Raw genomic sequence first — 140,865 nt, forward strand, 5'->3', positions numbered from 1 at the left:
GAAATACCCCACGTCCATGTAAAAAAAAAATCAATAAAATGTGCTTTTCTCCTGCTAATCTGTCTTTGTCAGTTTAATTTTTAAGCTCAGCCAGGGACCCTACAGGGGTTGAGGAAAACATTTTTCTCCCTTTCAGTAGCGAATGAAAATCTCTATTTTAAGGTGCTGCACAAGGATATTCTGGGATATGTTTCACATAAATTGTATTATTTCCAGGATACTTTCTGGCTGCACAATCTGGAAGAAATGTATTAAACTCTCTGAAACTCAAATTTCTGCTCTGTATCATGGTGATAGTCATGCCTATTGAACTTTAATATATAAGTTGTGGCCCAAATTTGGATTTTTGCAGCTTGAGCTCTGAAGTTGCTTGCAGAACATAACTTTGTCCTTCTGGGCTGCAGAACTGCCTTCAGAGCCAGCAGTATCCCCTGTGCTGATTGCATTCTTTGATAAATTGTACTCCTTGCATCGTTGTTAAATAATACTCCCTGTACTAGAACTGTGTGACGAAACACAGCCTTTTCATTCTACAGGACTTGTATGAAACTAGGACTTGATAAATGCTTAATTATGTATTACCCATTGTTCTTACCTCACAATCCCACTTGCATGATCACTGAGTCAGCCAACCATTGAAAGTCTAGTTACCCCCACCAATCAGAAAACAAATGATGTAAGTTTATGTTCTCATTTTTCCTAGCAACCCATTTTTTTTTTATCAACAGCTCCTTCCAACCTTTGCCTTTATAAACTCTGCCCTATCCCCTTCATTTTAGAATATATGTTTAGTTCATACTGAGGACTACATCTCCCAGTTTGCAAAGCGTTGCCTGAATAAACTCTTTATATTTCTTTAAAAATGTATCTCCAGATTTTTGTTTATACTATTTCCCTAACATATATACAAATATATAAAAAGAGCCTATCATAATTACTAGCCCATAGTACGTGCTCGATTCATATCCTTTCTGTCTTGTTCATTATCCATTCTTGTGATTAGAGAAGATGAAAAAGTAAATAAATGTTTGCATGAGTTTACTAATACTATTCTATTTATCTGTGCATCATACAATTATTTCTGGATACAAATAAAGCAACGGAAATCAGTTTTTGTTCCTCAATTCCATGTGGTTACAGACTTATACTCATCCATAATTTTCTACTTTTTTCTTTCTGGAGAGAGAAAATTCTCTCTCCAGAGAGAGGTGCCAGTGGATCATTTTAGAATCCCAGAAGGATAATTGTAGGGCTTTCTGAAATTACTGTGGAAAAACTACTTTAGTAAAGAGCTTTAAAATAACAAGATAACACATATAGGCAGAAATTCACAGGTGCTATGTATTTTAAGGGTTGAAAAGGAAAAGTTGCTCAATCTTTAAAGTGGATTCCTGGAGAGGAGAATGAGGAAAGATTGGATTGCAAATGCTGGAATTAGCTGACTACAGTCCTATAGGGCAGTGGTCCCAACCTTTTTTGGGCCACGGACCGGTTTAATGTCAGAAAATATTTTCACGGACTGGCCTTTAGGGTGGGACAGATAAATGCACGAAATGAAATTATGCGACCGGCGTAAAAACTGTGATATTTTTAAATATAATTGTCGAACTTACGAGACAAGTGTCAAGAGTGAGTCTTAGACGGATGTAACAGAGGGAATCTGGTCATTTTTAAAAAATAAAACATCGTTCAGACTTACATATAAATAAAACGAAAATAATGTAAGTTATTTATTCTTTCTCTGCGGACCGGTACCAAATGACACACGGACTGATACTGGTCTGTGGCCCGGGGGTTGGGGACCACCGCTATAGGGGGTATTAAAAATGTGGAGCCTTCTGTGAGAATGAATTACATGGTTAAATAAACTTGGAGAATACTGAAAGAAAAAAAAAAAGTAGAGCCTTGAGTGGCTCTATATGAAACAATTTTGGCCATGCTTAGCACTAAACAAGTGGGATCATCTGTCCTCAAAGAACCTTGCTGAGCTATGCAATGATCTACTTGAACAAATAACCATTCCAGCACCATAAGTTAATGCAGTCATTCACACCATGTGATAGTGAGTGAAACAGATTCTGTTTTGGGATATATTCAGGAATCATGCTGCCTCTCCCTCAACCATAGGCCTAAATATTTTTGGACAATTCACGGGATGTTAGAGGGCTGTTCTTAGTAAGGTATTGGAAAAAAACAATCTCCCCACCCTTCACACACATCCTGAATTTGTGGAAGAATTCATTTTGATTGTTTATCTATAGGTCCAAATGACATAAAGATCATAGAAGATCACAAATTTAGATCATTATCCCTAATTCTTGATGGTGCCATTGTCAATAACGACAACAAAAAAAAAGAAAGCAAAACTACCCCTCTCAAAACACCCTTTCAGAAATCCCTTCTCATCCCTCTCTCTAATCACTTTACTGTGACATGGACTCTGTTCGTCTCTGTCGGTCCTGCACTTATATTTCTCTTCATCTCTATCCCACTTCCATTCTCCCTTGGGCTTATTTCATTGCATACAGTCCCTGACCTTGTGATGCCTGGGATCAGTTTTAGGCCCCTTCGCTTTCATCACAATCCTTTTTCACCAAGCTTTTTGGCTAACTCCTCCACCTATAATTCCTTCCCCTTCCCACCTTATCCTATCAGTACCTAGGCTGATATTTCTTCTCTTCTTTCTTCCCCATTCTTCAGGCAGTGGGGATCTCCTGAAACTTGGCTGCTATTTTGCTTTCCAAAAGTAGAACAAATCTATGATGCCATTGCAATACGAGTAATGCTGATATATTCATAGGAATGCTACCTTGTTTTAATGTGCTTTATAAATTATAAATACTCAAAAATTTTAAGTATTTAATTACAGTCACAAATTTAAAATATCAGGGGTGTGTGTGTGTGTGACAGAGACCGAGAGAGAGAGACAGACAGACAGGAAGGGAGAGAGATAAGCAACATTTCTTTGTTGCAGCACCTCAGTTGTTCATCGTTTGCTTTCTGATATGTGCCTTGATGGGGGGCTACAGCAGAGTGAGTGACCCCTTGCTCAAACCAGCGACCTTTGGGCTCAAGCCAGCAACCATGGTGTCATGTCTATGATCCTATGCTCAAGCCAGCGATCCCATACTCAAGCTCGCGAGCCTCCACTCAAGCCAACAACCTCAGGGTTCCAAACTGGGTCCTCTGCATCCCAGTCTGATGCTCTACCCACTGTCAGATTTTTTTCTAATGATTTAAGCTCCTTAAAAAACATACAAATATAATGATTATGAGGCCAACAGTAAAATTACATTTACACTCAACAAATAGTGAAAGAAAAAGGGGCTATACAATAAACCTGATAAACTCAATGGGGGAGGGGGAGCACAGGCAGGACTGACGAGCTCAATGATCAAAAGTAACCACACAGGATAGTCTGATGAGTTTCTCAACTGAGCAGGTCATAGCAGGTAGTCACATCCTAGACTTATAGCTTCTTTAGCAAAGGTCAGTCTTTACCTTGAGCTCCGTCCGTGGTTATTGCGCATCTAGAACAACATACCTTCAAAATATCAGAGTAGTTTTCTTTTCCTACTCCTCAGAGTCACAACTGCAGGCATCAGACACAAGACCACCAGATGTTACCTGCATACCATCTCTATATACAGCAAATATTAATTATTAGCTATTCTGTGCCCACTAATGTAAAAGAAGTATGTGCTTCTCCATTTTGCCTTTTATCCAGTCCTAGACATGTCCTTGTTATACTTTTCCCCATGCCCTTAATGTGCCACCAATGGATTGCATGTGTCTTATTTATGTCTTCTCCTTTGATTCTAACGTATAAAATAAGATGCAAAACTGTCATTTTCCAGAGCATCTGAGATTTTGCTCCCTGGCATGACATCAGTTTTCCTCCAATAAACTCATAAAAATTCTCTACAAGTTTGGCTGTTTCTTATGTCAACAAAATACTATTGTTTAAATTTTTATCTCTTCTTAACCCCCTTTGTCTTCCTCCTCCTCTCTCTTCCTTATTTTTCTTCTGCTCTTGCTATTCTTCCTCATTTTATTTTATGTATTATAGGATTTCAGAAATTTTACTAGAAAAAAAATTTATTTTTTTTCCTGTATATTTCCGAAGCCGGAAACCGGGAGAGACAGACAGACTCCCGCATGCGCCCGACCGGGATCCACCCGGCACGCCCACCAGGGGGCGACGCTCTGCCCCTCCGGGGCGTTGCTCTGTCGCGACCAGAGCCACTCCAGCGCCTGGGGCAGAGGCCAAGGAGCCATCACCAGTGCCCGGGTCATCTTTGCTCCAGTGGAGCCTCAGCTCCGGGAGGGGAAGAGAGAGACAGAGAGGAAGGAGAGGGGGAGGGGTGGAGAAGCAGATGGGTGCTTCTCCTGTGTGCCCTGGCCGGGAATCGAACCCGGGACTTCTGCACGCCAGGCCGACGCTCTACCACTGAGCCAACCGGCCAGGGCTAGAAAATATTTTTATGCCTTTGTGGAACCCACATAAAGAAAATAACTCATATCTATTTATTTGTTGTTTCAGACAGTATATAATGAATATTTATATGCCTATTAGCTAGATTTAATGGCTGTTTATCCCTGGCTGGATAACTCAATTGGTTCGAGTGTGTTACCCAAAAGGCAAAGGTGGAGGGTTTGGTCCTCAGGGCACATACAGGAACAGATCGACATCTCTCTCTCCCCCTTTCTCTCTAAAATCAATCAGTTTTTATAAAATTGTCTATATTTTGCCATATTTGTTTCATCCGATTGTTTTGGCTGACATTTAAAAGAAAATTCCCAGTGGTCCCTCCTCTATCACGGGGGTTTGTGTTCCAGAACTTCCAAAGATAGGCGAAAATCCGCAAAGTAGCGAACTTATGTTTATTTTATTATTTATATATTTTAAGGCTTTATAAGCCCTCCCCACATTCTTGTAAACCTTTCCAACACTGTTATTAACACTTGTTTTGCGTATTTTACTGCAAAAATAATTAAAGTAATAAATATATAAAAATGCCTATATACTGCAAAATTCCATGATATATTAAAAAATCCGTGATACAAAATTAGATATATACATTTAAAAATCCACGATACAGTGAGACTGCAAAAAGTAAACCATGATATGGTGAGAGACAACTGTACTAACATTTTACCCTTAAATACTAGAGGGATTTGATTTGAGAGAGGAAGGGGAGAGAGAGACAGACAGACAGACAGATGTTGATTTGTTGTTCCACTTAGTTATTGGTTGATTCTTGTGTGTGCTCTCATTGGGGATCAAACCTGTAACTTCGGTGTATTTGGGATGACACTCTAACCAAATGAACTACCCCACCAGGGCTATAGAATGCATTTTTTAGGAGTACATTTATTTTTAATTTATTGATTTGAGAGACAGACAGACAGAGACAAAGAGAGATTAATATAAATTTATTCTTCCACTTATTCATGCACTCACCAGCTCATTCTTGTATGTACCCTCATGGGTGAAATCGAACCTACAACCTTGGCTTATCAGGATAGTGTTCTAACCAACTGAACTACCCATCCATGCCAAGAGTACATTTTTAAAAAAATTCTAACTACAATACCATTATCACTTTTAAAAATCATCTAATACTAAGTCTATATCTATGTATGCCCAGCTGCTCCCAAAATGTCTTTTATTCTGGCTTGTTTAAAAAACCAGTATCAAAATATCAAATAGCACATTTGATTGTTATGCCTCAAAAGTTTTATTTATTTATTTATTTATTTATTTATTTATTTATTTATTTATTATTTTTAATGAGAGAGGCAGGGAAAGAGAGACAGACAGAAACATTGAGCTGTCCCTGTATGTGCCCAGACTGGGATGGAACCGGCAACCTCTGCACTTCGGGACGGTGCTCTAACCAACAAAGCTATCCAGCCAGGACTCAGAAGGCTCTTTTCATCTAAAACAGTGCCAACCTTTTTTTTTTTTCTTATAACAATAACTTATTAAAAAGATTAGGCCAGTTTTCCTGTGGAATGTGAATTTGCATTTTCACACCCTGTGCGCCTGAACATTTTTTTCATGTACTTGCTTATAATGTAAACTGTTTATTCATATCTTTTGTCCACTTATCTACAGAGGTTTTGATTTTTCTTATGACTTTGAAACATCTTTTTATAAGTTAAGCACATTTAATTCAAATTTTAAACACTCCGCAGCTTTCCTTTGGGCCTTGTCTCAAATTCCTTCATTTTCTTTTTAAAGAATAGTCAAATGTGTTATTTTGTTTTCTTGCTTTGTTTAAATAAAACCTAAGAAAATTATCGATCAGTACACATTTGTTAAATAGTTCCTTCTGGAAACTGATAATATGTTTTGAGGTTTTTGGGTTTTTTTTTACAAAGACAGAGAGAGAGTCAGAGAGAAGGATAAACAGGGACAGACAGGAACAGAGAGATGAGAAGCATCAATCATTAGTTTCTCATTGCGCATTGCAACACCTTAGTTGTTCATTGATTGATTTTTCATATGTGCCTTGACCCCAGGCCTTCAGGAGACCGAGTGACCCCTTGCTCAAGCCAGCCACCTTGGGTCCAAGCTGGTGAGTGCTCAAACCAGATGAACCTTTGCTCAAGCTGGCAACCTCGGGATCTCGAACCTGGGTCCTTCCGCATCCCAGCCCGATGCTCTATTCAGTGCGCCACCGCCTGGTCAGGTGTTAATATGTTTTAATACTATTCCAGTTATACTTAACTTTGTAGCTGACTATGAAAAAAGTCATATCACCCGGGCGAGGTAGCTCAGTTGGTTAGAGCTTCAACTCAATATGCCAAGATTGTGGGTTCAATCTCTGGTCGGGGCACATATGGGAATGAACGCAGCCTGACCTGTGGTGGCACAGTGGACAAAGCATCCACCTGCAATGCTGAGGTCATTGGTTTGAAACCGTGAGTTTACGTTTACCCGGTCAAGGCATATACAAGAAGCAACTATGTGTTGTTGCTTCCTGCTCTTCTCTCCCTGCCTTCCTCTCTCTCTCTTCCCCCTCTGTAAAATCAATAAATACAAAATCTAAAAAGAAAAGAAGAATGAGTAAATGAATGCATAAATAAGTGGAACAACAGATCAATCTCTCTCAAAAAAAATCAATAAAAATATTTTTTTGTGCCTGACCAGGCGGTGGCACAGTGGATAGAGCATCGAACTGGGATGTGGAGGACCCAGGTTCGAAACCCCAGGGTCGCCAGCTTGAGCGCAAGCTCATCTGGTTTGAGCAAGGTTCACAGCTTGAGCCCAAGGTCGCTGGCTCGAGCAAGGGGTCACTCGGTCTGCTGTAGCCCCCCCCCCGCCCCCCAGCCAAGGCACATATTAGAAATCAATCAATGATCAACTAAGGAGCTGCAAGGAAAAATTGATGTTTCTCATCTCTCTCCGTTCCTGTCTGTCTGTCCCTATCCGTCCCTCTCTCTGACTCTATGTCCCACAAGAAAAAAAAAATTTTTTTTGCTAATTTTTACTCTGATCACCATGAAAAATAAATAATTAAAAAGAAAAAACTAAAAAATAACTTTCTTATTTATTTATTTTTATTTTAAGAGTAAGTTCATTAAAACTGGGCACAGTGAAACAAGGAAGGGTTTAGGATAGAGGGAAACAACAGGAGAGCCTAAGCAGGGCTGCTCTGGCTCACTGGCAAGTCAGAGAGTAGGGAGACTTGGAGACAGCTTCAGGGCTTGGCGGGGTTGAGTTGCCACTGCCCATTGTTCCCCTCATAACAAGTCTCCTGGGGACCCTCAGAGTTTAGGAGATGCCTATGGGGGAAGAGGAGGGGGCAGGGAAAGGTGTGGTGTGCTCCTGGGAGGGTAAGCAGGCTTAAAAAATAAATTTTTATTTTATTTTTTTTTATTTTATTATTATTTTTTTTCGTATTTTTCCGAAGCTGGAAACGGGGAGAGACAGTCAGACAGACTCCCGCATGCGCCCGACTGGGATCCACCCGGAACGCCCACCAGGGGGCGATGCTCTGCCCCTCCGGGGCGTCGCTCTGCAGCGACCAGAGCCACTCTAGCGCCTGGGGCAGAGGCCAAGGAGCCATCCCCAGGACCGGGGCCATCTTTGCTCTTGGCTGCAGGAGGGGAAGAGAGAGACAGAGAGGAAGGAGGGGGGTGGAGAAGCAAATGTGCGCTTCTCCTATTTGCCCTGGCCGGGAATCGAACCCGGGTCTCCCGCACGCCAGGCCGACGCTCTATTTTATTTTTTTAAAGATTTTATTTATTGATTTTACAAAGAGAGGAAGGGGTCAGGGGATAGAGTGAGAAATATTAACTCATAGTTGCTCACTTTAGTTGCTTGTTGCTTGCTGGAGTATGTGTCTTTTTTTTTTTTTTTTTCATTTTTCTGAAGCTGGAAACAGGGAGAGACAGTCAGACAGACTCCCGCATGCGCCCAACCGGGATCCACCCGGCACGCCCACCAGGGGCGATGCTCTGCCCATCCTGGGCGTCGCCACGTTGCGACCAGAGCCACTCCAGCGCCCCCAGCGCCCGGGCCATCTCCGCTCCAATGGAGCCCTGGCTGCGGGAGGGGAAGAGAGAGACAGAGAGGAAAGCGCGGCGGAGGGGTGGAGAAGCAAATGTGCGCTTCTCCTGTGTGCCCTGGCCGGGAATCGAACCCGGGTCCTCTGCATGCTAGGCCGACGCTCTACCGCTGAGCCAACCGGCCAGGGCCGAGTATGTGTCTTGACCAGGCAAGCTCAGGGTATCCAACTGACGACCTCAGCATTCCAGGTCGGTGCTTTATCCACTGCGGCACCACAGACCAGACAAAAAATAAAAAATTTTAAATGTGTGCGTGATGGTAACTACTGTTGTGAAACTGAAGAATACCTTGGCCTAGTAAGAATAAAATTTGGAGTTACCCAAATTTGACCCTGCCTCTTAGGAACTGTGTTATGGCCTGATTTATGACCCCCAACAAATGCATATGTACCTCACAATATGATTGTATTTGGAGGTAGTACCTTTAAAGAAATAATTAAGGTACAATAAGTCAAATAAGAGGACCCTATTCCAACATCGCCAGTGTCCTTATATAAAAAGAAAAAGATCAGGATAGGCTCACCAGCTTGGACCCAAGGTTACTGGCTCGAACAAGGGTTTACTTGGTCTGCTGTAGGCCCTCAGTCAAGGCACATATGAGAAAGCAATCAATAAACAACTAAGATGTCACAACGAAAAACCGATTGATGCTTCTCATCTCTCTCCCTTCCTGTCTGTCTGTCCCTATCTATCCCTCTCTCTGCCTCTCTCCCTGTTCTCTGCCTTAAGATCTAAAAGATCTAAAAGATATTTATGTGTATCTTCTGCCTAAGAGTTTTCAGGTTTTATTTTTGCATGTTAGTCAATCCACCACATGTCCACACACACACATCCATACTAGGAGAGAGCACAATTTCTAGCCTTGACTTGGAAAGCATGGGCTACTGTGGGCACTGGCTGCTTCCCCAGGTCACCTCACACACACACTTTCTGCTGCTCTTATTGTTCCAGTCACCTTTGTCTCCCTTCTTCATTTACTGATTCTTTTGACACAGCTCAAGCCCTGTCATGTCTTTAACGATGAGTTCCCCAATTTGCTCTCCCATTAAAACTGCCCTTAATCTATGCTTCTCCTAATAGCACTTGATGTGTGCAGCTTTACTTTCGTTTGTGTAATTACCTGATTAATCCCTGTCCTTAACTCGACTTATTCTATCCTCAGGACCCAGAAAGGTGTCCAATAAATGTTTGTTGAAGTAATGAACATACATACACAGCTACATCTATTTATCTATATTGAAAATCACCAATATCAACGTTTTCTGGTGTTCTTGTTTAAAAACAGTCTCAGTTTTTGATTCAGAGAGTCTATGATGGTTAATCGGAAATATGGTTGTTAAGTGCGCTGCCCCAACCCTCCACGGCGGCACCCAAACGTTTAAGAACCCCTGATCTAATGTCACCAAGTACTTTTCTAAAATCCAGATGAACAGGTTTCTTTGTCTTTAATAAGAGTTCCCAAGTTGATTCCATTCATTCTAGCTTCCTGCCCCTTGCATACTTTTTCCTAGTTTCTTGCCTGTTCCTTCAAACATAGCTTTGCCCAAACTTATACCATCGCTTACTCAAAACTTCTGTACCACTGTACACTCGTAGTCAGTTTAGTCACTTTAACTACCAGCAAAAGGAGGACGGGGGGAGAGTAGTCTGAATTGGGTTGTGAGGCCCCACACTGGGTGCCTCACCTCAGCCATTGAACTCACTTAGCCGGCCGTGAGTCTGTTCCAAGCTCCGGCTAGGGAGGCATCCGCCAGGCCACTCCCCGAGGGGAGAGGTCCGTGGCATCTCCTGCCTAGTCTACCCTCGCACGGAGACCCGTTCTCTGGGAACTCACCTCCCCGAGCTCAGGGAGGGCCCTGTTAGGGCCGCTATTGGCCCATGTCTCAGACCTTCCCAGGGGACAAGGGGTAGAGTGATGAGACACTCAGCTCGTAGCCCCACCGTTGAGCTTCCCTCCGCCCTACGCGTAAAGTGCTTTTTATAGCGGTTATATAAGGTTCCCATAAGTATAGACTTTTCACACTTAGGATGACTTCCCACAAGACATAGCGACATGTAAATTAAGAGGCGTGCCGTTCTTGGACCTTGCTAGCAAATCCTAGGCGAGGGTTGATGACGGGTTGATAGCGTCAACGTTCGGACTCCATGGCGGCTCGGCGGCGGGGGACTAGCAGCAGCCGGGCACGAGGTTGGGGGCTCACTGTTGGGGGGCGGAATGCTGCGGGGCGGGAAAGGAACGGGGCCCTCTACTCTAGCCCCTACCCCTTCGGTCACTCCCTTGCAGGTCTGCCAAACTAGTTTTGGAAATTGGATTTTCAGAACTTTTTTGAATACAGAATTGTGGACCTGTAACAACTAACATAATGCCAGCACTATTGTACCTATCTGATGTCATCCAGTTAAAAGAATTTAATTGTAAGGTTAATCATTATTTTATGTGTCACTAGGAAAGAAAAAACTTTCCCAGTTTAAACATGATACATTGCTTCTATGTCATCCATTGTAAGATTCATCTGGGTCTCAGAGACAGTAAATACATAGAGTCGATGACGTCTCCATTCACTGTGTTACATGTTCTTAAATGCATAGGTCCATCCTACAGGTATTTTTATTTATTGACTTTAGAGAAGGGAAGGGAGAGAGAGAGAAACATCAATTTGTTGTCCCACTTATTCGTGTATTTATTGGTTGATTCATTCCGTGTATGGGACCACGCTTTAAATAACTGAACTTCTGGGCCAGAGCCAGATTCGGTATTATTGTCATCCTGCGGATTTTACAGTTGGGGCAACTGAGGTACTGAGATGAAACTTCTGCTAGGTTCCACAGCTAAAAGAGACAGAGTGGGGCTCTAAGTTCTGCACAGACTCTAGAGCACTCTACTATTATCTCTTACTACCATAAGTAGTTTAATGTAAGGTATCTGGGGGATTTGGGGACAAAAGTAAACAATAGATAAGCAAGCTATGAGATGCATACCTCAGGCTGTGAACTGGCAAGAGCCCTGTGGCTCCCTTTTACTTTTTTATTTTTTGGTAGAATAGCAATTTAGGAAGCAATTACTTAAGCTGTTATCAAGAGTTATTAATTCTTTGTAAACTTACAAAATCATCCTAAGCCATTTCTTTAAAGAAAAGGTGTTTTTTCAAAGTAGGATTATATTCACTGTGTCCTCATTTTTTGTTTTGCTTTTTTGTCTGCCCATTCTTGCCCTTAGTTCCTATAGCATCAAATGACACTGACAATACAGTTACAGAAGACCCTCCTCCTGCAAAGAAAACTAGAAGATGCCAGAGGAAGGGGTTGAAAAAGGAGCCTGTGACTGGAGGAAAGACTGATAAGGATGGAACAAAAGACAAGCAAGGTCAGCCTATTGTGGTAGGCCAGAGAGTACAGGGGCCAGCAAGAAGATCTCTGGGAGGGGTAAGGACAGAGGATATCTTGTTCTTTCAATTCTTATTTCTTCCTTTCTTGAAGGCACAATAACTTTCTATCTTTTCCGCATGCCATTTTCTTGGGACCTTCAGTTTCATGATTTGAAACAGTGAAGTCTGGTCCGATTAGGATTGCTTGGAAAGAGCAAAGTTAATTATGACAAGTTTCTTTCTAACCTGCTTGACTCCCACACAAGTAGACATAGTACACGTCTTTCCTCAGAGTCTGTGAAGACCTTGCTATTAAAGGGGAAAGCTCCTGTGGACCCGGAATGCACTCCCAAGGTGGGGAAGGTGAGAGATTCCTGAATCCATTGATTTCTCTGAGAGCAGTTCTGTTGTTAATTGAGATTCTCATCTGGAACATTGCTAGTGTTTATTTTACAAAACTTTGCCAAAGTATTACTAGTGAATAATTTCCTGCAAGGCTAGGAGATGGGAGTGGTGGGGTTAGGGATCAATAATGGGGGTGTTTTTAACCTGGTTAACTCTGGAGTCATCATCAGCTTTCCATACCTCATTCTCTTTCTCAATTAGATCATTATATCATTATCAAGGAAGAAATGAGAAATGCCTTGGTATGGCATGAGGTACTGATGAATAGGAAAAGGATTTAAAGAATACAAAAGAGCAGGTTTTCTTTAAGTGAGTTAAATCATTTGTATTTCTATAATTCCCAAAAGGCAACATGTTTTATTATAGGGGTAACATTTTAGATGTGAAAAAACAGACTTTTTCATTTCTTTTACTGAAAGATGGATATTGGTAGTGCTGGAGAATGACCCCTTGAGGCAGGGGTCCCCAAACTTTTTACACAGGGGGCCAGTTCACTGTCCCTCAGACCATTGGAGGGCCAGACTATAAAAAAAACTATGAACAAATCCCTATGCACACTATACATATTTTATTTTAAAGTAAAAAAAACAAAACGGGAACAAATACAATATTTAAAATAAAGAACAAGTAAATTTAAATCAACAAACTGACCAGTATTTCACTGGGAACTATGCTCCTCTCACTGACCACCAATGAAAGAGGTGCCCCTTCCGGCGGCAGGGTGGATAAATGGCCTCAGGGGGCCGCATGCCTTGAGGCATAAGAAAATTTAGAACCTCACTTAAAATCTCATCAAGACTATACAAATGTCAGTTTTTTCTTTTCTCTTTAGGCCCATATCTACTGTGAAGGGAATGATGTGTATGATGTCATGCTAAATCAGGTAAGGGGAGAATCCATTCTTTTTATGGGAATTTCTTAATTCTTTTTATTTTTTTACAGAGACAGAGTCAGAGAGAGGGATAGACAGGGACAGACAGACAGGAACAGAGAGATGAGAAGCATCAATCATTAGTTTTTCGTTGCGCATTTCGACACCTTAGTTGTTCATTGATTGCTTTCTCATATGTGCCTTGACCATGGGCCTTCAGCAGACCGAGTAACCACCTTGCTCAAGCTAGTGACCTTGGGTCCAAGCTGGTGAGCTTTTTGCTCAAACCAGATGAGCCCACGCTCAATCTGGCGACCTCGGGGTCTCAAACCAGGGTCCTTCCACATCCCAGTCCAATGCTCCATCTACTGCGCCACCGCCTGGTCAGGCGGGAATTTCTTAATTCTTTAAAAAAATTTTATTTACTGATTTTAGAGAGAGGGGGGGAGTTGGGGGAGAGAGAGAGAAAAATTGGTTTATTGTTCTACTCATCTACACATCCACTAGTTGATTTTTATATGTGCCCTGACTGGGGATTAAACTGCAACCTTGGCATATTGGGATGATGCTATAACCAACTGGCCAGGGCTCTTCTTGATAATTATTGAGGACAGTGTCCCAATACCCACCTAGATCTTTAATTCTGAAGTCCCTTATATTAGCCACATTCTCCCTAGCACAGTCTACCTGATAGTCCTCAATAAGAAACAGATCTTTTTGCAGATTTCTTGTCTTTTAATGAACCTATGAAGTCTCTGTTCATATAATTTTTCACATTTTTGACAGGTTGCTAGACTTTTTTTTACTGGCTTCAAGAACTTTATATAATATGGAGAATAGACTTTCATCTATAATAGTTATTTTCAACCTTTTTCATCTAATTACTAAAATCCTGTGACACACCAAAAACTATGTTTTTTGCCAATCTGACAAAATAAATGGGTATAATTTTGATTCATTCAGACCAGACAGCTATTGTTGTGATGGTTGTTGTCATTTTTTTATTAGACAATCTAAGGGAAAAGAGATCAGTTCTGACTAAATAGTCAGTATTGCGTGTTTTAAAAAATGCTTGCAGCACACTGGTTGAAAATCGCTGGTCTATGATGTAAATTTCTTATATGTTTTACAAATTTCATTTGCCTTTTTATTTTCTTTATTTGCCCTTATTGAAGTTTTAAATTTTTATGTTAAATTTATGAGTTTTTTCTTGTTAATTAATTTTTTCTCTTTGTTTAATTTTGCTGTTTTGAATGGATAACATATTTGCTTGGTTAAACTATATCTCCTGAATATATATCTTCATATTGGAACTTACTGATCCATCATACTTAATTTTTTTTAGAGAGAGAGAGAGACAGGAAGGGAGGGAGAGGGGCAGGAGAGAGAGATGAAAAGCATCAACTCATAGTTGCGTCACTTTAGTTGTTCATTGATTGCTTCTCATACGTGCCTTGACTGGAAGGGCGGAGCTCAAGCCAAGCCAGTGATCCCTTGCTCAAGACAGCGACCTCTGGGCTCAAACTAGAAACCTTGGTATCATGTCAATGAAATGATCCTACACTCAAGTTGGTGACACCGGCTCAAGCGGGCATGCCCACAGTGAAGCCAGGACCAAACGTCCATGAGATGTGCTCTGGCTGGCGACCTTAAACTGGGGCCATCAGCATCCCAGGTTGACACTATCCACTTACCATCACAATCACGCCATCATGTATAATTTTAACAGCTACCTAGTATACCTCGATCCCAAGGATGCCAGCTCCACCCCAAGGTTGCCAGTTTGAGCCATGGTTAGGGCATGTAGGGGAGGCAATCAATGAGTGCACAACTAAATGGAACAAGTTGACGCTTCCTTCTCCCGCTTCCCCTCCCTCTCGTTCTCTTCCCCTTCCTCTCTTTCAAAATTGTTTTCATTTGGCCTGACTGGTGGTGCCACAGTGGATAGTGTGTTGACCTGGGACACTGAGGTCCTAAGTTCGAAACCCTGAATTCACCGGCTTGAGCGAGGGATCATTGACATGATCCCAAGGTTGCTGGCTTGGGCAAGGGGTCACTGGCTTAGCTTGAGAACCCTGGCCAAGGCACGTATGAGAAGCAATCAATGAACAGCTAAAGTGACACAACTGTGAGTTGATGCTTCTCATCTGCCACCCTTCCTGTCTCAAAAAAAAAAGGTTTTTATTTGATAAATAATTATTGGGAATGGATTGGGAGCTGGAAACACATATGGTGTAGGAAGCACCTATGGAGGGAGCTGAAACAGAAAAACGGAGCAAATCAATATAAGATATTTGAGGTTGGGTAGAAAGTTTTAGGAAGCTTCCAGGCTCTAGTTTTAATTCCTAGAAATCCAAAGTTTAATGTAGAAACCCTAATACTTCCATAAATCTTTACTCTTATAGGAAAATGATTGCCTTGCCTGCTATCTCTTTTCTTATGGCAGTTACAGGCACTTCTGAAGAGAAAAGAGTCATTGGTTTATGCAGCTTCTATTTGCAAACCTCTGTTCTTCTATGTTTATATTTGCCTCTCTCATCATAGACCAATCTTCAGTTCAACAACAACAAGTACTATCTGATTCAGCTGTTAGAAGACGATGCTCAGAGGAACTTCAGTGTTTGGATGAGATGGGGCCGAGGTAACGACTTTTATTATGGATTTTCTGAGTTGTCATTCAGAAAGCTAGAAGCAGCTTAGTAAATGGCCAACAATACTCTGGGTTTAAATAGCTGGAATGGAGACTTTGTAACCTGGGACGGGGTTAAAAAGTCAAATTGTGCTTTTTGTAATTGGGGAATGGCAGGCATTTTCAATAGAAATTTCCTATTAGAAAAAAGTATGAGCAGCCTGTTGACATAACTCTCTCTGTGATTGGTCTGCTAGTGCTGCTCATAGACTATGGCAATTAGCAGGTAACCAATAGCAACAAGACAGATTCCCTAAGCCTTTTTACCTTTTCCTTCTCCCTTTCCTGCCCATTTGTTAGATGCTAAGCAGAGACCTTAAGAGCTTCTTGGGTTAAGGGACCAATCTTACATGTGGCATTTACTTTGCAGTTGGGAAAATGGGGCAGCACAGCTTGGTAGCTTGTTCAGGGGACCTCAACAAGGCCAAGGAAATCTTTCAGAAGAAGTGAGTGCTAAGAAGTTTATATATATACCCCTTCTTTTTTTTGGATGTATCTTCTTTAAGAATTTTATAAATGTAATTTGGCTTAAATGTTAATGTCTTTCCACTATGACATGCTGTGACTAGAAAACCAAACTGCATCCTTAGGTAGTAATTACATCGCCTGGAACCTTGAAATTGACCAGAAACAGAAGATCTAATATATTTAGCACATGACCAACAATTTAAGAAATTTGGGAAAGTGGGATAAGAATATTCAGCTAGACTTTAAAAAATACTTTTACTGTGGATAGATTAAGAACTTTCTGGAGTCTCTAAAAACATTTCTTTCAGGGAAAGGGATTGAATACGGATCTTTTGTCTTAAGTCTCCAGTGACTTTTTTAGTGTTCTGGGGCCTTGGGAAGCCCAAGTATCCTTTATTCCTATTTTTTGTTTGTTTGTTTGTTTGTTTGTTCTCTTTATCTCCAGAGCTTTACTGTTATTCAGGGTCCTAATTTAGGATCCAGGATTTATAGAAAGTAGATGTGTAAAAGAGCTCTGTTGTGGGAAATAAAGTTTGGAGATGTTCTAAGGAAATAATAGTATGCCCATCTGTAGCAGTAGAACCTTATTTGTAAGATTTTCTCACCATCTTGGACTCTACAGATTTCTTGATAAAACAAAAAACAATTGGGAGGATCGTGAGAAGTTTGAGAAGGTGCCTGGAAAATATGATATGCTACAAATGGACTATACAACCAATACTCAGGTAAACTCTGACTACAGTTAGGGAAAAAACTGTTTCCTTTTAACTAGGGTGAAGTCTAGCAGAATGCTAGGCCAGAGTTTCTTAAGTCTTACTGTTTCCTACCTAAGAAAAGATTACAGTTCTCTCAGGAGCAGAGGTAGATTAAGGTCAGTTGAGGCCCTGGGTGCAGAAGAAAATAGTATTGGGCCTCTTAAAAAAAAGAGAGAGAGAGACAGGGAAAATAAAAAGACATGGTAACCATATTTTTAAATAAGTAAAAAATATTATGTACTATTAATGTTAAAATTGCACATATGAAACCAAACTTGGTGTCATTAGAAAAAGGAGTTAGCCTGACCTGTGGTGGAGCAGTGGATAAAGCGTCGACCTGGAAATGCTGAGGTCGCTGGTTTGAAACCCTGGGCTTGCCTGGTCAAGGCACATATGGGAGTTGATGCTTCCAGCTCCTCCCCCCCTTCTCTTTCTCTGTCTCTCCCTCTCCTCTCTAAAATGAATAAATAAAAAATTTAAAAAAAAAAAAGAGTTAAGTTGGGGTTTTGTGGGGCCATTCAGAAGTCAGGGCCCAGGGTGTGCGCCTGGTGCACCTGCCGTTAAATCTGCCTCTGCTCAGAAGTAACCTTCACTCATCCTTGTAATTTGTAAGGGACTGTAGAATAAGGATGAATGTGTTTTTCTAGTCTCTGTTATTTATTGAGTTCTTATCAACTCTTAGGTCCTGTTTCTAGAAGTTTAATGTTATAAATCAAGAGAAGAATAAAAATAGTCAAATAGATAAAACAATATTTAAAGTTATCTTCACTTCTGGTTATAGTATACCACAGTACAAACAGTTAGACAAACTAAAGTACAACCAAGGTGTTGAAAACTGTTCTGGAGAAATCTTTTAAAGATGAGAAGATTTAGGACATAGTAGCTATCTTTACATACTTGATATTATATCAGAAAGACCTGTTAGGCTTATTCTGAGTGTTTAACTGTGGGAGGCAGAGTAGGATGAGAAGGTAGAAATCATACTGAGTACTTTAACTAGGGTAATAATGGCATAGGCCTGTGTTTAAGCAGAGGCTGATGATGTTCACCTGCCAAAAATATTGTAGAGGAGCTTAAAGTAGATCCTTTTAAATTGTATTATTTATTTTTTGACTATAGAGTGAAGAGGAAACAAAAAAAGAGGACTCTCTTAAATCCTCCTTAAAACCAGAGTCACAGCTAGATCTTCATGTACAGGAGCTGATAAAGTTGATCTGCAATGTTCAGGCCATGGAAGAGATGATGATAGAAATGAAATATGATACCAAGAAAGCCCCACTTGGTAGGACTTCAGATTCTATCCCACATTCTGCCTTCATAAATCCTAGTCCCTTTAATGGTGTTGTTCATCACCATCATGATTAAAAGCTTGCTCATATTAGTGAAGAGAAAGAGTTTGGGGTAAGGGTTTATGTAAAGGGAAGAGGGACTATTTTGAAAGTCAAAAGGTGAGAGTCTGTGTTGGCCAGGACATAAATACAGTTTACAGGATGGGACTTTAGTTATGGAGTCTGATGTCTTGCTGGATCTGCAGGGAAGCTGACAGTGGCACAAATCAAGGCAGGTTACCAGTCTCTTAAGAAGATTGAGGATTGTATTCGGGCTGGCCAACAAGGACGAGCTCTCGTAGAAGCATGCAATGAATTCTACACCAGGATCCCACATGACTTTGGGTAAGGCCTCTGCCATTACAGGGGGTCCTTGGGTTACAACAGGTAAAACACCTTCAGGTATATCACTTCCTATTTCCTATTCTAAGGTGAGTATAACCACACGAACACCATTTCAGTGAACTCAAATATTAGGTTTGTAAATTCATTTATCTTCATTGATTCTGTATTTTTGTGTTTATTTCTTCTATTGTTTAATAGAGCTCTGTGAACTAGAAATAGCCCTGAGTGGTCTACTTCTGCTTCTAGACAGGACTATACCCAAACTATTTCTTATTGATGGCAATATATCTTATTTTTTATTTATTTATTTATTTATTTTTTACAGAAACAGACAGGAACAGAGAGATGAGAAGCATCAATCATTAGTTTTTCATTGCGCATTGCAACTCCTTAGTTGTTCATTGATTGCTTTCTCATATGTGCCTTGACTGCAGGCCTTCAGCAGACTGAGTAACCCCTTGCTGGAGCCAGCGATCCTGGGTCAAAGCTGGTGAGCTTTTTGCTCAAGCCAGATGAGCCTGCACTCAAGCTGGCGACCTCGGGGTCTCGAACCTGGGTCCTTCTACATCCCAGTCCAACACGCTATCCACTGCGCCACCGCCTGGTCAGGCTATATCTTATTTTTTAAAAAGCATCCCAGCCCTGGCCGGTTTGCTCAGTGGTAGAGTGTTGACCCAGCATATGATCATCCCAGTTCAATTCCTGGTCAGGGCACACAGGAAAAGCAACCATCTGCTTCTCCACCCTCCCCCTCTCCCTCCTCTCTATCTCTATCTATCTATCTATCTATCTATCTATCTATCTATCTATCTATCTATCTATCTATCTCTATCCCTATCTCTATATTCTCCTCCCACAGCCATGGCTCAGTTAGAGCAAATTGGCCCCAGGCATTGAAGATGGCTCCATGGTCTCTCTTCAGCACTAAAATAGCTCAGTTGCTGAGCAACAGAGCAACAGCCCCAGATAAGCAGATCATCGCCTCAGTAAGAGGCTTGCCGGTCCCATTTGGGACACATGTGGGAGTCTGTCACTCTGCCTCCCTGCTCCTCACTTAAGAAAATAAAAAAAGCATCCCATAAAAGATAATTTTAACTCTAGTCTCAAATGTCAAAATCTGTATAGTTTGTTTTATGCTACTCAGAGAATATACATCAAAACTCTCTACATATATTTGAAAGTTAAAATCTCTTTACAGGTCTCTTTCTCCCTCTCACCTTCTCTCTGTCTCTTTGTCTGTCTCAGAAGGAGACAAACAAAAACCTAGTTTGTTTGTTTTTTAATTTTTAAAATTTTATTTATTGATTTTACAGACAGAGGAGGGTAGGGGTAGAGTGAGAAGTATCAACTAATAGTTGTTTCACTTTAGTTGTTCATTGATTGCTTGTTGTATGTGCCTTAACTGGGGCAAGCCCAAGGTTTCGAACTGGTAACCTCAGCATTCCAGGTGGACACTTTATCCACTGCACCACGACAGGCCAGGCAAAACCTCAGTTTCTTATACCTTTTTTCTAAAGGACCTATCTTTAGTTTGTTATTTTTAGTCATGTGCCATACATCAGAAATTTATTATGGGTTATATGTCTTTCCTTAGACTCTGTACTCCTCCATTAATCCGGACAGAGAAAGAACTGTCAGAAAAAGTACAACTGCTAGAGGTGAGAGATGTGTGGATTGGGAAGTATTAAAACTCTTGTCCCAGATTCTTCTCAAATGGATTCTGTATTTTATCTTGTCAGGCTTTGGGAGACATTGAAATCGCCATTAAGCTGGTGAAGACTGAGCTGCAAAGCCCAGAACATCCACTGGACCAGCACTATAGAAAACTACATTGTGCCTTGCGTCCTTTAGACTGTAACAGTTATGAGTTCAAAGTAAGAAAAAGGATAATTTATTTTCATACCTTTAAGACCTACCCTTCCCCACCACTGTTCTCTGGCTGTTTCTGGTTAAAAGCAAACTTTCATATAGGGCAGAATTTCTATTTATTAGAAATTTGGTAAGGTAGAGCTCTTTCTTTTTTTTTTTTTTTTTTTTTTTTTGCATTTTTCTGAAGCTGGAAACAGGGAGAGATAGTCAGACAGACTCCCGCATGCGCCCGACCGGGATTCACCCGGCACGCCCACCAGGGACGACGCTCTGCCCTACAGGGGGCGATGCTCTGCCCATCCTGGGCGTCGCCATGTTGCGACCAGAGCCACTCTAGCGCCTGGGGCAGAGGCCACAGAGCCATCCCCAGTGCCCGGGCCATCTTTGCTCCAGTGGAGCCTTGGCTGCGGGAGGGGAAGAGAGAGACAGAGAGGAAAGCGCGGCAGAGGGGTGGAGAAGCAAATGTGCGCTTCTCCTGTGTGCCCTGGCCGGGAATCGAACCCGGGTCCTCCGCACGCTAGGCCGACGCTCTACCGCTGAGCCAACCGGCCAGGGCTAAGGTAGAGCTCTTTCTAACTGCCTTGTGAGACCATTTGGAGCAGAAAGGTCTGCCAGTTTATACCAGAGGCCCTAAAGTTTGTCAGCGTAGCCTGGTCTTTTATAAAGGCCACATTAGGCCCTGGTCAGTTGGCTCAGTGGTAGAGTGTCGGCCTGGCGTGTGGGAGTCCCAGGTTTGATTCCTGGCCAGGGCACACAGGAGAAGCGCCCATCTGCTTCTCCACCCCTCCCCCTCTCATTCCTCTCTGTCTCTCCCTTCCCCTCCCGCAGCCAAGGCTCCATTGGAGCAAAGTTGGCCCAGGCGCTGAGGATGGCTCCATGGCCTCTGCCTCAGGTGCTAGAATGGCTCTGTGGCAGAGCGACGCCCCAGATGGGCAGAGGCAGAGCATCGCCCCCTGGTGGGCATGCCAGGTGGATCCCAGTTGGGGATCTGTCTGACTGCCTCCCCGATTCCAACCTCAGAAAAAAAATATATAAAGTCCACATTAGCCATTTCTTTTATTCTTTTTCACAGGTGATTTCCCAATATCTGCAGTCTACCCATGCTCCCACACACAGTGACTATACCATGACCTTGCTGGATGTTTTTGAAGTAGAGAAGGAGGGTGAGAAAGAAGCCTTCAGAGAGGACCTTCCTAACAGGTCTCAGACTAGCTTTGGGTTTGGGAAGACTTTCTCTTGCCTGAAGTACAGTTATGGAACTCAAAAGAAGGATGGCAGAGACAGCTCTTGGTTTTATGCTTATAGCCAATAGCAGGAGAGTGACAGAGCCTACAATAATGATGGCTTTTCCTTAGGATGCTGCTATGGCATGGTTCCAGGCTGAGTAACTGGGTAGGAATCTTGAGCCATGGGCTTCAAATTGCCCCACCTGAGGCTCCCATCACAGGTTACATGGTGAGTAGAAATTTAACCCTAGAAGGAGACACAAGGGAAAGGATACAATATTTTTTCTGTCCTTTTTTTCTTTTCTTTTCCCTAGATTATGATTAGTGGTGCCCTTCCCAAGTATTAAACCAACTCACTTTTTACTATATCCCTCTTTATTTAAATTCCTAAATGTATCCATCCTTTCCCCCCAGAAAGCAGAGATTCACCAATGCTTCTAGCTTCTCTGGAAAACAACTGAGGGAGGGAATGGAAAAAGGTCTCTGTTATGATTATAGAAACACAGGGTCAGTGGTATGAGCCTCCCTTTTAACACAGTTGGTTAAGCAGCTGACCTTGCTGTTTATGTATTTAAGTTTGGAAAAGGAATCTACTTTGCCGACATGTCTTCCAAGAGTGCCAATTACTGCTTTGCCTCTCGCCTAAAGGATACTGGACTACTGCTCTTATCAGAGGTAAGGCAGGAACACATCTATGATCTCTAGTTTATTATTCCTATTTTTCCAAAGAAAAGTTTGACCACCAGAGAACTTGAGAGGGGAACCAAATACAATTTTCATTGCATTAGATTCTTCTGCTGGAGGGGAAAAAATACTGATGGGATTTTCTGTCGGTTCTCGTAGGATGTAGGCATTCAAAGGTCTTTCGCTTTGCAGGTAGCTCTAGGTCAGTGTAATGAGCTACTAGAGGCCAATCCAGAGGCGGAAGCATTACTTCAGGGCAAGCACAGCACCAAAGGGCTTGGCAAGATGGCTCCCAGTCCTGCAAGCTTCATCACCCTGTAAGTACTCAGAGCTTGGAGGTCCAGAAAACTCCATTTGGCTAGATAGGATTCTACTTCCTCTATTCCAACTACTGAAGCAGAGGCAGATGTTGACTAACTTTCCTCTCTTTGGCAGGAATGGGAGTGTAGTGCCCTTAGGACCAGCACATGACACAGGAATTCTGAATCCAGAGGGTTATACCCTCAACTACAATGAATTTATTGTGTATAACCCCAACCAGGTCCGTATGCGATACCTTCTTAAGGTTCGATTTAATTTTCTGCAACTGTGGTAATGTTAATCTTCAACAAACCAGAGAAGATATCTTCAAGCAAGAAAATAGGCAATGTTGGCACACTTCCCTCCTGGGAGCACGCTCGCTCCTTTTCCCTACACCTCCCCCATTCTTCTCCACAAGGCGCATTTCTCCTTGCCTCTCTCTTTCTCTAAGCTCTGAGGACCCTTCTTTTACCTCTGTAACTTGTTTCCTGAGTTTATTTCTTCTACCACTCATTCTACCTCTGATTTCTAGAAAGGAAAGAAAGATAACAGACAATGTTGTACTCTGAAGTTTTGCATATTTTACGTAATAAAAATAGTACAAGTCTACCACTGCTTCTTGGAGCTTTACTTCTGCAAGCTAGTATTTCTTCTGATGTTAGTACTGTATATCTATTGATATTTCCAAGACAGAAAGTATAATTGGTCTTTGTATCCTACAGCTAGATAGATGCAGGTTATTCGGGATCCTGGTTTTTTTTTGTTTCTTTTGTTGTTTGTTTTTTTGTTTTTCTTTTTTTTAAATTAAAGTATAGTTGATATACATACAATATATTATGAGTTTCAGGTGTACAACATAGTCATTCAACATTTATATACCTTACAAAGTTATCACCCTAATAAATCTAGTAACCATCTGTCACTGTACAAAGTGTACACTGTACATAATACTATTGACTATATTCCTTATATTGTCAAATCCCTACAGGATCCCATTCTTTCACAGAAGAATAGCCTCTGCACATTAAGCAATAGTAATTGAGGCTATTTCTTTTTGCCACTTAAGTCAGTTTTTCTGCAAATTGGAATTATTACAGGAATGGTAGAGGCAGCAAAAGCTGAATTGGTTCCTTTTTCCCAATTCACATCTTCTCTTAAAAAAGAACAAAGGCCCTGGCCGGTTGGCTCAGCGGTAGAGCGTCGGCCTGGCGTGCGGGGGACCCGGGTTTGATTCCCGGCCAGGGCACATAGGAGAAGCGCCCATTTGCCTCTTCACCCCCCCCCCTTCCTCTCTGTCTCTCTCTTCCCCTCCCGCAGCCAAGGCTCCATTGGAGCAAAGATGGCCCGGGCGCTGGGGACAGCTCCTTGGCCTCTACCCCAGGCGCTAGAGTGGCTCTGGTCACGGCAGAGCGACGCCCCCTGGTGGGCAGAGCGTTGCCCCTGGTGGGCGTGCTGGGTGGATCCCGGTCTGGCGCATGCGGGAGTCTGTCTGACTGTCTCCCCGTTTCCAGCTTCAGAAAAAAAAAAAAAGAACAAAGTAGCCCTGGGTTTGCTCAGTGGATAAAGTGATGGCTCGGCATTCAGACATCACAGGTTCGATCCCTGGTCAGAGAACACATGGGAAGTGACTATCTGCTTCTTTCCCCACCCTCTCTTTCTTTTCTCTCTCTTCCCCTCTTGTAGCCAGTGGCTCAGTTGGTTTGAGGGTTGGCCCCAGGAGCTGAGGATAGCTTGGTTGATTCTAGCATCGGCCTCCAACAGGGGTTGCTGGATGGATCTTGGTCAGGGTGCATGCGGTAATCTGTGACTGTGTCTCTATCTCCTCTCCTCTCAAAAAAAAAATAGGTTGGACGACTCACCATTCCTGATTTCAATCTTACTACCAATGACATATAGGTCAATAAAATTGAAAGTCCAGAGATATACCCATGCATCTATGGTTAAATGATTTTCAATAAGGATGCTAGGACTATTAATAGAGAAAATAATAGTCTTTTCAGTAAATGGTGCTTGGATATCCTCAGGCAAAGTAATTGGTTTGGAATAGTACCTCACATTCTATGCAAAAATTAGCCCAAAAATGTATCAAAGACCTAAATATAATAGCTAAAACTATAAAATTTATAGAAAACACAAGGAAGTCTTTGTTACCTTGGATTAGGCAGTAGTCTCTGAGATAACAATACAAATACCACAAGCAACCAGAGAAAATAATAGACAAATTAGTCTTCATCATAATTTAAAACTTTTGTACATCACAGGACACTATCAAGAAAGTGAAGAGACAACCTAAGAATGAGAGAAAATACCTTCAAATTATAATTTGATAAGGATCCAGACTATAGAAAGAATTCTTACACTTCAATAATAAAGACAAATATTACAAATAAAAACCAAGTGAAGTATTTGAATAGACATTTCCCCAAAGAAGAAATACAAATGCCAATATGCACATGAAAAGATGCTCAACATCATTAGACATTAGGAAAACAAATAAACACCACAATGGGCCTGACTAGTGGTGGCACAGTGGATAGAGCATTGACCTGGGACACTGAGGTCCCTAGTTCCGACCGTGAGATCAAGGGCTTGAGCGTAGGCTCATCTGGCTTGAGCACAGGCTTGCCAGGTTGAGTACAGGGTCACTGGCTTGAGTGCAGGATCATCAACATGATCCCAAGGTCGCTGGTTTTAGACTCAAGCTCAATGGCTTGAGCCCCAAGGTCACTGGCTAGAGCCCAAGGTCACTGGCTTGAGCTGGAGCCCCGAGTCAAGGCATATATGAGAAAGCAATCAATGAACAACTAAGGTGACACAACTATGAATTGATGCTTCTCATCTCACTTCCCTCCTTTCTCTCTCTCTCTCTCTCTCTCTCTCTCTCTCTGTCCCTCTCTCTCTTTCTCTCTCTCAAAAAGAAAAACCAAATTAAGATACTACTTGACACCAACTAGCAGGACTATGATAATAAAGAACAACAATATCGTATTGGTGAAGATGTAAATGAACTAGAACCCTCATATTACATGAGAATGTAAAATGGTGTAGCTGCTTTGGAGAACAGTTTGGCAGTTCCTCAAACAGTTAAATACCAAGTGACATACCAATTCCACTCCTAGGTACATAACCAAGAGAATTGAAAAATGTCTACACAAAAGTTTGTACATGAGTGTTGATAGCAATATTATTTAAAATAGCCCAAAAGTGGAAACAACCAGATTAACAAATGGATAAATAAAATGTGGTATACCCCAATTAATTCAATTAAAAAAAGAATTGAAAATATGTGGTATATCTATTCAATAGAATATTATTCAGCCATAAGATGGAATCAAGTATTGGTATATGCTATAGCATGGATAAACCTTGAAAACACTATACTAAATGAAAGAAACCACACAAAAGGCCACATACTGTATGATTCTATTTATACAAAAGATCTAAAATAGGCAAATTCAGAGGCAAAAAGTAGATTAGTGATTACTAGTGGCTGCAGAAGGGATGAGGGGGAGTAATGGGTGCAATGTTTCTTGTTGGGGTGATGAAAATGTTCTGGAATTAATGGTAATAATTGCATAACATTGGAATATACTAAAAACCACTGAATTGTATACCTTAAAGGGGTATAAATGAATGATATTGTACTAAAATTATACTGAATTTTTGTAATGTAAATATATCTTTTTTTTATACAGGCAGTCCCCAGGTTATGGTCGAGATTGGTTCTCTAGATTTGAAAATGTTTAAGTAGTTATATGCACAGAAAGGTAAAAATAAGTACTATGTTAAAACAAGCATCTAAGTTGCATTTAATAGGTAAATTTACCTGTTCTAACTTACATACAAATTCAACTTAAGAACAAAACTACAGAACTGATTTTATTTGTATACTGGGGACTGCCTGTATATATATTGGTCAAAACTGTTGCATTGAAATATATATACTATGAGGTTTGAGTATTAAAATTCAAGAGACTCCCAAAGAGTGAAGTAAATATCTATGGGTCTATATTAATATAAGCAAATGACAACAGAATTAAAAATAGGGAATAGGTAAATATTCCTTTCAGAAGAATTTCGATTAATGTAGAAGGACTTAGAGAAATAGGAAATCATTAGAAAACTACAGTAATAATTGCTGCAGTCAAGCTTAATGGACAAATGCCAAAATTAGTCAGTGGAATAGGATGTTTGCATAATCTCAAAAAACCCTACCTCAAAATTTATGGATTACTGTGGTGATTTTAACATAGGACCACAGATTATTTGATACCTCTTCTTCCTGGAGGTTTAGTCCCTCTCCCCTTGAGTGTGGGCTGAAGTTTGTGATTTGCTTCTAACTGACAGAGTATGGAAAATGTACAAGGAAAAAAACCTGGTAAACATCAATTTAAATTTAAAAGTGATCAAGTTTAATATCAAGTCATTTTGATATCATGTGCTTCTGGTATGATGTAACAAGAAGAGCACAACATCTCTTGTATTCTTCTCTTAAATCCATATTCTCAGTCAGAATTGAGAAAACAATATACAAAGCCAAACTGAGGGACATTCTACAAAACAGCTGGCCAGCACTCTTCAAAAGTATCAAGAGCCTGATCAGGCGGTGGTGCAGTGGATAGAGCATCGGCCCGGGACACAGAGGACCCAGGTTTGAAACCCTGAGGTTGCCGGCTTGAGCACAGGCTCACAAGCTTGAGCACGGTCGCTGGCTTGAGCACTGGATCATAGACATGACCCCCATAGTCGTTGACTTGAAGCCCAAGGTTGCTGGTTGAGTCCAAGGTCACTGGCATGAGCAAGGGATCACTAGCTCTGCTGTAGCCCCACAGTCAAGGCACATATGAGAAACCAAACAATGAACAACTAAGGAGCCTCAATGAAGAATTGATGCTTTTCATCTCTCTTCCTTCCAGTCTGTCCCTATCTGTCCCTCTCTCTGTCTCTGTCACAAAAAAATAAAGAGTGTCAAGGTTATTAAAAGACTAAAAATAGTCAGAGGAAACTAGGGAGATATATTGATTAAATGCAATGTGGTATTCTAGATTGGGTCCTAGAACAAAATAAAGACAGTGGGAAAATGGAAAATCCAAATCGTGTATGTAGTTAATAATACAGTACCAATGTTAATTTCTTAGTTTTGATAAAGATAGCATGGTTATGTAAGATGTTAACATTTGAGGTTAGGTATACAGTAACCTCAACACATTTGGGTGTAGGGTATACAGTACTCTGTACTGTCTTTACAACTCTTTTTAAAATCTTAAGTGATTATCCCTAGCTGGTGGCACAGTAGATAGAGCCTTTTCTCAGAGCACCAGGGTCGCCAGCTCTACCCTGAGGGTCACGGCATGTATGAGAAGCAATCAATGGGTGCACAACTACCTGGAACAAGTTGATGCTTCTCTCTTTCTCTCTCCTTCCCTAAAAAAATCAAATAATTAAAAAAAAATTGCCTGACTTGTGGTGGCGCAGTGGATAAAGCGTCAACCTGGAAACACTGAGGTTGCCGGTTCAAAACCCTGGGCTTGCATGGTCAGGGCACATATGGGAGTTGATGCTTCCTGCTCCTCCCCCTTCTCTCTCTCTCTCTCTCTCTCTCTCTCTCTCTCTCCCCTCTCTATAATGAGTAAATAAAATATTTAAAAAAAAAAAGGCCCTGGCTGGTTGGCTCAGTGGTAGAGTGTCGGCCTGGTGTGCAGGGTTCAATTCCCGGCCAGGGCACACAGGAGAAGCTCCCATCTGCTTCTCCACCCCTCCCCCTCTCCTTCCTCTCTGTCTCTCTCTTCCCCTCCCGCAGCCAAGGCTCCATTGGAGCAAAAGTTTGCCTGGGCACTGAGGATGGCTCTGTGGCCTCTGCGTCAGGTGCTAGAATGGCTCTGATTGCGGCAGAGCAACGCTGCAGATAGGCAAAGCATTACCCCCTGGTGGGCGTGCCGGGTGGATCCCGGTTGGGCGCATGCAGGAGTCTGTCTGACTGCCTCCCTGTTTCCAACTTCGGAAAAATACAAAAAAATAAATAAATAAATAAATAAAAATAAATAAATAAAAGCCACTTTACTGAAAAAGTATCAACATGGCTCTTTGGGAGTACAACTGTATCTGGTTTCTGATTCTTCTCCCGGATACAAGGTAGTATGATACTTCCATTTGACACAAGTAAGGCCATGTGATATGCTTTACTATTTCCAGATAGAAGAGTTGGAGTCAGTTTTTGGGGTTTTGTGTATGTGTATGTGTGTGTGTGTATGTGTGTGTGTGTGTGTTTATGTGTGTGTGTGGGTAGGTGCCACGTTTCCTTTTTCTTGTCTTTGCAGTCATTGAAGCACAGATATCTTGTAAGCAAAGTGCAGCACAGCCCCCTGACCCTCACTAGGAATATGGCATGAGTGAAAAATAAGTCACTTTGCTATTTTAAGATTCTGGGGTTGTTACTGTAGCATATCCTAGTGAGGTTATTGTCCGGCAAAGATTGATGAGGTATCTGAAAGAATATCACTTTCATATATACATAATTTTTCCATTGAATTGAGAGAGAGAGGAAGGGGGGGGAGTGAGGAGGAGGAAGAGAAAGAGAGAGAAGCATTGACTCATTGTTCCATGTTCCACTTAGTTGTGCGTGCCTTGGCCGGGCACATGTGCATGCATACACACACACACACACACACACACACACACACATATACATAAAACTTTTAAAAACTGAATAATTGAATCTAGAATTCATCTGACCAAAAAAATATATACCAATAACCAACACATTTTTGAGGAAGAATAACAAGGTGATACACGCACTATTGGATAAACAACAGACTAGCACTTACTGAACATGTACCATGTGTGTCAGCTTCTGTTCTAAGTGTTTTACACATCTGAACTCATTCAATCCTCACACCATCCACATGGACAGGTGCCATCATTATACCTGTTTTACAGATAGGGAGGGGAAGCATAAATTCAGGCATTTTGTCTCAGCCACTTGGTTACCCAGTATCTCTAGAGGACTGCTTCTCAAACCTGTGTTGAAAGACCAGTTGTTTTGTTTTTATTTCTAATGTTAGCAACCAGTACTTTTGTAAAATATAATTAAAACGAGTCACTAGGAAAATGAAACAAAAATTATACAATATATGAGTCTCAATTTTTAAAAAAGATTTTATTTATTGATTTTAGAGAGAGAAAGAGGGAGGGAAGGTAAGAGGAAAGAGCAGGAAGCATCAACTCGCAGCAGCTGCTTCTTGTAGGAGCCTTGACCAGGCAAGCCCAGGGTTTCTAACCTGTGACCTCAGTATTCCAGGTTGATGCTTTATCCACTGCACCACCACAAGTCAGGCAAGCCTCATTTTTTTTTTTTCTGAAGCTGGAAACGGGGAGGCAGTCAGACAGACTCCTGCATGCACCCGACCGAGATCCACCCGGCATGCCCACCAGGGGGCGATGCTCTGCCCATCCAAGGCGTCGCTCTGTCGCGACCAGAGCCACTCTAGCGCCTGGGGCAGAGGCCAAGTAGCCACCCCCAGCGCCCGGGGCATCTTTTGCTCCAATGGAGCCTTGGCTTCGGGAGGGGAAGAGAGAGACAGAGAAGAAGGAGAGGGGGAGGGGTGGAGAAGCAGATGGGCGCCTCTCCTGTGTGCCCTGGCTGGGAATCGAACCCGGGACTCCTGCGCACTAGGCCGACGCTCTACCACTGAGCCAACCCGCCAGGGCCAAGCTTCATTTTTAAAAATTAAATTTGTCAGATATAAGATTACTTTTCAAATTCCTACAAGTTTTTAAATAGCTATTTTCAACTTCTATACTTTCTTATCATGAACGATTAAAAATTTGTGGACTGGCACTAAACCAAACTTTGGATAGATTTTTTCTAGATTTCAAAACTAGATTGCGCCTAGATGTAGAAATACATATGTATAAAAATTTGGCATCTGGCGTGTAGTGGCACAGTGGATAAAGCATCAACCTGGAATGCTGAAGTTGCCAGTTTGAAACCCTGAGCTTGTCTGGTGAAGGCACATACAACAAGCAAGCAATGAACAACTGAAGTGGGACAACTGTGAGTTGACACTTCTCACTCTCCGCCCCCCGCCCTGTATAATCAATAAAAATAAAATACTAAAAAAAAAAAAATGGCACATGTAAAAAATGGCTTTGTGGATGGGTTAGAGAGGCAAGAGTATTCCAAAATCCTATGATCCCACAATCCAGAGGCTATAATTGTGGAACTCATCCAGGCACTGGAAGATACTGATATTCTGTTTGATGACAAGAACTCATAAGATATTTAATGGTTCCCTGACCAGACAGCTTGGTTGGTTAGAGTTTTGTCCCAGAAGTGCAGAGGTTGCTGGTTCAATCCCTGGTCAGGGATCAAACAGGTGCAGATCTATGTTCCTGTGTATCTCTCTCTCCCTTCTCTCTCTAAAATAAATAAAGAAAGAAAGAAAGATATTTAATGTAAACCTTAAATTGATTTTCCCTTCATCTCCCTTGTGTACACATTTAATTGTACCTAGAATCTTTTTATTTTATTCAAGTCTTTTCTTATCTTCACTCAAGCAACTATACTATGACCTCACTTTTTATCACCATGATAAGGCAGAAAAAACCCTTCAAGTGAAATGGCCAACAAGGCTGAGACTACTGAGTAAGTCAACCTTGGCTTAATTTTCTCCATCCCCATTCCTCCAGCCCTAGCTGGGGTGTTCTTGTAGAATTTTTAGAGCATGGAAGACAGACATCTAGGGCTTCTTCCTGTCTTTGGCCCATGCTTTCAGGGGAGCAGAAAACCAAAGACCCAAACAGCAACTTTTAGGATGATGCCATGCCATGGTTCTCTGCGGCATTTCTGGGTAAGATTATGAATTACAAATTTCAAATGACTACCTTGGACTCCTAGTCACAAGGTACATGTGGAGGAGGTGGTTTAAAAGGTATATTTAGAGCCCTAGCATGAAGTACATGAGAAAGGATGGAAGCATCATCTATGATTAAGACATCAGCTGAGGATGTTCTTTATGTCTTTATCCTCGGGGTGGGGGGAGATCATCAGGCATTGGTAGAAATAAGGTGAAGTCCCTCAGGTGACTTCTCCATTTAAATCTGGAATTAGGGTAACGTAAGAACACTTATCCCCTCAGCTCCCCAAATCCTCAAAACTCATTTCTAGACCAGAGGGCAGTGGTATTTCTCTGAGAACCCTACCAACGTAGGAAAACATCCTGTAATACCCCTGGCTTAGCACACAAATACTTGAATTTTTGGACACGGAACACCCTTAACCTTTCTTTAACCCTTACAAAGAAAGGGCCTCAGGTAATTTTCCTCTCATAAGATAGAATTATAGGAAAATAAGAAGGTTCTTGAACTTTCACTTAAGAGGATCACAGTCCATGTTAAGTCCATAAGTAAAAGCCTTCTACCTTTCAACTTGTTTTAACCTTTGTGAACTTTAATTTGAAAGAGGTACAGTTTTGTGATCTAGCCCAAGAATTCAAATTACTATGACTTAGGCTTGCAAGCCAGTGGCTGCTGGGGCTGTCAGAGGCTGTGAAAGCTCGTCTGCGCTCAGTGCTCATCTGGGCAGTTAGTTCTGAGTGGATGGGGCTGCTTCTCTAAGAGGAACCTAGTGTCTTCCTTTCTGACCCAATTCTCTCTAAAGGCCCTATCTGGGGGCACTATTGACTCACTCTTCCTTTCCTTATTCATTCTTTTTAATTTTTATTTATTTATTTGAGAGAAGGGGGAAAGAGAGAAAGAAACATTTATGTGCCCTGACCGGGGATCAAACCCGCAACCTTCGCTTTTCCAGGCCACACTCTACAGTCAGGGTTCCCTTATTCATTCTTGACAAAGTAAGAGGTCTTCAGTTCTCTATTTAAACTAAGTGCTGGCCAACATCACTTTCACTCTTCCTCCAGGCAGCTGTGGCATCCTGGGCCCAACAATTGACACAAAAATTTTAAAGCCTGGTATCAAAGAATATCTACTAAAGATCTTATTCACTTTCTTACAGATCTAGTAAAAATTAATGTTAAATAAGAAAAGAAACATTAAAACATCCATTTTCTTCCCTCTTGGTCCAAATCCACACAAGAACACAGGACTGCACTTGAGATTTCCTGACACTTAATATTTTATCAAGAAAGTTGCCATTGGCACAAAAAGGTGAGGTAAGTTGCTCAAGGCCACAGTTATTAAACGACAGAGAAGAAATCTGAACCCAGCTAAGTCCAAACATTCAGAAGGTGCCTGCTACACAGTAAAGTGCCTAATAAATGTTTATTTCAAAAAAGAAGAAAAGAAAAAGAAAGTCGCCACTGTGTCTTCAGGCTTGCATCTCTAGCACAGTTGGTATTTTTGCCCTGAGCAGTGCGTCTTCATTCCCAGGACAGAAAGTATACGTTGCCATGTGTGTCTCCCACTGCGAGCTGCAGGGCAGAGTCAGGCCCCAGCCAAGGGTCCAGGCAGGTCACCGCCCCTTCGCACCGGAACAGGCCCAGCTACAAGGGGAACAAAAACAAGGGAGATGAAGGCTACAAGCCTAGGGCATCCTTACCAACTTGTTTATCTCACATTAATGCCTTCTATGTAGAACAGGTTAGTCACACATTATTGTTAGGATAGTAGAAAACAGACTTGATCTTTTGAACTTCCTTATTCCAAGTCTGCTCTCGTGACAGCCCTTCAGTCCTCCTTGTACATACTCACCAGTTGCATACTGGGTCTCTCCCACAGCTTCACATCTCTGTCCTTTGACGCTGTCACCAGCAACTCCCGCAGCACGTGGAGGGCTGTGACAGAGCCCGAGTGGATCTGAGAGAAAGGGGAAGTGTACAGTGAGTTCTCAGTGGGTCCTCCTTAGCTGAGAAAGCACCAGGGTCACACCTAGAGCCTCTTCCCCTACAATTGTGACCTTCCCTCAAACTCACCTTTCTACGCTGCTGTGACTTTAGATGTGGGTTTGTTGGCCAGATATACACATCACTATCAGTAGATGGATCTGTTTCTGGGGTTTGGGTTTCAGGCGTCTTTACTGTTTTCTGCCAGATGTCACCTGTGGCCCACTCTCCCTCAGGGGTACATCCGGCTAGGTTCCACAGCATCCCATCAGAGCTGGCACACAGAAAGGAGGACTCTGCAATTTCAAGGGCAGAGTTAGACTAGGTCTCAGGCTTTGTAGGATCCGCCACCCTCCCCTGGGCGACCTCTGGGTTCTCCCATCACCACTCACCAGATTCAGGTGTGGCCTGAGTTATGGATATTACAGTCCCACTAGGATTCTCTAAGTTCAGATCAAATTCCAAGCACTCTTCAAATTCTCCAGATTCCTTCTGCCTCTGTGAAAAGATAAGATTTTGTTTAGCCTGCTCTTATCACTCAACCTTGCCTGACTAAAGCAATTGTTTTCTCTTTCTCTTCTGGACTGATCAGGATTCTGCTTTCCTTTTTTTTTTTTTTTTGCTTTTTTTTTTTTGCATTTTTCTGAAGCTGGAAACAGGGAGAGACAGACAGACTCCCGCATGCGCCCGACTGGGATCCACCCAGCACGCCCACCAGGGGCGATGCTCGGCCCACCAGGGGGCGATGCTCTGCCCATCCTGGGCGTCGCCATGTTGCGACCAGAGCCACTCTAGCGCCTGAGGCAGAGGCCAAGGAGCCATCCCCAGCGCCCGGAGCCATCTTTGCTCCAATGGAGCCTTGGCTGCGGAAGGGGAAGAGAGAGACAGAGAGGAAGGCGCGGCGAAGGGGTGGAGAAGCAAATGGGCGCTTCTCCTGTGTGCCCTGGCCGGGAATCGAACCCGGGTCCTCCGCACGCTAGGCCGACGCTCTACCGCTGAGCCAACCGGCCAGGGCCTTTTTTTTTTTTTTTAAATGAGAGAGCCACAAGGACAGACAGAAAAGGGAGCGATGAGAAGCATCAACTCGTAATTGTGGCACTTTTAGTTGTTCATTGATTGTTTTCATGTATGTGCCTTGACTGGGGGCTCCAGCTGAGCCAGTGACCCCTTGCTCAAGCCAGTGACCCTGGGCTCAAGCCAGCAATCTTGGGCTCAAGCCAGAGACCTTGGGATTCAAGCCAGTGACTATGGGGTCACGTCGATGATCCCACGCTCAAACTGGCAACCCCGCGGTCAAGATGGTGAGCTCGCACTCAAGCTGGATGAGCCCACACTCAAGCAGGCTCAACCCCAGGGTTTTGAACCTAGGTCCTCAGTGTCTCAGGTTGATGCTCTATCCACTGTGCCACTACCTGGTCAGGCAGGATTTTTCTTTTTTAATTGTAACCCAGATACCGTAAAATGCATAAATCTTAAATGTGCATCTCGATGAATTTTTACACATGTATACATCCATACAATCATTGCCCAGATAAGATGTAAAACATTTCATCACCCTGGAAAGTTGCCTATGCCCCTTCCCAGAGACTTCCATCCCCAGAGCTAACAGTATTCTGACTTTAGTCACTATAAATTCGTTTTGCTTGTTCTTAAACTTCATTTACGTGAAATCATGTAATATGTACTCTTTTGTGTCTGGCTTCTTTCGCCCAGCATAATGCCTATGAGACCTGTCTGCAACCGTTCCAGACACTAATACAGTGGGAAGACAAGGGAGACACAAAGATGCAATTAAGAAAACACCCAGATTATGGTTTCCCGTGATATTTTTATGAATTTGTTTATGGATTTTAGAGGCGAGAGAGAGAAAGGGGGAGGAGCAGGAAGCACCGACTTGCAGCAGCTGCTTCCCATGTGTGCTGTCTGGGCAAGCCCGGGGTTTCAAACTGACAACCTCAGCATTCCAGGTTGATGCTCCATCCACTACACAAGTCAGGCTCCCATGATTTTCTTAGACAATAGAATCCTTTTTTGTATCAATAGAATCTTAGAGGGAAACCCAATATACAATGCTCTTAAGTACTACTCCTCCAGTTGAAGGAAGAGAAGGGGGTTTTGGAACACTAATTGTCTTTCCCTTTCAAACATTCTCCATCAAGGCTCCAAGGTTTAAAATATTCTGGACAAATCTTTATTTTCACACACACCCAAATAGGACTTACTAAGACATAAAGACGTCCAGGGGCCATTGGCTGCAGAGCAAACACACCATAGTCCTGGTGGGTGGACAGCATTATAGGTTGTTCTCCATAGCTTTTCCTGGTTTATAAGAAACAAAGAGGCTGAACACCTCTTAGACCCCAGTGTTTGTTCTTAGTCAGACCCAAACTCAGGGAAACCACTAACCCACTTTCCCTCTTCCTCCAGCCTGCGAGGAAGCCGCATTCCAGCTCTTACCAGATTACAGAGGGAGCATCCCCCGGCTTCAAGTGCAGTAACTCCAAATCCGCTTTGGCCAAAATGAGGGAGTGACCATCAGGGGCCAGGCCCACACCCGTCAGGAACCCCGAGTCCTCCTGCAGAACTCGGTTCAGGCGGAGGCTGTAGCTCAAAAAAGACATGTAGACAGAGAAAGCTCCTACTTTAGTCCACCTCCTTCAGGCTCCTCAGTCCCCCATGAATCCCTCAGAAGCAGAAAACAAAATATCTTATCTTCCCTACAAATTCTATTCCTCCTTCTGTTTTTCTTTTATCAGTATCCCCTTACTTGCTCAAACTAAGAATCTCTAACATTATTATCTTTTCATTTCCTCCTGACCTCCATCTGATTGATAAGCACCATGGATCTAACTTGCAACACATAACACATGCCTAAATCTGTGTGTGTCTGGCCTGACTACAGCACTGTGTCTGGCCTGACTACAGCAACAGCTGTAAAAGTGGTCTCCTGCCTTTAGTATCTCTCTACTACAATCCACCCTCCATGCCACCACCCGAGTTCTTTTTCTAAAATACAGATAATTATTCTGCTCAAAATTTTTAGCACTGTGCGCTCTACAGCCAGGCTCCACTTTATCTCTTCAGTCTAATTCGCCACCCCAACCTTCCACCAAGAGCCCAATGACTTGGCTATACGTACTCAGAACACACCATGCACTCTCATGCCCCCATGCCTTCTGCTAAGGCTACTTCCTCGTCCTGCACCTCCATTCCCTTCCCTGACTGGTCCAGAAAATCCTTACTCATCCTTTAAGCCCAACTTCACACAGCTACTCTTTCATAAGCTATACATTTCTCAAATTCTGCAGCCCTACGAATTTTATAAATGTATCTGTATTGTAGCACTAATTACACTGAATATTGCTGACAGTTTATTTATATGCACACTCCGCTACTGTGAGCTTTCTTAATTAACAAATTAAGTCCACACCGCCTGGCCCAGAGCTTAGCATAAAGTCGGCACTGGATAATTATTATTTAAATTAAGATGATAAGGAGCAGAAAACAGTTTCCCCGGAATTTTTTTCTGCCTAACAACTAACATCCTATTGACCAAGCCCAGAAGTAGAGGTGCAGTGATGAGAGTAAAATCCTGGGCGTAAGGAGACTACCGTTCCTATCACATTAACCCAGCTGCTTCGTTTCACCTGCAGTTTCCGGGTGTTGAACCATTCTGCACTTCCACTTGCCACTCGCTGACTTTTTCATCACCACTGACAACCACCAAAGTGTTTGCCAAGTACCAGATTAGAGCACTGATGCGGCCCGGAGCCTGGTGTACACAACAAGTTCATTTCAGTATTTCTGAGAAACCAGGATTAACCCTCTTTCCTCTGCAGGGATCTATGCAACCTCCAACCCGGGCACATACCATTAAATACACGGCAGGGGCAGAATTCAGACAGACAAGGATCCGAGGTTGCCCTAACTCACCTGTGCTGTGGCCACTGCCTCAGCTTCCCGCCATAGGGTCAGTTCCCCAGCCTGGTTCCCAGACACTGCCACAGACCCATCTGGGGCCCAGGCCACAGCAGTGATGGCTGCAGGACTCCTAGGCATATTTGTCTCATCTGGAGAAGAGAGAAGTGATTGCAACACATAACACCTGCCTAAATCTGTGCATGTCCTTCTCATGCCCACTGTCCAGGTCAGGACCCACACTGTGTCTGGCCTGACTACAGCAACAGCTGTAAAAGTGGTCTCCTGCCTTTAGTATCTCTCTACTATGATCCACTCTCCATACCACCACCCGAGTTCTTTTTCTAAAATACAGATAATTATTCTGCTCAAAATTTTTAGCACTATGCCCTCTACAGCCAGGCTCCACTTTATCTCTTCAGTCTAATTCGCCACCCCAACCTTCCAGGAGCTGGACCACTGCTGGGATACAAAAGGTGATTATCAGGCTGCCCTTAACCTTCCTGATCCCAGTTACAAAATCCTCTTTCATACCTTTGCCTCTCTCCACACCTCACTCACCTGCTTCCTTTGGAACCTGCCAGAGCCGTACAGAACCATCCTCTGAGGTGGTCAGCAGGAGGCCTGAGGCCTCTGAAACAGCGGCTGCATTGACGGGGCCACTGTGTCCCAGGAGGGTGTGTGTTTGAAACACCTATGAAGGATGGAGATGGAGCAACAGAAGGCCGACACAGGGAGGGCTATCCCGCCATACCTTTCCCACCTCCCCCACCCCGGTCCTTTCAGCAGACTCACCAAGAGTGGATGCCACAGCCGTGTGACCCCATCCAGTCCAACAGTCACTACCAGAAGCTCTGACCCAGGCTGGCCAGCTGAGAAGTCACAGAGAATGAGTGAGAAGAAGGGGGGAAGCAGGGGAGGAGGGAAGAGGCAGCAGGGAAGGGAAGGCAGCTGGCATCTCGTCACCTGCACGGGGCTCCAGGGCAGCTGCACAATGGCTGATTGGTCCTGAGTGAGCAGGGATGCTGGTCAGCTCCACGCCCTGATGGTCCCAGACTTTCAAGGTTCCATCCCGGCCCACAGACACCACATGCTCCTCCTGCCCCAGAGCAGAGTCACACTAAGCAACACATGGGAAGTATGACTCCCATTACAGAGATGTGTACTGAGCATTAGGGGCTCAGAAAATGTTACAGAATGAGGAGAATGAACTGGGGACATAAAGTTGGGAGCCTCAGGGTTGCAATCCTCCCACGAGGTAAGAAATCTAAGATGCTATGTGTTCATGCTTGCCCTCTTGGCACACCAACCCTCAGCCTCAACATCCTACTCCTGCTCGAATCCAGGCCCAAGCACCTCATTCCTTATATTTCTTTGCCTTTGGGATTAGACACCCAGTGCATCCAGTCTCCCAAAGCACCCTTGGCCTTCCCAGAGACCCCGGTGAACTCTGTATTGCCTTCTTACCACAGCTACAATGGCGCTCACGGCACTCTGATGACCCAGGAACTGACCAAGCTGCTGTCCCAACACTGGGTCCCACAGCCCCACAGAGCCATCACTGGAGCAGGAGATCTGCAGAGTCAGAAGTCAGAGCAGTGAAATTTCCAGCATGCCTCCAGCATTTTTGTATGCTTATAAGGAAGGGCAGTATGTCTTCTGCCTAAGAGCATGGGCTGTCCTGGGTTCACATCCTAGCTCCACCATTCATTACGTTGTGACCTGGGGCAAGTTCATCTCTCTGAGCTTTAGGTTTCTCATCCATTCAACCAGGATAATGATAGTGTGCCTATCCAACATGGTTGTCGTGGGGCTAATATATCTACAGATTTAGCACAGTTGCCTGGTATACAATGAGCACTGAGTAAATAGTAGCTAGGGTCCTTACTATTTTTTCTTTAATTTTTATTTATTCATTTTTAGAGAGGAGAAAGACAGAGAGGGAGAAGGGGGGAGGAGCTGGAAGCATCAACTCCCATATGTGCCTTGCCCAGGCAAGCCCAGGGTTTCGAACCAGCGACCTCAGCATTTCCAGGTCGATGCTTTATCCACTGCACCACCACAGATCAGGCTGGTCCTTACTATTAATATACCAACCTGACCAGGCAGTGGCACAGTGGACAGAGCATTGAACTGGGATGCGGAGGACCCAGGTTCAAGACCCCGAGGTCGCCAGCTTGAGCACTGTCTCATCTGGTTTGAGCAAAGCTCACCAGCTTGGACCCAAGATTGCTGGCTTGAGCAAGGGGTTACTCGGTCTGCTGTAGCCTTATGGTCAAGGCACATAATGAGAATGAACAATGAACAACTATGAGAATCAATGAACAACTAAAAACTGGTACAATAAAGTGCCACAACGAAAAACTAATGATTGATGCTTCTCATTTCTCTCCGTTCCTGTCTGTCCCTATCTATCCCTCTCTCTGACTCTCTTTCTGTCCCTGTAAAATATATATATATATATATGTATATATATATATACATATATATATAGATAGATAGATAGATATAGACATATATATCTCATATATATCATTCAACTGTCTACAGTGCCAAAGGAAGATCTGGCTGCCTAGAAGGCAGAAGGACAAACTATGACAAGTCTAGTCAACTTACTCTCATTTTTTTTTTAATTTTATTTATTTTTTACAAATACAGAGAGTGAGTCAGAGAGAGGGATAGACAGGGACAGACAGACAGGAATGGAGAGAGATGAGAAGCATCAATCATTAGTTTTTCATTGCGTGTTGCAACACTTTAGTTGTTCATTGATTGCTTTCTCATATGTGCCTTGACCATGGGTGGGCCTTCAGCAGACCGAGTAACCCCTTGCTCGAGCCAGCGACCTTGGGTTCAAGTTGGTGGGCTTTTGCTCAAACCAGATGAGTCCGCGCTCAAGCTGGTGACCTCAGAGTCTCGAACCTGGGTCCTCTGCATCCCAGTCGACGTTCTACCCACTGCGCACCACCTGGTCAGGCTCTCACTCTTTTTTCATCTCTTTTTGAGAACAACGTGGAGAATCCATTGAAATACTAGACCTAGTATTACCTTAGTAATACTTTAAGTGCGTAATTTTTAACTTAGAACAAAGAAATAATAGTAGTACCCTTTATGCAGGGATGGGGCTTCACAAGTCCTTGGCAGTTTTGTGTTCTTATCAAGAGCATAAGCTTTCTTATCAGAAAGTTCACTGGCTCAGCTTTATTACTTACATTCCAAGAACTTGTAAATGTTACTTAATCTATCTGAGCTCAAAGTCCTTGTCTGTGAAATAGAGGTAAGACTAATATCCACAGTACTTTAGAAGGCATTGTAAAGATTAAATGAGACAAATAAATGCAAAGAGCTTAGTCTAATATTAACTGCTCAATAAATGTTAGCTATTGCAATTATAAACGGGTGTCAGAAAAGGATCAGATGGGGGGGTTGCCCTCCCCCAGGAGCCCTGCTGAGCTCGAACCACTCCTATTCTTCACTCACCAGTAGGTTGCCTTTGGTCCAGGCACAGCCAGTGACCCAGTCACGGTGACAAGCAGAGAAAGAGCAAGTCAGGACAGGGGCTGCGGGTGTCCTCACATCCCAGCAGAGGAGATTCTAGATAGGTCCCAAAGATGGAGGAGTTAGGACCATGGGAGGGAGGGAGGAACACCAGGGCCATTACAGGCAAGAAACTTCAGGGAAAGAGTGAGTATCAAGGAAGGGAGGGCCGATCCAGCATAGGTTTGGCAAAGCAAAAGGCCCGAGGAAGCAACAGGAATCAGCTGTTCAGGAACCCAGAAACTGGAGGAGCTGGGGACCCAGGGGTTTATTCTTCTGCAGCTCACCCGATCCCTGCCCCCCGTGGCCAGGCTGCCTCCATCAGCACTGAAGCTACAGCAGTTTACAGGGCCCTTATGCCCCCGGAGTTCAGTGCCACAGGGAAAGTCTTCTGCCTTTTGTGGCAGTGTCAGCAACCGCCTTGGCCAGAGCCGCACTGTGAAGTCCTCTGCATTGGAAACAGGGAAAGAGGAAGATTCTCTGAAAGAGGAAGCAAGACAGGCCCGGAGACCAAAGACAAAGGCAATCCTGGAGGCTGAGGGAGACATCTGGGAGCCCAGCCCCAAGGGAGGGGAGCAGGGAGTCAAAGGCTGGGGAGAGACCCTGGACAAGGGTCGTCACCATTTGAGTACACAGAACAGGGTACCAGGCACGGCCAGCAGCGGCTCTGCAGCTTCTCTCCTACCTCACCTCCAGGCCCTCTTCCCAGTGCCCAGTGTCACCTAGACCAACCCTCCTACCTCGAGAAGACTGAAGCTACTGCATTTTTACCTCATCTCTTTCACCTCCTGAGGGAAACCTATCCCTTTACACAGCAAAGACTCCCATTGGGAAGAAACTCAAGGAATCATAGGAATTGCAAAGAGGTCCCAGAATCAGGGAGAGAACAAGAAAGAAACAGTCTAGACTGTGCAAGATGAATGCATTTAAAAGACTTTGAAAGTTGTAAGAATAACCAACATTTTTTGCGTGTACTTATTTTTTTTTAATTTATTTATATTTAGGTGAGAGGTGAGAGGAAGGCAGATAGGCAGACACCCCCACATGCACCCCCAACTGGCAACCCCATCTGGGACCAATGCTTGAGTAGCAAGCTATTTTTAACACCTGAGGCTGAGGTACTCAGACCAACCAAACTATCAGCACCTGGGGCCATGCTCGAACCAGTCGAGACCATGGGCTGTGGGAGGGGAAGAGGGAGACAAGGCAGAGAGGGAGGTGGAGAGAAACAGATGGTCACTTCCTCTGGGTGCCATGACCAGGAATCAAACCCCAACATCCATATACCGGGCTGACACTCTACCACCAAGCCACTGGCCAAAGCCTTTTTGTGTATATTTTCAATGATTCACAACCATGCCCCCACCCAGCAGTACCTGAGGCAGAAGCCAAGAGTTCCTGAGAGGTGGCCAGTCCCAGCGTGGGCTTCTGATATCTGGACAGGAGCCAGAGGGACTGAAGGGAGCTTTCCTTGAGTGCCCAGCCCTGGAGGGACCCCTCTTCTGCACCGCTCACCAACACCCTAGGGCTTAGCCAGGCCAGCGCAGACACTGCCACATCTAGTGCTTGACACAGAGCCCCCTGGGAACCTAGAGAGTGAGAGAAAACAAGAGAAGACACTTGTATCAGGGAGAAGAGGGGGCTTCCTTCCAAAGGCTCAAACACCCCATCATTTCTCCCTTTGTACCTGAAGATATTTTGTAGATCCTGATGCCATCAGCTCGGTACCCAACAGCCACCCAATTACCGTCTGGGCTGAGAGCCACGGAGAGGGCAGGCGAGAGAGAAGGGGTACCCAGGCACCCATGGGGCCGACCCAGAGACCCGGACCACACCTGAACCTGAGGGCCAATAAAGAGCTTAAAGATACCCTACTTCTACCCTAGACTTATAGCCACCCTGTTAAAGTCCTCCTTCTGGGCGTTCCTCTCCTCAGAGCAACCTATACACACACCCACACCCTTATCCCTGAAACTCAACACCAGCCAAACTACCTCCACAGTCCCCTCAGCAAATGCCCACCCTCATCCAAATATTCCATGCCTTTGCCACCCCACCCCATAACCCACCACCAGCCCTCGCAACCTGACCTTGCCATCCTCTCCGGTTGTCACTAACTGCTGCCCAGCACGCAGGAAAAGGGCAGCAGTCAAGAAGCCATGGTGGGCAGGGAAGGCAGCCAGCCGTGCCCCCTCCTGCCAAGCCCACAGCTCCACCATCCTGTCCAGCCGACCTACAGCCACAACCCGCCCAGGCACATTGAAGGCCAAGGTACGGACAGAGGCTCCTGGGCCTCCCAGTTCCTACGAGGAGACAGGAATGGAAATGTCAGGGCCTGCTCTCCACAAAGCCCAAAGTGCCACAAAACGTGGACACCCATCATTCCCCCCTTCCACGCCCACCCTTTTGTGCTCCTCCCCCAGGCAACAGGGGACCTTCTCACCTTGGTGACTTGGAGTCCGTCCACCTGGAAGAAGCTGAAGCTGCCTGCCCAGCTGCCTACAGCTAATACCTGCCCCTCTGGGTGAAAAGCAACACAATTCACGGGCTGGGGAGAGGTGTGCTGGAAGGCCAGCTGCCCACGGACTGTGTCCCATAGCTGGAGGGTAAGAAGGGGAGGAATCAGGTGCTGACAACAGATACCTGAGCTTCTCGGTCCCACAGCTCCAGGAACCACCCTGTCCACCCCCCCGGCCTCAGCAGGGAAAGTCTCCCCCGGCCAAGCAGTCAGCAGTCTCTGCCACGCTGACGGAACAACCTCCCAGGCTGACTCGGCACTTTGGGCAGCTTTGACCAGCACAGGCCCCAGCCATTACCTTTAGGCATCCCCCTAGGCACACAGTGGCCAGCAGCCGGCGGTCTGGGCTCAGGCAGCAGCCGGTGATTTGGTACTGGTGAGCCTTGGTCTGGAGCACCCTAGCCGAGAGAGACAGAGTCAGGCTTCAGGGCCCTCTGGCCACAGGCTTTCCCTCATTCCCTGCCCCCTGGGCTTCCCTCAAACAGGGAGGGCCCTCACTCTAAGGCGTGGGAGACCCCTTACCGACAACCATGCTGCAGGTCCCAGAGCTCCAGGAGCCCATCAAAGGCAGAAAGAAAGAGGGCACTTTCCGAGAGGAACGAACAAGAAGAGACGCCATCACAGCCACTCACCACAGACTTCTCCTCCTGAAACAGTGGGTGGAGAAGCACACTCAGAACACTCCCCTGCCCCCCACCCATGTCTGGCCACTCCAAGACCCAACTAAAAAGGAGGCCTTGGCAAGCAGGGCTGGAATCCCTGGCTGTCTACAGGTTCTACGTAAGTCTCAAAGTATGGCCACACAATCTTCCCCTCCCAAATCCAACACGTATCCCCAAACCACAGAAAACTTTGATAGGTCTCAGTAGGGAATGGGGTTTCATGCACACATATATATGGGAGGCATGCTATGGGTAGAAAGATGAGAGACCACCTTTCCGACCTTTAAGCACCCACTCCTGCATCGTCCCCAGCAATTTACCGGAAACCTTCGTGTGTCTTTGCTCGGGCTCCTATCTCCCTCAACCCTGCCTTTCTGCCCTAAATCCAATGTCACTGTCCAACTCAGTCAGCTCTATCTATGAGACAGGGCTATGTTTTGGTTCATTTTTACTGCTATGACTTATCTTTCAACAAAACTAACCACTAAGTAGGAAAAGACAATGTCCTCAGCCCTGTGTTCCTTGCAATGCTTAAAATAGTGCCTTGCATGGAAAGTCTGTGGCAAATATTTGCTGTGACTGATGTTTGACTAAGCCCTTTTAATCTGATGTGAGAAAAGTAAAGTTACTGAATCAAACAGGGTGACAGCAGGTAGGCTGGGAGTGCAGGGCTTTTCTGAAGGTAAACTGCCCCAGCTTGAGTGTCATACCTGCCAGGTTTTCAGATCCAACAGGTAAACCATCCCGTTGGCAGTGCCCACAGCAGCTCTTTGCCCACTGGGGGAGAAGGCCACGGCTGTGGGGGATGAGGAAAGTGTCAGGGACAGGCTGGAGCTAGAGAAAGAGCAGAAAGAAAGGGAGAAAATGAGGAAAGAGGGGAAGGAAGCATTTTTATGCCTGAATTCCCCCTCTGCACAGTGACTCCGTCTGATCTCTCCTTTATCCTCATTTCAGAGAGTTGCTGCAGCTTGCTCTTTGGTGGGCTTGCCAGGGTCTGAAATTAAGAGCCTGGGGTTAATACCTTTGCTGGCTCCCCAGGGTGTGGGGTTTATTAAGCCATCGTAACATGCTCTGGAGGTGCCATCGCTGGGAGAGCTGGGGGGCCTGGCGGCAAAGAGGTGAGTCCAGAGGCTGGTTGGCTGCCTGCTGAGGCAGGAGCAGGGGAAACTGACTGAGGACTGGTGCCTGCTGCTTCAGGAAGGTGTGAAATATAGCAACATCAGCCTCAGGAAGCTTTGGTTCCTCTTCAGGGACTGAGGAAGCTATGGAAGAGATGCATAGTCACTGGGGAGCCAGCCTGGGTGGGCCCCCATGAACTCCAGCACCAAATACAATCACACGTGTATCTAAAATGGTAAGTCTCAATGGTAACTCTCTCTCTGGCCCCACATCAGGAACATCTGTTAAAAGTACAAATCTCGGCCCCACTCCAGGCCTAGGCACCCAGAATCTGTGGACCCAGAGCTCCTCAACGTGAACAAGTTTTCCAGGTAATCTTATGTCCACTAAATAAACTTAGAGAACCTCTAATCAAAGAGATCTAGGCAAAAGGCATCCTGAGACTCACTTGCTTAGCCTTTTGGCATTTCCCACTTGGAATGGAAATTGGGTTGTTCTTTCCATTATACCTTCCTCTGAGCAGGCCCCAACAAACACACCCAAAGAAGAAGCCACCCAGTGACTCATCTCACCATAGAGGGTATGGGCTTCCAGAAGCCGAGACATAAGACCTAGTTCCAGGTGTGCAGCTACCACATGGAGACTGGTGAGGAACTTTGCAAGGAGGCCACGGTTCCCGCTCTGGAGCTGAGAAGGCCAGAGCGGTTTTGTTAGGGATGTGAAGAGGCTGGTGAGGAGGAACAATCTAGTCTGATACCTGCCTGTGCAGCTGGGACCTAGGTCTAGGAGCTGGGACAAAGGACCTGAAAGAGGAGGACAGGAAAACCAAAAGGGGAAAGTGGGGGGAGTCTGAGAGCGGCAAGAGCAGTGGGGACAGGGTGGTCAGAGGAGAGAGGGGTCACAAAACAGTCAAAGTAGTTGCCTGGGAGAAGGTCCCTGTGGGGTGTGGGGACTAACCAGGTGGTAAGGCAGGTCCTCCAGAGCCTCGGGAGTGCAACTTCGGAAGGTGCCTGAGGCATCAGGGTCACAGGTCCTCCAGAGCTGAGCTGCAGGTATGGGTCAGAGGAAGGGACCTGAGATGAGTTCAGCCCTGAAGCACTCCCAACGATTACATCCCTCAGGCTGCAGAAAGCCGTCTGCCCACCAAAGTGTAGGTGAGGAAGCCAGCCCATAGGGAGCACCATGGGTGGTCCTGGCCCTCAAATGCAGGCCCCACACTCAGTGCCCCGGGCTAATTTAAGCTGTAGTTACCTGCTATGAGGACGTGTGCTGTGCTCTCCAGCTCCAGCCTCTTCCCATATCGACATTTAGCTGCTGTCCTCAGGGGCCCGTCAGGGAGGCAGAGCCGGGCACCAGGCCGCTCCAGGGGGCCCTCCCCTAGCAAACTGTCATCGTGTGAGGGAGAGAAGGAAGGAGAAGAGAGGAGAGTAAGCATCCTGGTGTAGCGTGGGTGGGGTGATGAAAAGATCATATGGGGCCTTGGCTCAAAGATGGGAAGACACAGGTTATCTGGGGGCGCCTATACCTGCGCAAGCTCTGGACGAGGTAGGCAAACAGGCCCATGGGGTAGGGGTCCCCACTGTTACCAGCAGCCACTGCTTCTTCCCAGGACTTGGTCCCTCTGGGGAGAACCTGCCATGCACTCAGCACTCCATGCAGCTGGTCCACAGCCAGACCTGAAAATGCAAGCTCTCTGAGGCCCTAACCCAACCTCAGAGTACCCATCCCCGGGACACCTAGTCCCTTCCTGCACTACTTGCAGAGACCCCAGCTGAACCAAGGTCATCCAAACTCTGAGTCCTCAGCCTCCCAATCCACCCCAAGCACTGACCACTACGTGTGACCTCAAGGGTGGCCAAGGCTTGAGAAACAACATTGGGGCCATGCTCTTGCTCCAGGGTGCCCAGGATGTGCTGCAGCAGCAAGGGGACGGTGGCAGGCAGGGTCCGGAGTCTCTCGGACACCTGGGAGAAGAGAGAGACATGGGGGGAGAGGGAAAGGTAGCTTTGATTGTGAGGAGGGGACGGGGCAGCAGAAGAAACTGTGGGAAGGGATGAAAAGGAAAAAAAATACAAGTGGGAGAAAAGCAGAGTTGGGGGTGAGGTGAGGCTAGAGAAAGGGTGATCACAGAGGGGGAAAGATGAGTGTGGGAGAAGCCAAGGGACGGGAGATGGGAAGTGGGATTAGGACTTAGAAGATGAGGATTGGGGTTTACATTCTCAACCAACCTGCTCATAGAGCGTGAAGAGCCTCAAGTGATCGGTGACCAAGCGCAGGTACAGTGGCAGGGCTGACCCTCGCTTCACCAGCAGCAGCTGCATCTGAGGAGACCCAGAGGACTCAGCATGGGTACCAGAGAGACTGCCCACGACCAGCCCCCGCCCCTGGTCTCCCGGTCAGCACAAAGCCCACTGCAAGGCAGCTCTTCCTGAGAACCCCAGCAGTGGACAGATCCACAGCATCAATAAAAATTTATTTATAAAAAAAAAAAAATGCAGCAGAACTGAATGACAAGATGGCCTGGAAATGTTTTCTTTGAATGTATGTACCCTGATTTATTGATGTCACCCCATTTAAATAAAAATTTATTTATAAAAAAAAAATCCACAGCATCACTGGGGGCACAGCCATTCCCTCCCTGTGCTGCTCTCTCTTGCACAACCAGCCTCTTTTCCGGGAACCCCCTGAGGCTCAGTCTGCCCAACCGGATAACCACAACCTCACTCTTCCCCTCACCCGGCTGGGCGAAAAGCCTGGGGAATCAGTTATCTTACTAACAACTTCCCCTGGCACAGAGTTCCGGAGAAAATGAAGCAGCTGGTCTGTGCAGGCCAGCGGGCTGCCTCAGCACCCTGGTCCTCACAGCTCCCAGGCTCACCGCACACCCTCCAACCCTGGCCTCAGTCCAACCTGGTTGTTAAAAGGTGACTCCTCCAGTCGCTTCCCGTAGCGAGCCAGCTCCTCTCTCACCAGCTGGGCCCGGGCAGATGGCTCCAGAGGCCCTAGCGCCACCACACGGGCACCTTGGCTCTGCTCAAGGGTCTCCCCCAGGCTCGTGTCACTGGACACACTCAGCACCAGGTGCACCCGCTGTGGAGGGAGAAGGAAAAAAAGGGGAACAGGTTGGAAAGGCCCCTTTCCTCCCTGCTGCATCCTCCCCACCTCCTTCTCACTCACCGGGGGAAGGCTCTTTGGGATCCAGTCTGAGATCAGCTGCCCATGCTGGTCCACCAACCTGTCAGCCCCATCGATGATCAGCACCAAGGTCTGGCCAGATTGTAAGGACTGAGCGGACTTGGGCAGCAGCCTCTGCTGCAGCTCCCACACCAGGCCCCTGTATGTGGAGGAGAAGGACCAGGGTCAGCCGGAGAGGCAGACACGGGGATGGCAGCGTGCGGCACCCACAATGAAAGACAAACGGGAAGATACACACCGGTAGGTTCTGGGGAGGGCACTTGGCTCTTGCAGGTGCCTATGCAGATAGGCACAGAGGCGTCTAAGCAGGGTGAGGGCGAGACCCTGGTCAGGCCGAGCTCCTGAGAAGTGGAAAAAGACTAAGGGGGGTAATTTGGCCCCATCAGGAACCTGCAAAGCTGACACAAGGGATGCCTGTACAGGAAGGGGAAAAGAAAACTGTCACATTTTTCATGCACACGCTTCCTGGCCCCACCTCCTCAGCCCACCTAGCCCACACAGCCATCCCGCCCTCCTGCCCAAGCCCCTGAGACTCTGTACCAGGAAAGCAGTCTTGCCCTGTCCCGACTGCCCGGTCACCAGGCTCAACCTCCCTCGGTGCAGCAGAAGCTGCTTCACTGTGTCCTGAAGCAGGCGAGGCCGGGCAGGATTCGGTGGGTCCTGCAGCTGCTGAAAGGTGGCCTGGACCAAGTCATCATCTGGGACGGACACTGGCTGCTCCAGCTGGGCCCCAGGCTGAGGGTACATGGGGCCGTGATTATGTTTCCATGCTCCACAGGACTCCAACCCTAAGACTCACAAAGCTCCTACAAAGTTACTTCCCACCCAGGAACGTCCAGACCTCCCTACCCCCCCCCCTCCACCCCCCTGGCCACCAGCACTCCTGCTGACCTGTAGGTAAAGCTTCTGGATCATACTCCACAAATCCTGCAGAACCAACTGCCCAAACTCCTCCAGCCCCCCAACATAGGGCCGGCCGGCTGCCACACCCCCCCACTCACAGGTGTATCTATGGGCAAAGAAAGTACAAGCAGAGTTAGAGGCCTGGGCCCCTCACCACATCTCTCTGTGCAGGCGCTCTCTCCTCCTCCAGCTCACCTGCGACAGGTAATCCCTTCCTGCTTGTTCAGGTAGCTCTTCAGTTCTGAGATCCGATGTACAGCCTCTTCAGATTCAGGAATAAAGTCAGGTTTCCAGGTATCTGGTACAGAGCTGATAACCAAAGAAACCCCAAGAGTGATGCTGGACTCAGACCCCAGCCTCTTCCCGCCCTCAACCATCAGCCCTGGCCGTGTCCCCTGAAACTCCTTTAGTGGAGATCTCCCGACTCCAGCTCCAAGGCTGATCTGGTACTGCAAAGGCAAGCCCTCTCGGCCCTGTTCCCCTCTGCTAGGTCACCAAGGCCTGGAGGCCAAAGCAGGTACCTGAGGAAGCTAGACTCCCGGAAGTAGATGAGTGCTCGGGCAGAGGGCTGCAGGCGCAGGCCCCGATTCAGGAACTGCATCACCTCCATCTCTGTCACAGAGCGGCCAGAAGGGTACTGCTGGGCCTGAGGGCAAGGGCAGAGCACAGGCGGTTCAGTTTTACATCACCAACCCCTCCCTTGACACCCGCCAAGACCCCAGAGCTCCTTCCCTCAGGCATGTTTCTCCCTCCCTCCAGGAACACGCCCATTAAATATAGCTAACACCTAATATTTACTGAATGCCCATCATGTATTGAGTATTTTTTAATAGATTTTTAATTCTCATAATAACCCTGCAATGTAGATGTCACTGTTTCTCTTTAGGCTAGGGAAGAACTAGGCCAGATCAGGATAAGCTATTTCCCACAAAGCCCCACAATAACTGAAGGGTAATCAGAACCCAGATCTGTCTGATAGCAAAACCTAAACAGACCTGCTCTCTTTTTATTTTTTTAATTTTAAAAAAAAATTTTTCTTTTTCTTTTTACAGAGACAGAGTCAGAGAGAGGAATAGATAGGGACAGACAGACAGGAACGGAGAGATGAGAAGCATCAATTATCAGTTTTTCACTGCAACACCTTAGTTGTTCATTGATTGCTTTCTCATATGTGCCTTGACTGTGGGCCTACAGCAGACAGAGTAACCCCTTGCTCGAGCCAGCGACCTCGGGTCCAAGCTGGTGAGCTTTGCTCAAACCAGTTGAGCCTGCGCTTGAGCTGGCGACCTCGGGGTCTCGAACCTGGGTCCTCCACGTCCCAGTCCGATGCTCTATCCACTGTGCCACCGCCTGGTCAGCAGACCTGCTCTCTTAACTTCACTGCCCTTGGTCAATCCAGAGGTAATTCTTAAAGAAATTCCCTCATCTAGGACGTGGCCACTCGCAGAACCTCTGATGTTTCACTTCAAGTCTCAAGGACCTGTCTGTGCATAATCCCAGGGATCTTGCCAAACCAGGGCTTCTCCTACTCCTGCCCCAGCCTTTGCTTCCTCCCCAGATCCTGCTCCACCGTGTCTGCCTTACCCAGCGGAAGTGAGGATGGTCAGGAAGGTTGTAGGTGGGCGGAACATAGCCATAGCGGGAGCCCAGAATCCCCACAAACAGCTGCGAATTCTCCACCTCCCCGAGGCACACTTCCAGTTGTCTGCAAGCATGGTTATGGCGTATCACATCCGGGAGCCCAGGCACAAATGGGGAGCCCGGGCCCTGGGCCACAACTGAACAGTATGAAGGCAGGGCTGCTCTTGTTAGCATCCAAGGAGCACTGAGCCCTCAGGCATCCTTGCAGCCCCAAGGCTGCCCACCTCTGTTCCATGGCTCAAGGCCCTCTCCCCGCCCCTCTTCTCTGTAGTCCCCACACCTGTTCCTACGCGTCTCCTCCTCAGTGATGCCCCAGCGCAGGTCGATGGCATGAAGGTTAATCCGGTGGGGGGCTGCTCGGGCCTGCAATGCTGGTAGCACAGACCTGAGCAACAGGTCCCGCTCCCCGTGCATGTCCCGAAAAGTGGAGGAAATAAAAAGCCGGATGCTGTGCCATCTGGGGGTAAACAGAGGTCTGGGCTCAGTCTAGGGATCAGCCCCACAACTCAACTCCACAGACACAGCTGTGATCACCCTTCAGCACAGAGCTTGAGCCAGGAACAACAGACAGCAGGGGGGTCCAGCAGCTCTCCAGAGAATAAGCTGCTCTTAGTCCCAGCTGCAGAGCCCTAGAAATTAAACCCTACTTGCCATTTCTCATGCACCTCTCCTTTATCAGATAATAATGGTTATGTACTTACTATCTGCTCAGGGAGGGCTCATGACAACACTGGAGGTAAGCACAATCATTATCTCCAGTTTACTGCACAGCTTAAAAAATTAAGCAACTAGTCCAAGATTCAAGCTATTTGGCAAAGTCAGGGTGAGAAAACCAGAGCCCATGCTCTCAAGCCCTCTTCCTGAACCCTGGCTGTATGCTGCCTGCCTCATGTTGTGACCCTGTTTCCCCAACAGAAACAGTCTGACAATTTCCTGTGTTAGAGAAACCCATGCTTGGAAAAGCAGAAGCAGAACTCAGAGAACAGAGCAAGCAGCAACTCAACAGCCAGAATTTCAGTCACCAGAGTTTCTTTGGGTTTTGAAGGCAGCCCCTCCCAATTCACAAAGGCAGAGAAACACAGACTGACCCAGCCTGGGAAACAGGAGACAAGGGGCTGGGTGTATTCTCTTCCAGTGGCCGGAGAGACAGGGCCTCTGTCTTTCCTGAAGGAGGTGGAATCTTGAATATTTTGTCCATTTGGTCTACATGTTCTAGAAGACGGGAGGCCCCACGCTCTGCAATGAACCTGAAATAAATAATGACCAAAAAAATGAGAGCAGGATACTCCAGTCAGAATCAGTAAGATCTTCTACAGGGGCCAGGAGCAAAGATATTATGAGGTTAAGTCCCCCAGTTAACTGGAGCTCCTTAAGAAGAGAACCAAAAGCAATGAATGTAACAAAATAAATAAGGGTGCAGAACCACAAGAATGAAAGAAAAGAGAATAACCAAGTCCCAGACGCTCTTGTTATGCATGGTTATCATAGGCTTTCTGTTGGGCCAGGGGAAACTGGGCTGGGTGAAGGTATAAAAATGAAGGCCATCCCAGTCTGGGCTAGATCAGCTCTATACCAGCTTTGAAAGCTCCCTGAAGAAGGAGGAATGTGCATGAGGCTTCCTAATAGCAACTGGGGCAATGGGCAGCATCCAAAGGAAAAGGCAGGGAAGAAAACATGAAAATGAGAAAGCTAAGCATGGAGGAAAAAAGAAAGTAAAAAGATTTCTATAAAGTTAGCATCAATAAATAATTAAGCATGGGATTTCCTGTGGATCAAGAATGAGCCTGACAAGGCAGTGGTGCAGTGGATAGAGTGTTAGCCTGGGACACTGAGGAGCCAGGTTCAAAACCCAATATTGCCAGCTTGAGCACGGGATCACAGACATGACCCCATGGTCACCGGCTTGAAGCTCAAGGTTGCTAGCTTCTCTGGCTTGAGCAAGGGGTCTCTGTCTTGGCTGGAGCCACCCAGTCAAGGCATGTATGGGAAAGCAATCAAGAACAACTAAGGTGCCGCAAGATGAGTTGATGCTTCTCATCTCTCTCCCTTCCTTGTCTGTCACTGCCCCCCTTTCTCTCTTGCTAGGAAGAAAAAAAAAAAAAGAATGAAACAAATAGAAGTGATGTGACCAATTCTTGAATTGTTCATGTAGTGTGCTCTCTCATGTCCCCTATTCTTCTTTCCTACTAAATGTAATACAAAAATGATGGCTGGAGCCGGAGCAGTCATTTTGCACCATGAGATGGATGCAGAGTATTTGATAATGGTGGAACGATAAGACAGAAGGTGCCTGAGTCTCTGTAACACTGTGGTGCCGCTATGCCTAGATAGCTGTAAAACAGAAATACAATACTATCTTCTTTAAAAAAAGTAAATGGAGCAGAGACTACAGCTCTCTCTTGAAAATGCTCTAACAAGCCCCCAATCCTTTCAATGTCAATGCAGTACTCACTTCAGTATCCCGTCAGTACAGCCCAAGAGTGTCACATCATTGGGATTCGAGTCTTGTAATCTGGCAAAGGAAAAAGAAGCCATTACCTATCAGAAACAGTACCAGGAACACAGTCACTGGATAGATACCTCATCTCTGCACTTTTAATAGGGTTATGTGCCAGGCTGGGCATAGCATGGCCCTCACAAAGGGTATGAACTAGGAGCCCGGTTGGCTCAGTGGTAGAGCGTCGGCCTGGCGTGCAGAGATCCCGGGTTCAATTCCCGGCCAGGGCACACAGGAGAAGCACCCATCTGCTTCTCCACCCCTCCCCTTCTCCTTCCTCTCTGTCTCTCTCTTCCCCTCCTGCAGCGAGGCTCCATTGGAGCAAGGATGGCCCGGGCACTGGGGATGGCTCCTTGGCCTCTGCCCCAGGCACTGGAGTGGCTCTGGTCGCAACAGAGCGATGCCCTGGAGGGGTAGAGCATCACCCCCTGGTGGGCATGCCGGGTGGATCCCGGTCGGGTGCATGCGGGAGTCTGTCTGACTGTCATTCCCCATTTCCAGCTTCAGAAAAATACAAAAAAAAAAAAAAAAAAAGGGGGGGGGGTTTGAACTAGGTTTAAAACTTCAGAGAAGGTTCTCGCGCCTGATGTGCAACAGACATAAGAGGCAGAACTGGGGTGGTGACTGGTGAGTGGGAAGGTACCAAACTTTAGTAGGATAGACATGAAATATGGATCACTACCTTCTGGCACTGGGCAGTGAATGTGAACTCCTTACGTGTAACATGTTCCTCTTAGAAGAACACCAACAAAGAGGCACTTGGGATTCACATGCTGCCAGAAAAGCTGTTTGGCCTTATTTATCTGTCGCTCATTCATCTCTTCACCAAAGATGATGACCCTGTCTACCTGCAAGATAAAAGAGAAGGGCTGAGACCAGGGAACAAAGGAACAGAGGACAGGCTACAGAGGTCAGGACATCAAGGGATCTTGGAGGACTAGGGAAATTAGGAATAGTCTGAGCAGGAAGGAAACTGCCTCTCCTTCGCACCAGGCAGCCATTACACGCTGACTTAGTGGGGCATGCAAGCGGAGGTTGGGTGGGGGCCAGCGGTGCGCAGTAGCTGCCTTGTTCAGGCTAAGAGCTGACTGCCAGATATTTGGAATTTTGTGAGTTAGTTGTTAAACATGGTCACTATTAAATATTAAATTATATAAATTTGCTATTAAATAAATTATATTAAAAACAAAAATAATAAGTACCCTGACCTGTGGTTGACACAGTAAAGTCTCAACCTGAATGCTGAGGTCACCAGTTTGAAACCCTGGGCTTGCCCAGTCAAGGCACATATGGGAAGCAACTACTATAAAGTTGAAGCCTCCCGCTCCTCCAGCTCCCCTTCTCCTATCTCCTCTCTCTAAAATCAATAAGTAGAAAAAAAGTAAAAATAAAAAAAAATAAGTAAAATCTTTAAAAATAATAATAAACTATCACTTCCTAATTATTTTACTACATCTTACCATTATCTAGTCTTGAGCTTACTAACATGTACTTTATCTGTATTGTGGGAAGAGAACACAATAGTGTAATACTTAGTATCTCTCCCCAACTCTGAGTTCACTGACATCATGAAATCAGCTTGAAATCAGCCATGGAAGGAGTCTTTACACCATGGAAATTAGCAAATGCTACTAACCAAGACTTATTTTCCCAAATTGCTGATTGTTAAACATTTACCAGTGCCTGACCAGGCAGTGGCGCAGTGGATAGAGTGTCGGACTGGGATGCGGGAGGATCTGGGTTCGAGACCCCAAGGTCGCCAGCTTGAGCGCGGGCTCATCTAGTTTGAGCAAAAAGCTCACCGGCTTGGACCCAAGGGGTTACTCAGTCTGCTGAAGGCCCATGGTCAAGGCACGTATGAGAAAGCAATCAATGAACAACTAAGAAGTCCCAATGCGCAACGAGAAGCTAATGATTGATGCTTCTCGTCTCTCTCCGTTCCTGTCTGTCTGTCCCTGTCTATCTCTGCCTTAAAAAAAAAAAAAAATTCACCAGCAAACCACTGGTTAGGGGGTTGCAGCCATCCAGGAGCTGATCTGGGTACTGTATATAGTTTGAAAAGTCAGCTTTGAGGAATGAGATACATCAGTTGTAGAGAAAAATGTTGGGGAGGAGAGAGTTTCTCAGGGACTGGGCAGTACTCACAGGAATTCTCTGGGCAGCCAGAGATAGTAGGTGCTTCCCAAAAGTACGCTGCGACCATTCATACTCCCCATCTAATTCCTGAAGGAAAAAGGATCACAAAATGCTGTTGCCTGGGAGATAATCAGTAAACAACAAACACCATAGTTCGCTTGGGAAATCTTCAAAACTGTGCGTTTCTAAGCTTTTCCTGACTACGCAGGCTGTTCCCAGGCTTGTGTCCACTGCTGTATTTTTGCACAGTGGGGGTGGGTGACTGACCTGGACCTGAGCCTGAAGCTCGACTGCAGTCTTCAGAATACCATCTTCTGCCTTGACCACCGCAGTCTTCAGAGCGCCTCTTCCACACAGCAAGAGGTCCGCGTGCTCCGCCCGCGCCATCATCATTCCGATCAACAGCAACACATAATTCAGGGGAGGCTGAGTGGACAAGCATCAGGGGAAAATAAAGCTCCCCTACTTTCAAGTCCACTCCTGTCTATCCAGCCTTGAAGACTAAACACCTCCACTGTGTGGGGAAAGGGACAATATCCCCAGGTAGGAGGGGTCCACTTCAGTAGCCCTCAGAAAATGCTTACTGAGAGGGAGGTGGAGAAAGGCCAGGATCCCCCTGCAGATTTTGCATGTGGATAGAGGGAGGTAAAAGTGAATATTTTGGTCGCAGACATTTAGAGAAGATTATGTACCAGTCAAATGTAAAATGTTAGTGTTATAATCCACGAACAGGCTTGAGACCACATTCTAGTAATTGTCTCTAGGGACAAAGTCTGACACTGGGAAGCAAATATGTACAGTCTTTTATTTTAGTTGCTTGTTTGCTTTGCACACTTGCTTACAAAAACAAGGTCTGCGAACAGAATATCTTAAGAGCTCTAGCTTCCTATAAACCACCCACTTTTTACATTTTTTTTTTTTACCCCTTGTGGGTTGCTCTTGGGACAGAATTTGTCTGCATGGGCATCTGTCTGATAGACCAAGAGGGTGCAGCCTGGCAGCGGGGGCAGGCTGTGCTTCACGGAGAGGTTCACGGCTGTCTCCAGGGCCTGTCGATATCGAGCCAGTATCTCACCATCATATTTCCACTGTCTGTAGGCAGGAAAGGCACAGACAGAAGGACTCAGGGGCTTCTCTATTTGCCACTTTAAGGCACATGGGAGGATGGGAACTTGCCACTCAGGTACTGAGCCTCCCCCACCCCCCACCTTCCACAGCCCCCCTACACTGCCAGTAGAGAAGACTGGGACAGAGCATCCCTTTGCTGGCATTCCACAGGACTCTCCTAATCCACTCTCATGGCAGGAGAGAAGTCACCTGTAGATCCACTCTCTGAAATCACTTGCTACACATAACACATCAATCTATACTTGCTTCATGAGGCAAGACTTCACTGCTACATATTTTTAAATTATATTTTAAAGCCTGACCAGGCAGTGGTGCAGTGGACAGAGCATTGGACTGGGACGCAGAGGACCCAGGTTCAAAACCCAAAGGTCGTCAACTTGAGCATGGGCTCACCATCTTGAGCATGGGGTCACTGGATTGAGCGTAGGATCACAGACATGACCCCATGGTCGCTGCCTTGAGCCCAAAGGTCACTGACTTGAAGCCCAAGGTTGCTGGCTTGAGCTCAAGGTCACTGGCTTGAGCAAGGGGTCACTCACTCTGCTGTAGCTCCTCGCCTCCCCATCAAGGCACATATGAGAAAGCAATCAATGAACAACTAAGGAGCTTCAATGAAGAATTGATGCTTCTCATACAAATCAGAACTACAATGAGATACCACCTCACACCTGTTAGATTAGCTATTATCAACAAGATAGGTAATATAGCAAGTGTTGGAGAGCTGTGGAGAAAAAGGAACCCTCATACACTGTTGGTGGGAATGTAAAGTAGTATAACCATTATGGAAGAAAGTATGGTAGTTTCTCAAAAAATTAAAAATAGAGCTACCATATGACCCAGCAATCCCTCTACTGGGTATATACCCCCAAAACTCAAAAACATTGGTACATAAAGACACATGCAGCCACACATTCATTGCAGCATTGTTCACAGTGGCCAGGACATGGAAACAACCAAAAAGCCCATCAATAGATGACTGGATAAAGAAGATGTGGCACATATACACTATGGAATATTACTCAGCCATAAGAAATGATGACATCGGATCATTTACAACAACATGGATGGACCTTGATAACATTATACTGAGTGAAATAAGTAAATCAGAAAAAACTAAGAACTATATGATTCTATACATAGGTAGAACATAAAAATGAGACCCAGGGACATGGACAAGGGAGAAGGGGGAGGGGCATAAAGAAAACCAGATAGAAGGTGACGGAAGACAATTTGACTTTGGGTGATGGGTATACAACATAATCAAATGTCAAAATAACCTGGAGATGTTTTCTCTGAATCTATGTACCCTAATTAATCAATGTCATCCCATTAAAATTAATAATAAAGGAAAAAAATAAAAATAAATAAATAAAAAGAATTGATGCTTCTCATCTCTCTCCCCTTTCTGTCTATCTGGCCCTAAAATAACAAACAAAAAAACCCAAATAAATATTCCTTACTCTGAAAACTGGAAGTTAAAGAGGAAAGAACTGAGCATTCATTCTATCTTTCCAATACAATCTATATTACAGGGTAACTAAATACATTTAATTGATGAACAATTCTTTTTAGAATCCCAACTAATAAATATGTGTAATGACAGAAACCTCCATCTGCAACTGACAATGAAATAAGTGGTTCAGGTAAAGATCATCAATGAATGAAAGATTAACTTTATAATGGAGAAATCAGGCTATCATCATATAAAAGCACGGATCGATCTTAGTATCACTATGACTGAGGTCCACCAGAGGTTTTGTGCCCCCAGATCCCGTCTCCTATTAGAAGGTAAAAAAAAGTCTGATGGTCTTTCTCACTATGGATAAAGGATCACCTGTGAAATATTCTTGTAAGAAAAAAGAGTGAATTCTGAATTATTCAAGCCTTTGGAGGGAACGGCCAAGGTACATACAGTACAGGAACAAGTCAGATGACATCATAAGGAAGTAGACAAATTTAGAATGTGGGACATTCTGTGGGGCCCCTGTACCTAGTTTCTACACCAAGTCAGTGGCATAAAAACATTGAAAAGATTAAAAGAGATTTAAGAGACTTAGACCAGAAATTTCCTTGCACAGAAAAAAGACCATGTGAGGACACAGGGAGAGGGCAGCCACCTGCAAGCCAAGGAGAGAGGCCTTGGGAGAAACCAAACCTGCCAATACCTTGATCCAGGACGTCCAACCTCTAGAACTGTGAGGAAACACATTTCTATTGTTTAAGACACACACACACACACACACACACACACACACACACACACACACACACGGAGACTTAATAGCCAAATGTAATGTATATGCCTCGTTTGGTTCCTGATTTGAATATAACTGAAATAATATTTTTGAGACAAATGAAAAACTTTAATATGGACTAGGTCAAATATAATTATACCAAGGAATTTTTTTCAGTTTTGTTAGGTATATTAATGATATTCTACTTCTATAAGAAAATGTCTGGTCTAACCTGTGGTGGCGCAGTAGATAAAGCATCAACCTGGAGCACTGAGGTCACCGGTTCAAAACCCTGCATTTGCCTGGTCAAGGCACAAAGGAGAAGCAGCTAATGCGAGTTGATGCTTCCCACTCCTTGCCCTTTCCTCTCTCTCTTCTAAAATCAATAAATAAAATCTTTAAAAAACACATACACAAAAGAAAATGTCTGCTTTAGGAGACACAAGAGAAGTATGGAGGGGTGAATAAAATATGTCATATTATTTGACATTTGTTTTTGAAAACATCTTCAAAGAAAAGGAAAAGGGTCTACGGCCATACCACCCTGATATCGTCTGATCTCGGAAGCCAGGCAGGGTTGGGCCTGGTTAGCACTTGGATGGGAGAGAGAAGGGAAAGAATCAGGAAAGGCAGTGTGGTAAAACATAATCATTGGATATGGCTATCAGTGTTGTAGGAGTCCATTATACTATTCTCATTATTTGTGTGCATGTTTAAATATTTTCATAATAATTTTTAATCTATAGAATTCAGTAGTTTCTACCAGTACTGGCCAATAAATTTAAGTTACAATTAATAAAGTTAAGTTAAAATTACACATGTAATTTAAAATTTTTAGTAGCCACATTAAAAACATAAAAAGAAACAAGAAATTAATATTATATTTAACCAAATATATAAAAATATTTTCATTTCAACATGCAATTAATACAAAAATTATGAATGAGATATTTTACATCCTTTTTCATACAGTCCTCACATCTCAGTTCAAACAAGCCACATTTCAAGTGCTTAAAAGCCACAAGTAGCTAGTGTCTACCTAATGGCCAGCAAAGACATATATACTCTATATATATTCTTTGGCTGATTCTTTTTTTTTTTTTTTTTTACAGAGACAGAGAGAGGGATAGATAGGGACAGACAGACAGTAATGGAGAGAGATGAGTTTTTCGTTGCGACACCTTAACTGTTCATTGATTGCTTTCTCATATGTGCCTTGACTGGGGAACTATAGCAGACCAAGTGACCCCTTGCTCAAGCCAGCAACCTTGGGTCCAAGCTGGTGAGCTTTGCTCAAACCAGATGAGGCCACACTCAAGCTGGCGACCTCGGGGTCTCGAACCTGGGTCCTCTGCATCCCAGTCCGATGCTCTATCCACTGCACCACTGCCTGGTCAGGCCCTAGGCTGATTCTTAATGAGCTGTGTGCATCAGTTCCACTGGTCACTGATTCAGGATACTCCTGGCCACTGAGTTCTATCAGAAGGTTAGATGATCCCTGCCTTTGCCTTGAATGAAAACAAATGAAGATGCTGTTGAAGCATCTCAAAGGACAGGTTGCTGGAACAGGATGTTGAAGCATCTGAAAGGACAGGTTTCATGTCCATGTTTGAGCCTGTTTGATGATAACTATGTATGTGTCAAAAGAAAAATGAAAGTGAATGGGTCAGAAAATACAGAGACAAATAGAGAAACAAAAGAAAAACAAAGAGATATCACAGAGTATAAAAAGAAAGAAAACCGTGAACCACAACAGAAGCAGAGAAGACATTAGAATGCACAAGGAGAAAAATGCTTCATGAACTCGGGCAATCCATGGAAACCATGAAACAATCACAAAGAACAGAGCAGATGCCCAAACATAAATTCTGTTTCATGATCTCTCTAAAGGACAATGGTAAAGACAAGGTTTGCTGTGCAAAAGATGATTGGAAACAGGCAAGTCTAAGGAATTGGGATGACTGACAAGCATATCTTTACAGAATAAAAGTTGGGATTTCCAGATGACTTCCAAGCCTTGTCAGGGTACCTTTAGTTGCCCTCCCTTTGCTTTCAGACACACACACACACACACACACACACGCACACACACACGCACGCACGCACGCACGCACGCACGCACCTGGTCCTGTGTATCTTCAGCTTCTCCCGCTTGAGCTGCTCATACAATACAGGCATCATCATTGCTGCCCGAAGTTGCCGGCGATTTAGGTTGCAAAGTTGCGTCTTATAGTAATGCCTCCTGACATTTTTTGAGTAGTATCTAATTATTATCCGCTTCATCAGTTGTGTGTTGGAAGGAAATGGCAATGCTGTGTGGCAACAAGTAAATATCTGAGTCAGGCAGTCTCTATTCCCTCACCTTGTCTTCCCATCAATACCTGTACTGCGCCCCAGCCCCTGGGACTGGCAAGCATCTGACCTCTCCCCACCCTGTGACTGGAAGGCAGGCGGCTGAAAAATACCAGTGCTGCTGCCTCACCTATTCTCAGACACAAGAGACAAACAGGAGTTGGAAGAAGAAAGACAATACCTTTATTTTTTAGTTGAGCCTCCAGGTCATTGATGGAATCATGGGCATTAAGGAATCTGAATGGGAACTGCCGACTGTGAATCACAGACTTCTGAAAGGCAAGGGAGGGGTGTGAGTACGTGGAAGGGGTGTGAGTACATGAGAGGGGTGTATGTGGGAGGGGTGTGAGTACATGGGACAGGTGTGAGTATGTAGGAGGGGTGAGTACGTGGGAGGGGTGTGAGTACATGAGAGGGGTGTATGTGGGAGGGGTGTGAGTATGTGGGACAAGTGTGAGTATGTGGGAGGGGTGTGAGTACATGAGAGGGGTGTATGTGGGAGGGGTGTGAGTACATGAGAGGGGTGTATGTGGGAGGGGTGTGAGTACATGGGATGGGTGTTGAGCATGTGGGAGGGGTGAGTACGTGGGAGGGGTGTGAGTACATGGGACGGGTGTGAGTACGTGGGCAGAGTGTGAGTACGTGGGAGGGGTGTGAGTACATGAGAGGGGTGTATGTGGGAGGGGTGTGAGTATGTGGGACAGGTGTGAGTATGTGGGAGGGGTGTGAGTACGTGGGAGGGTGTGAATACATGAGAGGGCTGTATGTGGGAAGGGTGTGAGTACGTGGGAGGGGTGTGAGTACGTTGGAGGGGTGTGAATACATGAGAGGGATGTATGTGGAAGGGGTGTGAGTATGTGGGAGGGGTGTGAGTACATGAGAGGGGTGTATGTGGGAGGGGTGTGAGTACATGGGAGGGGTGTATGTGGGAGGGGTGGACATTAGGAACCTTAGTGATCAGGAACTTGATAACCACTCTAAATTTGTGGGAAGGTAGCCTTGGCCGGTTGGCTGAGCAGTAGAGCGTCTGCCTGGCGTGCGGGGGACCCAGGTTCAATTCCCGGCCAGGGCACATAGGAGAAGCGCCCATTTGCTTCTCCACCCCCCCCCTCCTTCCTCTCTGTCTCTCTCTTCCCCTCCCACAGCCAAGGCTCCATTGGAGTAAAGATGGCCCGGGAGCTGGGGATGGCTCCCGTGGCCTCTGCCCCAGGCGCTAGAGTGGCTCTGGTCTCAGCAGAGCGACGCCCCGGAGGGGCAGAGCATCGCCCCCTGGTGGGCAGAGCATCGCCCCTGGTGGGCGTGCCGGGTGGATCCCGGTCGGGCACATGCGGGAGTCTGTCTGACCGTCTTTCCCCGTTTCCAGCTTCATAAAAATACAAAAAAAAAAAAAATTTGTGGGAAGGTAAGGAAAGACAAGATGAATATTAGAAAAGAGATAAAGAAAAAAGGGGAGAAGATTAAAAGAAAAGAAGAAAGTCATTATGTGAGAATATGAGATTAGGTTTTAAAAACAAAGAAAGGAGAGGTGCTATCAGAAGGAAGGAAGGTTGTTTTATATCCTACTTCCTCTAAAGTTGCTTAAATCACAGAAGTACCCCCTCCTTTCAGTGATTTCTGAAATCGCTGATCTCAGAAAATAAAAAGGAAAGTTCTTATATTCTGATGAACCCTTAGACCTATCTCTCTCAATCTATCTGTATCTCTGTATCTGTTTTCAGCTCACATGGAAATGGCTTGGTGGCCACAACCTTCCCCAGCCACTAGGAAAAGCCTGGTTTACAAAGTTGTAGCGGCTTCTCCACACCCACCTCTAGCGGCTGGGCCACCCAGTCCCTGCCCCTCACAAATACCGCCTGCTGGAGTCTCTGCAGTACAAGCTCATGGTGGTGGGCACTGATTCCAACCCGCAGCAAGTTGCACAGATTCCGAAGCATGGCCATGAAGGGAAGCTTCCCGTTGTCTACAGAAGGTCAGGCATAGGGTGAGAAAAGCAAACAAAGGGTGAGTGGGGGAGGTCAGAGACCAGAGCAGAAGTTCAGAGACCATGTAGAAAATTCAGGATGGAGGAAATAAGATATTAACATATGATCTATTCTACCCCAAATATTTTAAAGGTCTGCACAGGAAGAAAAAAAAAACATGGTTGGCCTGAAGTTTGGAGCAAAATTTATACAAAACACTGTTTGTAGGATGGCTGTTTCAATAAGCAACTTATGTTATCACTTTGTCTGTTGGTTCCAACCCTGGGACTGGGCTCAACTGGCAACATATATTCTCTAATGTAGAATAATGATTTACAAACTTTTTAGATGGCTAAAAGAAAAACCTCTTAGTCTAAATTTGTTTTTTTATAAATTGTATACATGTAGTGCAATATACACTTAAGGATCATCTTTAATAACAGTGTAAATCTCTAGTTCAAATAGTCTTCTTGATACTTTTTAAGTTTTCTGGCAGACTTCTTATAAGATCTGATTAAATAGTCATTATTTTTCATTTACGTTTAGGTAAAAAAGACTTGCAATGAAGAAGAATTCCACCTCTGTCACTTTCTTACTGTTCACTTGTCCCTGTGATGTTAATATTACCTTCAAGTTATAGTTAGTTTCTTAATAACCTTTTTAGGACATATGTCAATTTTAGAGGGTTAGTTTGGTTAATAATGAATAATAATTCTAAACTCATGTATGATTCAAAGGTAAGCTGCGGTGTCACATGCAGAAACCAAAAGAAGAGTGAGGGGCAACAACAATGCCTTCATACTGGGGAACTCCAGCTCTTCCTAAATAAACCTCAACTATCACATGTAACATGACCATATACCATGTGGACTAAGTGACTAGCATAGTAAATGTTAAGAAAATTCCTTCTATTTTTCAGATAAAGGTTAACATAAGTGGGAGGTGTGCTATTTTCCCACTTTAGAGACCAGGCCTGGCAGCCTCCAAATCCACATCCCATGCACAAGCCTGCACTTACCAACAGCTTTCATCAGAATAGAAAAATGAGGTTGTGTACACAGATTAAGTGATGTGTGATGACTAAGGAACTATTGTATCCTTTGTAAGGGCATAAGTTTTTGCAACTGTTGCTGTGTATGAAAGGTTTTCTAGTCTCACCTGTGGTGGTGCAGTGGATAGAGCATCAACCTGGAATGCTGAGGTCAATGGTTTGAAACCCCAGGTTTGCCCAGTCAAGGCATGTATGAGAGCAATCAATGAACAACTAAAGTGAAGCAACTACTAGTTGTTGCTTCTCTCCCTCTCTTTTTCTCTCTCTTGCTATCTCTAAAATCACTACATCTTTTTTATTAAAGAAAATGGTTTTCTAGATCATTTTGTTTTTATTTTTTTTGTTTTTTTTCCTGAAGTTGGAAACAGGGAGGCAGTCAGACAGACTCTCGCATGCGCCCGACCGGGATCCACCCGGCATGCCCACCAGGGGGCAATGCTCTGCCCATCTGGGGCATTACTCTGTTGCAACCAGAGCCATTTTAGCGCCTGAGGCAGAGGCTATAGAGCCATCCCCAGCGCCCAGGCCTATTTTGCTCCAATGGAGCCTTGGCTGCGGGAAGGGAAGAGAGAGACAGAGAAGAAGGAGAGGGGGAGGGGTGGAGAAGCAGATGGGTGCTTCTCCTGTGTGCCCTGGCCTGGAATCGAACCCGGGACTCCCGCACGCCAGGCTGACGCTCTACCACTGAGCCAACCGGCCAGGGCCTAGATTATTTTGATAAGAACTTAAGTACAATATCATATTTATAATACTAGAAAAAAATTGAGTATTTAACCTATAGATTGAGAAATTCACTGATTTCATTCCAAAAAATTGTTTTGTTTTGTGTTTGTGGCAGAGACAGAGAGAGTCAGAGAGAAGGACAAACAGACAGGAGGGGAGAGAGATGAGAAACATCAATTCTTCATTGTGGTTCCTTAGTAGTTCATTGATTGATTTCTTATACGTGCCTTGACCGGGGGGCTACAGCAGACTGAATGACCCCTTGCTCAAGCCAGCGACCTTGGGCTCAAGCTGGTGAGCCTTGCTCAAACCAGATGAGCCCGCGCTCAAGCTGGCAACCTTGGGGTCTTGAACCTGGGTCCTCCGTATCCCCACATCCTAGTCTGGCACTCTATCCACTGCACCACTGCCTGGTCAGGCCAAAAAATTGTTAATAAGTAAATGAATCTGTGGTCTCCAAAGAGAGGGATATATATATATATATATAAATTTATAAAGATAAATATATATATATTTATATATATATCTTATCTATTACTTTATGTTTATATATATTTTTGATATTTTTTTATTTTCATACCTATATTTAAAATAGTTATATTTATTTCTTAAAGTATATTAATTTACTAGTATATGTACAAAATTTTTATAAACAGGGAGGGGCAAAAGTAGATTTACAGTTGTTTGTATGGAATACAAAAATTGATAAATAATAATAAAAGAATAAACTCTGGGCCCTGGCTGGTTGGCTCAGCGGTAGAGTGTTGGCCCAGCGTGTGGAAGTCCTGGGTTCAATTCCTGGTCAGGGCACACAGGAGAAGCACCCATCTGCTTCTCCACCCCTCTCCCTACTGCCCCCAACCCCACAGCCAGGGCTTGAATGATTCAAACAAAAGTTGGCCCCAGGCACTGAGGATGGCTCCATAGCCTCACCTTAAGTGCTAAAATAGCCTGGTTGCTGAGCAATGGAGCAGTGGCTCCAAATGGGCAGAGTATCACTGCAGTAGAGGGTCTGGCAGGTGGATCCTGGTCGTGGTGCATGCGGGAGTCTGTCTCTGCCTCCCCACCTCTCACTTAAGAAAAAAAAAAGAATAAAGAAAAGAATAAACTCTGGCCTGGCTTGTGGTAGTGCAGTAATACAGTGCCAACCTGGAATGCCGAGGTTGCCATTTTCAAACTTTGGGCTTGCCTAGTCAAGGCACATATGACAAGCAACCAATGAACAGATATAGTGACGCAACCACTTCTCATTCCCCTCCTTCTATAAAAGCAACAAATAAAAATCTTAAAAAAAATAAAAAAGAAGGGACTTTGTTTTCATATACTCACAACTATAAATCTACTTTTGCCCCACCTTATAGATATGCATGTGTTCTGTGTATAACAACATATATTTTTTGCAATATATAACAAAAGTAAAAAAGTATCTGTAGACCAGTGGATTAGACTATGGGCATTTGTTTCAACTAAAAATAATGACAGCCTGACCTGTGGTGGCGCAGTGGATAAAGCGTCGACCTGGAAATGCTGAGGTCGCCGGTTCGAAACCCTGGGTTTGCCTGGTCAAGGCACATATGGGAGTTGATGCTTCCAGCTCCTCCCCCCTTCTCTCTCTCTCTGTCTCTCTCTCCTCTCTGCCTCTCCTCTCTAAAATAAATAAATAAAATAAAATAAAAAGAATCACACTCACTTGCAAAATAAAACTTTAAAAAAAAAAAAAATAAAATAATGACACAGTTTTCATTTTCAGGGACAGAGGGAGGAAGTAGAGATGATGCATACCGGAAACACCTACAGAAACTGGCTGCCATCGAGGCCTCTTTATTCTACACCACCCAAAACTGAATCAATATGGGGGAAGAGGTACCTGACCAAGCAATGGCGCAGTGAATAGAGCATCAACCTGGGATGCTGAGGACCCAGGTTCAAAATCCCGAGGTCGCTTGCTTGAGGATAGGCTCATCCGGCTTGAGCGTGGGCTCACCAGCTTGAGTGTGGGGTTGCAGGCTTGAGCACTGGGTCATAGACATGACCCCATGGTCACTGGCTCAGCTGGAGCCCCTGATGCTTCTCATCTCTCTCCCTTCCTACCTGTCTCTGTCTGTCTCTGTCTCTTTCCCTCTCTCTCTCTCGCTAACATATATATTAATGAAGAGGGAAGAGGTTGTCAGGCATATGTGTGCATGTGTTTTAATTCCCACATGATTCTGACGTGTACACCACCAGTGACAACCACAAAGTGAGAGGAGTACTAAGTAGCTGAACAATTCAAGCTGCCCTGAGTATAATCTACAAACATCAGTTCACAGAGAAATAGGTAAAGCCAACTTGGGCTTCTAAAGCTCTAAAATGTGAAATCTACAAAACTCAAGCAGACAAAAAGTCTAGATAGGTAATTCTCAAAAGAAGTTGATTTTAAATTTTAAAAATGAAAGAAGTAAAAGAAAACAAAATGGAATAGAAAAAAATCTTCTGTAGTTAAAAATGAACTAAAAAAGAGAGAGAAAGATAGAGTGAGATTAACTTGGTCCTTCCTGATTTGAAGTTTTCAAATCAATATGGATAAGTTACCTAAAACATTCATGTCCTAAATATGAATTTCTATGGAGAGTCCACTATGCCATGTGCCAGAAAGTTCTACCTTATTTGGATGAGTTACACAGATATTGATACAAGTGAAATCAGAGGGAAGGTTCCACTTTTGTCATATGTTGAAAGACCTATGTATCACCTAACCACATCTAGAATAATGAATGATCTACCAATGATGTCAATGTTACTCAAAGCAGGAACAATTGTGCACTTGGGTGTAGTCACTGGCAGGCCTTATAAGTCCAATCATTTTCAATGATGCAACTACCATGCAACAGAATAACTGCATCATGCCATGGAAATCCTCTAGTCCAGTGGTAGTCAACCTGGTCCCTACCGCCCACTAGTAGGCGTTCCAGCTTTCATGGTGGGTGGTAGCAACCAAGGTATAAATAAAAAGATAGATTTAACTAAAGTAAGTTGTTCTATAAAGATTTATTCTGCCAAACTTAGCGAAAATCTGACATAAAGTACTTGGTAAGTAATTATTATTATATGCTTTAACTTGTTATAACTCTGCTTTGTAAATTTTATAAAGTAAAGCTACTTCCCTACTTCATAAATCACCATTACTGTGGAACCGGTGGGCGGTTAGGAAATTCTACTACTAACAGAGATACAAAAGTGGGCGGTAGGTATAAAAAGGTTGACTACTCCTGCTCTAGTCCAATACAGAGAGGCATAAATGGGGAAGAGCAGTAGGGGGTGTGAGGGTCAAGGTCACTGTACCGATGAGTTGCTCCCAAACGGAAGCTTTGTTCCCCCGCAAGCTCAGCTCCCGCTCCCAGGTCTCTGGCTGAGACAGCTTCATCCGCTTCCCAGCTCTGCTAGAATCCCATGGCCCAGGGAGGCGACTTCGAGAAAAGGCCTGTAGGTTAGAAGGGTATCTGGAACAGAGGAGAAAAAGTTTATCATTTCAAAGCCAGCTGAAAATAATTCGGGAAAGGAAAGGTGAGCCAATCACAGGCCATGGCTGCCCAAACTAATGTTGCTGGGGTCAGAACTACAGGGAAGGGGCCATGAATGTCGAAAAGCTATGGGGTTGCCCCAATAGAATGTACATTCTCACCTACAGCCCAGCAGGGCACGCACATGCTGGACAGGCTCCTGAATATGCAGTCGCTGTACCAACTTCTTCAGGGTGAATCTTGGTGGATCCTTTTTCTCTGGCACTGCATTGTAGGTCGCCTCAAACTGTGGAAATATCCCCAAACCCCCCAGGGGTCATTTAATCTATGACCATGGTCACTTTCTTTAGGAAGCAGAACCTAAAACCATGCTACACCCATGAGATCATTTCTTTCTCCAGAGTCGATTTAAGCAAAGAGTAGGAATAGGGGGTAAAAATATCTAGCAACAAGAACTCTTTAGTGAGCGTAAGAGAGTGGCGTTTTGGGGTTACCATGTTTTATTTACATAAGACTGAACTATCAATGGTAAAATGGAGTGAATGGCTTGTGAAAAGCAAGATGGGATAATATAAACAGACAACCCTTTGTTCTCAGAGGGAGGAAAGAGAAAAGCAGTTCTTGTTTAAATCACTGAGACTTGGAGCAGGAAAATGGAGGCATCAGAACAATACTTGCTGTGAGGAGTTAAAAACTGAAAGAAGTTGCTTTTCAGAATCTTCTCTTATAAAAGATCTACTGTATTTCCCCATGTATAAGATGCACCCTTTTTCAAAAAATTTGGGGTCTAAAAACGATGCGTCTTATACAGTGGTTGTGGCATTTCAAATGCCATAAATGGAACTGAGGACGAGGCAATATATGAAGACACAGATTCGGCATCAGATATAGATGAGGCCAAGCTAATGGACGGGAGTTTTGACAGTGATGAGGACTTGCATGACTTTTATGATGAATAAAACTTGAGTTCAATAGCTTTATGTAATACATTTTTTTTCAAATTTCAGGCCCCAAAATTAAGGTGTGTCTTATACATGGAGCGTCTTATAATGGGGAAATATGGTAAGTTTGGGATGCAGTAATAAGATGAAGAGAAAAGATCAGCTGACCAACTGAGACTGTTTTCTTTTCTTTCTTTTTTTTTTACAGAGACAGAGAGAGAGTCAGAGAGAGGGATAGACAGGGACAGAGAGAGATGAGAAACATCAATCATCAGTTTTTTGTTGTGACAACTTAGTTGTTCATTGATTGCTTTCTCATATGTGCCTTGACCATGGGCCTTCAGCAGACGCAGTAACCCCTTGCTCAAGCCAGCGAACTTGGGTCCAAGCTGGCGAGCTTTTGCTCAAACCAGATGAGCCCGCGCTTAAGCTGGCGACCTTGGGGTCTTGAACCTGGGTCCTCTGCATCCCAGTCCAACGCTCTATCCACTGCGCCACTGCCTGGTCAGGCAAGACTATGTTTTCTTATAATGGTTACATTTTCCTAATAATCTATTTTAATGATGATGATAGTGATAGCTCACATTCATTGAGTGCCAGGTGTTGTCAGAAGTACTGGAAACATAATAACTGATTTAATCCTCACAAAAACCCAATGAAATAGGTACTACTACTATTCCCATTTTATATCTGAGGAAACTGAGGCAAGAGACAGTAAGTCATCTAGCAAAAGTCAGGTAGTCCACAAGTGCTGGTGGTGGTGGGATTCAAAACCAGGTCAGAATCCAGATTCTATGCTCTTAACCACTAAAGGCAATGACTTGTCATTAAGGCAAAAAAATTGGGTTTGCTTTTAAAACTTCTTATGGAAGATAGATATTTCATGTCTTTAACTCATTTATCCAGCTGAACATGCCACCTATCAGTATAGTATAATAACAAAAAGAATGAAGCAGGGGTGCTCTCAAAACCTCACCCCATAATCACGGCTGAGAATCCCCAGGCAGAAAACTGGCATGTGCCTATCACACCCACTATTAGTATTTCTACACCAAATGGAATTCCATTTCTAAATATCATTTGAGAAAAGATTGCACACGCACATATAGAACTCCTGACTAAGGCACTCACCTTCTTTTGTTCTCTTTCAAGAGGTTCAAGGTACCTTGGCAAAAATTGCTGCGTCTCAGAAAATGGATGCTCTGACTTCTATAGTGACAGGAGAAGCAGTTTTAAAAAGAGAAATGTAGGTTGTCCCAGGAGAGGTCCATTCCAATAGCCCCCAAGGCCCATCTCTACCAATTAATTAGGAAGCCCGCCAGGAACGTGGCAAGCCCTGCCTTCTCTGCCCGTTGAGGTCTACCCAGCAACTCTGTATTTTTCTGACTTTTTTTGTTCCTGGTGGTAGAAAGATGCCAGATGCTTATTTAGTGGGGGATTTCCCCAGAGTCAGCATGCCTCTGTCCTTCCAGAGAAAAAGGACCTGGGCTGTGAATAACCAAGGTTGAGACAGAGACTGACCAGAGGGTGGTGGGGTCGATTGGGGCGTCTCTTGGCTCGGTGCTTCCGAGGGTTGTACTTGGCCAGCTGGTACTCATCGAACTGGGTGAACTTGTCGGTCATAGCAGCACGCAGGCAGGCAGGCAGTGGCACCAGCTTGTTCCCTTCTCCTTCAGCCAGGCTCTGTCAGAGAGGTAAGTGACTATCAGAAGTGAGACCCAAACAAAACCCCCAAAACAAAACAAGACACCTTGCAGAGTTAAATGAGACTAGGAAGCGAGTTCTCAGCCCCAGCTTTAAAATTATAGTTCCTGAGGTGCTGGGTCAGTCAGCAGACTTTTATGAGTCTGGATTCCATCGCTGTAAATACAAGGTCCAGAATAAGACCAATTTTTCTCAAACTGTGGTCTAGCCCTTTTCTCTCTCTCTTTTTTTAAAAATTTTAAATCATTTTTTTTTAAACATCAGCTCATTGTTTCACTTACTTGTTCCATTTAGTTATAGACTCACTGATTGCTTCTTGTACATGTCCTGACCAGGAGTCGAACCCACAACCTCTGGCCTGCTGGGTCAACACTTTTCCGCTGAGCTACTCTGACAGGGCATTTTAAAATTTTTCAATTATAGTTTACATACACTACTGTATTAGTTTCAGGTGTACACCCCATTGATTACATAACTTACTAAGAGATCATCCTGATAAATCGCATCCATCTGATACCATATGTACTTATCAGAATAGTATTGATTATATTCCCTATGCTGTACTTTACATCCCCATGACTATTCTTTAACAACCAATTTGTACTTCTTAATCCCTTCACCTTTTTCACCCATTTCCCCAACCCCCTTCCCATCTGGCAACCGTCAAAATGTTCTCTGCATCTATGAGTCTGTTTCTATTCCACCTGGGGTTTTTTTAGATTCAATTATTGATAGATACGTATTTATTGTCTTTTTTTTTTTTTAACAGAGACAGAGAGAGAGTCAGAGAGAGGGATAGGTAGGGACAGACAGACAGGAACGGAGAGAGATGAGAAGCATCAATCGGTTTTTCGTTGTGACACCTTAGTTGTTCATTGATTGCTTTCTCATATGTGCCTTGACCGTGGGCCTTCAGCAGACCGAGTAACCCCTTGCTCGAGCCAGCGACCTTGGGTCCAAACTGGTGAGCTTTGCTTAAACCATATGAGTCCGCACTCAAGCTGGGGACATCGGGGTCTTGAACCTGGGTCCTCCGCATCCCAGTCTGATGCTCTATCCACTGCGCCACCGGCTGGTCAGGCTATTGCTATTTTATTGTTCATATTTTTTATCTTTTTTCTTAAGACTCTTTAACATTTCTTATAACACTGGTTTGGTGGTGATGAAATCCTTTAGCTTTTTCTTTTTTAAACTTCTTTTATTCATTTTAGAGAGGAGAGAGAGAGAGAAGGGAGGAAGGAGCAGGAAGCATCAACTCCCATGTGCCTTGACCAGGCAAACCCAGGGTCCCAAACTGGCAATCTCAGCATTCCAGGTCGACGCTTTATCCACTGCATCACCACAGGTCAGGCTCTTTAATTTATTTTTGCTATTTTTCCATTGATTTGAGACAGAGAGAGAGGAAAAGAGGGAGAGACAGAGAGAGAGGGAAAGGAAGAGAGAGACAGTGAAAAGCATCAATTTGCATTCCACTTTGTTGTTCCACTTAGTTGTGTACTCCGATTGCTTCTTGCACGGGCCCTGACCAGGATCAAATCCACAGCCTTGGCATGCCAGAATGATCCTTTATCCGCTCAACCACCTGACTAGGGCCTCCTTTAGCTATTCCTTATCTAGGTAGTTCTTATCTGTCCTTTGATTCTGAATGACAGCTTTGCTGGGTAATCTTGGCTGTAGGTCCATTACTTTGAATATGTCTTGCTAATCTCTTCTGGCCTGCGAAGGGTCTGTGAGAAATCAGCAGACAGTCTTAAGGAAGCCTCCTTGTAGGTAACTAACTGCTTTTCTCTTGCTACTTTTAAGATTCTCTTTGTCTTTAATCGTTGGCATTTTAATTTATAATGTGTCTTGGTATGGGCCTCTTTGGGTTCCTCTTGTTTGGGACTCTCTGTACTTGCTGTGCTTGTATGTCTATTTCCTGTACAAGTTAGGGAAGTTTTTCATCATTATTTTCTCAAATAGGTTTTCAGTTTCTTGCTCTCTCTTCTCCTTCCACCACCCCCATGATGCAAATGTTGGTAGGCCTCTCAAGCAGTCCCAGAGGCTCCTTCCACTATCCTTATTATTTTGGATTCTTTTTTCCTTTTGCTGTTCAGATTGGGTCATTTTTGTTTCCCTATGTTCCAAATCGCTGTTTTGATTCTCAGCTTCTTCTACTCTACTGTTGATTCCCTGTAAATCCATCATTTCAGTTAGTGTATCTTTCATTTTTGACTGGTCCTTTTTTAAACTGTTGAGGTTCTCACTAAGTTTATTGAGCACCCTTATAACTAGTGTTTTGAACTCTGCATCTAGAAGATTGCTTGTCTCCATTTTGTTTTGTTTTCTTCTGTTGTTTTATTCATTTGGGACATGTCTCTTTGTCTCCTCATTTTGGCAGCTTCTCTGTATTTATTTCTATGTATTAGGTGGAGCTGCCACATCTCCCAGGCTTGGTAGAATGGCCTAATGTAGTAGGTGTTCTGTAGGGTCCAGTGGCACAGACTCCCCTATCACCCAAGCTGGAAATGTGAGGTGTGCTCTCCATGTGGGTTGTGTACACCTTCCTCATGTAGTTGAACCTTGAGTAATTTACCCCTAGGCCAGTTAGCTACTAGGACTGATTATGACCACCAACCGTTGACCTCTGACCACTGTGGAAGATCAGCTAGGCAGGGCCCAACTCTACAGAGCAGGAATTTCTTCAGCAGGGCTTTAGTGCCCACTGAGCCCACCCTTTGAGTGCGTCACTTATGGAGGTGGTTGGGTGGTGGTGCTTCCACATAGTTTGAAGCTGTCTACTAGGTGTGCTGGCTCTGAAGCCTCCTGGGAAGTGCAGGCCAAGGTCAGCTGCCCCGTGTTCTGCCTGGGTCCTCCCAGCACGAGCTACAAAGCAATCTGCAAATGGCTACTATGATATTTGTGCTGGGCTTGGAGATGCCCAGGTGAGGCCGAGTGCAAACTAAGGCTGGCTGCTGGTAGTGCCGGGGCCACTCAGTGGTATGGGGCACTCCGAGGCCAAGTGCTGCTTGTTTGAGAGCCTTTAGGAAAGTCTGGAGTATAAGCCAAGAAAGGCTATTTGTATGGAAAAGCCACTGGAAACAGCTTTGGTGGACCTAAAATTTGGGTTAGGAGCGGACTCACGGAATCACCAGGGCAGAGCAAACTGCGTTCGCCAGGTTAATGGAGTCTCAGATATAGCGCCCACCAGCTGGTTCTGTAGGGGAAGGGCTCATCAAAGGAACAATGACATCTGCCAGCACTTCTGGCTGGGAGAAAGCTGCCCCCCAGCTCTTGTTCTGATGCCAGGCAATTCAGTTCCTCCCCATATAATCCTGTGCATTTTGAGCTTCTTCCCCAGAGTTGGAGCTTAGAGCAAGTGAGTCTGAGTTAGTCCATGTGCAGGCCCTTTAAGAGGAGCTGCCTAGGACTCCAGCAGCCCTGTCTCACTCAGCCTCAATCCCCGCTTGTTTTTACAGCCAGAGGTTATGGGGACTTCTCTGCCTGGCACTGGAACCCTGGAATGAGGGGCCTGGTGTGGGGCTCGCTCCTCAGGGGGATCACCAAAGCCAAGATATTCACCACACATTTCAGTGTGAGACCAGCCTGTTTCAGGTCTCCACCCGTCCTACCAGTCTCCCTGTGGCTTCTACTTTAATTCCCTAGTTGTAGGACTGCCACTCAGCCAGATTTCAAGAGGTTCTAAATGATAGTTGTTCTGTAGTTCAGTTGTAGTTCTTATGTGGTCATGGGAGGAGGCAAATATCCCGTTCACCGGTGCTTATGTTGTGATCTTGACTGGAAGTCTCCAGCCTTCTTAATCATGTTCTCAGCCTGGTACAGGGAAACGCTGTCCTACCTGGGAACCAAGGTTGAAGATACAGAGGGGAGTCCAAACTGTCTGAGAACTTTCTCCAGAGATGCAATGACCAAAAAGAGGGGGACCCAATTCAAGGCCAAAGTTCAGGGAAGTGAGTGTCATACCTGATAGAATTCAGCTACCTGGATCCAGTCAGATGGCAGCTGGATAATGACACAGAAATATCGTCGCAAGTGGGGGCGGCAGACTGGCAAGAAGGCACCAATAGCCAAGACTTTGTTGGCCATATTCCGGACGTTCAGCTGCTGCCTGGCATACAGAGATGCCTAGAGCAAAGGGTAAGCAAAATTAGCATCTCAGCCACTTCTCCCAGAGCTTCATGCCCTAAACTAATTTGTGTATCTAATCTACCTGCATAAAACCTTTTCCTGAGCCCTCCATATTTTCTATAAAATATAAAGTTCAAGACTCTTTGCATTATAAGTCCTTCATAATCTAGTCCATGCCCACCTTAGCTCAGGCCTTCTCCTGGACCTCTGATCACCTCCCAAGTAAACCAAGCCCTTTCCTTCTTTGGAAGACCTCCCACCACCAATGTCTATCAAAGACTTACCCCTAGGGAATCAGGTTCAAAGTGCTGATTAACATTTTCTAAAGTCTCATTGAAAACATTTCTCCACCTCTTTTTAGCTCTGAAACCATCACTATCTACTACACCATTTGCGTTTACATAACATTAGGGAGTGTTTTGCTGACCTAACAATACCATAAACTCCTTAAAAGCCAGATCATGTTTCATTCTATTGTTATGACCCTCAAGACACTGTGTACTTGCTAATCAAATGAACCCTAGTATGCTCCTTCCCAATCCCACTGTCCCACTCCTCAGAGAACTCTCAGGACTAGGCCACAGACTCACCTAGGGATCATATTCCTCTCCTAGATGAAGCTTCTTCTACCCACAGCACAAGCTGGTCACCATCTCCCTCACACACCATAAGCACTTTCTCTAGCTCCCAGTTTCCCACTCTCTCACACCAATCAATACCTTGAAGATAAACTCAGGCTCCAAGGGAGCAAGCTCACTACAGACTTCCAGGAGGGTATTGGTAAAGTGAGCTGCATCTTCCTTGCTTATATCTGATGCCACAGTGGAGCACAACAAGCTCATGAGAGTCATCTGGGAATGAGAGAGGGAAGGAAGAAGGAAAGAGGTAATAAGGACCAACTTAAGCATCCCTCAGGCCAACATAAAATCAAGGACAAAGAGCATGGACCCCAAATTCAGGAAGATGTTTGTTCAACCAAGAGGTCAGAAAGGGGGATTAGGAAGTGAGAAATAGGAACTGGGTGATGCCCCATCTCTCCCTTTCCATCTATGGAGAGCATTGGGTTCAACCTTTGGGCACCACTCCTGCCACCCACCCCTCACCCTTCCCTCCATCACCATCATTCTCTCCCCCACTCCGGAACTCTTACCTTCTTTTCCTTAAGGACCTTGTCAGTGGGCTCAGACCAAGACTCAGAGTTCCCAGAAGTGAGCTTCAAGGCCAGCTCCTCCATTTCCTCCTCCTCTGCCAAGCTTAGACTATAAAAAGGCATTTGAGCCTCTGTGCGTTTCTTGTCTTCTGGCTTTTTCTCTTCCAAAGAGGACCAACAACCCTAGGAATAGTGGCAGTTAATAATCACAGTCCCTCAAACACAGACATCTGAAGACAACTCCCAGGGATAGGAAGTATCTACATCTACCTTCACATCTAAACATTCTCTTCACAGTCAGAACTTATCTGTCCTGTGTGACATAGAGATTTCTGTCACACATACCACCTTTCCTGACTCAACCTTCAAAGCCTTTGCTCAGTTGCTTCGTGATCACCCTGTTTTCATCTCCTTATTGATGTCACAGCCTAGAAGCCTGGGACACCCCCTACAACACACCTTCTATGATGTTATTAAAGTATTTTAGAATCAGAAAAAAAGGGGACACATTCCAGGTCAATCACCCAGCAACCTTGGGCTGCTGAACCTCTGAGCCTCAGCTTCCTCATTCCCTACCACCTACTTGAAGGGGCCGTTAGAAGATCAAATGAGGTCTTGGCCGGTTGGCTCCGTGGATAAAGCATCAGCACAGTGTGCAGACGTCCCAGGATCGATCCCTGGTCAGGGCACACATGAGAAGTGACCATCTTCTTCTCTTCCTTCCCTCTACCCTTTCTTTCTCTCTTCCCTTTTCACAGCCAATGGCTTGAGCATCAGCCCCACGCACTGAGGACAGCTCAGTTGGTCTGAGCATCAGCCTCAGGTGCTGAGAATAGTTTGGTTGATTCGAGCATTGGTCTGAGATAGAGGTTGCTGGGTGGATCACAACTGGGACACAGGGGGAATTTATCTCCCTTTCTCTCACTTAAAAAAATAAAGATTAAATGAGATAACAAATGTATGGCTCTTGATAAATTGCAAAGCCCTAAATAAATGTAAGATGGCAGTAGTTGTAATCCTGACAGTGACCCTGTGAGGTAGATTTTCATAGACTTTATTTTAAAGGTGAGAAAATTAAAGCTTCAAAAGGTTAAGAGTCTTGCCCAAGGTCAGGCCTATAACTGGCAGAGACAGTATAGGGCTCAGATTAATCTTTCCCTCCATCCAAATCCCAAGGCTATATGGAGGAATGTGTTTGTATAGGGATACTGACCTGAAATGTGATCATATATATGTGTACAAGTGGACATGTGTTTGGACATACATATACAGGGGCCTGGGCCAGGTTATAGCAGATACGTCTCATGCCTGATATAAGATCTCAAAAGCACTTGGACTATGCTACTGCAACATCATGATGACCCCCCGCTCCTAAGCAGAAGTTTTCTAAGGACAGAGCCTATTTTTGCCCTATTGTCCAGAATGTCTAAACTAGGTATATAATTAGAGTAATGATGCTGATGAAGACAGCACCTGGGGTAAAGGGCACCTCAGGAAGAGGCTTTGAGGAGATAAGGTACACAGACACGGAGCAGCACAGAAAGACACAGTGGCACTGAACGCTAGGGACTAGAGCATCCAAAAGACATGGCAATTGTCAAGACAAGTGCCTGGGGCTATTACCAAAGCTGCTTCCTGAGGTCTCTCTGTAGCAGGGATGGACTTCAGGGCTCTGGGGCAGGTCAAAAGGCTTAGTCCCTCAGAGAGACACTGAGCCCTCCAGGATGGAGGCTCAGAGAGCAGGTGGTTGCTGATGTTCACGCTGCAAAGGTCAGCTTGCACCGGCTGAGATTTCTGGATACACTGGAGCAAGGGGCTGACACACATAGTGCTCTTTAGAACAGGAAGTGTAGCCAGGCACTTATTCTCCAAGGAGAGAATGTCTGGGTGGGAAGACACATGCCCATGTGGTTTCTCCAAGGTCTTCAGGTCAGGAAGTGTGGTCAGGCACCGGTTCTCCAAGGACAGAATGTCTGGGTGGGAAGACACATGCCCATGTGGTTTCCCCATGGTCTTCAGGTCAGGAAGTGTGGTCAGGCACCGGTTCTCCAAGGACAGAATGTCTGGGTGGGAAGACACATGCCCATGTGGTTTCTCCATAGTCTTCAGGTCAGGAAGTGTGGTCAGGCACCGGTTCTCCAAGGACAGAATGTCTAGGTGGGAAGACACATGTTCATGTGGTTTCTCCATGGTCTTCAGGTCAGGAAGTGTGGCTAGGCAATGGATCTCCAAGGAGAGGATGTCCGGGTGGACAGATCCATGCCCATAAAGTTTCTCCATGGCTGGAGCCCAACCAGCATGCCCTAGAAAGAGAGAATGATAGGTGATGGGCACCTGGCTGCATGGGAGTGTATCTTTCCTATAGCCTGCCTGGTAATGCCAGTGACCTGCAGGCAGAGGACCAATATTTATTTTTCCAGGTCTGGGTTCATTATAAGGATGTATCCAGGGATTATCCTAAGGGAGAAGAGTAGAAACAGGTAAGGCAGAAGCTTAAAGGCAGAGAAGTGTTGTTGTTGTTGTTGTTGTTGTTGTTTAAATAAAGGACCTATCTTCTCAGAAAGGAGTAAAGGAGCCCCACAGGGCTCTAGGTGTGATCCCTACTTAGTATAAGGATCACACTTGTAACCTAGACTCCGGATTCTTAGCTCCAGAGAAACAAACAATTTGATTCAGCTGCCTACATTCACCACCCCAACTTCCTTGCCTCCTACTCACTCTTTAACCAACTAAATGGGATTCTGTCCCCACCATTACTGCAAAGCTGTCCTCTTAGGTAACTAATTCTTACACAGAACAGACACACCTGGGAATTTATCCTACTTCATCTCTCAAGTACAGTACACTGTTGATCGCTCTCTCATTGAAACTCTTTTCCTTTGGTTTCCATGATGCTACTCTCCTCTTACAACTGTGGACACACCTTCTTGGGGGCTGCTTCTCTGTAATTCCTTGAATGTTAACACTTCTTAGAATACTAATCATTCTGTAAGCTTTCCTAACATGGTCTCACCTACTCTGTGGCTCCAAATAACATTTCTATGCTGGAAATTCATACATTTATTTCTTGACATAGAGCTCATCTGAGTTTCACACTCATTTACCCATTTGCCTGTTGGACATCTCCACCTGGGTGACTGAAAGGTACACAACACTCTACAGATTCCAAATGTATCATCTTTCTCCCACTCCTACCTCTTTTCCAAATTTATCCCCCCTCCTTTGCAACCCCTGCTTACAGGGGATTGGAGTGGAACAGACTTGAGTTTAAATCCTTATGGGATCATGAATCCACTTGGGGACCTTGGGCTTACTAACACTCTCTGTACCTTAGTTTCCTTATCTACAAAACTGAGATAAATGTCTCCTTCACCCCCGAGTTGCTATAGGAATTAGTGAGAAAAAAATATACGAAATTAAGCACTTAGAGAACAATTCTTAGTAAGTGTTGAATAAATGGAATCTATTGTTATTTTTACCCAGTAGGTAAAATCCTATTGATCCTACTCCCTCAGTGCCTCTCAAATCTATCCAGTTCTTGCTACTCTACCTGCCGCCACCACCTTTGTTGAAACCCTGCAATCCATGTGGCACACAGTATGCAGATCTTCTAAAGGAGCTCCCCAATACATACCCCAGGCACTGAATACTTCATCACCTTGTTTATTTTATCATGGTAAAAAATTATCTTGTTGCCTGACCTGCGGTGGTGCAGTGGGTAAAAGCCTTGACCTGGAACACTGAGGTCGCTGGTTCGAAACCCAGGGCTTCCCTGCTCAAGGCACATATGGGAGTTGATGCTTTCTGCTCCTCCCTCCCTCCTCTCTCTCTCTCTGTCTCCTCTCTCTAAAATGAATAAATAAAATCTTTAAAAAAATAGATAAATAAAAAAATTATCTTGTTTGCTTATTTGCCTACTTGTTCACCATTTCTCCTTACTAGAATAGAACTCTCTGAGGGTTCTTTTGTCTTGTTCGCCTCTGTATGCCCCACATCACACACATCATCTCCCAGCCTCATCTCTTACCACTACTCCCCTCTAACTCTAAGTTCTTACCATACAAACTCTTTTTAGTTTATGCAATCATCGAGGTATCTCTTGGCTCTAGACCAGGGGTTCCCAAACTTTTTACACAGGGGGCCAGTTCACTGTCCCTCAAACCGTTGGAGGGCCGGACTATAAAAAAAAACAACTATGAACAAATCCCTATGCACACTGCACATATCTTATTTTAAAGTAAAAAAACAAAATGGGAACAAATACAATATTTAAAATAAAGAACAAGTAAATTTAAATCAACAAACTGACCAGTATTTCAATGTTTATCTCCTAGTATTTTAGGTATATGTTAAGTCAGTCACTTAAACCTTAAATGCAAGAGCTTACAGTATTTCAATGGGAACTACAGGCCTGCTTTTGGCTAATGAGATGGTCAATGTCCGGTTCCATATTTGTCACTGCTAGCCGTAACAAGCGATAGGACGTGCTTCTGGAGCCATGAGGCGTGCATCTCGCATCACCAGAAGTAGTACTGTACATGAGCGACGCCGCGCTTTGCGGCACGGTCACATACAGTGCTCCTCTCACTGACCACCAATGAAAGAGGTGCCCCTTCCGGAAGTGCGGGGGGGGGCTGGATAAATGGCCTCAGGGGGCCGCATGCGGCCTGTAGTTTGGGGACCCCTGCTCTAGATCTTTGCACAGGCAGATGCCTGGAACACTCTTCCTTCTGCTAAGACCAACCCATTCGCCAACCCCCTTTATTTTTTTTACCAGGTCAAACTGTACTTTCCTCTCACTCTTCAGGTCTCAACTGAATAGTCAGTTCCTCTGAGAAACCTTTGCTGACACCTAGCCCCAGTTCAATTTAGGTGGCCCTAAGTTCTCACAACACCGTACTTCCTCCATCATAAAACGCATCCTCTGTTATAACTGCCTGTTCATCTTTCATCCCATTAGATTTTAAGTTCCTGAGAACAAAGGCCCTTTTAGCCTTGTTCACCACTGTTTCTACAATGCCATAGTCAGTGGGATTCAGAGACTTTTGACAATCTGGTAAAAGTTATGGAGCTTTTGCTCAGAAAAACTCATGAGTATATATTATTTTATATTCAATTTTCAGGGAGCCCATTCATGGATCTCTTAGAATCCACATGAACTGCAAATTAAGCACCTCTGTTTGATAGAATATAAAATGTTTATCTCCTAGTATTTTAGGTATATGTTAAGTCAGTCACTTAATCCTTAAATGCTAGAGCTTACAGACAGGAATCTAAAATATGACCAAGATTTGAGTGGACTGAATCCAAGACAGAAAGTGTTACTGTAAAGGAGACCTGGCCCTTCAGGCCTGCCTAGGGCCAGCCGGTAGTCTCTGGGTTCTTGACTTTGTGCAGGAAAAATTTCTCAACAAAAGTCTATAGGTGATTTTGAGAGTAACTTCATTAAAGCTGGGGGCAGTGAAACAAAGAAGGGTTTAGGGTAAAAGAAACAACAGGAGAGCACAGGTGGGCTGCCTTTGCTCGCTAGAAACCTTATGGGAAGGAAATGAGCCTGCACTGGGAAGTTGGAGAAAAGGGGACCTTGGAGACAAGTTCAGGGGATTAGCCCACTGCTCCCATTTGCAAACCTCAGTGGGAACCCTTCAGAGTTTTGAGGATACACGCCTTTGGGGGAGGAAGAGGGAAAGGAAGAGGAAGAGGGGCAGGGAGAAGGGAGAGGCACAGGCATGCTCACAGAAAACTCACTGGGTCCTTTGTTTAGAGAGTTTTTAAAGACTGGGAGTTTAGAGGAGGATTTCAATAAAATATTCAACAGCTTTTCCAGATGTGCTCTTGCAGGGTTGTGGTCTTTACTAACTGGTCAGCCCCAAGGCAGGGGATCATTAGTCACTGTAGCTAGTCCTGGCTGTCACCCACCTGGTTTTGCTGCTTTTCCGAGCCTGGAGCTAAAATACAACTGAAGCCTACCCGGACCTGAACAAAATTTCTGGCAGACTAGCTCCAGGCTGAGAACTAGCTGTTGAAAAGCACTGGTGGGCCTGACCTGTGGTGGCACAGTGGATAAAGCATCGACCTAGAAATGCTGAGGTCGCTGGTTCGAAACCCTGGGCTTGCCTGGTCAAGGCACATATGGGAGTTGATGCTTCCAGCTCCTCCCCCCCTTCTCTCGCTGTCTCTCCCTCTCCTCTTGAAAATGAATAAATAAATAAAAATAAAATAAAATTTAAAAAAAGCACTGGTATGTTATCTTTAGGAAAGTGAACTTCAGTATTGGCTGTAAATTGCTTGGACAGTTTGTTCAGCTATTTGTCTCAGCTGCCCCATTCCATTCCCCAAGGAATTTTCTTAGCTTCTTACTATCCTGCCTCAGAAAGGGCAATGGATAGCTCACTGCACATCAGTGTGGGCAAATTACATCAAGAATGATGGCCTTGATGGCTTGTATATTCCCTCATATCTTTGCACTATGTAAGCCACCAGGGAAAGGAATTGAGAAATCTCAGAATTAACTCAAGCTGTTTTTAGAAGTCTCCAAACAAGAATTAACAGAAAAATAGTTAAATATTTTTTGCACCCTGGAGTCTATAAAGCGAGATTCAGCTGTAAACTACAAAATGAAAAGAAAAAGTCCCCGGCCTCCCACCCCATCTCTAGTTCCATTCTACATAACCACTGCTAAATTTTATGTGAATAGTTTCAGACACCTTCTAGGCATATACAAATATACGTATATGCTTCCTCCACCCACCTTTTTTTCTTTGCTTTACACAAAGGGGGTCATACTTCAGACACTATCCTGTACTCAGTATGTCTTGGAGATCTTGTTGTTGATTAATGCCCATCTCACTTTTACATAGGCTCTATGATATTCTATCCTGTCTGAGCGCAGCTCAGTTTCTGTTACTACAAACGTACCAACTTGTTTGTGGCAGCTACTCTCTCCTTCCAAGGAGCAAAGAGCAGGGAAGTAAGGTGACAGACTGATTCTCACTTGATCTTTTCCTCCCTCTTCTCTTCTGATTCTACGACCTGCCACTCCCTGGCTGGCCTCACTCTTCACACACACACACTCCTCCCCCACCCCCATCCACGTCTTCCCGGAGCTGCCCGGCATTCGCACCCCACCGGCGTCCACCCCAAGCGAGCCTGGGCCGTGCTCAACCCTCTCCACGGGCTTTAGATGCCGAGCCCAGCACCCCAGACTCCGGGCCAGGACGACTTCTACCTGCGCTTGGACCCTCCCCGGAGCCAGCCACCCGCGACCCGAGCAGCTGGCTGCGCGACGCGGGGCTTCTCGGTTCTCGGCAACAGGAAGCAGGAGACCGGCTCTCCGCCCCGCGGGTGGGAGGAATAGGGTGGGGGAGGTGCCGGGCGGGACCGGAGAGGGAACTGCGCATAGGCTGGGCTGCGCGGAGACGGATGCGAGCCGGAGCCGAAAACCCGGCGCAGCCGCCTGGAGGGCAGATTTTCGCTGGCGGTGGGAGCCTGCTCTGGGACCTAAATCTGGTCCCTCCCGTCAGCCTCCACCTTTTTTCCCTTCCTGGCCCTCCTTTCTCCTGTCCTTCAGGCTTCACCCTCTACCAAGCTCCCCCTCTTTTCCTAAATATCCTCACCTTTCTCTTGTTATATCTTGACCACTGTTTCTTGAAAAGATGTTGGCATGTTTGCTGCCTGTCTCAACACTTCCCCCGACCCCCGTGTCACCCAAAAGTTACTTTGTGAATGTTGGTCAAATAAGTTTGTAAATATGATATATATGTTTGCTAGCATATAGTTTGTATTGGGTGTGGGATACAGGCGGTATTGTCAAAGTCCTTATAGCCTACGGCTGTTTTAAGACAAAGCCTTTTCCACCCTTTTAAGATCTTGTTGTAATGTAACAGTGAGAAACAAACATCTTGCCACACAATCACAAAGCCAAATTAAGTAATTAGGGAGCCTTTATTTGCTAGCTATGCACGTGGAACACAGGGAGGCTGAAGCCTTTCAACCTTTCAAATCAATGCAGCCCGACTGCAATTTAGAATTAGGTTTTATAGGCAGAACTACATACTGATTGTGGAATGGGGAAGAGAAAAAGCATAGCAGTAAAACAGAGCAGTGAAACAAGCTTTCTTACAATGTTTATCTATAGGGTTAATTCAGGGAGAAATATTCTGAGAAATATTCTGAGCCGTTTGGCCCATGCAGGTTTGCATTAGATTTGGACAGATGGTAATGAAATAGCAGAGCCAAGAACTGGTGGGCCATTAGCTTTAATCCTAGCTTGCACCCGGCGGGCAAGTAAAAACACGCACTGGGCTCCAAAACCCACTCATTCAGTACTCACAAAGCTACTGACTTATCCGAGTTTCCTAGAGTCAAAGGTTTCTAGCTCACTAGTCTTATTCACCTCTGTTCCCCATATCCTTCTCTTTGTACAAACTCTGCACAAACTGGCTTCTCCTTCAACACTCCGCCATCTTGGCTGGTTCTCCTGGCCTCCTCCACATGGCCTCTCTCTACTCTCTCCTCTAATGCTAAGCTCAGAAACAGAGAGCAAGCTCTTGGTCTGCCCCACTTTATAGTGTAGAAATCAACCTTTAATCCAATATACAAACAAGGAAGTCTCTGATACAAAGTCACTTATCTGAGGTATAATGGGATTCCTCATGAGAGTGCACCACCCCACATCATGCAATCAGTCAAGGGTGTGGGGAAAAGCTTAGTCTTAAAACTAAGGCTAAGGCTAAAACCTTAGGCTATAACCACCCTGCCTGTTTACAGCCTGTCCCCCACACCCAATGCAAACTATAAGTGAGCAAATATACATCATATTTAAAAACTTATTTGACCAACAACCTGCACTTTGCAAAGCTAGCCCAAGGCTACAGTCTGGGAAACCAGCCTCAAGGCCAGGAACAGGGACTCTTTTCAGAAAAAGTACGTTCTGCTAAAAGTCTCTTTGTTTTAGAGAAAGTAAGTTTTGACAAAAATTATTCATGTTAAGAGCCTTTCTTTTCTACACTTCAATCTTTTCAACCTTCTTCTAATACTAAGGTCTCCTCAAAGCTAAGCTTTTCCCCACACCTTTGACTGTTGCATGATAGGGGGTGGTGCACTCTTATAAGGAATCCCATTTATGCCTCAGATAAGTGGCTTTGTATCAGAGACTTCCTTATTTGTATATTGGCTTAAAGGCTTTAATTTTCTACACTATAAATAAAGCAGACCAGGGGCTCTCTCTCTTTCAGTTCCTGCCATCAGCATTGCAGAGGAGAGGTAGCCAAGATGGCAGAGTGCTGAAGGAGAAGCCAATTTGTGCAAAGAGAAGGAGATGGGGAACAGAGGTGAATAAGGCTGGTGGGGCCTTTGATTCTAGAAAACTCGGATGAGTCAGTGGCTTTGGGAACCCTGAATGGAACGAGAAGTGTTTTCCTGCTGTATGTATTTACTCGCTTGCCGGATGCGAGCTAGGATTAAAGATAATGGCCTACCAGTTCTTGGCTCTGTTGTTTCATTACCGTCTGTCCAGATCAAACGCAAACCTGCATGGGCCAGGTGGCTATTGGCTTCACAGTGAACATAGAAATAAAAGGAGACGAAACTGACCATTGGGGGCGCAGTGGAGGTGGCAGGCCTGAGTGCTGGCTCATCCTGCTCCAGCATGATCCCAAAGTCACTGGCTTGAGCCTAAAGGTCACTGGTTTGAGCAAGGGGTCACTGGTTCAGTTGGACTACCCCCCACTCAAGCACCTATGAGAAGTAATCAATGAACAACTAAAGCAATGCAACTACAAGCTGATGCTTCTCATCCCTCCCTTCCTGTCATTCTCTCTCTCTCTCTCTCTCTCTCTTGTGTGCATGCACTAAATGTGTGTGTGTGTGTGTGTGTGTGTGTGTGTGTGTGTATATATATATATATATATATATATATATATATATATATAAAACATGCCTCCTTCTGGAGTCTTCATGGTCTCATGGAAACAGACATATGCACAAGTCACAAAAAATGGGTTATGAGAAGTACTGTATTCCTCTAAGGAAAAAAACTACAGGGTTATGTGAAGGAAGGACCTTGAGCAACTTCCTGGTGGGATAGACTTTGAACTGGGAAGGGCAGGACTTCTGATAAGCGGAGAGGAGAGTGAGAGTCTGGGGAATATAAAGTCCTTTGGTTCCACCAGAGATTTTTTAATCCTTTGTGAATAATGACCTTTAAATTCACAGGTTATGTTTTTGTTCAGTCTAAACACTGCTAACTTTGAAGCATTGCGCAAGTTGTGATACATGAATAAGGACTTACTCCATCGTACTTGACATCTTCTGGGCCATCTAAAAACCCCAGAAGCCAATCAGCAGGTTACATGAACTTCAATACCTTCTCCCTTCTGATTCCTCTGACTCAAAGTAACCCTGCACTTGGTCTCTGTTGCCATTTACTAACATCTCTCTTCACCTTTCTTCAAGGTGCACGTTTCACTCACTGTGAGCCATCCTGACTAGTATCCCTTTACCAGGTATTGAAAAGTGAAGTCATCTTGGCCAGGTGGCTCCATTGGAGGGAGTATCATCCCTATACGTTTTGGATTCAGTCTCCAGTCAGGACACATACAAAAACAAATCAATGTTTCTGTCTCTTTGTCTCTCTCCCTCCCTGTCTCTCTAAAATCAAGAAACAACCTTTAAAAAAAAGGCGGAGGGACCTGATATTTTATTTCTTGACCTAGTGACTTGCTTCAGCAATATATGTGGCAGAATTTGGGACTTCTGCGGCTAGATCAAAGAAATCTTAGACCTTTTACCCAGGACTCTGAAATACTCCCTCTGGGAGCCCGGAGCTACCAAGTAAGTCCAACTACCCTTAGATTGCCATGCTGAAGAGACCATGTACAGGTGCTTCAGTTAACAGTCTCACCTGAGCTCAACTTCCCAACCATCCCCATCAGAGCACCAGACACATGAACAAAGCTGCCTTGGGCCCTTCAGACCTGCCCATCCACCAGTTCAGTATAACCAAGTAATTTCCATCAATGAACATTGAACGAAAGAATCATCTAGCTGACCCCTGACTAAATTTTAGTGAAACCAATGACACATAAGATCATGAGAAATATGTATAGTAAAATGGTTGTTATGTTAAGTCACTAAATTTTGGGACAGTTTGTTATGCAGCATTAGATAATTGGCACATCAGACCAGCAACTTTAATGCTAGTTTATATCAGATTACATTGTTGTCATCCTACTCTCCTTAACCCTTTGAGTAGTGAGTTTTTTCATGCTTGCTGATCCCTGGAGTGAGTTTTTTTTCAAAAAATGAAATTAGTTCCAGTTACAGTTTATTAACTTAAAATCATGTTTGTTTGATAACCAAATTATGGAAACAAGAAGATGCTGTATCCACTGCTTGACCGCCTATTCAGGCATATTTTTAAAAGACTTTATTTATTTATTTTAGAGATAGGGGAGAGAGGGGGGGAGAAGGCAGGGAAAGGAGCAGGAAGCATCAACTTGTAGTTGCTCTTTATATGTGTCTTGACTGGGCAAGGCTGAGGCTTCAAACCAGCACCCTGAGCATTCCAGGTTGATGCCCTATCCACAGCGTCACCGCAGGTCAGGAATGATGAGGTTTATAAGAAATTTATTGATGCATCTGCGAACAGATGGGCTGAGTCCAAAATGGCATCAGCCTTGAGAGCCTGGGGATTTAAACTTTTATAGGTGTAGTGAGCGAGTCTAGTGAGATTTGCCTTTTTTTAATGTTGCCTTACATATTTTTAAAATAAATCAGTCATACTCTACGTACATAAACATTCATACTACTCAAAGGGTTAAACCTTTTCAATGGCCTAATTCCTAACACATTGTTCCTGTGCAATGGTTCCATGTAGTGGAACTGCTCATTTTGGGAGGTGGGTTAGCCGAGATAGATGCCAACCTATATGGCAAATATATCTAGACAAGGAGACTTGTATCCATGGACTTGGTACACTCCCCCAACATTCATCCAACAAATATTTATTAATTGGTGTTATCAAATTAATAAACAACCAAACCAGCCCCTAGAATATATGCAGTGAAGTCATATTTCCCAAATAGCTGTACAGCCCCAGGCTGCTGGGGTCCAGCCCCAGGGGGAATCCAGGGGTCCCACAGGAAGAGACGGCGTCAGCACGAATCGAGTGAGAGAGCCGAATTCTTTTTTCTCTCTTTATTCTCTCATTAGCATTTACTGCCAGGCATCTCTGCCAATGGCTGGTCTAACTTTACTTTTATACACACACACTAAGTTACAATCACTTGGTATTCAGAATACATTGATTAATCATTGTTTTTGTTTCACTATGGTTACATATTTCTAGGCAACAATTAATTCATTTCTATAGGCTATAGATCAGATGGTAAGTCATTCAAAGTACAGTTATACAATAACTTGAATATCAATAACAATATTGGTACAAACTTCTAAAAGGTCAGTACTGATTAATAACTCTACCTTACCTAATGTCCTATTGTCTACTCAAATTTTATTTATCTACTAATTATACACTAGTTAAGTTCTAACTTTATTTTTCTCAGAGTGTTCCACCACCTGCAGGTCAGGTATGCAAGAAGAAAGAAAAGTTTCTTTACTCTACCACATGAAAAGGCTAGGGAGGTAAAGTGATGAATTAAGTGAAGGCTGAAAGGTGCTTCTGTGTATAGTTACTGTTTCCCACCTATTCATAAGTCACAATCTATTTTTTTCTAACATGATTAATAAGAAGGAATTCTCCTACAAACTTAACCCTTTACGAGGGATATCATAGCCAGCCTCTTATGTCTATGAGCCCAGTCCAAGGGGCTTACAGGCTTTTCTGTGGAACTCACACCCTCTGTCTCATTTCCAAAGAAATTACTATGAATCTACAGGGAAAGCACGGTGCTATTATCCCTGTGCCATAAATGATAGCACACACCCAGAAAAGGGGGGATATAAGGCCAAATTAATTCAAAAGATCAAAGTGGGAAGTATCATTGTGCCTTTTCTCTGCTGTGACTTTGTCAACCAGCAGCCATTGGTCTTCTCTGCTGTGACTTTGTCAATCAGCAGTTTTGGATCTTCTTCTGCTGTGACCTTGTCAGCCAGCAGTTGTGGATCTTCTTCTGCTGTGACCTTGTCAGCCAGCAGTTGTGGATCTTCTCTGCTGCGACCTTGTTAGCCAGCATTTGTGGATCGGCTCCCGACACCAGGCTAGGGTCAACAAGTACAAAGTACCCCGTGGTAATATGTAAAGTTCAGTACTGCCTCCCACCTTTGTGTTCTAGTATCTGGTCTCAGAGGTATTGGGAAAAGGTCTTGAAACAAAACAATGAACACATTTAATATATTATTCCCATATATCCTTCTGTCTTTTGCATACAAATTTAAATTCAACATCCATGCCCTTTTGTGACATTTGCAGAAGAGTATTTGCATTTAATAACCCCTGCTGTCTAAAACTCAGTCAACAGGTAACTTCAGCACCTGCTCCTTGAACATTAGCAAACATGTGTTTGAACAGGCAAAGTGGTCAGAGGCCATTTGCGGTGGCAACATTCTAGATTTGTAGCCACAATACAAAATTACCCAAATTAACTGCAAAAGTTACTTTGGCCAGGCACTCTAGCCAACCTTATTATTAGAGCCCTACCCTTTCTCTCTCTTTCTTTTCTAAATTTATTGATTTTAGAGAGTAAGAAGAAGGGAAAAAGAATGAAACATCAATTTGTTGTTCCACTTATTTATGCATTCATTGGTTGATTCTTGTATGTGCTCTGACCAATGATTGCAATCTTGGTGTATTGGGATAATGTTCTAACCGACTGAGCTACCTGTCCAGGACCCAGTCCTACCCTCTAAACTCCCTTTCTTAGGAACACTCTGGAGGCTGCTGAGGGACCTGCAGGACCTATGCAGTCATCTAGGTGATGGGGGGCTGGCATTGTTACTTTAGCTTTTGACAAATTCATAAAGAGAAAGTCAAACTATCTGGTTTATAGAGGAGGGACTAGAACTCACATTACAATCAAATAATCTCTTAGCACTGCCTCTTGTGAGGGCCTGAGAAGAAGAGTTCCATGCTGTGGACTAGTGGTCCTAGAGTCTTTAACCAGAGCCTGAAGAATCCTGCCCATAGCTTACTAGCCACATTTTAGCAGTTGGAAATAAATAGTGTTATCACTTTACTAGTTGATCATTCATTTCTTACTGGACAGTTAGTCCAAAGGATCAAATGACTTGCCCAGGTTGAACAGCTGGTCAGAGACAGAGCTAGGATTAGAACACAAGTCTCTTGGTTCCCAGTCTGGAGCTTGGCCACAGTAGCACCTGCTCCTTTTGACTTTTTTTTTTTTTTTTAGCATTATTGCCTACAGAAGACCACTGTTAAAATGAGCTATTGCCCTGGAGGCCTTTTTCATGAACACATTAAAAGAGTATGTCCGCGGTTCACAAGACTTAGAAAAAAGTCCTGCCTGAGGAGTACAGGTTTATGTTACAAAAGTAATCATACTAAAAATATGATCAGACCTGGCCTGTGGTGGCACAGTGGATAGAGTGTTGACCTGGAATGCTGAGATCTCCAGTTTGAAGCCCTGGACTTTCCTGGTCAAGGCATATATGAGAAGCAATCAATCAATGAACAACTAAAGTGAAGCAACTATGAGTTGATACTTCTCATTCCCTGTCCTCTCTCTCTCTCTCTGTAAAATCAATAAATAAAATCCTTTTTAAAATATATGATCAGGACACCTGATATAACATAGGTTTTGAGTGTTGCCTTGTGGTCAGACAGGGTATTTAAAAGTAAACTATGTTTGTCAAAATAGTGGATTGGAGGAATATTCTAACGACTAGTATAATGAAACAAAATACGTGGACTAGGACAGTCTCTGGAGGACTGGAACTTGGCCACCATGTTAGAGTAATCTAAGAAGGGGGTGGAGATGGTATAATATAGTTAAGTTAAGCATGTACTCTGGAGTCCAATAGATCTGTGTTCAAATCCTGCTCTGCTATTGGTGAGCTGTGCAATGCTAGGCTACAAAAGAAAATATGGTAAATAATCTCATAAACCCTGAAGGGAGCAAGAGACTGGTCTTGAGTCTGCAGAAAGATCAGATAATGCTGATATAGTAAAGGGGTCAGTCAAGATCCTTCATTTGAAAGGTTTTGCTTCATATATCATATTCATAACAATCCCTGGCTCAACACATTCTAATAAAGAAACCAAACGATTGGAAGGAAGAACCCCTTGCTCTTGCTGAGCTTCATTGAAATTCACAGCTGGAATGTTATAGCAGTTGGATGTTAAGACTCCTCAAGAACATGTCTCTAACCCTCCAGTGCCCTTTATAGCATTTAATTTCTCCTACTTGTACGAGTTTCCAAGTATGAATTTCATGAATTAAGGCTGCCACTCCATGGAGTTGGATCTATACTGAAGAGGTGGCAACATTAAAAAAAAAAAAAAGAAAAGAAAAGCAGGTTCTGAAGTGGTTTCCTTCTAACTGAATTTAAATACATGCAACATTTATAAATTGTGTGACCTCGGGTGACTAAATTCATTTCTCTAAGCTTCAGTTTTCTTTTCTGTAAAATGGGGACTATAATGTCATCCATTTTTATAGGTTGTACTGGCATTTAAATGAGATAATATAGATAAAGCACTTAACGTACTGTCACACAGCAAGCACTTAAACAATGTTAGCTTGAGAGGTGAAGGGAGGTAGAAGAGGATAAAGGAGGGATGAATGGTGAGGGAGGGAGGCTGGATTTAGGGTGGTGAACATCAACATAATATACAGATGATATATTAAAAAACTGTACACTTGAAACCTATATAATTTAATTAACCAGTGTCACCCCAATAAATTTAATAAAAGGTTTAAAACTAAATAAAATGAAAAACAAAAAGGGAGGGATATGGTTAAAACAACAACGTTAGCTATAACCTAAAACAAGCAGTTCTTACTTTGTTATGAGAGAATTGGCTTTCATTAGTGACAGTTTGCTCAGAAAGTATGTATTAGGGCTTGGATGCCCATGGTGATGAATCAACTGCTATATCTTTATGCCGAGACAAGCTCTGCAATGGGTGTGCACGAAAGGAAGGCGCTGCAAGACCTAAGAAAAAGCATACAAGGCACAACATAGAGAAAAGATGGGTACAGGGGACTCCCAACCTTTAGGACTGAGAGCTCAGATCTCTGCAGCCTCATCATTTTTATTCATTTCTTTAATCATCAAGCAAATTAACAGAGCCTGGGTTAAATTAGCAGGGAATGGGTTCAGGTTCAGAGAAGGATGATTAATACCTTCCAGTTATGTAGGAATCAGCTGTTTCCTTTAAACAATCTTATCGGTGCTTGCTGGGCAGCGTTCTGCCCCCACAGAACCTGTTGTTCCAAAGTCTGCACCAAAGACTTGTCTCAGGGAAGCATCTAATCTCCAGCCATTTTCCTACATATGATAGTTAGAAGACCTCTAGCTTCCTAAATGCTTCTGCGACAGCTGGAATTTGGACAAACCCACATCCCTATCGCAGGAGCAATGTGAGGCTGGAGTAGCTGAAGATAAACCCTGTAATCTTCTGCATGGCCCTCATGGTCTCAGGAGCCTGTCACTACAGCACACTAGGCACCTTGTTTGACATCATCTAGCTTGCTGATCTGAAGGGTGTGGCCCAGGAACTTCCGGAGCACACTTTTCCAAATGTGTGTAAAGGTGCTTAGGAGGCTCTGGGAGGCTCATGACTATAATAACACCATGATGTTTATAGTACAGGTATTATCTCTATTTTATGGATTAATATACTGGTATTCAAAATAATTAAGAAACTTATTCACCATTACCAAAACAGCAATTGTTTTGGGACTGGATCCAACTTATTGATTCTAATTCAGTATACACTTTCAAGCTATATTGACTTCTTTTCATTATTCAAATCAGATAAACAGATTATTATATCTTGAGTAAAAAGTTATAATAATAATATGAACATCTAGCTCTCAGAGGAAAAAGAACTCTATAATCTCACCAGTAATGACATATACGTGTATTCATGCATACATATGCATATGTATATATATGTATATATATTTTGTATAGTTGTATTACCAGGAGTTTTGACAAATTCACACTTTTGCATCTATGATTCTTTGATTTCAAGGGTTTGTCAGGATTTGGAATGTAGTCTGTGGTCCTGCAAAAGTAATTATGAGTGTTCTGCCTGTAGATCTAACCTGTGATGTTTGTCCCGTCAGTCTCTTGATCCTTATTTACAGGTATGTCATCTGGAGACTGCTCTCATGAAAAGCCTTCCTCTTCATTTTTCAGACTCTGCCACGTGCCTTGGCTTCCTACATTGTGTAAGGAAGGGTTCACATTACATGATCTCCAAAATCTCTTCAGTTCATGATTCTATTAAACAATCTTTCTGTGCAGTTTTTCACTCTTTTGATAGGACATTATTGCTTCTACAGCCCGGACTGTCCAGGTAAATAATGGCGATTGGTTTTGCAGATAGTAGGATTTTCATGTGACTTTTTTACCTTTTTTTTTTTTTTTTTTTTTTTTACAGAGACAGAGAGAGAGTCAGAGAGAGGGATAGACAGGCAGGAACGGAGAGAGATGAGAAGCAGCAATCATTAGTTTTTCATTGCGCGTTGCAACACCTTAGTTGTTCATTGATTGCTTTCTCATATGTGCCTTGACCGTGGGCCTTCAGCAGACCAAGTAACCCTTTGCTGGAGCCAGCGACCTTGGGTTCAAGCTGGTGGGCTTTTTGCTCAAACCAGATGAGCCGGTGCTCAAGTTGGTGACCTCGGGGTCTCGAACCTGGGTCCTCTGCATCCCAGTCTGACGCTCTATCCACTGTGCTACCGCCTGGTCAGGCTTTTTTTTTTTTTTCATTTTTAAATCACCTTTTCTGCTATGAAATTTTTAGGTGTTCAGGACATAATATATAGTGAATTTGACAGGGAAAATAATCAGAGAAGAGACAAGTTACATTTCTATTTCAGTAGTTCAGAATTACATGAGTCAAAGGAAGAAAAAAGATAAAGGGGGAACAAACTCAAGATGATTACAAAGATTCCTGTCTAGGAAAAAAAGAAAAATAATAGTGCCAACAAACATGATGAATTTGAACTGATGATAGTGGTACTTACGGTGGAGGTGAGGGCCACCGGAAAAAAATCAGACTTAGACCCCAGATGAGTCATTAAGGCTTGAGATAGTAAAGAGGTGAGCTTTCTGAAGAGGAACATAAAGCAAGGTAAAAGAAGAACTTGGGAAACCCAGAATAAGGCATAGGAGACAGAGGATCCGTATAGTCCAACACACTTACTGGTGCTAAACATAAGCCTACATACCCAGTCTATCTAGTTCTTAGGACAATCTTGGAAAGATAGGAGCAATAACAGAAAGTCTACCTTTACCTGCAGAGGAAGTTAAAAGAAGAGTGTGAGGGGGCCAAAAGAGAAGTATCTGAAACACCTTGGCTCATTATCTGATTTATCAAAGGTAAGAATCCTGGGCTTCTACATTCTCACCAAAACTGTAGGCTAATCCCTGGATTACCATAATTTCCCAGTCTGTGTGCATGGTTTCTGTCCCAATTCCTGGTTCTCACTGCACTTCCCTTCTGGGTTCAAAATACTACCCTACACTGGCCAGATGGCTCACCTGTTTGGAGCATCATCCCAATGTGCTAGGGTTGTGAGTTTGATCCTCAGTTGTGGCACATACAAGAATCAACCAATGAATGCATAAATAAATGGAACAACAAATTGATGTTTTTCTCTCTCCCTTCCTCTTTCTCTCTAAAAATCAATAAATAAAGTAAATAAATAAAAACAAAATACTACCCTGAATCTTAGTCTACTTTGCTAGGGTCCCAACTGTTACCTGGCCTATATCTGGTCCCTCTCACTTAAGAGTAGACCCTTGACCAGGGTCTTTTTTTCAAATCAGAGACCTTCTTCTCTTCTCTTCTCACTCCACCCTCAATTTTATTTATTAAAATTTTTTTTTATTTTATTGATTTTATAGAGAAAGGAAGGGAGGGAACAAGAAAGAGAGAAAGGCCCTGGCCGGTTGGCTCAGTGGTAGAGCATCGGCCTGGTGTGCAGGAGTCCCGGGTTCGATTCCTGACCAGGGCACACAGGAGAAGCGCCTATCTGCTTCTCCACCCCTCCCCCTCTCCTTCCTCTCTGTCTCTCTCTTCCCCTCCTGCAGCCAAGGCTCCATTGGAGCAAAGTTGGCCCGGGCACTGAGGATGGCTCTGTGGCCTCTGCCTCAGGCACTAGAATGGCTCTGGTTGCAACAGAGCAACGCCCCAGATGGGCAGAGCATTGCCCCCTGGTGGGCCTGCCGGGTGGATCCCGGTCAGGCGCATGCGGGAGTCTGTCTGACTGCCTCCCCGTTTCCAACTTTGGAAAAATACAAAAAAAAAAAGAAAGAGAAAGTTATTGTTCCACTTATTTCTTATTTATTTTTTTACAGAGACAGAGAGAGAGAGTCAGAAAGAGGAACAGATAGGGACAGACAGACAGGAACGGAGTGAGATGAGAAGCATCAATCATCAGTTTTTCGTTGTGACACCTTAGTTGTTCATTGAGTGCTTTCTCATATGTGCCTTGACCGCGGGCCTTCAGCAGACCGAGTGACCCCTTGTTGGACCCAGCGACCTTGGGTTCAAGCTGGTAGGCTTTTGCTCAAACCAGTTGAGCCCGTACTCAAGCTGGCGACCTTGGGGTCTTGAACCTGGGTCCTCTGCATCCCAGTTCGATGCTCTATCCACTGCGCCACTGCCTGTTCAGGCTGTTCCACTTATTTATGCATTCATTGGTTGATTCTTCGATGTCCCCAGAGTGGGGATCAAACCTGCAACCTTGGCAGGAGCTCTACCAACTAAGTGACCCAGCCAGGGCCACCCTCATTTTTAAAATTAAATAATGAAAACCAGCCTGACCAGGCGGTGGCACAGTGGATAGAGCATCGGACTGGGATGCAGAGGACCCAGGTTCAAGACCCCGAGGTCGCCAGCTTGAACACAGGCTCAACTGGTTTGAGCAAAAGCCTACCAGCTTGAACCCAAGGTCGCTGGGTCCAACAAGGGGTTACTCGGTCTGCTGAAGGCCCGTGGTCAAGGCACATATGAGAAAGCAATCAATGAACAACTAAGGTATCACAACATGCAATGAAAAACTAATGATTGATGCTTCTCATCTCTCCGTTCCTGTCTGTCTGTCCCTGTCTATCCCTCTCTCTGTCTCTGTAAAAATAAATAAATAAATAAAATTAAAAAAATTTAAATAATGAAAACCAGAGATCTCTACAACTAATTGCTCCCATCTCTATACATTTGGACCCTTGGCTGTCAGCTCTACCTGGGATGTATCCATGCCCTCTCTAACACTATGATTTGGCTTTCTATCACCTCTCTGGGCTGGAGAAAAAAGAGAAGTCTCAGGAGAGTGTGCTATATCAGGAGAGCCAGGGGAGAAGAAAGTTTTAGAATAAAAGCCAATTTTCAACCCAGTCAATTTCTGCAAAAAGATGAAGGAGAATGAGACTGGCCTTAGATCACTCGATTTGGTGAGAAGCAGCTCACAGTCACAATGAGTGAAGATGCTATCAGTAGTGTGATAGGGATAGAAGTAAAATTGCAGGGAATTTTAAATGCTTTTTATAATAAAAAAAACTCACACAAGAATTCAACCATGGAGAAATATTTATTTAAGTCTGTCTTTACATACAAATGATAAAAAAATAAAATGTGTTCACAGTTTACCCTAAAGACTCAATTAATTAATTAATTTCTTCTTTCTTTCTTTCTTATTTATTTATTTATTTTTTAGAGAGGGGAGGGAGAGAGAGGGGGGGGGAGGAGCAGGAAACATCCACTTGTTGTAGTAGTTACTCCTCATATGTGCCTTGACCACGCCAGCCCAGGGTTTCAAATTGGCAACCTCAACATTCCAGGTTGGCTTAATTCTTTTTTTTTTAACACTCAATGTTTAAAAATTAGTTTGTCAATTCTTTCAATTTCCTCCTTCCCTGTCTTCTTCAGTCTATCTTCTCTTTTTTTTTTTTTTTAAATTTTTTTTTATTTATTCATTGGGGGGGGGGAGCGAGAGAGAGAGAGAGAGAGAGAGAGAGAGAGAGAGAAGGGGGCGGAGCAGGAAACGTCAACTCCCACATGTGCCTCGACCAGGCGAGCCCAGGGTTTTGAACTGGCGACCTCAGCATTCCAGGTCAATGCTTTATCCACTGTGCCACCACAGGTCAGGCTTCTCTTTTGTTTTATATACTTTACTTACCCCTCCTCATTTTCAACTATGTTCCTAAACAGAAATATATCTATATATAAACATAATAAAATAATGAAATGTAATAAAAAAAATTTTCAAGTACTTCTGCAGCCAGGATGAAGAAAGGCACAAGGGAGATTCCTTCATCTCACCCTTAAGAGTGTGAGAATCTTAATAAACAATGGTAATAGAAGATTAATCTATGAAAAAAACCCAAAAACCTTGCCCTCCTTTGCCAAGCTGCTCAGAGGTCAGAAATGGAAATACCATACAGAAAAGATTTAGGGAAGTTGTGGCGGAGGGAGGGAATATACAATCATTAAGTGAAAGCCATCGTCTTCAGACAGGCTCCAGAGAAGAGTAGGCTGGTCACAGCAGCAGAATTCTCTGAAGAACCCCTGCAAAACTGCTGATTTCCCCACTTGCTTCCTTCTCTGACAGGAATGCCTTCCTCCTCTGACTGGTGAACCAGCCTTCAAGAACCAGTTCAAGCTGCATCCATCTGATGATGATGCCTTCTGTCAAAGAGGCCTCCGCTGGGCAGAGTTCACTTCTCCATCCTCTGGGCTCTCATACTGCTAAGTATGTATGAGAGGTATGAGTCAGTGTTCACACTTCTTCTATTTTTTTTTAATTTTTAATTTTTTACAGGGACAGAGAGAGTCAGAGAGAGGGATAGACAGGGACAGAGACAGGAACAGAGAGATGAGAAGCATCAATCATCAGTTTTTCGTTGCACGTGCAACACCTTAGTTGTTCATTGATTGCTTTCTCATATGTGCCTTGACTGTGGGCCTTCAGCAGACCGAGTGACCCCGTGCTCAAGCCAGCGACCTTGGGCTCAAGCTGGTGAACTTTTGCTCAAACCAGATGAGCCCGCGCTCAAGCTGGTGACCTCGGGGTCTCGAACCTCGGTCCTCTGCATCCCAGTCCGACGCTCTATAGTGTTCACACTTCTAAGTCTACTGAGAAACTTGTATTTGTTTCCAAGTCTGTCTGCTGGTCAGGAGCTCTCTGACCTTTGTATCCTTGGCGTCTCATATAGTGCTTGGCACACAGTAAGGAATTAATAACTGTAAGAGAAAAAGGAGGAGAGAAAAGAAAGAAGGGGGAAAGGAAGAGCCGGGTGGAGGAAGTGAAAGAGAAAGCATCTGATTCAAAGTTCCCTGGTCAAGGAAAAGAGAAGTGGATTTTTTTTAAAAAACAAAAAACTCTGGAGGAAAGGCACAGAAAGGAGGAAAATCTACTTTCTGGGTCTTCTCTGCCTCTCAGACTTCCCCCTAGCACTTCCTCCCAAAAACTCATACCACACCTATTCTCTTTTCACTCCTAACCTCTCAATTCACCCCAAAGGGAAGGAAAGAAGCCAGTCAGGCTTCTGACTTCTTGAACCCCACTCCCTCAAACCTCACATCATCCCCTTTCCACCATGAGCCTCTCCACTTTGCCCCTGCCCTCCTCATCTTCCCCACACGCAACACTCCTACCTTATCACCCTGGCCTCCGGGCCCTGTGCTGTACCCTCCAGATGGGAACTTCTGCCTCAGACTGAAAACCAAGAGGCTCTTGAGACAGCCTGTAGTGTCTGGGCTGAGGAAACGCTAGACTGGGCCTACAAGTTACCTGAGGAAGAATATTGTCAAGAGAGTTCAGGTGTCCCAGGGCTTGGGGAGTAGAGAGGAGCAAAGCCTGGGAAAGGGAAGGGCTTCACAATCACAGTTGTCATCGCAACTCCTCAGATTCATTCATGGATTGCCTGTCCTTGTTTTTCTCCTTACTTCATGGGCCAGAGTAATTGTTTTTCCAGCTGTTCTCTCATGGCCCCTACACCTTGGCTTCTGGAGTTTCTTGACTGTCTTCCAGCTTGGATGTACTTTCCCCACTAATAATCGTCTCAGGGTCCCTGAACCTTGTATTGTTCTTCCTGGGCCTCCTCTCCTTACCTAGGTATTCAGCAGCTCCCCTTCCTCAGCGCCCTTTCTCCAGGAACTCTGGGGCCACCTTTTCTTCCATGAAGATCATATACGTATTCAAAAGCAGTTTATGAGTTGTAAAGTACTGTACTAGAATAAAATACTCTCATGAATAAAGCCTTCTCTTTCTCCCTCCGTCATCTGTCCTTCTCTCATGATGCATCTTATCTCTTCCTCCCCCATCCACCGCTGCTGCTTCCCCCTCACCCAGCAGGTTTGGTTTGGTGCTGTGTGGGACCTGAAGCTACATGCTGCACAGTGGGCAGTGTCAGGATGCAGGCAGGCATCTCAGCCCGAGGCCTTGGAAGAGTTCCCAGGCAGAGCCATCGGCCCAGGCCCGGACAGTAAGAATGGATAAGGTGGGAAAGGGCGTAAGTAAGATGGCTATAGCCCCCCAGCACCAGGAACTCTCCCTGGAGCACAGCACCCGCAGCTCCCACGTGAGGGGAGGGCAGGGGTGCCAGGTAAGTCCAGCTATCAGTCTTCAGTTCATAGGCCTCAAAGCTCAGCAAGTCCCCAGTCTCACCTAGCCCACCTGCTACATATAATCGCCCACCCAGAGCAGCCATGACATGCCCAGCTCGAGGTACCCTCATAGGGCTCAGAAATGTCCCTGGCTTCTCAAGTTTGGGATCATAGTGCAGCAATGAGGCCAGGAATCCGTCAGTCCCATTGTAGCCACCACTCATGTACAATCGACCCTCCAAGATAGCAGCTGCGTGGGCAAAGCGTGGTGCCGGAAGTACAGGTGCTGGCCTATGGGAGAACAGAGCACATAATCAGGCAACAATCATCCTCAACTCTCCTTCTCCTCCAAGTCTCCTAGTCTCTCCCTGATGCCTAGAGACCCCCTTTTCCCTGCTCACCTCCAGACATTGAGCTGGGGGTTATAGGTCTCCACAGAGTTTAGAGCAACACCATTGGCTCGTCCACCCAAAGCATAAAGTAGTCCATCCAGTGCCACCAGAGGGAAAAAACTCCGAGCCTGGAACAAAGGTGCCATCTCCTCCCAGTCCTCTTGACTGGGGTCCCACCTGGACACAGTGTGACAAGAGATGGGAAGAGTGACTCTGGGAGTCTATGGTTGGCTGGGCCAGCGATTCCCCTCAGCTGCCCACCTTGGGGTCTGCCACTCTCAATGGGGTGGGCGTGCATACCTGAGAGTTGAAGCCAGGGTATTGGCGTGGCAGTAGTAATCCTGTCCCCCACACACGTAGAGTTCACTTCCTGTTAGGCTGGCAGCCCCGTGCAGGAAGCGCCCCGGGGCAGGCAGGGCAGGCAGCCTCCCCCACTCCACAGTTCGAACCAATCCCATTCCGCAGCGGAAAGCCCGGGCCCACCACACTCCTCGAGATGGCTGTCTTGCGGCCATGTCTGATCTGAGCCCGTCCCCTCCAATCACTACCAAAGCCTGGTCAGGCTCCCTCCGCCTCTCTCGACCGGGAATCTCAGACTCCACTATCAATTGACGCAGCAACTCTGGGGGTAAGGGCGGAGGCAACCCAACTGCCTGTACTTTCCGAAGCTCCCGGGTGGACATGCGGCCAAAGCGGACACATTGAAGAAGGGCCTTGGCCTCTGACTCCTGCGTCTCAGGGTTGGCAGCTAGCCAACATCGTGCAGCCACAAAGGCCTCAAACTCCTCCTGCATGTGTAGATCATCACTATTCAGGAGTTCAGCCAGGCAGGCAGCCGGTAAAGAAGAGAAAGTGGGGCACAAAGTCACAGCGGGCAGGTGGGTGAGGAGGTAGTGACGGGCTTTGCGCCAGAGCCTCTCCAGTCCAGGGGCTTCAGCCACGGGAAAGAGAGCCAGGCAACGGGCCGGGCTGAGGCCCCTTGCCAAGGCTCTCTGGCATAGATCCAGGCAGGAAGAGCTCTGGTACTGCAGGGCAGCCTGGGCAGCTCTCAGCAGTCCTGGCCATCTTGCCCGCACAACCCCGGAGTAGGCAAAAGAGACGAGGAGTTGCAGGTCCTGGGCAGAGATGGTGTGCAGAGACACCTCTGTGCCCTGGGATTCCTTCATCCCACTCAGTAGCATGGCCCCAAAGAACTCACTGCCACAGGCCAGGGCTGCTCGGTGCACTGCAAGAGGGAGAAGAAGCAGAGGGGTATCCAGAGTTTTGTAAACTGCTACACACTATCCCAACCTCACAGACCCAACTTTGGACCAACCACCCAAGGCCACAGGCCAAACTGTGGTGGTATGCGTCAAAATGCCATGGGGTGGTTGTTCAAATGTAGGTTTCAGGGACCCTGGAGATGCTGAGTCAGTAGGTCTGAATGGAGTTCCTTGGATTTTGTATTTTAACATTCACAAGAACTCTGCATGACTCATGTTAGTGGCATGAAGACACTTTGATAAACATTGTTTTAGTCTTTTTGATCCAGGTCAGTTAGAAAAATAGTCTTGATGGATCAAATTGAGAAGATGCTATAGACAGCATTTGCTAAAAGAGAGCACAAAATAAACTGAAAGACCAGTGTGCAACTTATATAGGTCTCTCTATACTGTGCACAGAATAATTTGTTTCCTTTACAATGTTAAGAGCCACTGACATAAGCCATTCTGTTAGTCATATTTTACTTAGAAAGTGATGTGACACTCAGGAATGGTTATGAGCCAACTTACTGGGACTGCTATCTCCTCTTGCCCAAAATTTAGTGTTTAAGATTTCCCATGTGTTCTAGCTTTCCTCTGCACACTTGACTTCCCATCTTTGTATAGTTTTTAAAATCATGAGATTTTAAACTAGAAACCTTCAAAATCATCTAGTTCAATTGCTCCCTTTTAGATAAGAAAACTGAATTCTAGAGAAAAGAAGTGATTTATTTTTATTTCCATGCAGTGGCTCTCTGGGCAGATCTTCACCACCTACTGCCACTGATGTCAGGTTGCTATGAGCATACTTGTGTATTGATTCCCTGCTTATCTACATGGCCCTCATGACACTGGAAGTGTATTAACAAATGCTGTTAAACAACTAGATCTCATCTGCTTCCTAACATAACTCAACTTGAGGTGCTTAGCATCACCTGTAGAGAATGCTGACCAAAATATTTAGCTAACAAAACTAATCAAAATTTTAGCTCTAAATTCAAGTGTACAGGAAATTGAAAAGCTAAAAGGAACAAGTTTAACAAAACTGTGAGGGAAAAATGCACACAAACCTAGAAAAGGGCCTGACCAGGCGGTGGCGCAGTGGATAGAGCATCGGACTAGGACGTGAAGGACCCAGGTTTGAGACCCCACGGTCACCAGCTTGAGCACAGGCTCATCTGGATAGAGCAAGGTGTCACTTGGTCTGCTGTAGCCCCCCCCCCTGTCAAGGCACATATGAGAAAGTAATCAATGAACAACTAAGGTGCCACAAGGAAGAATTGATGCTTCTCATCTTTCTCCATTCCTGTCTGTCTGTCCCTATCTGTCTCTCTCTCTGACTCTCTCTGTCTCTGTCACAATAAAAAAAAAGGGAAAAAAAAGAGCTTTTAAACCTAGAAAAGGGAGCATTCTGTAGGGTAACATCTTTTTTCTTCAACTAGTTAAGTCATAAAAAAGAGGGGTACGGGGAGAAAAGGACTGAACAAGAGTAAAGGAAGCTTAAGAGATGTACATCTGAGTACAGCAGTGTGCTTGATTGGCTCCTGGGGTGATCAGACAAGTTCTAAAGACATACTTTGGACAAGAAAAAAATTTCAATGTGGACTAGGTGATATTAAGGAATCACTGTCAATTCTGTTAGATTTAATAAAAATATTATGGTTGTATGAGGAAATGTTCTCTTTTAAAGAAACATACCCAGCCTGACCAGGAGGTGGCGCAGTGGATAGAGCATCAGACTGGGATGTGGAGGACCCAGGTTCGAGACCCTGAGGTCGCCAGCTTGACTGCAGACTCATATGGTTTAAGCAAAGCTCACCAGCTTGGACCCAAGGTCGCTGGCTTGAGCAAGGGGTTACTCAGTCTGCTGTAGCCCCACGGTCAAGGCACATATGAGAAAGCAATCAATGAACAACTAAGGTGTCGCAATGAAAAACTAATGATTGATGTTTCTCATCTCTCTCCATTCCTGCCTGTCTGTCCCTATCTATCCTTCTCCCTGACTCTCTGTCTCTAAAAAAAAAAAAAAAAAAAGAAACAACATACCCAAGTATTTATGAGTAAAATGTCACAGATTTATAAATGTTTAAATTTAAAATGTTAATTGTTAATTGTGAGTGATGGGTGTTTAGGTGTTTGTCTTAATATTCTTTTTACTTTGCTATGTGTTTGAAATGCTTCATAACGAAAGGGGGGAAATGCTGCTAGCAGTTCTCTTAGGCAGGCGACACATAGCCAAGCTCCCTGTGAGGCTCATGAATCTCAGGCTGCTTTGACCATGTGTGGCAACTTCACCTCTCTCAAAAGAGAGATGATATTGGTATGGTTTCAGTTGCCTTTTCAAGCAGTAGGTAGTGGCTCTGTGCTTCCCAAGTGGTAAACATCAGATACAGCTTTCAAAAGAATATATTGCTCAAGAAAATCTGCCTTCCTCAAAACAGGTAAACCATCTCATCTTCCACATCATCAATCAACCTCTAGCTCAGAGCCAGCTGTGGCTCTGAGCCACCATTGGTATTCCTCTTCTTACTCCTCATTAGTTTCTAGACTGTTAAGTGATAGGTCCCTACCATTAAGTTGGAATGTCTTTTAGGGAAATGAAAACAGTGTTTAAATTCCAAACCTTAGTGGAAATTTTATAACTATGAAGTTTAATTTAATTTAATTTAATTTTTATTTATTTATTTATTTATTTTGTATTTTTCTGAAGTTGGAAACGGGGAGGCAGTCAGACTCCCACATGCGCCCAACCGGGATCCACCCGGCATGCCCACCAGGGGGTGATGCTCCGCCCATCTGGGCCGTTGCTCTGTTGCAACGAGAGCCATTCTAGCGCCTGAGGCAGAGGCCATAGAGCCATCATCAGTGCCCGGGCCAACTTTGCTCCAATGGAGCCTTAGCTGCGGGAGGGGAAGAGAGAGACAGAGAGGAAGGAGAGGGGGAGGGGTGGAGAAGCAGATGGGCGCTTCTCCTGTGTGCCCTGGCCAGGAATCGAACCTGGGACTCCTGCATGCCAGGCCGACACTCTACCACTGAGCCAACCGGCCAGGGCCTTATTTTTATTTTTTTAGAGAGAGAGAAAGAAGGAGAATGAGAAGGATATAAGAAGAGAGATGAGAAGCATCAACTCGTAGTTGCATTACTTTAGTTGCTCATTGATTGCTTTTTCATATGTGCCTTGATGGGGCGGGGGGGGGGCTGCAGCCAAGCCAGAGACCTTGGCCTTAAGCCAGCAACCTTAAGCTTCAAGCCAGCAATCTTTGGGCTCAAAGGGCTCAAGCTCGCTAGCAACCCCATGCTCAAGCTGGTGAGCCTGCCCTCAAGCCAGATGAGCCATGCTCAAAACAGGGACTTCAGGCTTTTGAACCTGGGACTTTAGGGTCACCACTGCGTTAGGTTATAACTATAAAATTTTATATTCCTCCTCCTTCTACTCCATATAGTATTATCAGAAATGATAATAAACACATTTGAGTTCTGCTATGGTCTGAATGTTTGTGTCCCCCAAAAGATTCATATGTTGAAGCCCTAATCACCAATGTGATATTTGTAGCTGGGGCCTTTGGGAAGTATTTAGATATGAGAGTGCAACTCCTCTCTCCCTCTCCATCTCTCTCTCTCTGCCATGTGAAAATACAGTGAGAAGGTGGCTCTTTGCAAACCAGGAAAAGGGCCCTAACCAGAACCTGACCATACTAGAATCCTATTCTTGGAATTCTAGCCTCCAGAACTGTGAAAATAAATTTATGTTGTTAAGCCACTCAGTCCATGTGTTTTGTTGTTGTTGTTTTTGTTATAGTAGCACAAAATGACTGAGACAGGATGGTTTTCCTTCTGGAATCCCAGAAGCACTTTGGGTCCCAGTCATTCCTCTAATGAGCAGTAGCTATATGACTTTGGACATGTCTTGAAATCTGATTTCTTTATCAGTAAAGTATAAGAACTGAACTAGATAATCTCTAAACTAATCCCTTTTAATTTTAAATATTTATGAATATTCCAGCTTCATTTTCCAATTCCTATATGCCTTTGTCTTAACTGCAGAGGAGATAATGTTTGCGCTAATGAGAGTAAACAGGGTTAGTGATGTAGGCTTGTATCCTGGTTCTCACCAGTTAACATTTCTTAGTTTAATGTTCTTTACCTGCATCTAGGAATAATGGTGCCTACTTCACTAGTTTTCAATAAGAATTATAAGAAATGGCATATGTAACAAGTCATGGTACCCAGTACCTCATTAGTAGAATCTGAACTCAATTTACTCAACCCTCTATAGCTTTCCTGGTGATGAGCAGAGTTAATTTCAAAGTGCCAGGGCCTAGTAGCCTTAAGATTCTGGCAAAACAGTACCAGGCCTTGCTCATTAGCTGTAGGACCACGTCAACCATGTTGTCAAGTACACTTAAGTGGAAGGACATTCTGAGTTTTTCCTCCATGTTCCTCTGTCTTTTCTTGTGTTCTAAATAGAAGATGCTAAAGAGAGCCTTTGGTTAATCCCTGTTCGAGTCAATCACTTTCTGCTGTACTAATGCCATGGGCTGTACCTTAGCTCCAGCCAGCTGACTGCTAATTCCTTGTCACTGGGCCCAGAAAAAGCCACAGCGGGAGAGTCAGTTTAAATTTGTCAGCGCTCCTAGGAAAACAACTCAATTGCGCATGCCCCACACTCAGTGAATCAGGAGAGGCCACAAAGGTCCCCCAGGGATAATTTGACTGCAGCAGGGATCAAAACCGCTATGGTAGGGATCGAACCACCTGCTGCTTGCACACACCATTCCTTTAGCATTTGCACCTGCAGTAAAGAATGCCCTACAGACCCTCACCCCGCAGCCGGCAGCCGCCTGCTTCCAGCTCCAGGTCACACCCGACGCCCTGTTGGTATAAGAGCTCAATGCTGCGCAAATTCTCTCTCAACTCCTCTTCCTGGCTGGGCTGTTTTTCTTCGTCCTGGGCGCTTCCAGCCCTCTCGAATTTCCACTGGGCCGCGGCCTTCACCCGGGGCGCTCCCAGGGCCTCTGCGGCCACAAGCACATCCCCCAGCGGAGCGGGGCTCAGCACTCCCTCATAGGCAAAGGTCAGCACGGCCTCCCAGGCCCCGGGGGCCACGTCGAGGCTGAAGGGGGTTTGTGAACCAATGCCGCCCAGCAGCCTGTCTCGAAAGAGGCTGCTAACTGCGGACAAGATCACCCGATGCACCCCATACAATCGCCCCCCGACTGCCACCTCTTCATCCAGCAACAGCTTCTGCGCCCGCAGCCGCCGTGCCTCCGCGAAAAACTGGCTCGGGTGCTCCTCGCAGCACAGCGCCTCCGGCTCTGCCGCGTCTTCGTCGTCATCTTCCCCTTCCTCTGGGGACACGGCTGGAGAAGGAAGGTCCCCTGGGGCCATGGACCTGGGGCCAGGCTCTTCCAGAGGAAAAGGGGGCAAACCGGGATCGTCGTCCGGGGTCCGAGGCCAGGAGGGGTTTCTCAGGCCGGGCGAAGGCAAGTCAAGGTCGTCCTTCTGGATGGGAAGGGAGACGCGCCTCGGGTCTGAGGGGCAATGTCGGGAGTCCGAGACGCTCATGGCCCAAGCGCGCTGGCATGCTGCGGATAAGCAGAGGGCACAGAGGAGAGATCAGCGCTGAGCCCTGAGAGGCCAGAGGAGCCCCTGCCTCCAGCCTGGCGACCTGTGTCTCTACTCCACCTTCAAACCACTCAAACGGCCGCCCTCCCCTCCCCTCCCCCGCCCCGCCCCCCACCCCGTGCCCTGCGCTGCGCGCCGAGGCTCAGGCTACCGGGCAGAACCGCGCAGCCAGGAGTTCCCGCGGGCAGCGAAGAGAGCAAAAGCGGTGTCAGGATCGAGTACCCGGGACCGTACCCCGCCCTTCTCGCCCCCGTCCCGATCGTCGCCCTCCTGAGACACCAGCGTTCCGCTTGCCCTCTCACTTGCGCTTGCTCTGCTCCGGGCCCGGTGGCAAAGGGAGCTCACCCCGCATCCCCGTCAACAGCCGCACCGGCTAATTATAGCGGTCTCCAGCAGGCTTGGCCCTGGGCCCCGGTGCCCGAACTCCGACATCCAATCCCCCTGAGCCCCGTCCCGAGCTGTCCTCCCACCCCCTGCCACCTGTAGGTCATGTCCTGCTGCTGAGCGAGGCAAATTCGGATGCCAAGGAGGATGCGGGGATCGCATGGAGTGAGCCAAGACGGAAAGGCAGCCTTCATCCGACGGGGATGGAGGGGCCGGGCGAAGAGTCTGGACTGCGTAGACCCGCGGAAACGTGGGGCGAGAGGATTGAGGCGTATTTTGGGTCATTCCTGGGCTTTGATTCTTGATTTTTCTGTGCACGATAAAGCTGGGAGCCTGGAGCCACCGGTACTGATCTGAAACGCAAATGTAACCTGGCTGGGTCGGTTGAGGGTGGAGAAGGTGAAGGTGCCCGTGTCAGGGATACTACCCTAGGTGATTCCTAGCAGAGGGTTTCCTCCACTTTCTTTTTTGTTTGTTTGTTTGTATTTTTCTGAAGCTGGAAACGGGGAGAGACAGTCAGACAGACTCCCGCATGCGCCCGACCGGGATCCACCAGGCACGCCCACCAGGGGCGACGCTCTGCCCACCAGGGGGCGATGCTCTGCCCCTCCGGGGCGTCACTCTGCCGCGACCAGAGCCACTCTAGCGCCTGGGGCAGAGGCCAAGGAGCCATTCCCAGCGCCCGGGCCATCTTTGCTCCAATGGAGCCTTGGCTGCGGGAGGGGAAGAGAGAGACAGAGAGGAAGGAGGGGGGCGGTGGAGAAGCAAATGGGCGCTTCTCCTATATGCCCTGGTCGGGAATCGAACTGGGGTCCCCCACACGCCAGGCCGACGCTCTACCGCTGAGCCAACCGGCCAGGGCCTCCTCCACTTTCTGAGGAAGGGCAGGTGGTCAGAGGAGGAAACCCAATCTGTGTCTTCAGAGTATAAAGGACCCTAACTCTTACCTTAATGGTTGGGATCACAAACAGAGAGTGTGGAACTGGGGTTGATCGCTGCTGCTAGGGAGAACAGAGTCCTAGCCTGGATGGGGTAGGGACTCTCTAGAATGCTGTTTGGGGCAGGGCACCAACGGCTACTCCCTCTGCCCAAGACAACATCCCTTTCTCATGCTGGGGCCTCTAAATCCATGCAGTGGCAGGTAAACTTATGGAGAAGGAATTTAGAGAAGAGGGCAGAAATCACTCTTCCCTCCCCTCTACTGGGGAGGTAGGACAGGCCAAGGGCTGCTGGGGCTGGCCTCCCTGGCCAAGGTAAATGCTGGTTTAGGCTGCCTAGAGTCACCTGACGAGAGGTGGGAAGGTGAGTTGCTCCACACAGCACCCTCTCTGGCTTTCAGAGCTGTTCCTGCTCTCCCACTTATGCTTGGGTGCCTCCACCGACCAGGGGCTGTACTCCCCAAAATGGTTCAACAGAAAAAGGCAGCCAGTGGTTGTCCTGGCTGGACAAAGGGGCAATTGTGACCAGCCTCTGAACCCTTTCCCCAGTTCAGACATCTCATGACCTCCTCCCAGCAAGAAGAAGCTAGCACCTTGAGCCCCTACCTGTTGGTGAAAACATACCCAAGGTTGGTCTCTGCTACTTCCCCACCTCCCCAAGGACAAAGACACTGGACCCCATTCTGAGTTCTATGCCAACTCCCTGGTTCTGGGGATGTGGCAATCCGGAGACTGCATGGCTCTGCCACTGTGAGACAACCCCCCCCCCCCCCCCCCCCCAGTGAATGATGAAAGACTGGACAAAACCTCTGTTCTGGGCCATCATCCTCCATTAAAGCCTTGGGATTGCCATGTCCCACCCCCTCCCCCACAGCACCCTCCAGGACCACTAGCCTTCCTCCTGGATGCTGATGTGCTGGCTGGGGAGGGGCCTAGGCATCTCAGCCTCATCTGTGCTATCTCAGTCAGGGGCTAGTCTGGCTTCCCCCTCTGTAGAGGAGCTCCACACCATGCCACACTCCCAAGATGATGGGAGATTTCAGAAGCCAAGCCTGGCAAGGCCCTAGTGCACTTCCACTAGGTCAGTGGTTGGCAAACTCATTAGTCATCAGAGCCAATACCAACAGTACAATGATTGAAATTTCTTTTGAGAGCCAATTTTTTAAAACTTAAACTATATAGGTAGGTATATTGTTATTAACTTAATTAGGGTACTCCTAAGCTGCCAAAGAGCCGCATGTGGCCTGTGAGCTGAGGTTTGACGACCACTGCACTAGGTCATGGGAGTCGTGGTAGCTCAGAATTCCCAAAGGTTGAGGATCTAGGCAGGGGAGAGAGAACTTTGGTCCAAAGTTCCGAGGGTACCTCTGTGGGAAGAAGATGGGAGCTGAGGGTGACCTCAGTTCCTCCCTTACCGTGCTGTTCCACCAGATCTGCTGCATTCTGAGCATCCGGGGCACCATTACTTAGTTGCTGCCTTGGATCAGTGCTCAGGTGTGAGCTCAGTGCCCAGCTGGGCAGCAGGAAAGGATTCCAGGGCTCAACCTGAGTGAACTAAAGGGGTCCCATTCCTATTCCCACCCCAGGGCTCACATGGTTCATTATCCTGCTCTCAGCTTCAGTCATTATCACCCGCCTATTTCAGCCATCTCCACCAATGGCAAAGTCAAGGCTAATGAGTCTGTTACCACTGCGTTTTCTCAGGGTCCCAAGTCCTGTAAGGAATTGCTGAGACACAGACTGACCCCTGATCAGGTGGCACATACTTTCTTATTTCATACATCTTGGGTTCTGGACCTGATCATCATCCGGGTCAGGATCATCTTTGTTATCAACAGTGTAGCCATGGCTCTGCACATAGTGGGCCTTGTGCACACCCTTTGGACCTGCTCTGTCCACTGCCCATCACCCCCTCCTCGTGGATCCTTTTCTTAAGCCAGTTGACCACGCAGCTTACACTTGTGACTCTGGGTGAGTCATTTCAAGAATCAGATGGGCCCTGGCCGGTTTGCTCACTGGTAGAGTGTTGGCCCAGTGTGTGGATGCCCTGGGTTCAATTCACAGTCAGGGCGCACAGAAGCAACCATCTGTTTTTCCACCTCTCCCCCTTCTCTTTCTCTCTTCCCCTCCTGCAGCCATGACTCAATTTGAGCAAGTTGGCCCCAAGCACTGAGGATGGCTCCATGGCCATCCTCAGGTGCTAAAATAGCTCAGTTTCAAGCAACAGAGCCGTGGCCCCAGATGGGCAGAGCATCTCCCCATAAGGGGCGTGCCAGGTGGATCCCAGTCGGAGTGCATGTGGGAATCTGTCTCTGCCTCCCTACCTCTTACTTAAAAACAAACAAAAGAATCAGATGAAGGCATCAAATGGGTCAGTTAAGTCTCCATAACCCCTTACATTTGTATTCTGCCCTTCAAGGAGTATGGAGGTGCAGCTGCAGAATGTGGATTACAAAAATGAGTTGTGGGTGGTGGATGTGGCCACTGGAATGGGAGTCTAAGGCAGGCACCAGGAATTGAGGTTGGGGTGAGAAGGCTGAGGGGATGACTGAGAGCTGGACAAATCTGGGAGGGGCCAATATGGGGAGATGTGTGTTTGTGTAGCTGACAAAGCAGATTTCCAGGGACCCAAACCTGAAACTAGATGGTTTTGCTGGGAGAAATTCAAATGTCAGTTCTTCTAGGACAGCGGTTCTCAACCTGTGGGTCGTGACCCCGGCGGGGTCGCTTAAAGCCATCGGAAAATACATAATGCATATCAGGTATTTACATTCCGAATCATAACTGTAGCAAAATTACAATTATGAAGTAGCCACCAAAATTATTTTTTGGTTTGGGGTCACCGCAACATGAGGAACTGTATTGCGGGGTCACGGCATTAGAAAGGTTGAGAACCACTGTTTTAGGAGAAAGTAAAGAGGACTCATTCTGAGGATCTGATGGGATGAACCCTAGATAAAACTACGAGATGAGAAATTCTGTTTCTTGCTCCCAGTTATTTACAGTCTTGAGATTCACCACTCTAGAATGGGGACACTTTGTAATTTGAGACAAGAAGGAAATGAGTCCCATTTAGCCACACTCTTTTATGGAAAAGGCTGATGGGAAAGAAACTAGAGGATTGGAGTGGAGAGTGAAGATGAGACAAAGTGAGAGAGGAGGTGAGGTAGTAATTACTCTTTACCTTCCACTCACATTTTTCTCTCACTTTTTATTTTATTAGGTTTTTTTTGTCACCCATGGTATTCCAGGTCCAAATTATCTTCTTCCTGACTCTTCTCTCTTTTATGAGCTACAAGTTTGAAACATTCCTCTCCACAAACCCCAGCAGACAATCCACTGGCTTCTTCGGGTACCTAGGCGAGACAGTGGGAAGATGACTGAGAAATGAGAAATTCATGAATGGGAATGAATGCCTCAAAATATCAGCTACCCTTAGAGCAGGGAACCTCATTAACCCAAACCTCCTCAGAAAAGATCCTTTGACTTCTGATTCTGTATGTCATTTGCAAATTGATATCAGACCACTCATAGTCCTAGGGCTAGGCTGTTCCCGGGCTAGCTAGTTTGCAAAATTCCTTTATTTTTCCCAGTCTCACCTAAGTTACTGACACTAAATTGGGTAGAGGGGTAATAATTTTGGCTGAATGAAGGGAAGCCAGGAGATGCTCTTCAAAACTCTATCTTTTCTCTCTGTACTTTTATGTAGGAAGCATTTTCTTGGAAAATAGTGCCATGGTTCAGAGGGCAGTTTCCTTGGTATGTTCCTCATCTTTTCTTCAGTCACGGGGTATTCACCGGGACCAATATCTCTGGGGACCTCAAGGTGAGAAGAATGTCTAGGCATGAAGCACTCTATCTACTAATTGTTCAACTTTTGTTCCCAGGACCCTGCTACAGCTATCCCTGCTACAGCCATCATGTAGACCACACTTTCCTACCTGGGCATCTCTGCCACCATTAGTATGGCCCTCCACTCCTGCTTTCTAAGCAGAATAACCCAGTGCCCCTGTTTCTGCCTCTCTGAGGTACCAGGGTATAAGTCATGAAAAGAGAAAGAGCAGCCTGGCCTGTGGTGGCACAGTGGATGAAGTGTGGGCCTGGAACGCTGAGGTCACTGGTTTGAAACCCTGGGCTTGCCTGGTCAAAGCATATACAGGAAACAACTACCCTGTTTCCCCGAAAATAAGACCTAGTGCAGTTTCTTTTCAAGCTTAGAAATATAAGGCCTCCCTTGAAAATAAGGCCTAGCGTTTCTTTAGGAGCAAAAATTAATATAAGACACTGTCTTATTTTCAGGAAAACAGGGTAGATTGTTGTTCATGGAAATAGAGTCACAAGAAATTCTTGATAGAATTCAGAGTTTGGCTGGTTATGCTGATGTTTGTGATGACATGACTACAGTATATTAATAAATGTTGATTTTTTTGTTCAACAGTAAATGTGAATTCTTGTTCGTGGAAAAATAAGACAGCCCCTGAAAATAAGACCTGGTGCATCTTTAGGAGCAAAAATTAATATAAGACACTGTCTTATTTTATTTTTTGTACAGGGACAGAGAGAGAGTCAGAGAGAGGGATAGACAGACAGAACGAAGAGAGATGAGAAGCATCAATCATCAGTTTTTCGTTGCAACACCTTAGTTGTTCATTGATTGCTTTCTCATATGTGCATTGACCGTGGGCCTTCAGCAGACTGAGTAACCCCTTGCTTGAGCCAGCAACCTTGGGTCCAAGCTGGTGAACTTTTGCTCAAACCAGATGAGCCTGAGCTCAAGCTGGCGACCTCAGGGTCTCAAACCTGGGTCCTTCCGCATCCCAGTCCGACACTCTATCCACTGCGCCACCACCTGGTCAGGCAGACTCTGTCTTATTTTTGAGGAAACACGGTACTATGAAGTTGATGCTTCCTGCTTCTCTCCCACTTCTCTCTCTCACCTCTCTCTAAAAAATCAATAAATAAAATCTTTAAAAAGAAAGATAAAAAAGAAAAGAGGAAGAGCATTCATTAACATATTCAGAGTAGTTTAGATGCAGGTAGCCCCCCCACCATCCTTCATCATTTCTGCCCCTCACTCATTTCATTAATTAATTGTATGGTGTTCTCTGTTTATCAAATAAGGTCCTCCCTTCCTGCCTCCATGCGTTCACACTTCCATTTACCCTTTTCACACTGGTGATACCTAGACCAGTACCAAAGAGCACTGCTACCTAATCCCTGCTATGGACTGGGATTCCATCCCCATGAAGGAGTGTGTGTCCTCAACTTCATTTCCAGGCTCCTGTATGATTCGAGATAGGACTAACATGTATGTGCAGAATGGGAGCTGCCTGGGCCCAGAGCGTAGAGAGCAAGGGTCCTGACTCTGAGCTTTCAAATCACCACCAGGTGAGTGAATCAGAGGGCAAGATTTGAGAGATGTATCTTACCTAGCTCACTGCTGGGCATAGAACAGATGCTGGAAACCAGTAATTAATCCAGTGGATGCATGTGGGTAGGTAAAATCTTTAAAGATGGGATAAAATGTATTCTGTCCTACAACTTCTGGGAAAGTTAGATGAAAATATGAATGGAATGCATTGCTTCTGAAATCTATTGATCTCTACCTCTGCCTTCCCTTCTTAGGCAGTGAGCATTGTGTGTGCATTCAGTTCCCTGATTTAGCACTGCAGGCATCTTTGGGGCTACCCTGTCCTCTGCCCTTTCCTGCTTTGCTTCAGCCCTTCCAGGTTAGGTAGTACCTTAGCAAGAGGCTTGTGGGGGAAAGAAGATAATGTAAGTCAGGGCCATCTCAAGAGTCTAATATTTTAAGGAAGAGCAAAAGAGGGCTCAGCCTCAGCAACCAGGAGTTAGATGGTATTGACTGTGGCTGGCTGGTGTTTAAGAGACGGTTCAAGCTCACATAGCAAAATTCAAAGTCTGCTCATAAATCAAGGCAAAGCTCTTCCATCATCTCCTGTTTTTCCCATTGCACATTCCCAGAGTTCTCACCACATTCTATGCCTTCTATCCTTTCTTCCTGTTAAGGTCCCTAAGCTCCCTCAACTCCCCCTCTGTACTCCCCACCCATTCCTGCCTCTTTAGAAGGAAGAGGCTTATCATTCTCCCTCTTCTTGGGACCCTCCCCTGATGATCACCATGCCTCCTGAATAGAGACTGTGCCAGGATAAACTGGACCCAGTCGTTGGTTTTTTAGGGAAAGGCCATGGCCAGACCACCGAATCTCTGCAAGGTTATCTGTCACCTTCCTCATTGCTGCCGGTTTCATCCTTATTGGAGAGTGCTCCACCTCCAGCTCCCACACCGGGCTTCATTAATCAGCATCCCTCCATGTCTCCCACTGCCCTACTTCTGAGTTGTTTCTCGAAGAACAGATAGAGCATGTCTCTCTCTAGTATTAAAAGTTGATGAAATATCTGCTAACTCAGTGGTGGAGGTGGTAGTGTTGTGTGTGGAAGGTGGAGTGCGAAGTAGGAAATAGCGAGTATAGGGAAGAAAGCCAGATGGTGCCCTTGACTCTCCAAACATTGATCTCATGACTCCAGTTCAGAAAATGACCCCCTGAACTTTCACCTCTCCCAAAGCTGGTCTGAACACCACTGCTTCCATCATCTCCGATTTTTTCCTATGTTCCTATGCCCTTGTCAACTTGGGCTATTTTCATGCCTCCCTTGGGCAGTCATCTGGCTAATATGGGCAGGTGTTAGGGTAAGGTCTGGGGATGGGAGGACCTGGGAAAATTGGGGGAGCATCCTTGGGGTTCATGAGTGGGTGGTACTGAGGCTTGGCCAAGGGAAGGGCTGCATTCACTCTCTTCTGCAGGCTGGCACCCTTCCTTGCCCTGGTACAGTCCCTGGCTCTGCTGCCTGGCTGTCTGCTCTGCCTGCTCATCATGTTCGTCCTTACTTGGTGGGCAGTGCTCATTGCTCTGTTGCTTATCCTTCTGTTGCCGCTCTATCCATTCAATAAGAAACCTGGTGAGTGAGTGGGCAGGTGGGTAAAAGAGTAAGATACAACAAGAGGCTGACCCTCATAAGAAACCCAGAACTACCAACAACAAATATTCATTTCCTCTCCTATCTGGCAAGTGAGGCTGCACTTCTGATCACTCTGTGCTACCCCTTCCTCTGCACAGATGTAAACTGGGATGGGTGGTCCATTTAGGCACCTACCACAGGCACTGTCCTACTAAGTGAACCTCATCAACATGCGTAACCCTGTCAAGAATGTCCGGTGAGAGCCCTGGCCAGTTGGCTCAGCGGTAGAGCGTCGGCCTGGTGTGCGAGGGACCCGGGTTCGATTCCCGGCCAGGGCACATAGGAGAAGCGCCCATTTGCTTCTCCACCCCCCCTCCTTCCTCTCTGTCTCTCTCTTCCCCTCTCACAGCCAAGGCTCCAATGGAGCAAAGATGGCCCGGGCGCTGAGGATGGCTCCTTGGCCTCTGCCCCAGGCGCTAGAGTGGCTCTGGTCGCGGCAGAGCTACCCCCCGGAGGGGCAGAGCATCACCCCCCGGTGGGCAGAGCATCGCCCCTGGTGGGCGTGCCAGGTGGATCCCGGTCGGGCGCATGTGGGAGTCTGTCTGACTGTCTCTCCCCGTTTCCAGCTTCAGAAAAATACAAAAAAAAAAAAAAAATGTCCGATGAGAAAGTCTCTAGAGCAGAGGTTGAAAACTGAGCCTCTGAATTGGATCATGCCTGCAAATGAGTTTTGTTCAAATTGTACAACATTTACAATGAAAAATAAATTAATTGCCAACATTCTATATATATCTGATAGTCCTGGGCCTCCATCACATGATACACTTAGCTGGAGCCAAGGCACTGCTGTCTCATGGGATGAACAGGTGTTCTCTCCACTGTGTTAGTTCCCACCTGGTCCACTTTATTTTTTTTGATATTATATGACAGGTTCTTTCAGACTTTAGTTTTTCAGTCCCTACTCTAGATATAAAAGGAAACTAGCTTTCTAAAATCTTGGAGGGGCAATGGAGGAAAAAAAACAGAATTCTAGTGGGGTAGAGAAAGCAGGGTCCTCTGCAGAAGGGGTGCTCCATGGCAGAAGAGATGCCCTAGGAACCACTTCTCTCATCATTCTGTGACATGGAGAAGCCTAATACTCTTGCTTTCTTTCTAGAATCTTCTCTAAAATTCTCCAGTGGGTGGGAAAGAGCTCACCACTGCTTTGAACATTCTCTCTCCACAGGCCATAGTGCTTGGTGCTAACTGGCTCCCCTAGTCAGCATCCAGCCCTGGTGGATTTTGTGGGGGCCTTCACCAAGAACTTGAGTCTCATAATGTGTTAGAATGTGTGTCAGAAGCCGATCAACAGCTGCTGGTTGACATAGTCACAGCAAAGAAGATCAACAACTGCTGGTTGACACAGTCACAGAAAGAAGAGGCGCAACAATACTTCCCCTTTAATTTTTTGAATTAATTTGGTTTTTTATCCTCCCTTTTCTGGGTGTGTGTGCTATCATTTATGGCACAGGGATAACAACACTGTGCTTTCCCTGCAGATTTGTAGTAATTTCTCTGGAAATGAGACAGAGGGTGTGAATTCCACAGAAAAGCCTATAAAGCCCCTTTACCTGGGCTCATAGACATAGGAGGCTGGCTATGATATCCCCCGAAAAGGGTTAAGTCTGTAGGAAAATTCCCTCCTATAAATCATGTTAGAAAAAATAGATTGTGACTTATGAATAGGTAGGAAACAGTAACTATACACAAAAGCACCTTTCAGCCTTCCCTTAATCCATTATTTTTACCTCCCTAGCCTTTTCATGTGGTAGAGAAACTTTCCTTTCTTCTTGCATACCTGACCTGCAGGTGGTGGAACACTCTGAGAAAAATAAAGTTAGAACTTAACTAGTGTATGAATATAGTAGACAAATAAAATTTGACTGGACAATAGACCCTTAGGTAAGATAGAGTTATTAATCAATACTGACCTTTTAGAAGCTTGCGCCAATATTGTTATTGCTGCTCAAGTTATTGTATAACTGTACTTAGAATGACTTACCACCTGATTTATAGCCTATAGAAATGTACTAACCATTACCTAGAAATATGTAACCATAGTGAAACAAAAACAATTATTAATCAATGTATTCTGAATACCATGTGATTGTAATTTAGTGTGTGTGTATAAAAATAAAGTTATACTAGTCATTGGCGGAGATGCCTGGCAGTGAATGCTAAAGAATTCGGCTCTCTCACTCATTTTGTGCTGATGCCGTCGCTTCCTGTGGGACCCCTGGATTCCCCCCAGGGCTGGACCCCGGCAAAAGTGTCTTGCTAAGAGAAGGGGGAATGGACTCTCAGTGGGAGGGGACTGAGTACAGGGAAGAAAAAAGGTGAGGGGATCAACAGGTCAGTGAGTGAGCTCAGAGGACTTGGAGAACAGTGAGGGTCAGGTAGAAAGATGCTTCAAGGGTCACAGACTACATTCTGCCTCCCCCTCATTGGAGCCCCAAGCCATTGAAGGTCCTGAGAATAATGTCAACTGGCTAAATGTCTGGAAGATTCATTCATTCTATACAATTACACCTAATTCCTGGCTATACTCTGGGGCCCAGAGCCTCATGCAGGTCAGTCTGCCAAACTGTCACTTCTTGTCATCTTGTGCCCAATATACTATATCTTTCTTTTCTCATTGCCTCTCCTTTCAGGTCACAGGTTTGGGCCAGCTAAAGCCCAGTGCGGGTCTTGCAATATAAGCAAAATTAGCAGGTGGTGCTGACATATGCTGTGGAGGGCTATGTTGGCATTTTATAGTAAGTGGAGGTGGGAAGGGTAGGGAGGTGAAGATGGGCTTAGTAATGGTCAGGAACCAGGGGAAGAGGAAATATAATAATGGTGAATCCCTGTTCCCTCCAGCTGCCCAGCAGTACCTGTGTCCCCAGGTAGGGGAGCTCCCCTCTCCTCGGTTCTTGCTCTTAATCTTTTTTCCCAATAAAGGACTGACTACAACTCAAATGTCTGCTTCTTAAAGACATCACTGGGGTTAAGCCTGGTTATCTAACATCAATCTCAAGTGTGTTAAAAAGGGATAGATCTAAGAGAAGGATAAGGTGTAAAGGCATAGAAATTGGCTGTCAAAGGAGGTAGGTGTACTTATTTAGTTACCAAAGCTTGAGACTGAGTAGAATCAGCACAATGTGAGAAAAATGAACTTAGCTTTGAAGATCCTGTTATGGTGAGTTCTTCTGAAACCTTATGGCATGGGGGGAATCTTTCAAGTTATCTTCTAAATTCTGGTGGCAGGAATGTGGATACAAAATAGCAGGTGAGGGTGAGCTGGAGTGTGGTGAGAAGGATACCACAAAATAACATTCTTTTGTGTTATACTTTTACCTTTTCCAATAAATCCAAGGTTTTTGGACAACCACAGGAATAGATTCTCAGAAGGGAAAGAGGCCAATTCTACAACATATCCTGATTTAGGGGGAAAGAGTTGTGGAGTGGGGAAGAGAAAAGCAAGGCACCAGTGAAGTAAACACAGGGAATGTGAGAGAAGTCACATGACATTTCTTTGGGATAGCAACATTCTCTTTTGGGAGAGAGAAAGTCTGATATAGAGTTGGAGGCGATTGCTCAGCTGCATGAGTAATTTGTCTCATTCTTTTCTTCTCTCTTATTGGGTTGTATCTTTACACGGCTGTCTCAAACCCTATTCTAGTGTAAGAAGGGCTGGTGGACAGAGGACATGTACTGGCTCAGTAATGATGAAGGTAGGGACTCTATGGCTTCTTAAGAAACCCCAACTCTTCTGCAAGTTCCAGGGAAGAACAGGAAAGGGAGGATAGGGATATAAAGATAAGGGAGGACTTGAGAACAAACTCTTCATGTACAAAACATCCAGTACCCTCCTCCCACCTCAGAGACTGTAACAGTTTGCCCCTTGTCTCCAAGAGAAGGCAGGCAAGGAGGCTTCCCATCTGTTATCATCACAGAGAAGACTGTGCTATCTCCTTTTACTGGCACACAAGAAAAAATGGGTTTGATGTCCTGTGAGTAGTCCCCCTAAGCAGCTGGACAAGAAACACAAGGAGTAAGCAGGACATGAAAACCCAAGGCTTGGCCTAAAATGCAGAAGAGACAGGAAGGGGAGGTGTGTGTGGGGGAATACCAGTACCACTTGTTGCAGATGGACGGATAGGAAAAGGTACTGGGAAATGTAGGCAAAATGTCCAGTTCCTCTCTTGTCTTGCCATAGGTCATGTTTCTTCCTCATAAGGTTCAGGTTTGGCTTCCAACATGTGACTACTACCTGAGCTTGCAAGGCAAGCCTCAAGAGATGTGGTCAGAACCAATCCCCCTCCCCCACACAGTTCTCTTCCTGTCTTCCTTCCTTCTTCATAACTACGTACCTAAAGGAGCAAATGTCATACAAGCTATTCTTTCATGACTATTCTGGCCAATAAAGGGAGATAGAGGGAGGAGGAGCCAGAACCTGATGAAACAGGACCGTAGTGGGAGTACTGGCTGTGGGGAAACAGCAGCTGTGGTCTCTACTGACATCTGAATGGGTTTCCAGTTTCCAGTTTGGTAGAAATGCAAGTTTAGTTCAGGAAACTGAACAGAAGAAGCCCTATGTTCCCTAAATCCCAAGGACAGAAATTTCAGGGGACAACAGGTACTCTCTGCTCCTTGCTAAATCTGGGGTTTCCTTTCTTTGCAGCCAGAAGGCTTTTGAAGACTTGGTGGCCTTACTCCGGTTGCAGAAGCCACCACCAAAGCTGGACCTGGATCTACTTTTCTCAATGCTCCTATTCCTTTAGGCCATATCTCGGAGCAGGACCTGTAGACAAACCAAAAGCAGGTATATAGGAACAGGGCCAGCAAGTGGGGCAAATGTCTCAGAGTAGGGGCTGACAATGGCACTTACTTTGTCATCTGCTTGTTCTTCCTAGCCATGTAGTTTAAGTGGCACATGTGTCTTCGCAAAGTCCTAGGGCAGTGTTCCCTCAAGGTGCTGCCCTCAGTCACGTGAGTTTGGGAAAATTACAAACTGCAGGGCAGAGATGCCAGGGGTAGGCTACTCCAATGGCTAGATTAACCGAGGAACAGTTCCATTCCTTACACTGCCTTCCATAACAAGGGCCTACCTGCAATCCCTCAGCCTGCCCTGGGGCCCTGTCCCTGACCAGGCTGGAGATGCTGCTCACTCTGAGCCTGAGATCCCCTACTGCCTTCATTTGTGTAAATCAGCAGGACATGTAAAAGACTCAGAAGAGTGAGCTAGGAGGAGCCTATAATTTAGGACTCGCAAAGCCACGATTTTAGTCTCTTGGCTCCAGAAACTTTGAGGCTATTCTTGGAAAGCCTCAAGCAAGAGCCCAAAGCTTGCCAAGGTAAAAATACCTCAACTACAATGCCAAAGGTCGTTCCTTCAAGATCCATTCCACCTCATAATATTACTCATAATATTAATATAACACACTTGATTCCCAATTATAAAATTTACTGTCCAACGCTAGAGAGGCAGAGGTCATTCCTGTTCTGAATTACATTCAAGGAGAGAACTTTATCTTCTATTTGTATCCCACTCTATCATCCATTCCAAAGTTTATGATTTTAAAACTCACTATCTTGGTGAGTTTTCAATGAGTCTATTCTTCATAAGTAAAAGAGTATTTATCACTACTTTCTACTTAGAAAGTACAAGGGGCCCTTGGGTTATGACAATCTCAGCATACAACATTTCAAGTTTACAATGCTCACTCCCATAAAAATTTAAAAAAATTGAGACTTGAGTGTTTCAGCTTACACTATTAGCATCGTACTTATGGACTACATGGGCAAACTAGTATGGTTAGAAGTCATTAACCTTCTAGACTAGCCTGGAACGATCATTTAAGAAGGTAGAGAGACCTGCAACAGATCCTGTGCCCTCTACATCAGCCACTTCTCAAGATGAAACACCTGCAGTACAGGTAGAATCATGTCCAGCATCTCCTGCATGCTCCTTAGGCAATCCTGATTCACCTGACCCAGTATCTCCAGCACCTTCTGCAGGTTCTCCTGCCTCTCCAGCTTCCTCCTCCCAATAGGTCACACTCTCCCACCTTGCAATGACCCTTCCAGTGTGCAACTCAACCACAGGAATAAAGGTAAGGAATTTCTTTTACACTCAGTTTTTGGTCATTTTTTCTGTTACTAGAGTACAGTGTACAATACAGTATATTTATGTCCTTATCCTTTTTCTGTGGCTTGTGTTTTTATGTTCTAGATTATGATTTTACAACTGTGTTAGATAGTAAAGTGATTTAGGCTAGGGTGTTTTGACTTACACCAAAATTTGGTTACGTCACTGTCATAGAAATGGAACTATGTTGTAAACTGAGGACCCCCTGTAATAAAAAACTTACTATTTTCCAAAGTTCATATAGTCCCAATTACTTTTCTTCTTTTTTATTTTTGGGTCCAAATCTTACTTTATAGTCCTTTGATTATCTCTTTGGTTTACTTCCCCATCAACTATTCATCACTCAGCAAATACTGATTGAATGGCCATTCTAAGTACTGGGAGATAATATGGCAATGAATAAAATAAAAATCCCCTCCTCTCACGGAGTTCACATTCTTTTTTAAAAGTTATTTTTCAATTCCAGTTGACATATAATATTATTTTAGTTTCAGGTGTACAACATAGTGATTAGACATTTACCTTATGAACTGATCATCCTGAGACTTTATATATATATATTTTTTGCATTTTTCCGAAGCTAGAAATGGGGAGGCAGTCAGATAAACTCCCGCATGTGCCCGACCGGGATCCACCTGGTACGCCCACCAGGGGGCGATGCTCTGCCCCTCGGAGGCGTCACTGTTGCATCCAGAGCCATCCTCAGCGCCCGGGAAAACTTTGCTCCAATGGAGCCTTGGCTGTGGGAGGGGAAGAGAGAGAAAGAGAGGAAGGAGAGGGGGAGGGGTGGAGAAGCAGATGGGCGCCTCTCCTGTGTGCCCTGGCCGAGAATTGAACCCAGGACCCCTGCACGCCAGGCTGATGCTCTACCACTGAACTAACCAGCCAGGGCCCTGAGACTTTATATTCTAATGGAAGGAGACAAATAACGATCCTAGGTAAAACTATTAGATTAGAAGGTAGTAAGTGCTTTGCAGAGAAATAAAACAAGGAAGAGAGCTAGAAGTGGGAGTGGAGGACAAGATCACCAAAGGAGCAAAGAACTGAGAGACCAAAGCATTAGAAAGTTACCGTGTTTCCCCGTGCACGATGCACCATTTTTTGAAAAACTTGGGGTCTAAAAATTGGGTCCTGCCTGACCAGGCGGTGGTGCAGTGGATAGAGTGTTGAACTGGGATGCAGTGGACCCAGGTTCAAGACCCCGAGGTCACCAGCTTGAGCACAGGCTCATCTGGTTTGAGCAAAGCTCACCAGCTTGGACCAAGGTCACTGGCTTGAGCAAGGGGTTACTCAAGTCTGTTGTAGCCCCACGGTCAAGGCACATATGAGAAAGCAATCAATGAACAACTAAGGCGGTGCAACGAAAAAACTAATGATTGATGCTTCTCATCTCTCTCCATTCCTGTCTGTCCCTATCTGACTCTGTCTCTGTCAAAAAAAATAATAAATAATAAATAAATAAATATAAAAACTGGGTCCTTTTTATACAGTGGTTGTAGATTTTTACTTGCATTTCCTACTTTTTCATGCTTGTTTTTGCTCTGATCGTCATCAGACACAGATGAGGACAAGCTAATGGAAAGGAGTTTTGACACTGATGAGTAGTTGTATGAATTTTACGATGAATAAAACTTGAGTTCAATAACTTTATGTAGTAAATTTTTTTTCAAATTTTGGGCCCCAAAAATTAAAGTGCGTCTTATACATGGGAAATACAGTAATCCACATGCCCTGGCCAGATACCTGTTGGTTACAGCAATCATCCCAAAGCACAGACGTTGCCAGTTTGATCCCTGGTCAGGGCACATACAGGAATAGATCAATGTTCCTGTTTCTCTCTCAAATCAATAAAATAAACTTTTTTTTTTTTAAAAGAAGAGTTACTCCATATGGATACCGAAATCATCAAGATTCATGACAGGAGTGGTATTGGCATGATATAGTCTAATGACCTGTGTTTCAAAGCTGAAGTGCGTTAGGGATGAGAAGAAGGGTCTAAAAAGGGCATAAGGGAAAACGAGGGAAGCTGCACTGCCTCTAGGCCCAGTGGTACAATAGACCAAGAAAACACCACCATTAGAGGTGGTAAGAAAAGTGGAGTCCTCAGGACAAACCAGGGCCAGAGCAGGAATGTAAAGGGAACATTCAGAGAAGAGGTTGAGGATGTAAGGAATTTTGCTAATGACTTGCCATTACATTAAAAGAGCACTAGGATTCCAGGAGTTGGAAGAGGAAGGTAGATGGGGATGAAAAAGGGGGTAAAAGTAATGGTTATTGTAGAGTCTAATAGCTGAGAGGTGACTTGGTAGTTTGGGGCTTCTCTGGTAATTGACATAAACAAGATAAAGGGCAGGATGACATTAATTCTGGTGGGTGTCCTAGGGAGGAATGTGTATCTAGGGCCTCCCTTCCGCCTGCCAAGAGAAGTACATGTAAGTGCATGGAGGGGTGACAGTTTTATCTTAGTTACAAATTAGTATGCAATTAGACCTGGCTCCAGACTACTTTGAAGGAAGTACTGAGCACCTACTTCCAAGAATTTAAACCAGATGATGAATGTAAAGCAGTTAGCACAAGGCCTGATACTAAAATATTAGTTATAATAACACCATCATTAAGGGAGTATTAGAGCCCTGGCTGGTTGACTTAGTGGCAGAGCATCAATCAGTCTGGCATGTGGATCTGCCAGGTTCGATTCTCGGTCAGGGCACACAGAAGAAGCAACCATCTGCTTCTCCACCCCTCCCCACTTCTCTCTCTCTCTCTCTTCTTCCTGTAGCCATGGCTTGATTGGTTTGAGTGTGTTGTGCTGAGGATGGCTCTGTGGAGCCTCTACCTCAGGTGTTGAAAATAGCTCGGTTGTGAGCATGGCCCCAAATGAGCAGACATCATCCCCAGGCGGGGGTTGCCAGGTGGACCCCTCAGGGCACATGTGGGAGTCTGTCTCTTTATCTCCCCTTCTCTCACTTGTCAAAGAAGAGGAAAATAAATACCAGAAGAGTACCTAAGATATTCCCTCAACCTTAGCTCCAGAGCAGCAACCCCCAAGGCTACCTGCACAGTCAGCCAGGATGCAGCTCTGATCCCTGTCTCCTTATCCATTCACCCTACCAACAGGAATTTATTCAGTGCTGTCTCTATTATTATTCCTGAACAACAACACCAATGTACAAAACCAAAAATATTTTATTGCTGAGTCATCTTGAGGTTCAAATGCTGGGAAGGGGTGTTTATCGCCTGGCCAGGGCTCCCATGTCAGGACCGAGGTAATGAATTCCACGTAGGGCACAATCTGTTCTGATCCTGTTAACTTTGTCAGTCCCTCCAGGTCACTTCTACTTCATCTGTCCGATACCTGTGAAAAAATAGAAGAAACTTTGTGGGTGGCTGTTCTTAGCTTCTTTCATTCTTCTCTACCCTCATGATTCTGGATGCTCTGCTCTGCTGATTTCTGCCTACCTCCCATATAATCCTATCAACACCTACCCCAAAGGGACACTCACCTCTGTGTGATCCCGGAATCACTGAGGGGGGTCCTGTGTCCAGCCCGAAACATCTCCCAGCCAGCCTGGGCGATCATGGCTCCATTGTCAATGCAGAATCTGGGAAGGAAAAGAGATAAGAAATTTGGTATCTAAAGGTAGAAAACTACAGTAATTGGAAAAAAAAAATCAAGAAAGGAAAAGGACCTTTACCTCTCATCTGTGGCAAAAAGCCGGGCTCCACGTTCCTGGCACATGGTCTCCATCATTTCCTGTAGCCGCATGTTACCTACACAGGGAGCGGGTAGGGTTAACTTAGTTTAGCCATTTCGCCAGTCTAGCTGTATACTGTGTGTGCATTTACTTAGGAAAATGAAATAGCGGTCCCAGGGGGCAAGGATTGGGAAGCATGGGATAAGAAACAAAACTTGTAATTTCCCCAAACCCTTACTGATTTAAACCATCAGGAGGAAGACACACATGCCCAAGAATAGGAAAGAGGAGCACAGGCTAATGATACATACACCCTACACCTCCCACGACAAGGGCCTCCTGGGAGCCACAATGTGCCATGGCTCGCTCTGTGATCTCGACCAGCATTGCAAACACAGTTTCCTGTGTGGGACAGACAAGGTGAAAACATCAGAGGGAATCCCAAGTTGGTTCTACTATATAAAAGTTCCTGAAGTGTTGGGGACTGAAAGCCAACAGGGTCCTTGCAGTTTAGATTTTGGGGGGACAGAGGTGTGGGGAACTGGCAGTAAGCTGACAGTCTGCCCAACCCCCTACCTCACTTGTTCTGTGAAGTTGCTAAAGGCTATTTTTTCACACCTTCATGTTAAGCTATGCTGCTGGATTGTTTATACTCATCCTACCCCCCATGTCCCTCAGAAAGACTGGAGGCAAGTGTCTTCTATCCTTTGTTTTGTGAAATTAAGATGTTATGTATGGTGGGAGTTTTCTGCACTTGGGAGAATTCTTGGGATGCCTTGGAAATGTTACTTTGCTTTAATGATCTCTTTGATTTGCTAATGGCCTTACTTTGCCCTGTAAATAAAGCAGGTTGGGGAATGGAGCTTTGCTTTTTGCAAGCTATCTCTTGCATAGCAAAGAGACCTCCTGAGCCCATCCTTTTCCTCTAAGCCTATTTTCTTAATTCCGTGCCCTTCCCATTCAGGACCTGGAATTACTAGCTGCACTGGTTCACGGCACTCCAGCCTCAACTTTGTGTCCCAGCTTTTTACTCCATTACCTGCAGGGAGAAACATAGATCCTCAGGAGTACACTCGCCTGTGGCCAGCATCCGTTGAGCTACATCCTGTAATTAAAGTAGAAAACAAACAGACAAAACAATAAATAGTGGTTTGGGAGATGCCATGAGAGCAAATATTAATGCACTTAGAAAATCACCATGTTTCACCACAATTCAACTGACCAGTATGTCCCATACCACACTTTGCCTTTCACTGGCACCAAATTATAGAAGATGCAGTAATTACGAACACCTGCCATGGCACCTCCCCCTGCCCCTCCCTTACCCTGCTGAATTGTTCTCCATTACACTTACCATGATCTAACTCTATATTTTACTTTCTCTTCTTTCTTTCTTTTAAAAATTTTCTTTATCTGTTTCCCCTTGTTAGGATGCAAGCTCCAAGTAGGCAGGGATTTTTGTTTTGCTCCATACTATATTGTTACTGCCTAGAGCAGCGGTTCTCAACCTGTGGGTCGTGACCCCGGTGGGGGTTGAACGACCAAAACACAGGGGTCGCCTAAAGCCAGATGTTTTGGTCGTTCGGCCCCGCGGGGGTCGCAACCCACAGGTTGAGAACCGCTGGCCTAGAGCAATGCCTGATACACAGAAGATAGTCAATAAATATTTGCTAAATTAATTCATTCAGCATCTAATCTAGGCCAGTACTGTGCTATACAGTATTGTATAGCAGGTAATACACTGGTGAGCAAAACAGACATGCTTCATTAGAAAGTATTCAAGTGCCCATCTCCTCACCTCTCCCACACTCACCTCAATGAAAGACAGGATCCCTGAGAATGAGACGTCCATGCCCTTCACAGTGTACGGAAGCTCAACTAGCTTCTTGCCTCTAGGTCGAAGTGAGTATATGAAGCACTCAGCTTGGAGTCAACTGGCTGCTCACCCTCCAAAGCCCCTCCCAAACCTCATTAATACATATAAAGAAAAATCCCTGAAGCCCCACCAATCAGCCTCCTTCCACCTAATGTCCCCTTACTGCTTTGCCATCTGTTCAATGTTGTAGCCTGGACTCGGGTCATTGGAAATCTAGCAGATAGAAAGATGAAGTCAGCTACTGAGGAAGCATAAGAAGCTAATTTACTACTTTCTCCCTCCATTTCCACAGCTCCCCCAAAACTCATCCAATCATATGTTCTCTGCAGCCCAATGGCTTACCTTCAGCACTCGAGCAAAACGATCCAGACAATTACCCACAGCAATATCAATGGTTTCCCCAAAGATGCGGTAACGATGTTCTGCATATGCAATCACCTAAGGGTGATGAGGATGTCCATGAAACCTCAAGTCTGTAAAGAGGAGTATTTGGCTTTGCAGAAGAATATAGCAGAGGATCAACATGGCCACTAGTGTCCAACAAGAAATGGAGAAAAAGTACTTTGCCAAACCCTGAGTGGGTATTTTTTACAGTTCTTATATCTAAGAAGCTCAGCTATGCCTTCAGTATTCTCATAGCAAATTGCTAATATAGAGAAGACAGTCTAGGTGAGGGCAGAAGCAAACTGTCATTTGTCTAGCTTGGAAGCTCCTGACACATCCCTTAAAAGCAGTCTTGACAGTGTGGACCAGGGAATAGGCTTTCCTGCTTAGAGGAAATACTACTTATAAATATGAGAAAAGGGAGGTAAAAAACTCAAAATTCCATATTGGGTCAGACTAGTGGCCAACCCAACTCAGCCCTGATGATTAACTTATGTCCATTCTTCCTACGTGACCAACTTCAAGCACAGAAAATACTTATCACCCACTGATACACACGTTCCATGTTTCTGGCAGTGAGTGTTTCCTAGGGACCACAGAAGTCCTTTGCCCCAGGAGCTGCTTAGGATTTCCTTCTGTTCTGATGTAGATCTTACTCTGCTGTCAAAAGGCTGGTGACAAAAAGGGAAGAAAAAATTCCTGCCTTTCTTCTTCGATCATCAACTTCTCTCCACCCAGTCAACTTCCCTATCTTTTACAACAAAGCAGGGAAGAGGAAAAGAGAAGCCTCGATTGCAGCACCTGCTCCTCACAACTCTTGTAATTCTCCATTGCTGCTCTCCACACCCTGAGTCCCTACCCTTGCATGTCATCTTTCAGGCCTCAACCAGCTGCACGCCCTCTACCTGTAAAAGTTCCCACATCGTTTTCATGGGAATGTGTGCTTCATCTTTAATAACTATTTCACACAATGAAGTTTTAGAACATAACCCTTTCACAGGCTGGGAACAATGACTATTTCTGACAGTAACTACATCAAGTGTTCTATGGGAAAAAAGGCTAGAGTTCTCCAATCGTAATCTAAAAAGGTCTTGTTAAGTCAGTGTTTTTCAACTGCTGGTCCATATGATTAATCTTCATACAATATCAGGGCGGTTAACTTTTGTGGAATGGCACAAAATTCCTGGTCGACCAGCACTGGCAGTTGAAAACCAGTTGTAAGGTACCCTAAACTGTGGCTTCCCCTAAAACTTAAAATATCACCTATCATTTATAAAATGTTTTAAAAATAATTTATATTTTCATACCCTTAGAATAACAGTTTCTATAGCTTTATTACCAGTAACGCAAAACAAAACATGTTAATAGTATAAAGAAACAAATTGGGTAGTACCCCTTAAGTCTTTTTTGTTTGTTTTAGCAAGAGAGAGACAGACAGGCCCTGTCCAGTTGGCTCCGTGGCAGAGCGTAAGCCCAGCTTATAGATGCCCCAGGTTTGATTCCTCACCAGGGCACACAGGAGAAGTGACCATCTGCTTCTCCATCCTCTCCCCTCTCCCTTCTCTCCATCTCTCTCTTCCCTTCCCACAGCCAAGGCTCTACTGGAGCAAGTTGGCCCAGATGCTGAGGATGGCTCCATGGCCTTGCCTCAGGCACTAAAATGGCTCTGGTTGCAACAGAGCAACAGCCCCAGATGAGCAGAGCATTGCCCCCTAGTGGGCTTGCTGGGTGGATCCTAGTCGGGTGCATGTGGGAGTCTGTCTCTCTGCCTCCCCGCTTCTCACTTAAGAAAAATACAAAAAAAGAAAGAGAGAGAGAGAGAGACAGACAGACAGACAGACAGGAAGTAAGGGAGATGAGAAGCATCAACTCATAGTTGCACCTTAGTTGTTCACTGACTGCATTCTCATATGTGCCTTGATAGGGGGGGCCTCCAGTGGAACCAATGACCCCTTGCTCAAGCCAGCAATCTTGAGCTTAAAGCCTGCGACCTTTGGGCTCAAGCCAACAACCATGGGGTCATGTCTGTGATTTCATGCTCATGTTGACAACCCTGTGCTCAAGCTGGTGAGCCCGCACTCAAGCCAGAGGAGCCTGTGCTCAAGGAAACCTTGGGGTTTTGAACCTGGGTCCTCAGCATTCCAGGCTAACACTCTATCCATTGTACCACTGCCTGGTCAGGCCTAGTTTTAATTGCTAAGATCCGTATGAAAAATAAGTTTTAAAATAATGACAGTGAAAATCCTTTAATTATCTTAAAGGCTTCAGTCCTTATCATTTATTCCTTTTCTAAGGAAATTCTTATTTTTATAACCATATATATAAAAGTCATTTCATGTTCTGATTATCCTATCCAAATCTGCAATGTTACAAACTTTGTTATGGATTTTCTAATGTGTCACATTTTAGGTTCAAATGAGCCTAGCTTTGTTCTTACAGTTCCTGCTTCTGAGGTAGAGCATGAAAGGTGCTACTACAGTGCCTTAGAAATTAAGAAGAAATGCTGGAGTATTCTAAATACCTGTGTATTTCCTCCACTGACATACAGCACAGTTGGGCTGGTGGCTCCAGTGATGAGGCGGCCCATCTCAATGTGGCCGATACAGTGGTTCACGCCTAGCAATGGCTTATTCCACAGCTGGGCCAAAGTCCGAGCCACAACAGCCACAGAAACCAGTGGGGCACCCATGCCAGGGCCTAGGGAGATGGAAATGGGAGTTAGAATCCTTTCGAGACTAGGAAAAGCAGACTGGAGGAGGCAGGGGATGTGAGAGGTAAGTTTAGAGTAGTGATGGTAGCAGAGGTGAGCTGCAGGCCATTTTGACATAGCTAAGCTCCAGGTATATTCTTCCATTGGCCACTACTCACCCAGCCATACCTTTGGTATAGGCAATGCAGTCAATATCCTGGGAGGTTAATCCAGCCTCTGTTAGTGCCTCTTGCAGCAGGTCAAGGATAACAGCTCGGTGGTGCCTGGCAGTATCACCTGGAAGAAATCCTAGGAGAGGAACACAAGTTGGAGATCATAGGGTTTTTCTGTAACAAAGGTAGATGGAAATCCAAATTAGTAGTAGGAGGAGTCCCTTTCACTCTCAAGCATCCTGTCTTTCAGCCTATTCTATACTACTTCCAGCCTGTTCAGCTAGGCTGAACCGCCTCTCAGAAACGGCCTTCTTTACACCCACCTTCTACTCAGCCTTTAGGACTCAATTCAAGTGATATGTACTTTACACTCTTTGGTGATCTTTTCTGTGAAGATCTATAAACCCTGTACATGATTACATCAATGTAATTTTTTAAAATTAATTTTTTTTTTAACAGAGACAGAGAGACAGTCAGAGAGGACAGACAGGGACAGACAGACAGGAACGAAGAGATGAGAAGCATCAATCATTAGTTTTTTGTCGCGCATTGCGACACCTTAGTTGTTCATTGATTGCTTTCTCATATGTGCCTTGACCGTGGGCCTTCAGCAGACCTAGTAATTCCTCTCTCAAGCCAGAGACCTTGGGTCTAAGTGGGTGAGCTTTTTGCTCAAGCCAGATGAGCCCGTGCTCAAGCTGGCAACCTCGAGGTCTCGAACCTGGGTCCTCTGCATTCCAGTCTGATGCTCTATCCACTGCGCCACTGCCTGGTCAGGCTACATCAATGTAATTAACATACTGTATTGAACTATGTACGGTAATTTCTTTTTTTTCCTTTTACATATTTTAGAAAGAGAGAGGAAGGGGGAAGGAAGAGAGAGAGAGAGACAGAGAAACGCTAATTTGTTGTGCCACTTACTTATGCATTCATTGGTTGATTCTTACGAGTGCCCTGACCAGGGATTCACAACCCTGGTGTATCAGTAGGACACTCTAACCAGCTGAGCTGCCAGGCCAGGGCTATGGCCAGTATTTCACCATGAGCCTGTTTGCTATAACATCTTTGCCACATTTCTTCCAGAAGCATTTTCACAGCCCAACTAATTGGCCTTAAGGCAATATCTTTTACAGTAAAAGATAAAAAAAATGAAAAATAAAAGACGGCCATTGAAACATAAATAAAATTTAAAAACTTTATTGTGAAAAAGAAAATGCATTGTTTTTAAGTCTTTTGTTCATAGTATTAGAATTTATTTTTTGTTTGTTGATTTCATTCATCTCCTTGTTTGGAGCCCAAGGTGGCTGACTTAGGCCCATGGTCCGTGGCTTGAGCAAGGGGTCACAGAGACCCCATCCCCACCCCATCCCTTCAACACCCCCCCCCAAGGCACATATGAGAAGCAATCAATAAATAAAGTGTCACAACTATGAGTTGATACTTCTCTCTCCCTTCCTGTCTGCCTCTCAGTCTCTCTCTCACTAAAAAAAAAATAAAAAAAATAAAAAAAATAAATATTATTTTCTAATATATTTGCAATCTGGTTTTCACATAGCTATTCAAACTGGCTTATACATGGTTGTTATCATCTACTGTTTTAAGACTACCACATCTACTCATCACTGACCATTATAAGGAATATGACTTATTCACTACAAAAATGGAAGTACCTGTGACAACTTTCTCACTGGAGAACTGAAACCAAACCATCAACTAGCTGAAATATATTGTCTGCCAAATGTAAACCAAACTGTCAACCATTTTACCTTTTATGGTGAAACTGCCTTATGGTTAATTAGTTGTACATTGAAAAAGTTTGTGGCAAAAATATCTAGAACCATATTTAATATGTTACAATTATAGCATTTATAATTACCTGTAGTTTCCCCAGTTTAACGGAGAATATCCTAAAACGTTGGCTATTTTATTCATCTTTGCATTCCTGGTACCAACATGCCTAGAAGAGTGAGTGCTAAACAGACATATATTTCTGAGTAATCTGTTACAGTATCACCTGTTCAGGGAGGTTTTTCAGGTATATGCAAGTCAGCTGCATCTATATCTATATCTATATCTATATCTATATCTATATCTATATCTATATCTATATACACACACACACACACACACACATTCAGGTGTTTTCGGGGAGGGTAGGTATTGATATAACATCATAACTTACAAATAACATTTATGAAAAGTTGTAATATAAAAAAAGTTGCAATATAATTGGTACTTTAATTCTCAAGATTCAAGATGCAGGTATTACTCCTATTTAAAGAGACATAAAGTCCAAAAAATATATTGAATATTAATATTGCAAAGCCAACCAAGTCTGACAGCTAAACTGGGAGTCTTTACACCCATTCTAGAATATGTTGACTGCAACTATATGTTATACTATTTATCATACTGTCAAGTTCTGCTTACGTCCTCATCAAATCCACTTTTGTATGCAACTACTTTTGTATCCAACTGCAATCTGACTTGACGATTAGCACACAAAAGACTGAAAGCTCAATAAAAGCTCAACAAATCCTGAAGATCTAGGTCCAGGTGTCTGTGACTCTTATTCATCACCTTTGTGACGTTAATAAACGTCACATAATCTGAGACTCTGATGAAAAACTTTCTGAGGGGGCAATGCGCTCTACGTCCCACTTCGCTGTGTTTTAGTAAGATAGAAGATAACGTGGGGCGGCGAAGCACACTGCAAACTAAATTTCCTACTCACCAGTGCCTGGGGGCGTGACGTAAGTCCGCCGCGGGTTTGCCAACACCTTCCCATCCCGCACCACTCCCACGCCGATCTTGTTGGCGCTGCCTTCAAAACCCAGTACCGCTGGCATGGTCGAAGCTGGGTGAAAACGCGGGCAGGGCTCCTAGCTACCACTGCAGCTGTGGATTCCTCACCAGTCCGTGCTGAGCAGAAGTTACCAGGTGCAGAGGAAGAAGACTTGCTTAGAGGTGCGAGGTGGCCAAGTGCAACCTGACAGGCAACAAAAACTCTGGCTGGCGCTCCCGCGTCGGCCCACCCCCGTCGTCACGGTGACCCGTCAAGGCCCCTTTAAGAACCTGTCCTCCTAACTGCCAGGGACGCGGAGCGGGCATCCGCTCCTTCTACTCCTATCCGTTCCTTTGCCTCTCTCCGGTGATCCAGCCCAGCCTTCCCCACCGGGTTTTTTCTCTTTTGAACAGCGCTGGGCTCTTCAGTCACGGTGGCAGAAGGAGTCGTGCAACTGGCATACGACAAACAGTCCGACAATGGAGGGTTGGGGCCTTGAGTCACCTGGATACTTCGGAGGAAGGAAAGCCAAGCTTCTCTGTCACGTGGTGTCAGAATGACTTATCCGCGCTCCTCCGCCAGTGGTGAGACCTCGATCACGTGACACCAGTTACCCACGTGGGAGCGCAGCGTGCTCCATCCTTTGTGCTGGGGTAAGGAGGAACCGGCCGCGACTCCAGCAGGTCCTATACCAGGTAGCTGTTCTTCTGCCCATCAGAGGGCCTTCTCTGCACGTCTGATCCACTACCGTAAGCCGGGACCCTCAATTAAAGCCCCCGATCGGCCTGAGGGAAGATCTCGCAAGGAGGGTACATAGATCATTATGAAATGATCTAGTGTTGTGGGGGACGGGCTAAAGGGCCTATGGAGCATGAAGGTCGGGAAGGGGTTCAGAGATAATAACGGTCTGCACAATAGAGGATTCTTTCCCCCCCAGCTTTAGCTGGTTTCACCACTTATTTACGTCATAGGCAACGCGGTAAAAATACTGGTTCACTCGGCAACGTGGTGCAGGAGGGCGTTCCTTACAGTGATGCCGAAGCGTGGGAAAAAGGGAGCGGTGGCAGAAGACCGGGAAGAGCCCAAGATTGGTAAGAAAATGAAATGAGCCCTTCTCCCCAGAGGCTGTGATGGTCTTTCTTCTAATTTCCCCGGTAAACGGGAAGTACTGTACACATTTTTGCAGTTTGTGAAGTCGTGGCAACTGCAGGCTCTCAGTGGGCCTCTGGTTAAATCCGGATGAGACTTGGATACAACCAACGTTTAACATTCTGTATTATTTTATAGAACCAGAGGCCAAGAAGAGTAAAGCGGGAGCAGGAGCAAAGAAAAATGAAAAAGAGGCAACAGGAGAGGGCTCAGTCCTGTATGAGGACCCCCCAGATAAGAAAACCTCATCCAGTGGCAAACCAGCCACCCTCAAGATCTCCTCCTGGAATGTGGATGGGCTTCGAGCCTGGATTAAGAAGAAAGGTTTAGATGTGAGTAGAATTCAAGGAGGGGAAGAGACATTCTTTAGTATTGAATGATCTTGGGGTTTAATCACCTTTTCCTATTTAAGTCCCCAACACAGGTTTTATTTTTCCCTTATTTATAGTTTTCCTATGGGAGAGGTACAAGGAAGGGCTTCAGAAAGTCATATAAACTTCCCTGCATATCCATTCCTTCCATTCCATTCCATTGCCAGTCTTGAACGTTTAATGTCCTCATCTCTTCCCCAGCATGTTGAAAAAAATCTTGTTACTGGACTTACTCCATTTTTATCTCCAGCATACTGTTTCTGAATAGTGCTTACACAATGTAATGTGCACATGATGTATTATAGAATTGTATACTTGAAACATCTTATTGACAGATGTCACTCCAATAAATTTAATTCAGTAGTTTAAAAAAAAGTAGTGCTTAAAAATCTTAGTTGTGGCCTCACCAGGCGGTGGCACAGTGGATAGAGCGTCGGATTGGGATGCGGAAGGACCCAGGTTCAAGACCCCGAGGTTGCCAGCTTGAGGGCGGGCTCATCTGGCTTGAGCAAAAAGCTCACCAGCTTGGACCCAAGGTCGCTGGCTCAAGCAAGGGGTTACTCAGTCTACTGAAGGCCCACGGTCAAGGCACATATGAGAAAGCAATCAATGAACTAAGACGTCGTAACGAAAAACTGATGATTGATGCTTCTCATCTCTCTCTGTTCCTGTCTGTCCCTCTCTCTCTGTCCCTGTGTGTGGGGGGGGAATCTTAGTTGTCTACTGCCTATAGGAAAAAACACATTCTCCTCAGGGTTGCAGGTCTTATTTCCTTCCAATAGTTAACAATTACCCAATTGTTAAAATACTGTGTTGCTCTGTGTATCTCTATTATTTAGCACAGGTTCTTCTATGTCTGCTGAATTGGTCTTAACTTTTTATACCTTTCATTTCATTCAGTGGGTAAAGGAAGAAGCCCCCGATATCCTGTGCTTGCAAGAGACCAAGTGTTCAGAGAATAAACTACCAGCTGAACTTCAAGAGCTGCCTGGTCTATCCCATCAATACTGGTCCGCTCCTTCAGACAAGGAAGGGTACAGTGGCGTGGGCCTACTCTCTCGCCAGTGCCCCCTCAAAGTCTCCTATGGCATTGGTGAGACCCTCCTGATTCCTAATGCTGGAGCTCTTCCAAACCAATTGCTAATACCCCATTCCAGCCCTAATTCTTGATTCCTTTATTCTCTTTCTCTTTTCACTTTTTTTTTTTTGTATTTTTCTGAAGCTGGAAACGGGGAGGCAGTCAGACAGACTCCTGCATGTTCCCGACAGGGATCCACCTAGCACGCCCACCAGGGGGCATCGCTCTATTGTGACCAGAGCCACTCTAGTGCCTGGGGCAGAGGCCAAGGTGCCATCCCCAGCGCCCAGGCCATCTTTTGCTCCAATGGAGCCTGGGCTGCGGGAGGGGAAGAGAGAGACAGAGAGGAAGGAGAGGGGGAGGGGTAGAGAAGCAGATGGGTGCCTCTCCTGTGCCCTGGCTGAGAATCGAACCCGGGATTTCCGCATGCCAGGCCGACGCTCTACCACTGAGCCAACCGGCCAGGGCCATTCTCTTTTCTTATATAAATATTTATGCTGTTGATTCCTTTATTCTCTACTTTCTCTTATATAAATATTTATGCTGTTTCATCATTTCTGCAGGTGAGGAAGAACATGATCAGGAAGGCCGAGTGATTGTGGCTGAATTTGATGCATTTGTGCTAGTAACAGCCTATGTACCTAACGCAGGCCGAGGTCTGGTGCGCCTGGAATACCGACAGCGCTGGGATGAAGCCTTTCGCAAGTTCCTGAAGGACTTGGCTTCCCGCAAGCCCCTTGTGCTATGTGGAGACCTCAATGTGGCTCATGAAGAAATTGACCTGCGCAACCCCAAGGGAAACAAAAAGAATGCTGGATTTACACCACAAGAGCGGCAAGGCTTTGGGGAATTGCTGAAGGCTGTGCCACTGGCTGACAGTTTCCGGCACCTTTACCCCAATACGGCCTATGCCTACACCTTTTGGACCTACATGATGAATGCTCGTTCCAAAAACGTTGGTTGGCGCCTTGATTACTTTTTGGTGTCTCAGTCTCTGTTACCTGCGTTGTGTGACAGCAAGATCCGTTCCAAGGCCCTGGGCAGTGACCACTGTCCCATCACCCTCTACCTAGCACTGTGATACCTCCCCCACTCATTTTGAGCTTGGGAAATACGCCCCCTAAACTAGCTTTAAAACTTCTTTGCTTTCTAGAGAATTCTGCACTGTATTTTCCTTCTAAAAATATAAATCCATCAACCAGGTTCCCAGTGACAGATGGGCTTTGTTTTTCTTTTGTGTGTGGGGTTTTTTTTCTTCCTCTTTTTTACACATTAAACAAAAGCTACTAATGACTTCCTTTGAACTGTCTATATGTGAAAATAAAGAGCCATAGTTTCAGCCTTACTGTCTTTGTATTCTGCCCCTCTGGAGCTACAAGTTCCCCTCCTCGTTTTTTCATACATAGATTAACAACTAGAAAAGAGCAGTCATAACCTTATTTATTTACAAGCACAGGATGAGTCCCTAAGCTCCCCCAGCACAGCAACCCTACTTAGCCCAGTGAAATACTACCAACTGGGGGGTAAGGTTGTAAGGAAGAATTAAGGGAAACAGGACTAGGGGAACACATCCCCTATTAAATAGTTATATACACACCAGTTCCTGTGGTTCTGTACAGAGCAGCGGCTGACCCCACCCCCATAGGACACGGAATAGGGGGAGAGGAGACTGAGGGTACTGAGGCCAGAGCCAGTCCCTGGTGAAGTGCAATAACAGCAGCAAGGTCCTAATGGTGCACAAGAGGGAGGGGAACCCCCAGGGCTACCCACCCCAACCCTGCCCCGGAATGTGTAAGGGACAGGAATGGCTCTCCGAGAGCATATAGGAAGGACAAGGTTAGAACCGTCTTTTAAGACCCAGGTTTAGGGACATTTCACCTACTTCACCCTAAACACAGCAACCCTTGGAGGAAAGCAGATGGCCAGCAGTGGTCTTACCTACCCCTCCAAACTGAGGTTAACGGCCTGTTTCCTTCCAGAGAAAAGGAAGGCAGCTGCTTGGCTCCTTAGAAGCCCAGGGAGCCTTTGGTTATGCCTCCCTTTGTAGTGTCACTGTCCCCACCAAGGGAGGGGCCAGGCACAGTCTGTGGGTCATCGTGCGGCTCAAGAGAAGTTCTGGATAGGGTGGCTGACCTTCATACAGGCCCAATAGAGGGCCCGCCCCAAACACAGCACAGCCAACAGGATGATAAACGCCCAGGCTGCATAGATGCCTCCATATCGCTGTGCATGTTTCCATGTCCCAAACTGACAAAAAAGAAAGATAGGGTTACTATGATCTCTCTCCACTTCTTAAGAGCCCTAGTAACAGTAATACAACTCAAGCTTCAGTCTCTGTCCATTACAGCCACCTTCAGGGACCTACTTGAAGGCTGTTCAGTTTCTTCCCCCAGGCAGGAACAGACTCATACATCTGTCAGTTTTTCACAATGTCTTAAAATTATACCAGGTTTCCTAAACAGCAACTCCTACTTTAAGCCACTTTTCCATTGTCCTATCTGCATAAAGAAGATGGCTGTTCTTTACCTCTTATAATAACAATAAAGATTTTATCAGTTATCAAAATAAAATGTCCTTGGTTTCTTCCCCTATTTTTTAGGTTAGCCATTCCCAAATCTTAGCCTATAGAAATGAGGCTGGAGAATGAAAAGGGTTGGATCACAGTTACTCACAGCAAGGCCAGTGGCAGTGACTGCCAAGAGTAAGCCAAGCAAAAAGCAGCAGATACATCTCTTTCGTGGATATCTGCGTCCAATAGATGATCTGGGGAGGCAAAGAGAAATGGATGCTCGGACTGACCCGGAAATTTTTACTCTACACATCCAATTACCAGCTCAGTGATGCCACATTCTAATCACTTACACTTTCCTGCAGTGAGGGCAACGGGCCAAGGTTCGGTCTGTGAACTCTGTCCACTATGGAAAAAGAAAAAGGTAGAAACCAATTAATAGTACAAGGAGGGTCATCTTCAATGAGAGTCTGGGGCTGGGAAGGTTGGGTAATAATGGGTTGTTTTGGTATAGGCCTGTTTGGGATTCATTATCATAAATCAGAAATAGGGTCATGATTCCTCCCGTTCCCCCCCAAGCCTTCCCACTACCCCTCCTCACCAGAAAAGTATTCTTGCAATGTCCACAGATGACCCTGACACCCATGGGTTGTGGTTCTGGACTCAGAGGTCCTGGGTGCACAGGCCCCAGATTAATAATTCTTTTGCTGTATAAGGAAAAGACTATATTTAAAAAGTTTTTAATTCTAAGGACTCCTACACTACCCCTCCTTCATGCCCCCTAATCCCTGCCTCATTAAGTTTCTCTCCTTCTCTGTACATTTAACATACTCTGCTCCCCAACACTACCCCAGAGAATCCTTGAGGAAGAGCACTGCTTTAATTTCCCTTTTATCTCAGAATAACTGACCCAGTCCTTGAAACTCTCCATCTTCTTAAAGTACACTGTTTCATTCCAATCTTTTTATTGAGAGATGACAAAGATGGCTATATCATTCTAGAAGTACAATAGTTCTTAGCCTTTTCTCTTTCTAAATAAACAGCAGGCTCGCCTGACCAGGCGGTGGCACCGTGAATAGAGCGTCGGACTAGGATGTGGAAGGACCCAGGTTCAAGACCCTGAGGTCGCCAACTTGAGCGCGGGCTCATCTGGTTTGAGCAAAAGCTCACCAGCTTGGACCCAAGGTCGCTGGCTCGAGCAAGGGGTTACTCAGTCTGAAGGCCTGAGGTCAAAGCACATATGAGAAAGCAATCAATGAACAACTAAGGTGTCGCAACGAAAAACTGATGATTGATGCTTCTCATCTCTCTCCGTTCCTGTCTGTCCCTATCTATCCTTCTCTCTGACTCTCTCTCTGTCCCTGTAAAAAAATAAAAAATAAAATAAACAGCAGGCTCTATCACCTTGACATTCTCCACAAACATTCACCTGTTCTGGGCTTTCCAATTTTCCCCACCTTCTGCCTCTTACCAGTAGGGTCGAGGGCAGGCAATCCGCTGGGAAGTCACTTTGCAGATAAGAAGACAGTTGCAGGGGCATCGAACATATTTTTTCCCTGGGGGTGCATTCTTGATTGGCTAGAGAATAATGGGGATATGGTAAACAAACCTCTAATCCCAATCCCTTTCATTTCCTCCAAAAACACCTCCTGAGAGATCAGATACAAGTCTTAACCAGGTCAGAGAAATGAAAGAAAAGCATAGAACATGAGACTGTCAAATGAAAACTGGACTTGAGTATCGGCGATAGGTATGAAGATGGAGGATGGTAAACAGCTTTGGTGTGTGGCTTCTGGGGAAATGGCTGTATGAGACTCCTGGAAATGAAACCTGGATTTTAGGAGAGAACTTGGCTGAAAGTCAGGGTGTAGAATCAAGGAAAGAGAGGATCCAGGAAAACAGGGTCTGTTTACATATATGTATAACTCACGGTGGCTTCATTGCA

The 140,865-nt window shown here is 45.1% G+C and overlaps 6 protein-coding genes across 15 annotated transcripts in view; 2 read left to right on the forward strand and 4 right to left on the reverse strand.

Moving 5' to 3' along the window:
* The first annotated feature begins 10,696 nt into the window (after nt 1-10,696).
* PARP2 (poly(ADP-ribose) polymerase 2) lies at nt 10,697-23,494 on the forward strand. 3 transcript variants are annotated; one of them, XM_066277270.1, is made up of 16 exons: nt 10,697-10,768; nt 11,798-11,944; nt 12,238-12,308; nt 13,183-13,233; nt 15,766-15,862; nt 16,281-16,356; nt 17,001-17,103; nt 18,253-18,415; nt 18,668-18,806; nt 20,401-20,464; nt 20,546-20,680; nt 21,748-21,875; nt 22,031-22,130; nt 22,478-22,576; nt 22,778-22,902; nt 23,021-23,494. In XM_066277270.1, exons 1-16 carry the CDS (start codon nt 10,726-10,728, stop codon nt 23,178-23,180), a joined length of 1,701 nt encoding a protein of 566 aa, XP_066133367.1. In that variant the 5' UTR covers nt 10,697-10,725; the 3' UTR covers nt 23,181-23,494. The 3 variants fall into 3 exon arrangements, with proteins under 3 accessions (XP_066133367.1, XP_066133368.1, XP_066133369.1); XM_066277271.1 differs by lacking the exon at nt 12,238-12,308 and having other exon boundaries at nt 11,798-12,003; XM_066277272.1 differs by lacking the exon at nt 12,238-12,308.
* An 8,782-nt stretch (nt 23,495-32,276) lies between these two features.
* Nucleotides 32,277-84,070, reverse strand: TEP1 (telomerase associated protein 1). The gene is made up of 55 exons (XM_066277276.1): nt 83,950-84,070; nt 78,345-79,024; nt 76,722-76,904; nt 76,291-76,422; nt 75,407-75,568; nt 71,261-71,422; nt 70,871-70,948; nt 68,960-69,084; nt 68,620-68,777; nt 63,414-63,523; nt 61,745-61,835; nt 61,334-61,523; nt 56,773-56,941; nt 56,117-56,275; nt 55,859-55,936; nt 54,431-54,561; nt 53,669-53,728; nt 52,305-52,463; nt 51,497-51,673; nt 51,160-51,280; nt 50,097-50,221; nt 49,771-49,884; nt 49,564-49,681; nt 49,213-49,407; nt 48,911-49,086; nt 48,655-48,811; nt 48,388-48,567; nt 47,706-47,798; nt 47,309-47,441; nt 47,003-47,153; nt 46,729-46,862; nt 46,435-46,523; nt 46,050-46,164; nt 45,380-45,620; nt 45,069-45,192; nt 44,219-44,343; nt 43,995-44,094; nt 43,622-43,777; nt 43,269-43,481; nt 42,866-43,019; nt 42,555-42,767; nt 41,466-41,626; nt 41,122-41,235; nt 39,109-39,216; nt 38,608-38,740; nt 38,437-38,513; nt 38,203-38,335; nt 37,657-37,793; nt 37,371-37,495; nt 36,181-36,324; nt 35,946-36,042; nt 34,116-34,221; nt 33,814-34,019; nt 33,593-33,697; nt 32,277-33,384 (listed from the first exon to the last, which is right to left on the reverse strand). Exons 2-55 carry the CDS (start codon nt 78,999-79,001, stop codon nt 33,262-33,264), a joined length of 7,977 nt encoding a protein of 2,658 aa, XP_066133373.1. The 5' UTR covers nt 79,002-79,024; nt 83,950-84,070; the 3' UTR covers nt 32,277-33,261.
* A 13,397-nt stretch (nt 84,071-97,467) lies between these two features.
* Nucleotides 97,468-108,766, reverse strand: KLHL33 (kelch like family member 33). 5 transcript variants are annotated; one of them, XM_066277278.1, is made up of 5 exons: nt 108,089-108,766; nt 106,942-107,703; nt 101,178-102,102; nt 100,887-101,054; nt 97,468-100,776 (listed from the first exon to the last, which is right to left on the reverse strand). In XM_066277278.1, exons 1-5 carry the CDS (start codon nt 108,093-108,095, stop codon nt 100,224-100,226), a joined length of 2,415 nt encoding a protein of 804 aa, XP_066133375.1. In that variant the 5' UTR covers nt 108,096-108,766; the 3' UTR covers nt 97,468-100,223. The 5 variants fall into 5 exon arrangements, with proteins under 5 accessions (XP_066133375.1, XP_066133378.1, XP_066133377.1 ...); XM_066277281.1 differs by having other exon boundaries at nt 108,046-108,766; XM_066277280.1 differs by having other exon boundaries at nt 107,978-108,766.
* Nucleotides 108,767-125,379: 16,613 nt separating this feature from the next.
* Nucleotides 125,380-134,304, reverse strand: OSGEP (O-sialoglycoprotein endopeptidase). Its single transcript, XM_066277283.1, has 11 exons — nt 133,763-134,304; nt 131,045-131,164; nt 130,688-130,863; nt 128,125-128,220; nt 127,946-127,995; nt 127,720-127,798; nt 126,946-127,011; nt 126,218-126,308; nt 125,907-125,982; nt 125,715-125,813; nt 125,380-125,566 (listed from the first exon to the last, which is right to left on the reverse strand). Exons 1-11 carry the CDS (start codon nt 133,875-133,877, stop codon nt 125,527-125,529), a joined length of 1,008 nt encoding a protein of 335 aa, XP_066133380.1. The 5' UTR covers nt 133,878-134,304; the 3' UTR covers nt 125,380-125,526.
* A 72-nt stretch (nt 134,305-134,376) lies between these two features.
* APEX1 (apurinic/apyrimidinic endodeoxyribonuclease 1) lies at nt 134,377-137,750 on the forward strand. 3 transcript variants are annotated; one of them, XM_066277285.1, is made up of 5 exons: nt 134,377-134,508; nt 134,785-134,904; nt 135,101-135,294; nt 136,234-136,426; nt 136,975-137,750. In XM_066277285.1, the coding sequence occupies exons 2-5, from the start codon at nt 134,847-134,849 to the stop codon at nt 137,490-137,492; spliced, it is 963 nt and encodes a 320-aa protein (XP_066133382.1). In that variant the 5' UTR covers nt 134,377-134,508; nt 134,785-134,846; the 3' UTR covers nt 137,493-137,750. The 3 variants fall into 3 exon arrangements, with proteins under 3 accessions (XP_066133382.1, XP_066133381.1, XP_066133384.1); XM_066277284.1 differs by having other exon boundaries at nt 134,423-134,562; XM_066277287.1 differs by having other exon boundaries at nt 134,464-134,562; nt 134,751-134,904.
* Nucleotides 137,522-140,865, reverse strand: part of PIP4P1 (phosphatidylinositol-4,5-bisphosphate 4-phosphatase 1) — a 4,114-nt gene continuing 770 nt past the window's right edge. For both annotated transcript variants that reach the window (XM_066277289.1, XM_066277288.1), the window contains exons 2-7: nt 140,851-140,865; nt 140,392-140,498; nt 139,522-139,627; nt 139,274-139,326; nt 139,084-139,174; nt 137,522-138,658 (exon numbers count right to left, since the gene is read on the reverse strand). The exon at nt 140,851-140,865 is cut by the window's right edge and continues 176 nt beyond it. In XM_066277289.1, coding sequence (XP_066133386.1) covers nt 138,515-138,658; nt 139,084-139,174; nt 139,274-139,326; nt 139,522-139,627; nt 140,392-140,498; nt 140,851-140,865 — 516 coding nt within the window. In that variant the 3' untranslated portion in view covers nt 137,522-138,514. The remainder of the gene's footprint in view (nt 138,659-139,083; nt 139,175-139,273; nt 139,327-139,521; nt 139,628-140,391; nt 140,499-140,850) is intronic.

Source organism: Saccopteryx bilineata, chromosome 4 (assembly GCF_036850765.1).
Source record: "Saccopteryx bilineata isolate mSacBil1 chromosome 4, mSacBil1_pri_phased_curated, whole genome shotgun sequence".
NCBI classification, from domain to species: domain Eukaryota; kingdom Metazoa; phylum Chordata; class Mammalia; order Chiroptera; family Emballonuridae; genus Saccopteryx; species Saccopteryx bilineata.

Excerpts from the sequence above, each read along its gene's own strand:
- TEP1 (XM_066277276.1), bottom strand. The coding sequence starts at position 79,001 with ATGGAGAAACTTTATGGGCATGGATCTGTCCACCCGGACATCCTCTCC. Across the intron at positions 56,942-61,333 it reads CTGAAGATACACAGGACCAG|ACAGTGGAAATATGATGGTG; the intron begins GTGCGTGCGTGC and ends TCCTGCCTACAG. Across the intron at positions 47,154-47,308 it reads CCTTGAGGTCACACGTAGTG|GTCTGGCTGTGGACCAGCTG; the intron begins GTCAGTGCTTGG and ends TTGCATTTTCAG.
- KLHL33 (XM_066277278.1), bottom strand. Across the intron at positions 101,055-101,177 it reads ACCCTGGCTTCAACTCTCAG|GTGGGACCCCAGTCAAGAGG; the intron begins GTATGCACGCCC and ends CACTGTGTCCAG. Across the intron at positions 100,777-100,886 it reads CCCCAGCTCAATGTCTGGAG|GCCAGCACCTGTACTTCCGG; the intron begins GTGAGCAGGGAA and ends GTTCTCCCATAG.
- OSGEP (XM_066277283.1), bottom strand. The coding sequence starts at position 133,877 with ATGCCAGCGGTACTGGGTTTTGAAGGCAGCGCCAACAAGATCGGCGTG. Across the intron at positions 131,165-133,762 it reads CGTCACGCCCCCAGGCACTG|GATTTCTTCCAGGTGATACT; the intron begins GTGAGTAGGAAA and ends TTCCTCTCCTAG. Across the intron at positions 125,567-125,714 it reads GATTCCGGGATCACACAGAG|GTATCGGACAGATGAAGTAG; the intron begins GTGAGTGTCCCT and ends ATTTTTTCACAG.
- APEX1 (XM_066277285.1), top strand. The coding sequence starts at position 134,847 with ATGCCGAAGCGTGGGAAAAAGGGAGCGGTGGCAGAAGACCGGGAAGAG. Across the intron at positions 134,905-135,100 it reads CCGGGAAGAGCCCAAGATTG|AACCAGAGGCCAAGAAGAGT; the intron begins GTAAGAAAATGA and ends ATTATTTTATAG. Across the intron at positions 135,295-136,233 it reads TTAAGAAGAAAGGTTTAGAT|TGGGTAAAGGAAGAAGCCCC; the intron begins GTGAGTAGAATT and ends CATTTCATTCAG.
- PARP2 (XM_066277270.1), top strand. The coding sequence starts at position 10,726 with ATGGCGGCTCGGCGGCGGGGGACTAGCAGCAGCCGGGCACGAG. Across the intron at positions 10,769-11,797 it reads TAGCAGCAGCCGGGCACGAG|TTCCTATAGCATCAAATGAC; the intron begins GTTGGGGGCTCA and ends TCTTGCCCTTAG. Across the intron at positions 16,357-17,000 it reads AAGGAAATCTTTCAGAAGAA|ATTTCTTGATAAAACAAAAA; the intron begins GTGAGTGCTAAG and ends TGGACTCTACAG.